The following is a 144,179-nucleotide window of genomic DNA, read 5'->3' as shown; positions in this document are numbered from 1 at the left end:
AACAAGTTGAAGAAAAGCTCTTTTACTCCCCGTCTGTGAATGTTGGAACAGAAAGATTTGAAACAGTGGCGTGGAGATGAATATGTGCTTGACAGTAAGGATGGATCTACCGCTTGTGATCTAGGAATATGCATTAAAAATGTCAGTTAGACTTTCAACACAGTCAAATTTGCATTCTAGGAAACCAAGATTATTCACACACAAAATGGCCTATATACAGACCACAGGCATAATTTCTGCTCATACGTGGGCTTCAAAGCATCGCCGCATCCTCTCAGACCATTTAGACCTCACTCATGCACTCGAGCTGAGCAGGAGGTCTGGCATAACATTCGAAAAGTTTGCTGGAACGCTGATTTTTTATTTTTTTTGCCTGCGTCTTCAGTTATCTGTCACTCCATATGAAAGTAACACCTTTAAAGATACTGTATGCATGAGGGCTAAATGACTTCCAAAGGGCTGACATGATATCAGATGCGATAGACTGGAGAACAGTTCAAGCCTGACATTTGCTTAAAAAAAAAAAAAAAAACAGCCTTCTTACTGTAATATATGTCAGACATTTACAAATAAATGCTTTAACTACCTTTGCTTTTGAAGAGCAAATCTTTTAGCATAAATTATCTGGTATTTAGTCACTATGCGCAGGTGTTCCTAGTATTCTTGGTAATGATTGCTCCTCGCGACAGAAAAAAGGGTTCCCGGGAAAGAGCAGCAATGTCAGGTATATTGCAGCTTTCTGATTTGAATAATGAAATTAAATCTCACATGTCTGTCTTTCTTCTATGATGTTTGACTAGTATTCAGACTGGGCCAGAAAACGATGGTAGTAATTTGAACAATTTGACCTCTAATTTTAGTAGTATTTGCACTACATTTCAAGGAACAGATGGCAAATGAGAGTAAATTATCAAGGGAGTGGTACCTTGATTAGCAAAAACAACATTAAACTCATATTACATTTTGGAAAAAAAAGAAGCATATAAAAAAGCTTACAGAAATTGGAATTCTGTAGTTACATATTTGTGGGTATCACAGGATTTATGAAAAAAAAGTTTGACTCATCTGAACAAGTAGGATTTGCCACCATCATGACACAAAGCCAAAACCCAATACCATACAACTCATTACATATTTCCTATTCAGGAGCACTTGAAAGCTCTCTCAAGCCAAATATTTGCTCTTTGGAAAACCTTGTTACCCAAATCAGCTGGTGGCTCTCAGTATACATCCATCCCATAAGGAATGAGTGCCAGAGCACGCTGTGTGCATCCACTAATACAAATGAACTTCCTCAGATAGGTCTGACACTTACAGCAGTGAACAAACAGTGAACTCTCTTTATGTAATGGGTAGCAGTGGGGCACAGCAAAGAAATGATGAGACATGAAGGGCCATTGCCTCCGGATAGAGGTGAGTGCTATCGGGCTGCTCGGATTAACGTGTCGTCCCCCACAGCTACAGTCACATGCGTCCGCTGCTCTCCACCAAACAAGCAGGGTTACAAGTGTTATTACTCTCACCTTTCAGAGGGAGTTTTGGATGGAGAGATCATTAAATTAACCGCAGGGCACTGCATTTGTGACCAGAAGTACATAAGCCACTCAAGGGTGGTGGCCTGCACTCGGTGCTTTTTGAGATGCATGTATAGCTGTCCTCAGAGAGCCGCGACGACACCGAGGTTAGTTTGGGTCTGTAATGGCGTTAGCCTTTTGATCATTATGGGCTTAACATAGTAGATCTTCATTATAGAGGCTGTGTTTTTACTGAATTCACTTAGTTGAACATTATTTTTCTGTGACCCAGTTCAATATGAGGTACTTCACATTGACTTGTCTGGGAGCTCTTTCCACTTAGAGGATAGTGAAAGGTAATGAACGAGTGCCTCAAAGAATTTTTCAGCCATCCGTCTATATAGCCGTTCAAAGCCGAGGTGATTGACAACATCCTATCAGTGTAAGTGTGTGGTGTATTATCATAGTTGTCCATCCTGTCTAACAGGAGAGGATGTCCCTGTCTTCAGACGGTGCTTTTTATGAAGTGGTTCTGCCCGATCATTGTCAATAAATAAATCTGATAATTGTCAGTGCAGACAGCTGTTTGTGACAGCTTTGTTGTCTTGACTCACTGCATCCTGTCATTCTCACAGAGGGAAAAGTGAGTTTTATATACTCTGACTGCCATCCGGGGAGCGGAGACATTTGCACATGAATCAATTGTCAGCATCACTGTACTCTGACAACTCAGTGACAGCTCAAATACACTGAGAATGTTGTTGTGCACATTTCTCTTGGTGGCATCCAAAGTTTGTACAGATATTTTTCTCAGTCATGTGATTCAACGAATCTGGAATATCAAGGTTATATCTATCATTATGAAAACAGAAGTGCAGAAATCCTCAGAATTATGGACTCGAGCAGAACAGGAAAGTAGATGAAACATCTTTTTTTTTTTTTTTTTTTCAAAATATCTCCTCTTTCAACAGCTACTTGAAAGTGAGCCTCTCCGATTATGATTGTGGCTCTTGTTGCTCAAGATAACTGCTTGACATTTGCTAAATCAGTCAGTGTCAGTCTTGCATACTCAATTTCTCTCCGCTTGAAAGCTCTCTCCAACTTTGGCATTTTGCAATGTTCTGTCACTCAAAACCAAATTTTCCATGTGTATTGATAAACACAAAATCTGACAGCACCGCAAACAAAAAGGTGGTTTTATTACAGAAATAACTCACAGTGGTTTCCATCACAGAATTTGGATTTATGAAATAATAGGTACAGTAGAAGCAACATGCATTCATATATGGGTTTCAAGACTCACCTTGAATGTATTGCGCTTCAGACCATGGATTATAGGGGTGACAATAATTACAATTCTTTTTTTTTTTTTTTACTTTCCCACATTATTATCTTCTGTCTTTCAATGAGTTAATAAATAGTTCCTCAGATTCTTAATAACAGATACATACCTATTTTGTTCTGTTGTTTAAACTATGTAACTTTCCTATTTAGTGGTGGAAAGAGCTTGAGAGATTTTTCTATGTGATTTAGTTGAGAAGGAATCATAACAAAAAGCAATAAGTAAAGGTGTGTGGAGTGAGAGTTGTGGGGCTCTGAAATCCGAGATCTGAAAACCTGTTAAAAAAATAAACTCTGCACGCTGAGATTACTCATCTTTACATGGAAATAGTAAATAAAATGTCACCTATATACCACTTGGGTATTGGTAAAGTGGTCATCTCTCGATCGAACTGTTGCAGGTTCAATTCTCCATCCCCCTCATCCACATGCCAAAGTGTCCTTGAGCAAGACACTGAACGTCAAACCGCTCATAATGGATTGTTTCAGCGCCTTGCATGGCAGCTGTCTCAATTGGCGTGTGAATGTGTGTGTGAATGGGTGAATGTGATTAACAGTGTAAGGCACTTAGGGGACAGCTCAAGCACACAGCTGCCTCGTTGCACTGTGGCGGAGGCGTAATATGTTAACAGTGTAGCCTCACAGCGAAAAATACCCACAAGGAGAAATAAGTTAAAAAGTTTACATGTTCTCACTGTGCATGCAAAAGTTCTTGCCAGGTACTCAAGCATCCTCCCAACAATCTAAAAACGTGTTTTAAGGTTAATTGTTGACTCCCTGTAGTTCATCCCTAACTTAAATAAAACAGATAAAGAACATCTATGATACAGAAGGACCTTTGAAAAATGAATCCGTAGTAGAAATAAAAGTAAAGCGTGAATCCTACTTCTGTTGTCCTGCATTAGCTTTTGCAACTCCTCAGTGAATATGTGAAGGAAATAGAGGATGACCTGTCAACAGCCAGCCTGTTACCGTGGTCTGCCACGGCACATTGATCCACGCTGGTGCGAAGGACACTCTCCAGCTGCACTTCATCCCGGATATTTCCTAAATGTTTTGCCAGTGTCAGTGCACTTTGAGCACTCCCCGTGAAAAGATAATCACTGCGATCAGTGTTCTTTAAGGCTTGACCAGCCACAATAATCTGTTCACATCAACGATTGTGCACTCACTTGTGCCTAATGGCTCTTAAGTTCCCCTGCCCTACAGCTCCCCGGCACCCCCTGACTCGCAGCCCGCGAGCTGCAGGGCTGATCAATTAAAACGACTTAAGCATTTAAAGGCCCGTCAATAAACAGTCCCGTATGACACAACACAACCTGATGAAGTGTGGGGATTTGGCTCAGGCTCAGAGTCACTCCAGAGCACCACGGTGTTGTAAAAATAAGTAATGTTTGGCTCAAAAACAACCACATTCAGTCAAAGATCTCAAGAAAAGAAAATGTGACAGATTTATGATGGTGTAAGAAGCAGAATTAAGAAAAGTCTAATATAGAATGCAGGAATATAAATATTTTGTTCATGTCACCTCTGAATGAAAGGCTTTAAATTTGTTACATTGTAATATTCATTGACAACAGTTTCAAGGATGTTCCTTTGCAGAAAACCAAACACCATGCTTTATTTCTGGCTGACTGCTCAATGCACATACTCAGTAAACATCAACATATTCCCCAAGTCATTACTCGACCTCATCCTTTTGTACTCACTTGACCCCTTTTTAGAGGACAAAAGCCAAAACTCACACGGTGCCATAGGAAAACAAGGCTTTATCTATTCTTAGAATATATACGGTATGAGATGAGAGACAGTGTACTCTTATTTTACAGACATATGGTATGGTAGGAAACATAACACAGCATAACAAACACTCCCTGTAAAGTCCAAAGTATAGAACTATAGAAACAGTGAGTTAGAGTTTAAAAAAAGAAAAGTTACATTTGCATGAAGAGCGCAAGCTGTAGTCACCTCTCTGTTGTTACAGATGAGATTGAAGTTGATGCTATAAATGGGCTGGGTAAGTCCCTTCAGGGAGCCTCATTTGACATGTGTTACTAAATCTTATGGAGATGCCATCTGCCACTGTGTTAACTGTTGGGAATGCTGACCTCTGCAGACACCGAAGTCATCCAAAACTGATCACATCCGGAAATGCAGACAGAGTGAATAATGATTTGAAGCACTTTGATGGTTTATCGTTGTTATTATCTCTTTCACTTTTTTTTCTTCTTCCTTATACACGCAAATGCATAATGGGCCAGGTGTGGCACACAGCGCTGGACTTTCCTCTCTCCAGAAGGAGTGAAAACCTGAAGGGCTCCGCATGCGTATTGTCTACTTCCTTTTCCACATTGGATGTACATGTTGTATGTTTATTTTCTTCAGTGGCCCAAAGTAGAAGCATTGGACTGAGTATGGTGATTAAGTCCAGACTGTGTAACTGACACTGTGGAGTTGGTGGTGGGTGGATACACTTGCCTGGAGCGTGGGGTCGTGACACAGACGTACCAGGCTCTCTCTCCTTAGCAGTGAGTGACAGGAGGAGGCAGCTCGCTGATGTCTTTCACGTGGGAATCACAGCTTGCAGCAATATTGAAACAAAAACGTCCACAAGACTATGTGGGAAAATTCAATTTTGAGTTTTTTGGTCCCTTAATGTTTCTCTTAAAGTAAACTGCTGCCCAAAGTTTATTAGTTCAGATAACATTTTTGTCCAAAGAAAGGAGCAGCTGTGTTTTCCGTCCTGCCCACAAGGTCATTCAATAGACACTGACTAAAAATAACTCCTTCTAAAATGTCTTGTTGCCGCAATTGTTGCAGTTTAAGACACTGAGATGGTGCTTATTTCATATGAAGACATTTATTATCAAAGACATCCGTATTTGTTTCTAGCCGGGACACCGCTCTACAAATGAAGGTGAATTAATGAGTCAATTCTTAATTTATTCTGACTATTTGAAGGGACAGATACGGCATATTACTGGCGACATTTGGCCAAAAGAAAAGCTTCAAAGTACACACTTCTTTGCGGTGTTTGACAGTGAAGGCATCAGTTGTGTCACAGTAACTGCTTTGCTGTCTTGAACCGTTGTGCTGCGCTAATCAGTTTGTGAGCATTTGGAATTTCTCCTGACTACTGAGCCATACAATCTGCACACCTCAAAGACACCTTTCCTATGGAACAGTGGGGGGCTGCTCGCTTTACAGTTTGTAAGTTCTTCACTGAGTCTTGTGTAGAAGTTTGCAGGCTTATTACTCAAGGGGGGGTCTTCACTGTTTTCCTTGCATGTCCCATGGGTGTCTTTTTCAGCTGTAATGAGGCCTCCTGGACCAGAAAGCTCTCTTTAAAACAGGGAGTAATGAGTCCTTGTTGGCAGAGAGAATGGGGATTTGCACTACTCAGTGGAAAGGGAAGGTCACTGAGAGGAGTTTTATTTTGGGAAACTGTCTTGTTTCTGAACCAAACAAAGCTTAAAGGGAAACACTACAAAGTCCTGGTCCAGAAATTGACTATCTTGGTCTAAAGGCAATTCAACACCTTCGAAGTTATAACACAGAATTGACAGCTTATGTTCTCTATCCTTGCCCCGGCAGTAGGAAATATTATGCCTGGCAATATCGCCTCGCAACAGCGTTTTCATACAGCACAACGTATTTCTGCATCACACTGAATTCATCTGAATACCGTCAAGTGATTGATCAATCAAAGCCAGAGGTAAATGTTACGTGCTGGAGTAACTTCTATCAAATATGAAATAATAAGGTACATTTCGGTTGTGCCATATGACTTCATCTGAGTTATTATCAAGCCTTTCAAGGTCGTAAATATTGTGATTTCTTTTTTTATTAAGAAACTCCACATATAAAGCTGGATGTAAGCTTCAGTGCTGAACTCCGTGCATTTACAATGGGCTGTTTATATTGAACACATTATACGGGTTTTAAATAAAAAAAATGTCTCTATTCATGTCCCTGTTGCTTTTAATTTCAATCTTTACTGTCACGCGGCCAAGGGCAACCAACAGATCAAATGCCACCATTAAAACGGTCAATAACTCAGCCAATCATGTGAAGAACAAGCTTCTTCTTTTTTTTCTTTTTTTACTCTCTCAACAATCCATGTTTACTTTAACCTGAAAACTGGGTTCTCGGCATCTGTGAACCTTCGGTCGGGAAAATTGAGTGCAGCACCTGCTAACCTGGGATGGAGCAAGGAGGCCAGGCAGCCTGCAACTGCCTCACGTCATCCTTGTGCACCAGTAATAGCGGTCGCACAGGCTGCCACTATGACACATCGAAGTATAATTGGCCCTGACAAGAGGGCAAATCATCAACGCAGGCCTGATAAGCATTACAGCCAGATGACAGCGTACAGAAGTGTATTAGCAACACTGTGACATATCGCATTACCACTGTGAACACAATAAAGGAGATACTAAACACTATGGCAGCTCCAGCGACCGTCTTCCTTCCTCTGCCAGGCTTTGATGCCCCATTTGTGGTTGTAATTTTTTTTTACACATGACTGACACCTTTAGCAGAGTGACTGTATACTATGCATTTGATGACAATGTAAATATGCAGTTAATTTATGGTACGTTAAGCCTTTCTGTTGTCCCTTGACTAATTTCAATAGAGACTAAGCGATGCATTAAAACTAGTAATGCCTTCCAGTGGAGTAGGCGCATAACTGCTGAGGGATATAATGTGAGTTTACATGGCTGACCCTGATGCATGCATCTTGTTTTATGATCTATATTTGGCAAACCTACAAGAATACATTGGGGGATTTTTTTTTTCTGCCGTGATCAACAAGGTAAAGGAAATGCTTCTGCTCAAATAAGTTTTTATGACTTGTTCCATCAGTACCTCTAAATGTACTTACTTTGATTGGAGCTTTTATGACAGACTTGGGAGGGCTGATTTCTGACATGCAGTCAGTGGAAAATCCATTTCCCTTAATTGTTTTACCACTTGAATTAAAGGCAGTGCCATGTGTAACAGGAGCTTTCAGATACTGGGACAGGTCTTGAACCTGATAACTTGTACATGTTTTATAGCTGTTACATTATAAATTATTTCCACAGACTGAGGCCTTGAGGGGATCATATTCTCTCAGCTTCAGTTACTGGTAACATCATTTAATGATATTAACAAATTTGCAGCTCTAGTGTTTCAGCTTTATCTTGGAAATCTTAAACGGATCCATGGTAAATACTTGGTTATGATATTATCAGGCACAACCTATTGTGAGCTGGGTGGATCGTATGGCTATTAAAAGTGTTCCAGCAGTGGTAATAACTAAGCTCATAAAGGCCTGTGTTGCTGCCTAACAGCCTGTCTGCATTTCCTGTTACAGCACTGTGATATTGGCTGGAAATAGCTGAAAACACTAGCTATTTTAATGGCTGCAAAAGCAGCTTTTTACAGTTTATTTTTCAGGGCTCTATGGCGCTTTGTTAAACCTCTCATTAACCTTGTTTTTAACTCACTACATATTTGATGGACTATTATATTTCTGCTCAGCTTCAATAGTGCCATAGCTAATGAGACCATGAAAAGGTGCCCAAAATGTCCAAATAAGTGTCTTTTAAGGGTCGGACTCTTCCAGCCTTTTCTGGGAGCTTCAATTAGCCTCAAATCAAAAGTATCTATGGATTATATTTCATTTGGCAAGTTGACTTCATTCGCTGTATGTTTACCTTCTCATTAGTTCCACATGGGTTATTATGTTTCCAAAATAGTTCCCTAAAAACTGCAGTGTTACTGTCAGAGGGTAAAGAGTACATATTATGACAGCATTCTTTTAGGCATATCACTACAAATCATGCCGGTAACCCTTTATCTGGTAAGTGTGCCATATTTGGGAACTCCCACATTTCTTCTTGTTCTTAGCAACCTGAAGGTAGATTGAGGATAAACACTTAAAGCAAACCTAAATATAGTTGTGATAATCATCAAAATAGGAATAGGTTGCTTTGCACCTGTCAGATATTTACACCAGATTGATGGTGTAAATATACACTGTACACTGTGCAATTGAAACTAATGCAAGTGACAGTATGCTCATTTTCAGTAGCAGTGTGCAGGATGCTGCAATGTCTTGTGTATAATTCAAAAAAGAAATCAATTCTGCTTAGTATTTTTTTTAATGATATTAACAGTCAAAGCTTATAGAGTATGAAATGTAAATATTGTCTATGTGATAAGAAAAAAGAAATCCAACATTCATTCCATTCAGTCATATAGACTATAGTTGGGCTAAAATATAATCGTATTTTGCAAAAATACGAATAATTAGTTAATTCTGTTCCATTTTCCATCTGATATCGACAAAATAATAAGCTGCCAGATATCATCCTATAAGCTATAAAGCCTTCCTCTACCTCTGCGGCCACACAAGACATGACAACTTTTAATCTCAGCATGGAACTATGCCAAAGCCCATTTTATCCCAAAGACAGGGAGAGGGATTTGCTTCCACTAATGGAGTTCAAAGATTGCAGCATGTCAGATAAGGAGTCATGGGAAGTGAGTGAAAGCCCTGGGTATGAAGTGAAGAAGGGTTTGAGCGTGGCTATGCGAGTACCTGTGTGTTGTTTAAAAGGGTTTTTGCTCCATCACTCATCAGCCGCTGCCATTTTTGAAATTTTTTTTTGCAACTTTTAATAGACAAACTGATGAGAACGAGGAAACGTTGCGCCACAAGCTTCTCTGAATCACTGTGTAAGAGGGACACAGGCAGCGTCAGACCAGACAGCTATTTATGGGAGATGACAGTTTGCAAATATCTCAATCTGGGGAAAGGCACTCGGGGTGACAATGAGGAGTGCCGTGAAATTGGAGGAGTCAGCAGCCAGCATTTATTTCATCAGGCTCTTTTTCAACGAGGTGCAATTGCCTGACAGCACGAGGTTATCAGTGGATATGTCATAACACCCACAAACTCATCCTGGCATGTTTTCCTCTCAGATATCTAAACCAAAAAGACAAAATAATTCACAGAAAATGAGAGCAAATGAGAAAGTTTTACAGTTTGTTAGTTTTGTTTTTATTACTTTTATAGTAATAATTACTTTTGGAATTCCTCACCATTGTGTGGTTCACTACCTAATGTGTAAGGTCACAGCAAGCAACGGCAGTCTGAGGTCACAGACACTAATTACCACAAGGCTGCATTGTTCTGAGAATTTTTCTTTGAAATTGTTATTTTACCTATACTAAATGATCAATGTTCTCCCTGTGCATGCATGCAGTTCTTCCAGGCACTCTAGTTTCCTCCAACAGCTTAAAAACAGGCATTTGTGGTTCATTTGGCGACTCTATATTTCCCAATCAGGAAATCGGATGATTGGTACCAGATCCCATTGGTCATCTTCAATTCAATTCAGACAAAAGCAGCTCTATGGGCTGAACAAAATACTCTGAAAGCATCAAGACACTCAAATGTACCAAAACAACACAGTTTGTAATTTGACAGCACAATTATTTAATCATGTATTTATTGATCAGTAGGAATTTAGTGTTTTTAGTTTGGAAAAAAATCGAAGAATTGAGGAAGTTACCAAACAGTGGCCCGATAAAGAGTTAAAGATTAATAAAGCATTCTCTCGTCAGTAAACATCAGCTCAGCTCAGATTGCAGGACGGAAAGAGACAGCAGCTCAGCCACTGTTTTTAATCTGTCTTTAAAAAGAATACAAAAACTTGAGTAAATGTTACTAATTTCATAATAGTTATTGGTAGTTGCATGTTATTGCTTAAATTAGGATAAAAAAAGTTTGTAATATTTCAACAGAGAAGACAGAAAATTATCTTGAGATGGCTTTATTTGTATTTATTTTTAATTAAAGTCAAGACAGCCTAAAACAAAAATGTGAAAGGACTCGTACTGTATAACAGATCATTAAAGGTGTGGGAGTTTGTGTTCCAACTACAGCAAAAAAACAAAAAAGAAACAAACAAACAAATAACTAATGTATAGTTTAGACATTTAGTCTTTGCCATTAAAAAAGGACACTTTGTAATTACATTATCCCAAAGTCTAAACAAGGAACAGTGACATTTATGCAACTGTATTCTCAGTACGAAGCACCTAATCCCAGGCGACCCCTCTGAGCACCCTCTGAATGAATCAGCCTGACTTTTTGGATCAAAGTTGTGTCACAGCCAATGACTTCCATGAGGCACTAGATTAGAGCAGACAGGAAACCGGTTTGCCAGCAGGTCTGTGCAGCGGAGTATTACAGCTGTGCAAACAATATTAAACAAACAGGCAAAGTATTTTCTAAAGGAAGCCGGTAATTCACCTGAAAATCAAAGGTAAGGTGGGGAAGAGACTAAATTGCTTTAAACACAACCCGAAGCCTGCGACCCAGTAGTTTTAAACAGTCATTTGGTGCTTTGGACTGTACTCAAATGACTCTCTGAAAAGTAAATATGAACTAAAAGCCACCTTGAAAATGTAATTATGTTAAGTGCATGCATATGTGGAATCACAAACCTATGTTATATGAATTGTCATTCCAGTCAACTCCGACCTTTAAATGAAGTCTGGAACCAACTGATTTCATCAGCAACAGCTGCATTTTTTTCACGACTTCTGAAACACTTACATTCATGAGAGGCTCGAGTTTCCGTCCACTTGCACCGGTTCAGACCTTTCTCACTACTTTTGGTTTCAACTGGCGTTATGTTGACCTGGGTTTTATTGAGCATGGCAGTGTGTCCGAGGCACGCCGCATGCACACACTTAGACGTCTGATGTCACGGCGCCGTGGAGGATAGAGGTTAGAGGACTTTCAGCTGTGACTGCAAAAACGTGTGGATGTCCTCCTCAGAAGACAAGTTTATTACCTGCACCTATTCAGTGTCTGTGAATGTGAGCTGATAAATGTGACCCATCAGCATTTATAGACTGGATTCTCACAAGTATGTGTTTCCAGGTTGTCCAGTCAGTTTGGACAAATGGTACAGCTTTGAGGGAATATGTTGGATGCACATAAGACTGGATTCGGATTAGAAAAGTGACATGGGTAATAGACAAACATAATTGGTCTTGATATTTTTCTTTGTAGATGTTACTTAAGAGAATCTACATCTGCCCTAATTCAGTGAAAATAGATCCACAATCATTTTTTTGTTAAAAGACTTCAACTTGACTGTGGATCCCAAAGTCAGTTAAGAACACTGGGCCCAATTTATAATCCCATATAAAGCCTTTTGAATTGTATATTTATGCAGCTGCATTGCACTTTCATTTCATGATCAAGAATAATCGAGCATGGTTCAGACACTGTATAGAAAATCAAAAGTTGGCTTTTTAATCTATTCATGTCAAATCGACAGTTGAAAGTGAGGTCAAACATGTAGAGCTCTACATGTTTTCCAGGCAGTTGGAGAAAAGCTAATGTAAAACATAGCATTTAGGAGGGGCTGTTTGCGAGGTGATACTTTTTAATTGCTTCAGACAAATTTGTTTTGAGTCAAGCGTCAAATTCAGAACATTAAAGTGGATTTCAGCAAATGAGCACGTAAAAGGCGTGTCCTTGGGGAGCTCTGTGATGTGCCGGTAATGAGTGGAGGTAATGAAAGACTTCACATAGACAGATGTATCCATTTAAAATAGTAATAACTACAGTTAAGATGGCAAAGTGCAAATTACACACAACTTTCACCACAGCACATGTTTATTCGTGCTCTGCGGGGACCCGTCATTTTTACCGAGTCCCTGGGAAGTGAAGGGAGCTCCTGACGACTCTCATTGCCCCTCAACCAAGGTCAAAACTGTGATAGAGCCAGTGTGACTGAAGTGCTACTAGGTACTGTACCTCTGAGACCAGAATGGGCTGTCTGCATAATGCCCCATAAATCCACTGTTGTGTGGCAAATGCGTGGCACTTGAAGAGCAAGATAAAATGCCTTTTGTAATTATTATTTTATACGTGTTCCCTCTGTGCATGATCTAATGCAATCTTAACACTGACTGGCCGATCAAAGGGAATGTCAGTTTGATGTTTCATGTACATAATGTCTTCATATAATCTTTGTAATTCCTACACAGGTGGCATTTTGTGTGAGGATCTCACAGAGGAAGATGACAGACAAAAGATATCCATCACTCAAAGTGAACTTGCATCCCAAACTATGATTTGCTATTCAGTCGGCAGAACGAGCATGTGTGACCTCGACACAAAGCTTGTCCATCCATATGGATGGTGTATCTTCTAGCTGACAAAGTAAATGACACTTTATAGAGCAGTGTCGCTCATCAGGCAGTGTGTGCCCGTGCTAGTGTGTAGGTCATGCTTAAACCCTTCACCCCTTGTCTGTGGTTTCAGGTACAGCCTGCCAGCGAATCACTAAAGGTCAATAGACTCAAATGACAAAGCTGAGCACTTCTTCATTCTGCACTGATGGAGGGGGGGGGGGGGGGGGGGGGCATCTAAAGACAAGACGCTTATTCGACAGTGATCCGTTCCTCACCTGAGCAATCATTTGTGCCATTTAATTCCCATGGCACCATCTCACCGAGATGCCTCCAACAGCAGCTGTGTGGTTTTTAAGGCCTTTGTTGTGGAGTCACATGAAGTGATGGATGGTGAGCTATTGAATGAAGATCAACCTCTTCCTGAGTGTGAGAAGGTGTCTGAACTATGTGTATTGTGCACTCAGCAGCGCTGCCTCCTCCCTGTCTTCTCCTGGAGGGCCCGACCATTTATCCTGATTTAGTCTGGAGTGGAAACATCAGTACTTCCCCTTTGTGTTGGACAGAGACTGATATTCAGCCGCGTAAAGCCTCGGCTGCTCTTGCTACAAATCTGTGGTGTAAAACTCTGAAGAATGGTGTTTGTTTTAAACTTTGAAAAATGAAGTGGCGCGTGTGTGTGTGTGTGTGTGTGTGTGTGTGTGTGTGTGTGTGTGTGTGTGTGTGTGTGTGTGTGTGTGTGTGTATCCGTGCACGTGTGTCAGTGTGTGAGGGGGGGTGATCATGAGTGTCTTTGTTTGTGAAAACTGTTCACAGGCAGCATGCACAGAGCCCGCCTGTGCCAAAGCAGTGCTTCCCACGCAGCTAATGGCGGGGATGTGGAAATGACTGGCTGGCCGTGGCGGTGGAGGCAGGGGATGTGTTAATTGAAAGTTAGGATCACTTTGTGGCCATTACAAGGAAACCTGAGACATGTTAACGCAACGGAGTTAGGCAGCACCTGCTGTCGCTAGCTAATTGTGTTGGGTTTGGTCATGTCTGTCAAGAGCAGGTTCCCATCACACTCCGCCTCTAGTTACAGCTGTATTACTGCCAGAGTTGACATTACAGCAGCAGCCACAGGGGAACCGAAGCCAACCTGCGACCCCACCGCCATGGCTGAGGCTGATGGAGCTTCTAAAGCTAATATAAGTCATAGACATGTCCTTATTTTGGATTTTTTTTTTTCTGTTCAATTTGATAGCTCTGTGCTTACTATTTTGGGGATTCTTATTATATTTAGCAGTCTGAAGTAAATTACACATTTTCTACAAAAATATTTTGATAAAGTATCCATTTGTATGAATTGTTATCGCAAATTGTTCTACTAATTAACTTAAAGGGCTGCTAGTGGAAAAAAGAAAAACAAATCTGTGTCTTTCCAATTCATCCTCACTTACATATGCATCAGTCACAAACCAGGGTGCTGTGCAGATGACTCGCTGAGGAGGCATACTGTGCTTTTGAGGACCTGCTAGGGGCAGCAATGTATAATCTGATTTAGACTAGAGCAACCTCCTATTTATTTTTAATTGTCCCACTTTAGCATTTAAGAGCTATTGATCCCCGGAAAAGCATTAAGTGACAGAATCACTATTACTGTTAGTGCTCCCTGCTTGGGGAAGGCACATCAAAGGACATTTTAATGTCACTGACTTTCTGAGGGAATTTGAAGCTTGGTTTTGAACAGGCCAGCCTATGAACGGAAAGGACACACAATAGACAAATGCAGAAATAAATGTGAGGGCAATTTGCAGCAAATCAAAGAATGGCTGAGAATTGATTTTATTTTTTTTTCTTCTCTCAAGCGGGTGAATGTTTGGAAGTGCAAGGATTTCATAACACAAGATTTAAAAGTCATACAGTGCTTCTATAAAATCTCACAGATTAATGAATGGATGGATGGATGGATGGATGGATGGATGGATACACACATACACACATACACACATACACACATACACACATACACACATACACACATACACACATACATACATACATACATACATACATACATACATACATACATACATACATACATACATACATACATACATACATACATACATACATACATACATACATACATACATACATACATACATACACACACACATACATGCATATACTGTCTCTACTGACTCCACTCACAAAATATGTCCCTTTCAAGTGAGACCCCCCCCCCCCCCCTCTTCTGCCACCATCCCCAGATGTTTTGATTAGCAGCAACTCGTATGCTGGTCAGATCTCGGGATTAATGATGGATAATTTGCCTAAGGTTGGCATAGCACACCGCCACGCTGCCAGCCTTTGGATGCCATATGGGCAGAAGCAGCTGTTTTCATTACTCTCCCTTGCCCAGATGTGTCAAACAGGATGCCGACTTCAATCCGCAGTCTTGCTGGCACTTGGTGGGGGGCGCTTTCTACTAGCTTGGCAGCTAATTACTTTAATGTAGCCGAGTATGGAGGCCCTGCATGTTTTTTAAAGGCCTTTTACAAACAGCTGAATGCCAGCTGTCACCTCTGTGCACAATAAGGAAAGATGGATAGGTAGAAGCTGAGTGTATGATGAGGTTGGCCGCAGGCGCAGACCCGGCCCAGACCAGGGGCAGGGCGGCTCAGCTCATGAACAATAGGAAGGTCATCCCAAATACATGCTGGGAAACTATGTGAGCTACAGCACCACGGTGATACCTCTCTCTTTACTAAAGTCCACACTTTCAGATCTGACCTTGCCCATGTCGTCCATGTCGTTTGTTTGGCCTCCCTCCACCCAGAAAAAACCCCAGTGCGTTCAATAAAATGAATGTGAATGTAGTAATCCGAGCTGCAGAGGTACAGTGCCAAGTCACGGCAAAGACCACACACAGGATAAGCTGGCACAGGAGCAGAGAACGGCGAGTGAAAACAGAAAAGAGGATGCTGCCAGAATGTCAGCTGGGTCTTTACATGAGATTGCACACACCACGGAACATGTGTTCAGTGTGTCCCGTCTCCTGCTGAGCAGCTCTGTTTTATTGTTCAGTGATAAATCCTGAGATTTGTCACAACTGCCACATTTTTCATTGTTCAGACTTGTATGCCACTGCTGTCTTCAAACCACGTACAATGTGCTTTAAAGTGATTGACACCAGTCAGATAAAACCTCCCTTTTTTTATTCCGGGACATTGACACGTGTCAAACGACCTGAATAATACAAATAATAGCTCCGTGCACTCAGTCAGTTCCATCATTACCGCAGCGCAGGGCATCAATAAGTTTTCATTATGTTGAGATGCCATGTCTATATTATGACTTAAACAGTGCCCAGCAGCAAGAGCTGAGTGCTGACACAATGAAAGGGTCAGCAGTGCCTGTCTGTGGCTTTGATATTTCCATCAATAAGACTTCATGTTTCCACACCTGTATGTCCTCTCTGCTGTAATGATCAACAAGGGGTTGCCATCAGTCAATAGAGTATTATGGTTTCTTCCCAGGGCAAGAGATGATGAAAGCGTTGTCTTCATCCTGCGCCTGCAGTCATCAAGGTGCTGTAACCCGTCCAATGACCTCATGTTTTTAAATGTTTTCTTTTTCTTTTTTGTCCTAGTTCACCAGAGCAAGACTGAAATCAAACATCTGGAATTTGGAGACATTTTGCTCGTCTTATTGACAGGCCTAAGAACATAAGCGATGCAGGGATAGTAACAGCAGTAGCTCTTCCTTGCAGCTTGATCCAACAAAGTCACTGGGGTGTTGTCTTGTTGTTGTTGTTTTTGTTAAGTATTGATCTTAATGTTGCGCTTCATGTTTGTCTTCCATTGGGGAAAAGATGAGTAAAGAGAGCATTTAGTTTATCAAAAGATCCTCTTTCAAGCGAGGGCGCTGCAATGCTTTCCTCCCCTTTTGCCTTTCTTTGTATTTTGAGTGATATTTTGTTCAAATTATTGACAGTGCCTCAGGGAAGGTGATTCCAAACCTCTAAACTGTTTTAAATTATGGTATACACAAGTGCTGCTTTGTGTCCTCGAATGTAGTTCCTAAATCAAAGTGGTGTTTGTTCAGTTGTGGCTCCTTCGACACGCCACCATGTTGTGTGCATCCCCTTCACAGCACTTTTGCAGTCACGCTCACTTTTGGGCCTTAGCCTCTTCTCCCTAAGGAGCCTATTATCCTTCTTAACATATGCAAAAGCCTGCTGGATTGTGCATCATACTCACTCAGGGACTTGACACTCTCGTGTTATGAGGCTGGTAGTTCTGTTGCGAGCTGCTCAGCATTGCCGGAGAGGTGCTTCTTATTTGGAAAGCTCTCCTCACTCTGAGGGCTTTCACAAAGAAAGTCATTATAAGTTTTGAGTGAACATGGAGGGTCACGCATCAGAAAGGAGACACTGTTACGTCTTGGTGTGAGTTTGAGCAAGCAGTGAAATCAACTGTTTAATGGAAGGATCCAAGATGGGACATGTGGATGAATTTGATCCATAATCAGTGTTTATCCATTCTTTTTTCTTTTTCTTTTACATTAAAATATATAAAGCGTAACCTTGCGTTCTCCTTTAATTTTCTTCTTGCAAGTTCACGGTTGCTATTTGAGTCAGTAACAGGCCATTTTTGCGGCAGCAAAATATTGCAAATATTCTTAATTAAATGTGAGGATGCAGAAAAACTAGCAGTTTTTCTCATCATCACATCTGTTCTGAAAGCGTACACTCAATAGAGATGGGGGGGCACCTCAGCAGCGCTTTGATTTCAGCTATGAAATTTTAATTTGAAAAAAGAAAGGAGGGAACATATTGCTCTCATTCAAATCTAACTTTGTTCCCTCAAACTGGAAGATTGGATTTTCTTAATTAAATTATCCCCCTTGTTCACATACTCAAGGGGGCCATTGGCTCAAGGCAGTGAGAAAAATGTGTCTGGGTTTTTGGATGCACGGCTGGCATAATGCTGGTTTGTGAAGAGAATGAAATGTTTTGTTCTGGTTGGACTCCTTTTTTCCATTCCATTTGGACTCCTTTTTTCTAACTGGCCGTCCCTGCTTTCTTCTGTGCTCCTCTGTGTTGTGCCAGCATCAGCCCTGAGCCTCTCACCGAGAGAACGCTTTGATGTGTCCCCACTGTGCCGCCGCCCCCCTGTGCCCTGATTGGTGGATAGCAGGCGGGGCTGGCGGGGCAATGTGGGAGTGGATGGGGGATGAAAGCGAGCAGGGCAGCGAAGGGGCACCTGCACACAGAGCCTTGCCTGTGTGTCTGCTTCATCTTCAACTGCTTCCCTTGACCGCAGTCTGAACTCCTGTGTCAGCGACCATCACACGGTCGCTATGACCTCCCTCTCCCTCTCCCTCCCTCTCTCCCTCAATTTATTTCCTTTCTCTCTCCCTCCATATCCTCCTCTTTTCTTCCCTTCCCTTTTGTCTGTTTCTCTATAAATGTGTTATGAGAGAGTAGCAGATGACAGGTGAATCTCTCTCTGTGTGTGGACTATTAAGCAGAATGTGAATCAAATGAAATTCCTTCTCTATTCAAACTCATTCTCCAAAGCAGGCAAAAATAAAAAAAGAAAGAAAAAAAATTCCCAACTTCGAAGCCATGAGGGATGGACTAAGACTTTTATAATTGTTTTATAAATATAATCAAAACAGAAAAATGCTCCACTAATGACTCAGGATGAGGTGCATGAACAATATCGGACTACATCTGTCAATTCTAAAGCCGATATCCTGGTTCTCTGTTCTGTGGGAATTTGATTAACCATAAAACGGTGCATTATGCCATTCCTAGTCATGCCATTTAGAGCTGCCAGAAGGTCAGAGCAAAAGGACCCCTTTTTTTTTTTTTACTTTTATTGAGATGTCTCAGCAATAAGGGTACTGTTTCAGCACAGCTGTATGCCAAGACCAGCCCGGGAGAGACAATGAATGTCTCTGTGCCATCACATTTCAGACTTTGCTGTATGTAGAAGAAAAGAGGTTTTGGTTCATGGCTGAAATATGGCATATCTCTCGTTTCTTACAAAGAACATTTACATATGGTTTTGAAACATCTGCTCATGCCGTGCTGGTCAATGTTATAATCTGAGTGGCAGTGGTGCCAATTTCCAAACCCTTGCTTAACTCTCACTTATTCAGATTTTATGGCTGTGGGGTCGTCGCAAAATGTACAATGATTGATCGCTTGTGCCCCTTTTTCCAAACAACTTTAACTTTCACTATCTGGCAGTGTGTTTTTTTGTGGCGCAGAGGAGCTCATGTTCCCAATGTGCGATACTCTTGTGTAACATACAAAGATAGCGCTCTATTTCTCCGCATTCTGTTTTTTAAAAAATGATTTACTTCATATCATAAATGGTGCAGGAGTTATAACAGCTATGAGAAGCACACATGTCAAATATGACATAAATATGAGGGTTAACTTGAGCATGAATGAGCATTCATCCATTTTATGAAGGTTGAATCTGTATTCAGGAAATGGTCTGATGTCAGAAATTGCTTCACTCTTTTTCTCTTAGAAACTTCAATGTCTGTAAGAACTATAATTATCACTCAGCTTTTATTTACAGTACCATCTTTGACCTAAAAGTTGAAGTTTAAAACAATATTTGCTTCAGCACTGGTGACAATAATTGACATTAGACCTGCGCGTGCACGTGGGCCACATAAACATGTTGAGGTCTCCTCTTGCACACCCAGCTGTGACCCTCCTCTCCGATGTTGCAGACATGCAGTCACGTCTCTGCTCTTCGGGAACAATATACGATTAAGATCTGTCTGCTTTTTAGAGCTGTTTGGTGTACAGAGATCTTAAGCTGACCCTGTGTAAATGCAGTTGTTGCAGAGGTGACCTGCTTGTAAATGAGGGTCATGGTTCAGGTGCTAAAGGTCATATGAGTTGGCCCTCTATGTGCGCGAGGGCACCTTAGTGGCTGCCACCGCTTTGACCCCCAAATGCTGAACGTGCATTTGATTGTGTTAGGGCCAATAACGTATGGAGCTCCAAGGCAACAGGGAGGTCACCTCTGAGCCCATTGAGATGTGAAAGGTGACAGGCACCAGGATCTAAGCCAATAGAACTCAAAGAGCATCTGTCAGATGTCTTCGACAGGAGTGTTTACTCAGCAATCAGACCAATTTGCTTTAAAGAGACACAAGTATTACTTTCCCGATGGAAAATGATCTTCAGCTCTGCATTATAGAGTGCGATATTTAAAAAGCAATGAAAATGCCATAAAAAAAAAATGTTACGTCCTCCAGTCAATCTTATATTGATCTCAGGCTTTTTTTTTTTGTTAACTCACATAGCTGTTTGAGAGAAACGAGGCAGAATTGTTAAAGAAGTGTAAAATACTTTCAAGGCTGCCTGAGCTTGAGAATTTCAGAGCAAAGCATCACAACGCACAGCACTTAGGCCAAATCCCAAAGGCCGTGACTGGCGCAGCGTGTCCCACATTAGCTCAACCACAGCTCACTGAAATGGACTCGCCTGAGTGGAATGAAACCCATAAGGCACCATGCACACCACGCCAGCGGCTTTATCAGACAAAGATCAATGGACGGCAGCATTCACTCTGAGCACCCAAGCTGCAAGGACAAATACAGTATCTTGGGGGGTTGTGAGAGTCATTGATAGGCTTAGGCTGTGTATGTGTACGTCTCACCCCCTTTAATCAGGTTTCCCAACAGCAAACACTGGGCGTCAAGTGATGCGTTTCAGGCAGTGAGGCCTTTCAGGCAGGACAAAAGGTGGGAGAAGCTGTGGGACTCTGGGCCCAGCCCTCTCATTCGGTGAATGTCTCTCAGTTTTCCAGTGGAGCTCAAAAGGCCTTTGCCCTTCCAGCTGTAAAATTGGCAGACGGGGAGCCTCTAAAATCCCCTACTACTGTGAGTCCACACAAAACTACAGCATTTACTCTGAACGAGCTAACCAGGCTTTAGCACAGCACACATCAGACTGCGGTGACTGAAAACAACTTATTTTGCACACGTTTATTCGGGCAAGTAGAACAGGAGAAAATGTGTTGTCTGTGTCAAATATAACATTTACAGATAAACTTAAAATGACCACAACCATAATATGATTGCGTTGAAAAATAATGTACTGTCTGTTAATGATAAAGCTTTTTGAAAAACCATCCTCTGTAAAAAAAAAAAAAAATTTTTTAAATGAAATGAAATGCTTTCTTTAAATATAAAAAAGATTAGAAAAAATTATAGGATTAAGTAACTTAAATAGATTTACAACAAATTATCATTGTGTTTCTTGTGTTCTCTTCCCTTTTTAAATAGCAAGTACCAATAACAACCATTGCTACTTAATCTACTCAGAATTGTAATCTGGATTGAAACAACCAGCTGTCCATTGCAATGTCAATACACACTAAGTTTGTGTGTAACATCACTTCAGTGTGGGGATCACCGTGTCCACTATCTATAAATCAGAGCGCTAATTGAAAGTGCTAAAGGTCTGCATTCATCATTACTGCATCGCAAACGGGTGAACTGAGCAAGACAGGACCCACAAGCCCCTCAGTGGAGAATATCATTTATTTATGAAGTGGCCCGTGACTTAAGAGGATCAGAGACCTTCTGAGGGATTTATAGTACCGTACAACCATGGCATAAAACAAGTGATGTGCTTTTAAACTAAGTAACAGGTCATCATTATCAAACTGGTTATGGCAGCCTCAGAAATCTGTATGTCATCACATGGTGATCTTGTACAAAAGCAGAAACTTCAGTGCTCATGATTAATTCGTAGTAGTGAACAACAATGCTGGTGTGCTATTTCTCTATATTCTCAAAGATTTCTGGTTATTTTTAGTCAGTAAGACAAATTAAGCTTATTTAATTTCTGGTTTTCCAAATATGACTTACAAATAGTGTTTTTTGACATTTTAAAAGAAGTTGATTTTCGATTATTGTTAGACACAATATGAAGGGCGGAGTCAGGGGCTCTACACAAATCTGCTCAATATAAATATATCTGCTTTCAAGAAGTATTATATTCCATGGGATTAATGAGCCACTGTTTCTGCTCTGCATCAGCAAAATCCTCATATTGCATTGTGTGTTTGGTCTCACTTGGACAGTTCAAATTGTAATCTTTCAACACGGTGAAAGCCTGCAAAGGTAATTCACCAGTGTTGCCAAGTGAAAAGGTTTATGATGGTATTTTAGAGATATTGTTGGTACTGTCATATCACGTGTGTTTCATAGCATCTTACAGGGGCTGTGCCATCACTATGTAATTGACCATCAGCAGCCCCAACTCAAACCTGGGTTACACTAATGTTTCTCCAATCTGTCCTGTCTTAGGGTCTCGTAGAGTGGGCACAACTCACCATTTGGCCAATCAGGTTTGTTGTTCTGAAACGACAATCGTACTTCATGCCTAACAAAACGCCATTCACTCGAAATGTGACATGGGTGCACAAGAAACTTTCCATCAGGTTGCAGGTCGAGATAAAATAATTATTGCACGCCTGCCAATACTGACGAGAGCAAACATGAGCGCCACACACTGACAAAACAAGGCTTCCACCTTCAAAAAGAAAGCAAAGCTATTATACATCATACATGAATTTTGTTTCCCATTGATCCCTTGCAGGATGGTCAGGGACTGCCAAGGGCCGCATGTGGCCCGCGGGCTGTACAACGCTCAGGTCTGTTCTATAGGCATCACACCCTCCCTAACAAAATGGACTTATTGCATCATCATATGAAAGCATCCCATTTACTGAGTGAAAACACACTGTAAACGTTTGTTCACCTTTCCTGCTACTTTTACACCCGTTTTTAACGAAACACACGGCACACGCAGGCATAAAAACTGACAGCTAAATGTAGCTAAATGACGACTAATTAAAATTGCACGCAGTCTCTCGTAACCGTCTGTAAATTTCTGGAATTGACTAACGACAAGGTTACGACATAGGCAGTGGGACACTTTGAAAGGAAGACAGTAGAGGATATGTGATGTTGACACAGAGCACATCAGTCAGTGCCTGGCCATGTTGTTTACATGATTCATAGGACTTGCTGCTCATCACGGCCTGTGGCACTCTGTCAGGAAAAGAGAGAAAGGATTGTAACTTTGGCCCTATTGTTTAACAGCTCACAAAGACGGAGGACACAGAAATTATTCTGAAGAGCAGGAGGCACACGGTGGAAAATGACCTTTAACTGCACTTCCTTAGCTGAATCTCATCCAATTAGAGCACTGTATATTTTCCCTAATAGCGGCTGATGAGGCAGGGCGTATGAGCGAGCACGCCCGGCCGGCGTTGCTATGCAGCGAGATGGCTGCTTAGCACCAGAGGAGCGCTGGGGAATAAGTGAGCAGAGAGCTTTAATTTGATAGGGTTAGAATCCTGCAGGCTCCAGGGTCGCGGGTCACCAGGAGCTCGTCTCACACTGAATATGAAGAAATCAGAAGTAAATTGCTTACATCTGCTGCCAGTGGCTGTGAAGGCTGTGATTGGCTCCCAGAGGTGTGCACTATCTAACACAGGCAGCGGAAGGGGGCCTTGGCGCAAAGAAGGCTTGTAATTGGAGTAATTCTGCATTAATAGATGTTAAAAATCCTCCAAGCAGCTGGCTTGAAAAGCAATGCCTTCATGAAATGCTGCAGGATCATGGGGGCGTTTTTCCTCCTCTTCCTTTAAAAAATCTTTCTTCTTCAAATTTCTTTGCTTGCAGTGCAATCACAACAGCAGTCCGTAAGTGCTCTGTTTCCCTGATGAAAGCAGTGGTGTTTATGTCAGACAGGAGACCAGACAAATAAGGTAAACAAAGGTGCCATGTGGAAATTACTATCCATCGACATTGTCCACATTCCTGAAATAGCATGTAATACTAGTGCCAATAAATTACGTTATATCAGGTCAAAGTTTCAGATGCTCCATATTGCATCTTCCGCGTTTCTATCTATGGATCCCATACCAGCTCGCGGCTTTGTTTGTCTGGTAGCCATTGTGATTACTGCGGGGATATTCCTCCAGGCTTCAAATATTTTATTATAATTTCCCTTGTCAGTGTGACACTGTCTAGTGGTTCATGTTACTCATCACAGCCCCTACTTTGGGACTGTGTCCAACAGAAAATGGGACAGGCTGTGAATTATCACAAATGCTCTGGCAAATGACACTTCATTGGAAGGTCTTTGTCACCAATTATGTGTCTATTAAGAAACAGTCAATCAGTCAATGTGCAAATAGCCAACCCTCCAAGGGCTCAGCTATTGACAGGATACTGTCAATAGTCCATCTGATATGATTTAGCTGTAGAAGAACTATGTGCTCACCAGACGCCTGACAATCCAGCTGAATGTTTGGAGACCAACTTCAGCTCTCTCCGTCTATCTTATTGACCAACAATTATTTTAATGAGCCTTTTAATGGGAATGTATTATTCACTGCAAGGAAGCTGAGCAGCTTGCTGTGTGTGAACCTTTTGATTACGGGGTCTCTGCAACATCCAACATAGGTCATTTCTTTGCTTAGCAAAATAAAAGTTTCTATTTCACATCAAGAGCTGCACATTTTCTTCCTGTTATGTAACACAAATGAGCCACTTTCCTGTCGTCTTGTGGCCTCCAGCAGATTATGCACCAGCTACATTTGACTAAACCAAAACGCAAATTGGATGTCTGGCAGACTAATTTGATTTCCCAAAAACCCTGAAACTGAAACCCTGTTAGTTACCTCAAATGATGGGCACTAATATTGTGTTTTCAGCATGTAACTGCAGCTCAGCAGACTGTCCCATCCCAATCAAAACAGTTGCTTCCCAAATGTTATTACATTATGTTGCCATTTTCAGATAAATGACTGTAAAACAGCTCTGCACCACCATTGATGTCCTTGCACAAACAGATTACATTTACTGGCTTACTCTGGTTTCACACAGTCCCACTGTCTCATTTCAGTAACTTATATACTTGAGATAATGTGCTGCAAAACCATCACTGTGAAGAAGAAGAAGAAAAAAAAGAACATCTCCGAACAAAAGTAACACAGTATAAGAGTCGAAGTAAACATTTTGATCATTTAAAATTAGACTGCAAAAATCCCCTTCCCGCAACAAGCAAAAACAAAGTTAATTTCCTGTGTTTTTAGTTTGGAGAGCTCGGAGCTGCTCTGAAAACTGTCACCAGGAAAAAAAAAAAAAAAAAAACAGGCAGCGTTGCTCAGTTCAGGTGCTGGAGAGATGTTCGCTGCCGCTTTCAGATGCTATTCCTGTCAAAGATTGACAGGTTTTTCCCTTTCTGTTAGCAAATTATAAAATGAATGACAATTCAAGTGACTTTACCTGTATTTTAACCAGTCGGCTGGTAGCAGAAGTATTCATGCTCTGACACAACTTGATGGATAATCAGACACAGCAGTAGAATATGGCCACAGATCGCACGTTAATATACCACTGCCTCAAATACAGTTATTCCTTGCCATACAATGCATGTGATTTGCCTGAGCTATTGCCATTAGGCAGATAAGTGCATCTTTTCAATTTCCCCGAAGCACACAGGAGACTCTTTATGTTCAGGATACATCAGACTGGCAGTGAGCGAGCTAAGGACCTGATAGTCCTCAACTATCCACCATAATTACCATGACAGACTCACTTAAGCTTCTCCTCCATCTCACAGCGTTACCGACATGGATAGATCTCAGGATTGTGCATAATGGTCATACACTGCTAGAAAGGGAAAAAAAAAAAAAGTAGAGAGGTTATGGCATCTTCAGTTTAGACCTTGTTCATGTAATAAAAAGTGTCACAGGAACATAGGTGCACTGAAGTCCTTCCTCTGGGATGCTGTTTAAAGACTGATGGGGTTTAAATTAATTAGTCATAGACTGTATGGGGAGTCAAGCACATTGTCATTTCTCCTTTTGTTTATACTGACTCCTTCCATATCAACTGATTTGTCTTTAAAAGCAAAAAGAAATACAAAATCGAATTTTAGCCAACTATGAAATTAACTTCAAAAATATCTTTTTAAAAAAAAGAATCTCCCCAAGAGGATTTAAAAAAATATTCTCTTTGCTCACATTTATTTTTGCACTCATTTTCCACAACAAGCAGGAGGCTCAAATGATACGATTCCTTTGATTCCTGTTTTCTTTGGCACATTTGAATAACACTTCCTTGTTTCAGATTTGATTTGTGGGGGAAAAATAAACAGATAATCATTAAAAGCAGTGTAGTCTCCTGCTCATAAATCAGTGGTGGGTGTTCCAGCTGAGGTAGCTCAATAAGCTTTCCCTTAAACATTGGCCCATGGTAATGGGAATATCTGCAGGTCAATCGGGGTTAGGCAGTCTTCCTCAACAGGAAATGAGCTTTTGGTGGGCTGTGTTCCCAAGGTAATGAGCAATGTGTGTGTGTGTTTAATCTTAGCTAATATTGTTATAATAACTGGATAAATTATTAAAAACAAGCAAATGGTTACATTCTGAAGACCGCCACTACAACCTGACGTTGTTGTGTTATTTTACAACTTCTAACGAGGCAGTGGATCCTCAGTGTGAAGCAAGTTCTACTCTTTTAATGCTCGATGAGCCTCGGAATGCTGACGGAGATCCCCGAAGGCAGATCCTCTGTTTTCATAGTTGCAGACGATCACTTCAACAAACTTATTCTCTTTGTCGCATGTTTACTTTATACTTTAAAACAAGCAACTTGACTCGTAAAGCATTAATTTTACAAGTGAGCTGTCAAATCTTTGTTCTTTTCATCTGGTGTAAGGTCATCATTGCCTCCACTCCGCTGTAAAGCGGCAGCAGCAGTGAGGGGGTATGCAATCTATGTCCTAATATGCAAATTAATTCATGAATGCTCCATATTGTATAACCACATGCATCTGGCATGATTGGGCAATGTGGGACAAATAGTCCTCAGCCGAGGCATTTTGATACTCAGCAAAAAAACTCGTGTTAAGGAGTTGAACCACGGTCACAATCTGCCTGACAAAGGTGAGCAGGGAAAGAATAAATTGTGGAAAGGAAAACTACTGCGAGAGGGGAAGCCTTCTATATGAATATAATACCTACTTGGTCCTGAAATCACAGAACAAATGCATCAAATAAATACTTTATTCATGTGGAGCTAATTTCACCCCTCCATTTTGATCACGTCATTCCCTCTGGAAAATTGCAATTAAGTTTGGAGAGATAAAACATGCCAACTACTCTGCATTTCAAGGCTTGATTGGCCTATCAGCTAGTCAGTATGCTGCCATGGTTTTCATCACTGTTAATTGATCCTTTCTTTAATTAATCTGGAAAGGAAAGCCCATATCTCTATCCTGTCTGATCGTCCCCTCTGTCTGTCATAACACAATAAAGGCCCTATCCCACTGCTAGTAACTCTGCCTTCGCTTCTCCCTCTGGCTCTCGGCCAAATGGACTATTTATGGTGCACCTATCTAACGACAAGCCCGCTGTATGGAGTTCAATGGCTGGGTTCATTAACAGTGCTTTGCCCGGCTACTTCTAATTTGCATGCAGTGACACCTTGCTTTTAATATGGATGTGAAGGTTAGTGGTAGGCCATGCCACTTTCTCAACTACCAATAGTCGAAATGTTGTTCCTGGAGCTCCTTCTCCCCTCACTGTCACTAACACCTCTCCACATTTTCCATCTGATTCAATTATGCCTCATCTTTTTTGTCATGCTTTAGTCCTCTGCTGGCATTTGTCATGTATATTAGCACGCACCGCTGCGGTCTGAAATAAAACATCACCTCTCAGATTGGTAAAGGCATTGTTTTATTCCATTTTTTTTTTTTTTATTATTATTATTTGTGTGAATTATAGACAGAAGTTGACAGGTGAAAATGATAATTCCGAAAATACTGTGATAATTAGATTATAAGATGCAAACAAATTCATGCTTCTGGAAGTATTATGAGCTTACGAATAAGTGTGTACTTCTTTCTTTGCTCAATACAACAGCATTGTTTGCATGGGTGTGGTCCTCAGCCAGGAGGTAGCTCAAGACTTTTTGAAAAATACTTTCTTTGTCCACGGAAAAAAAAGTCTTTGCCCTCTCTTTTGTGTATTTTAACAGTTGGCCTGTGATTCTGACAGCTCTACCTGCTGTAATGGTTGCCTCTAGGAAGTGTGAAACAAGGTCTTAACACTTGGCTTTTCACTATGAATGTGTGCTTCTTTCTTTGCTCACAGTTAAAGTTACAATTGGACCATAAAGCGTTTTTCCCCAACAGACTGTAAAGAAATGGATGGGAGGCAGCTGAGAAATGAACATGTGAGTATCTGTTTCTGTCTAATTAAATCCACAGAACAGCCTCAAGCCTTCCTCTGCCAAGGCTGGATTCAGACAACTTGAGGATACTGTAGCTGCCTTGTGTGGTCGCACACTGCCACCTATTGTTCAAGGCGCTCGTCTTCTGCTTTCTGAAACCTTTGTCTGCCTCCTTTCTTGATTGCTGGAAAGACAAGTTAGCTGGTAACAGATAACTGATGATGGTGACATCAGTCATCTGAAAGCATAAAACACTCTTTTAAGATCACATATCTCTTTTGAAGGCTTCTTTATTACTATTTGTACAACACATAGGCTACCTCTAATGGCACAAATCATCTGAGCAGGGGAGTAATGCAACCCCAGCTCTTATGTGTTATCATTGTGAAATGTGTTTTCTTAGTGTGGGATCCTGCAAAGGCCCATTTGTTGTTGTTGCTCTTGAGAACAAAGCAAAAGAAGAAGTGGCAGCTGGAGGAGCAATTTTTGTCCATCAAGGGCTATTGAGAGTTCAATTATTTATCTTGTGAAGTGTTCCAAGGATGTGGTCAGCTCATCAGGGTTATAATGCATGGAGTGAGAGGACATGTGCACGGAGCACAGGGAGGAGGATGTTGTTGTAGTCTGAAAAAAGTCAACCAAAGCTTGTTTCCAGATACCAGCACTCCCACGCTCTCTGCGACTAACGAGGAAGTCTTCAGGAATGAATATCGTTCATATCTCTGCCGGTGAGGAGGATAAAACTGTGAATGTTAAACACTGGACAAACTTGAACCAACTAGTGCAGACGGAAGAAATGATTCATTTCAAATTTAGTTATACTTTATTACTGCAAGTGTGTGAAGCGAGATCTGAGGTCGAACCTGCTGGTAACTCACAGACGGTAACTGAGAGTGTTCTGGGGGGGAAAAAAAACCAACAAAAAACTGTGTGTCATAGGGATATTTGACAACATACTATATATGAAGTGTGACTAAATTATGGTGGCATTTAATATAGGGAAGTTTTCTTTAACAAACATTTTGAATATTTGTTTTCTCATTTTGATTCAAATGTTCAAAAGGTGCCTTTTGGTTGTAATGTTTTGTTTTTCATTGCAGTGGAGCAGATTGAGGTGCTTAAGAAATGAAGCATGCTAGAACATTGAGCTGAATTATGCAGAAAAAGTGATGTCTCCAATGTTTTAGCTGTTCTCAAGTCAGAATGACTTCATCTTCATTATATTGGACTCAAGACCTTAAACAAAACAATGTCTAAGTCGATTTTTTTCACATCTGTAGCATTTACACTGTTATTCTGCAGGGGAAATCCTAATCCAAACAAGACTAGAGGATCGAGATCACGATGTCCCGTAAACTTTAGAAGTAAAGCTGTTTTCTATGATTTTGTGGAATATATATCTATGAAATATACTGATAAAACGCTGAAATTTCTTGGCTCTGTTTTCTAATTTTGGCAATTTATACTCAATGCAGTTTTGGAGGACAGGGAATGAGTGGGCAATTTGGATGTGGCACAAGAAAAATAAACCTACTGGCAGCCCCTGGAGGCTGTCTGTCTTATATACTAGTGTTTGAGATCAAAGTGTTTTAAACCGACCAACAAACATTTTCATTCATTGGAAAGCAGAGCTTCGGCTGCAACCCGAGGTAAGCAGAGTGGCAGAAGGAGTGCTACGCTGATCGGAGGAAAATTTATCATCTGCATTTCAAGCCAAGAAAGACGAGGTCGTAATTTTTCCAGCAAAGATACATAACAACTGTTAATGCAGAGGGATGGCAGCTGAAAATGCATTACATCCATAAACAATGTCAAAGTCCTGGATGACATCATAAGCTGGTTTTGGTCCATATTGCTGCAAAGTAAGTAATGTTGAACAAAAAATAAAAAATAAATACAGTATATCTACCTGGGTGCTCCCAATGAGGAAAAACCTATGTTCGTAAACTGCTTTTGAAGAACAAGAAAGACACAGTGAATTGTATTGAAATAGTGTCTGAGGAGAAATCCATCACTAGTTTTTCCAAAAAAGGGGCTGTTTTCAGAATTTCTCCTGAAGTCCATCCATTTTTCCCAGTCAAATGGACTCTGGAGAAGTGACTGATTTTACACTGAACTCAATAATACCAGAGATGTGCAGTGCAAGTCATGGAGTTTCACTGTGCGTATGTTAACACCATTAAATCACCTCAAATGTCTACATGATTCAATTTTTTTTTCACAGCGGACGACAACTGAATTGAATTTCCCCAAAGTGGCTGTCCATTTCCTGTCTGTGTGTGACGAGTGGCCACGGCTGCCGGGGATTTCAGACCCACTCTCCCATTTACTTAAACTCCCATATCACATTTAGCACAGGACGGGTGGCTACCCATTTTTCAAGAATAGAAATCTGGCATTTTCTGAGACTGAGTCCAACATGCTGTTCAGAAATGCTGATTTGAAACTTTAATTCCCTTGAAGGTTATGATTTTGCTTCTATTTTCTTTAAAAGTGTTTGTACACAGGATAGATTTCTTTTGGGGGGAGAGGATTTTTCTTTCTTCCTTTTTTCTTCCACTGTAAACCACAGTTAGTGCGTAAAGTTTGGTATTGCAGCCAGATGAGGCCCTGGCCTTGTACAAGCCTGTCAGTGGCACTCTATAGCACAGCAGCTCTTAGTGGCCGTGACTCCATGACCTGCTTTCCTGCTCCATCATGAATAGCTGCTGGCACCTCTCCCCAGCCTGTCGACTAGATGAGGAGCAAGTTTAAAGAGATACACAATTTTTTTTTTCCCAGTCCTATTACATTTCGGCTTGATTATGTTATTATGCTATATGCTATGTCCTCATGGTAGTGCACAGTTTGACAGTGCCCCCCAGGTCAGATATAAGAACAACAAAAAGAAGCCTCCTTCTGTGTAATTCAAAGACTCTTTGTATAGTTGTGCTACTCACTATGCAAATGCTCAGCGGGAATTAAGAAATGCAGAGGAAAATATAGCTACAGTGTTGACCGTTAAACAGGGAGTGATTTTATTTTGCTTTTCATTGGGCAAAGACGCCGAAAGTTAGAGAAATAAAAAGCCCATCGCGTTATGTGACATCAGTGCTCCTCGTAGCGTTTCACGGAAGCTCAAAGATTTCACTGCAACGGTTTTAATCCCACTTTAACAATTCCACTCAGAAAATAGGAGCTGTCTAGTCAATTCCGAGATAAAACCTTTCACCGGGAGAGCGGCTGCAGACGGAGTGAGACAGACGATGTACACGTAGGCTGGGGAACGCTGATTCTCGCCGACAGCCTGGGCCTGTTTGCTACCTGCTTAATCCGCAGCATTTTAAAACCGTGTTTGGAATAAACGGACTAAGGGGAATAGAGCACCTAAGAGCTCAAGAAATTGAGAGCTCTGCGAGCTTGATTGGCAGGCCTTGTCAGCGAGTCTCTTCCACTAAGAGGCACCTGCCTCAACCCTTGTGGGATCCACGCTCCAAAGTGAAGCGCAAAGGCATTGTCTTAATTATCCCTGTCCCAGCCCCCACACCACCATCTCAACAAGAAGGGGGAGAGAAAAAAAAAAAACACAATTAACGGTAAGCGTTTAGGGGAGAGAGATTATTTACTGGGGCCCATCCAGTGGAGACAGACGCTCAGTGGTCCTGAGAGACAAGCATGTCCATCAGCTTGGGGAGGGCTAGCAATCCAATTAAAGTAGAAGTCTTTCAGGCGGTCACTGCTAACCAGTGGTGTTCATCAACCGCCAACTACTGTTGCTTTAATAATTTCTCAGTACTTAAAAGGTAAAATGTAAATTTTTCTGGAAAAAAAAAAAAAAAAGCAGGATGTGCAAGTTCATCAGATGTTTGAAGAGTGACGCCCAGACATGAATGATATACGCTTAATCATGAAATAAGGTCGTTCTGACGAGTTGATGTTTGTCAGGGTATACATGACGTCTAACAGACTGAGTCAGTGGGAAGGTATCAGCAGTCATTAGCCATCTCCATGGAAGACTGACCACTCTGCACTGAACAAGGGGATTCTTAGAAAGACAACAAAAGGAATGCAAGGATGTGACAGCAGGAAGATTCCTGTGCACACCACAGTAGACGCAGACTTCACTACAGACCCTCCAGGCTGCGGCAGATAAAAAAAAAAAAAAAAAAGAAAAAGAAAAAGAGATTGCTGCAATTCAAAGAACAGGACTTTGCTCAGAGAGGCGAACCAAATGAGAGTCTGGGCCTTGGGTCCCCAGGTCAGCTAGCAGGTGGGAATGAGATGAAGCAGAGCAGGGGGAGAAAAAACAGGATCGCAGAGTGGGGACGTCACATCTGGGCTGAATTAGGAAAGTAATACAGCGGGCCCAGAAAAGTGTTTGAGGATCTGGGAGGCAGATCTCCTTTCCTTAGGAACAGCAGGTTAGTATGTCAGCAGGGAGTCCAGATGAGAACGATTAGAGCTGGCCTTTGAGGAGCAGGTGCCTCCTCTACCTCTGCTGCTTAGCACTGAATAGACGGTCATTAATCTTACATTGTCATAAGGCATTTAAGCAGATGATACTTTATGAGCTTGTCAAATTCCTCCTTGTATGTGGTTTGTTTCAAATGCGGAATTTTCTATGTATGGACCATTATGAGGAAACTGCTTCATTACATTCAACAAGCCTTGAAGTTGAAATTAGAATTTGTTGGTGCATTGGGATGAAAAAAAGACGGAAAAAAAAACCAGGGCCTCTTCATCACTGTAAGTGGATTACCTCACCGAACATGACATCAGAGCTGATTTTGTGAAGACATTATTTTGACAATATCACAATTTAAAATCATGCAAGAAACAGACATTGCGTGGTTAGATCCTGCCAACTCTTAAAAAGGACTTGCAAAATACTCTCAGAAGCCAAGAGTAACAACAGTGTCTCCTTAATAGTCTCATAATTTCCCCCATGGCTCTATCAAACTCACTGTCTCTGTTCGCTCCTCAGCCCCGCCTGCTTCGTACAGCAGGGACAGACATGTTTGAGAATTGATTCAGCGCTACATTAAGTAATGTTGTAATCACATACACCAACTGTTTTTTCGGAGAAACGGAAGCATATTAAACAGGCATGGATGTCACTCCGAGAAGAACGGAACGTCCGGGTGCAATGCAAGGTCTTATCAGACTCGGACGGCTCCGTGTTGGGGTTTAGCGTGTGGTTACTTCCTCGAGCTATACAGCGAAGTGGAAGGATCTCCCTTATTTTCACAGCGCCGATTCCACCCCATTTATTTGCATCGCATTGTTCTCTCGATCTCTAAAAACAATTCAGTCAGTCATGAGACTCGACCCAAAAGAGCGAAGCCGGCATCTGCTCGCAGCGAGAGGAAAGAGTAGCTGTGGGTACAGACCGCTGCATAAGAAGTACAGTGTAGGTGTTTGTCAGCCTCGCAGGCTCTGACAGACAGACAATGACACCTTTTTCACAGTTTTAGATCTGCACTCAACTTTTTTACTCATTTCACTTCACAATTGCTGGCACTTTTCAGTACATTCGGCTCCACTTTAAGCATTGTGATCAGATAAACGTGGTGATGTAAGGGGGCTCGACTATTTAGCTTTCGTAGTTTTGACAAGTTTGCATTTAAACATTTGTGTTTGTTTTTTGTTTAAAAGGATTTCAGTGCAGCGTATGTGTGCGCATGAAACCTGAAGTGCTTTAATAAGAATTCTATAGTCTGTAGCTGGGAGCTGCCTTAAACCTTAAACTCTGGACAAAGACGGGGAGATGGAAAGGAAATCGGAGCCAAAGGCAGTCTAGTTTGAACAGCTTTACAGACTTGCCTCTAGTGCATTGTGCAGATTTTGGGGTGTAAAAGCATGAAAGTAGTAATTCTCACCTGGCAATGGTCTTTGTCGTGAAACAAGAGGTTTGTGTTCCTGCAGAACGTTTCAAAGATATGAGGTTTGAGACACTGGTTATTATTCTGTGATATCCACAGAGACAGTTTACTCATGTTTTTGATAACAGAAAAAATGTTTTTGCTTTATTTAGACATGAGAAGAATAGAAAAAAGATGCATGTACATATGACGTTAATTGCTGTCAAATAAGATTAACATGAATTATAATTATCATTAATTTCATATTTGTATATCGGAGAATTCTGAATAATTCTTTGTATTGTTGCACGATAAAAAGGTTGAAGTTGAAATACTCCACTTTGTAAAGAAGAACAAATATAACTAATAAAAACTAGATCTCATCAGCTTGAGATGAGGAAACTTTTGCCTGAGTGAAGTGCATTCTTATCTCCTCGCGTAGGTTTAGGAGGTGTGGGTGGCTGCAGATCAGTAATGATTTACAAATAATAAGTGGAGGAATGAACAAATCAATAAATCAGTAGATCTCTGGATATTTGTGAGGCAACCTTATTTTTTTTTTTGTATTTTATTTATCTAGATGTTTTATTTGTTTTCAGCTCTCCAAGGCAGGAGCAGGAATCCCAAATTATCCAGGGGGTTAGGGGGCGCAGTGCCCCTGAGCCCCAAGCCCCATAGCGGAGGTAACGTATTCAATGGCCTGGGGCGAGTGGAGGAGAAGAGCAGCCCTGCTGCATACTGATGGCAGGGAGAGAAGCCTGTAATTGGAGCTGCAGAGGAGAGGGGAGAGGGGGGCAAGCACTGGGAGATGATGGCTTTGTTTTCGCTCTTCCTGTCTGTGCAGCTCAAACTCCTCCTCCCAGACCTCGCTCTCCTTCACTCTTACTAAGTAGAGATATGGAGAAATTGAATAGAGATACTTGCTAATTGGTCTCTTGCCGCTTGCTTAAAGGACCATGGACATTCTTTTTCATTTGCCTATTGAAACTAATAAACTATGTCTGTCTGTGTGCGCCAGTGAGACTGCGTGTGTAGTAATTCAAGGATTACACGAAGCACTGTGTTGTTCTAAAGGAGAAAAGAGGAAGGTGTGAAGGACCGCTATTACAGTAGATTTAAGAATGGTTGTTATTGTTATTAAGATTGAAAGGAGAGGCTGAGCTTGCTAAAGTGAGCATGTTCTTTAAAATATCCAAGACTGGCCTATTTATAATACCATATCAAAGCTCGACCAGATCATTCACTGCTTTATTTCCCCTCTCGCCGGAAAACATATGCGTTACTTCCATGAAAGCCAATTTAAACCCTGTACTGCCTGATATGAAGTAAATTGGTAAATACTATCTTAATCAAAGCAAATCACAGTTAATTAAGAAAATTACTTTGACAAACGGTTTAAAGCCGGCGTAGGAGCTCAAGCCAGCATTGCAATCATGCTCATTCCTTATGGTGTTGCTCCCTCATGTGGGTAGGGGATGCTGAGAAGGCTATTACATACATTGTCAAACATCGGCCAGGAGAGAGTGGCATGGAAGTGAAACTGTAGCCTAAATAATATTGGCACAGCGTCCCCGCAGCCTCTCCTGGTGACATACACTGTCGATATACGCAGGCAGTCGGCCCTCAAAGAACTAGATGCAGGAGGTTGTGGCGGCATGCTCGAGTCGGTGCTGCGGGCCGGCCTGCCCCTAAAAAGGTTGAAGTCCAAAGGTCACTGGAAGGACATGCGCAAGTGGAGCTTTCATTTCCTGTCAAAGAAGAGCAGAGAGATGCTTTCCAAGGCATCAGTCGCAGGCTAATTGGGCCCCGGTGGGTGACACTGCGGCATCATAAATAAAACAAACACAGTTGAGGCGTTTTCTGCCGCTGGACTCTTTAAACCTTCATCACAGAATAAGCGGTTTCGATGAAACAGCCAGTCTAATTACTCTGGTACGGGAGCTGTTATCTTCCCTGCCTCACTGTAATTGATCCCCTTTTTTTTTCCTGAATGCATTTATGTTTTTAATCAGAAATGAGAGCATGCATTGCCTGAGAGCTTGAAGACCTTGTAGGAGCCGATAATTAGCCACTGTGGTTAATGGGCCTAGCTGCGCTTGTGTGCTACACGACTCTACGGTGTCATAATGTGGCTTAGCTTGGAGGAGACGGTGCTCAGGGGTGATACACATGTGATTAGTCTCCTCACTTCACCACAGCCCTCTTCACACCTTAGCTTTACAGTCAGCGTCACAAACCTCGAGTGTAGAAAATTACATATCTTTAACTGCACTCACTAATCAAATCTGCTCTGTGTGAACCTCTGACCGATCCTTGACCAGTGTGGGGCTTTAATCTTTTCTTTTTTCCCCCTCTCTCCTTCTCTAGAAAAGGATTGAGACACACAAGTACTGTCTGTGTGTTCTCCTGGACTGACACAAAATAAATGTAATGTAATGTGGTTTCTGCATTTATATGTTTGTGTATGTATGCTAATGTGTATAAATATACAACTTGCCCTAGGCCGTGAATTATAAATCAGGCTAATAGTGATACACTTAGAGTCTCTTGCTACTTTTAAATTCACACCAAATCAAAACACATCATCTGTCCAGTTGTCATGTCGGGCATTCTTCATCCTGCTGGGTTTCCTGATGATTTTACTTTATAATTCAGCTGGTGGCTCCTTTCTTGGGACCATATATCCATATTCATCCTGAACCTATAGAATGTGTCAAATAGAGGTGTCCTAATTGTGTCCTTGATGAAAGGCTATTAATATTGAACACTTTCACATTCACCCATGTGCCAGCAGTGAGGAAATGTGTTTTCCCCTTCTTTCACGGAGACAAAAAGCAGATCTGTTCATATCTCTAATGATACCTGATTCCCCAGGGGTTAGTGGCGAGACGAGCTGTGGCTTTAGCAGATTCATCAAACAAAATATGGTGCTCTTTCCTCAGGAGGCTGAGAGTCACATTGCGTTATATCACTGTTAATTAGAATGAAATATGCAGTTCAGTTATTCTTTATGTTGTTTCCTGACGCATGTGCTTGCGCTAACTATAAAGCACTGATGTAACACCAAATGTTAGAAGGCTTAACACTTTATTTCCTCTCATTTTTTTTTTTTTTCAAAGCATCAGTATTTTTTCTCTCCCACTGTTTCACACTATTCTTCAGCATAACAAAATAAGCACATAACTATTACATACAGACTACAAAAACAAACTATTTATTAGTGTGAAAAAATGTTTGCTTTTTAAATTTTTTTTTGTTTCGTCGTAGTTCACATAAGCAGCACTGATTGTGAGAGTGGCCGAGGACCGTTCTGATTGGCCGGGCGGCCGAGCGTCGCCCTGTTTTGTCACACACTGTGTGTGACATTGTTTTTGAGGCAGACAGTAGCTGTCCTGTGGACGGTGTCAGAACCAAACAACCTCTGATCTGGCAACAGCAACTGTCAGGCGTGCACCTGTAACACTGAGACCTTGTGGCCCCTCCACGTCCACCTCACTGCACCCACCCACCCCACTGCAACTGCGCTCCCATCCGCACAGCAAGGTTGTGCTTAGACATGCTTTGCATCTCATCACTAATCATTGGCCCAAGCAATACTCTCGAGACTGAGCATGATCCCAGCTGTTGTCTTCATTTTAATGCACTCTGAATAATATTAAAGCAGAATCAGTTGAATTTATTAATGCAACTTGCCCCTTAGAGAGAAGCTTTTAAAGGCCAGTGATTTAATTTCAGCTCTTAAAGGCCATCTTCTGTTGTTGATGCTATAAAGAATTATGGCTTTTGCCATCTCTTAACACCAGTGTGTACTGTGGGCCACAAAATGAATTATTAGTAAACTGGAGCTACTGCAAACAGCTGCTATTAGTGGCCATTTTTCTCTCTGTTGTTATCTCAGTCATATCCATGCCCCTATTCCCAGAGACAACATCGGTCCTGGTTGCCATGGTTTATATCGCCTACCAACGATACACTGTAAAGAAATGCGTTGACCGAGTAGCTTGCATTCAGGAACAAACAGCATCATTTTGTCCTGCAGATGTGTTTACATATAGGAATAAAATCAGGAACTCGCCTCTGTGTCCTGTCATTTGTGTAGTGCTGAAAGCAAAACCGCCTCTTTATTGGTGTCGGAGTTCTGTCTGGAGGCAGACCATAACCTCTGCACCATTAATTTGGGCCATTTAGAAGTCGCAGCACAGCCACTGATCTTCATGATCTGCTTCTCAGGTGGTACAAGGAGACCAAATAACACATGCATAAGAGCTTTAACACATGTAAGCCAACTATGAGAGCTGCTTTTGTTACTTTGTCCTACTGTGAGCATTATGTCTCTCAGAGAGGAGGTCAGAGAACCTTAACAGCATTGCACATGTAGCAATTACTAAGGAGGTGTTGAGAACACTGGCTTATTTAAATGAGGGTTTTTTTTCCCTTCTGCAATGCATCTCGTTGTAAAGCAACGTAGAACTGCGACACAGAGAAAGGGTGCAGTGTTCTCTCTCGCTCTCTCTCTCCCTCTCTGCACTTGGTAGTTTGACGCCCGCTCCGGGGCTGAACATCAGAGGAGCGGTTGCTGAAAAAACAGGTTGTATGGGTCCTTGCACACAGCCTGCCTGTGGTGCTGCCTGAAGGACTGCCATGGAAACAAGGAGTGTGACAGGCTCTAGGGGGATCCGCCACAGCTGCAGGCACTTCCTTTTTGACAGCCTGATGAAGACATCACTGCCACACCATGCACAACAACAACAACTACTGGAGGAAAAAAAAAATATGATCAGACAATGTTAACTGCTGTGTGGCTGAAATGTTCATTAGCAAGCTTGTAAAACATCCAGGGATTTTCCCCTCCACATTTGGGGACCATATTGCACAGTGACTTCCTCAGCTGAGATTTGCAACCGTCCCAGGAGAAGATACATTGATAAATAATTCCTTAAATATGATTACACCACTTTGAACAGGGGCAAACATGACTGCTTGCACGTGTGTGTGTGTGTGTGTGTGTGTGTGTGTGTGTGTGTGTGTGTGTGTGTGTGTGTGTGTGTGTGTGTGTGTGTGTGCGTGCGTGCGTGCGTGCGTGCGTAGGTAGGATGAGAGTGCATTGGTGCATGAAAAGTTGAATCAACAATTGCTGAAACCCTGTCAGACTCTTCGGTATGATCCACTGAATATGAATGATACAGGAAACATCCAAGTCCACAACCTCAGTGTCACAGATTCAAAGATTTGACAGCTTGGAGGCAGGCAGCCGTCGTCCCACAGGACGACACGTAATGTCACGGGTAGCATTTGCCTCCATAATACACTGTATATGCCCATGACACAGTACATTTCCTAAAATCTGCTATTTATCAGTGAAATCTAAGTTGTACTGGGTTTTAATGTGCCACTAATTGGCAAGTTCTTATTGTCGTGTTCTGTCAGAAATCTCGATGCACTTTGGTTGTTTGCTGCAATGTTGATTAACTGTACCCTGGGAGTATTGCTTAATTGGTTTCACCTCTTGGGGACATTTCATTGGGTCTTGCCAGTGATCTGCTTGTAACCCCCCCCCACCCTCCTCCCAGGCATTGCCCTCCCCTCAGCATAGCCCCTCCACCCCCTCAACCAGCCCCGATGGAGCCAAGGATGTAGGAGTGTTCCAGCCAGTGTGTGGGATTTAGCTCGTCAGAAGCTCAGGGTCACCTCCACACCCTCCTCACTTTGAAATGGACCCCTGGTGGCAGCTCCTGGGAGAGCCCAGTGATGTCTCTATCAGCCTGTCAAAAGAGATAGCCCGGGGCTCCACCAGGTCCCCCTGAGCCAATCAAACTCTTCACAAAGCACAGATGGATGCTCTTTCACCAGCATGCAACTCCTGAGGAGGGGGGCACCCAGCCGCGATGCTCAGTCCCCCAATCAGTTAGAACAAACTCCCATTGCTGGGGTCCCCTCCTCAGTTCAGCTCCACTTCAATTAGAACTATGTATATTTTAAAAGCAGGGACTTGGCATTTTTCTGCTTTTAAAAAGCCACGCAGGTAGTTTTTAATTTTTTTTACAGGCTGCCTTGTGTGTACGCTACATGTCATACATTGAAAATATTTTATTCTGTTGTATAATCTAGTGGAACAATAGTGATATTAATGCAAATGTTTTGGGGGGGAAAACAACAAAATGGTAGAAGGTGATATCAAGTGATTGTTTCCCGTAGATCAACTAAATATGCATGAGAACTCAATACATTACTTGCAAAGACAGTTTGGAAAAGACACACGGAAAAACAGACTACGTATGCGTGTGCGCCCAATACATACACCAGGTGATTTTAGTGGAAATATAAAGCACTAAGTGCTGAAAATGGAGAGAGTACTCTCTGTGAGATGAGCTCTTTCTCTCTCATCTGGACCCTGTTATTGTGGGAAGGCAACAAAGCAATGCATTAGGAAGCACACTGGAGCCACACAGCTTTGATGTGAGCTCGGTAACCAAGGCGCAGCGGTGGCCGGTGTGTGAGCTCTGTTTCAATGGCTGTGTTGTGTAATCAGATGTGTTTACTGTGTATTCAAGTAAAGAAGTGGTGTAATCCATCCTCACTGGAGTGCAGTTATTGAAAAAAAAAAAGAAAAAAAAAAACACGCGCGCACACACACACACATGGGCAAAGAAGAACTCATAATGATTAAGATCCTTTATTTGAGATTCTTGTAAATTCTTCATGATGACAGTAAAAATAAAATTTGCACAGGGATCAAGGATTCATAAACTTTATGTAAGAAAAAGAGTTAGAAATACATACATATATATTTTGTGCTGAGATATAAATGTACAAATTATATACAGCAAATTGTAACCGAAAGAAGGAAAATATTTGTATTTCTTTTCCCTTGCATTTTAAAGACAGAATTTCTATTTGATTATTTATATATACATGACCTTTTGACCTCTGATTATATGAACACACGGATAAAGGAAAAAAAACAAACTACATTGCACTGGTTTGTTAAGCTCATATTGTTTTTACCTTAAGGCAAATTTCTCAATTTCACTGAAGTAAAAAAAAAAAGTAAGAGGAGGCCCTTGGTAAGCCACACCAGACACCTTTCATTCCTTTTCCAAATTATATCAAAAGATGAAGGCTGAGCCCGGCAATGCTCTCTTTTCTTTACCTCCAAGCTTGTGATTGACAGCGCCATGTGCTGCCCCCCTCGCCGCTGCAGTTCACAGCCCCTGTCAGGGGGGTGGCAAACACACAAGCCAGAGAGCGGCTGGCTGCCCCTCAGCAGCAGGGGGCAGAGTTGGGGTGGTACGGTGGGGAGCACGGGGTCATGGGCTCTGCTGGCACCCGAGCATTGTTGTCAGGTGGACTGCATCGCACCACTTTTGAAAAGAGACCAGCCAGCCTTTCATCTGACGTGTCCACGGAGCTTAGCGTCTCTTCCGTGGCTGATTCTGGCTGGTGGGCGCTCGCAGTGCACTGTACTGCACCTGTAAAAACAAACAGGAGTTTGGTCAGAGGCAGGTAATCCGAGCTCAGTGGAGCGCACGGTAATGGCTCCCCTGAGGAGAGCTGGTGCAGGGGAAAGCGAGGCGGGCTCGCCTGTAATGAATCATTTTTTAAACACAGGAGCAGAGGGGATTAATCACAGAGAGGAAGGATTTGAGAAGTCAAGGGTTCTGTACCAGTGTACGCCCCCCTCATTCTGCACCAGAATCACAATATTAGAAACAGACATCAAGTGTTCAGATGACCTGCCAGACCAGTAAGGGAGTTGCACACTGCATAGCCAAACACTGTAAGTTGTGTCACCTAAAGAAGATTATGTGTGTCTTTCATGCTGTTTAAGTTTAGAAGTCACAACACCAGCCGATGTGAAACTTTCTTCAGTTACTTCATGAACTCTTTGTGTGACTTTGATTCCTTCGGGCTAGAACAAGACCTGAAATGTGGTATCTGAACTTATAACCTAGGTTTTTTTTTCCACAGTTAGTTACATATGTAGAATTAAGCTGAAGATACATTCGCTTATATTTCAGGATTTTCTTCCGCCTTCACATGATGCTTTTTGATGTTAAAAAAAGAAGAAATGTATGTTTCAGGTTCATCTTCAATTTCACTCCAAATACATTCAATTATTCCTTTTCAAAATTAGGAAAATGTTAAAAAATAAATAAATAAATAAATCCTGACCAAAAGAGGCTGATCATAGGGTAACCTGAAAAGAAGAGTTGGAATTTGAAAACTTGCTTTTTGAAGCTCGCTTGCCGAGCTCAAACAATACGGCGAATCTGTTGAATAAAGGTAAGAACTCTATGCTAATTAGCAAGTCTCCATTATTAGAATGGGAGATGGAATGTGGGAACAAAGTGACTGCCTCCTGCATCAGAACATGAAACTGTCCTCAGAACTGACAGATGCTTCTTATTTCAAGACAGACAGTGTTGTCAGAAGTCCCCGTTTGAGGCAGACTTTGTAGATGTGCACAGGCACTAATTGCCAAGTCACATTTGCAAGAAAGACAGGAGTCAATTTTCAGCCTTTGTGGTGTTTTGTGTCCACACCTATCTGAGGATTGAAGTTCTAAGTCAACAAAAACAAAATATGTGGTCTATTGTTTTGGGTCTCCTGTGTATATGATGTTAAGGTTATTTTTCACGGTACATAATGAAACGTACTTATGATGAATCTTAAGAGTGTTTTGTTTTTCATGATTGGAGCTATTTTCGAGATGTAGTTTCTGCTTTTAAACCAGGCTAAAAAGTATTGTTTCCATGGGATTTGAAAGTGAGTCATTTTCAAAGCTCAAACATTGTATCCCAATGGGAAAGAAGACATACAAAGGACTCTGAATCAAAATGTATTCACCACCTTGTTTTGCCAACTCAGTCAGCCAAATCTCAAACAACACAGGCTCCCTCCAACATCACAGAGGAGTCAGCAATGGCTTGCTGCAAGAGGACATCAAGGGTGCAGCTGAGAAACAGACTGGGGTGAGAGTGTGTTGCCAGATCCAGACTGTCAGGATTTCTTGTTGAATTCTGTCTGGTGAGTTACCTGCGAGATGAAGGCACTGTGTGGCACTTCATTTCCTGGCTAAGCAAAACTCTCAGTCAAGAGAACGGAAAGCACCCAGCGCCACTTATAACCGCCTGACAGCCCTTCTCTGCTCTGTGAGGTAAATGCAAATGACATATCAGCCATGGCTAATATGTAATCACATATGGCACCCAGCAAGACGACTGGGGGCTCACAACTACATTAATTGACTCTACCACCCTGAAGTGACTGAGGCCACATCAGAGTTTCTGTGCTGACACAACAGGCAGAGATGTCAGGAGCCCTCTGCCGGCAGTCAGCCAATCACCAGCTTTAATGTCACAGATCTGCAATCAGACACAAGAAATTGCTAATAACGGTCGAGGTTGCAGCAATATGGCTGAGGACAGATCTGAGTGTCTCCTCATTCAGGCACCACAGCGACACTACACGGAGTTGCACCGAGGAATAATTGGGCCAGTGCTGCTTTAAAGGAGAGAGTCCATTAATAATCAAACAAAGCCAGGGGATATATTTCTACAACACTTGGGAATTCTGGTACAGCAAATAATGCAGACATCTTCAGGGAATTCCCTCCCTATCTGTATGTAAAATTGGACCCTTACCTTTTGAACATCAGAAGGCACCCTCTTGAGGAAATCCAGTATTTCATTATTGTCAATAGTATATGGGTTGCGCAGCTTCTTGGTAAATTTGTTAACACCTGTGAAAACAAGAACGCATTAATAAATAAAGGTGTCATACAGACCAGGAGAGTTTACAGTGTTTTACTGCATGAAATGTAACAATACCAACAAGAGCTGTGTAATCCCTGCTCGCAGACCTCCCACCAGTGTGTCCACAATGGTATTGCATGATGCAGTTTCAATTGATTCCTTTTAGCCAAAATGAATTTAAGTGGGGGTCAATCGATGGAGATAAATAAGAGTTAAGTAATATTAATCAATTTGTGGCTCCATTTTGAACAGCCAGCACACGTTGTTGACAACTTTCTCTAACTTTTGTTTGCTTCAGTGTGATCTTTCCTTACACGTCTATATTTACTTTGCACATGGCTGCATACCACAGAAAAGAACTATCTCTGGGGTCTTGTAATGGGACCATTATATTCACAGCTCGGTACTGCCTGTACCTCGGCATGCAGACAAAGAACCTAAGGACTTAAATATGTGCAAGCAACTTGAAAGGCTTGCCTTGCAACCACAGAGATGGGGGTTAACTGGGGAGGCAGAGGAGTGTCTCAGTCTGTGTGTTTTTTGTTTGATATGGTGGTTTTTTGGTATTGATTGTGTTGAAGGCAGTGTGGAAGTACAGTGGTTGTGGGCTTACAGCTGGAGGAGGAGAGCCTGTTAAGGGCAGCATATCTCCCTGACCACTGAGATGACTGTCTATTCTGTATGACTACAGCAGATAATGAGAGGCTAGACCAGGAGCCTACAGACTGCCCAAGGACATCATGTATTATATACAGCTTGCTACTCTACCTCTGCTTTGTTTTCACACAAACCCTCGGTCATGCCTCTGCTGGGCTCTGCTACATCAGCCCACACTGGGCAGAGCAAACCTCTGCAGCTGTCTGATCTCTGTGCTTTTGCAGAGGTGTGGAAATGGCAGAGTTCTTAAATTACTATACTTGATTAAATGAAGAATTCACAGTAAATAACTTGTGTTTCAAAGTCCTGACATTGGATCAGGTTTTTTTTAAACGATACCTTGTGAAATTTCTTCCCTAAAATTTAACAAAGTAACTATTTTAGAAAACTATAATTTTGTTATCATGCAAAAAAAAATTTTTTATTAACATTTTCATACATCAAAAGACATATTAATTTCTAATCACTCACCCCATATCAGCACAATGTATCGCAGCGGGATAAAATATAATAGTAGAGCTCCTGCAAACAACACCAAGCAGGCCAAGTAGGACATGAATGGCACAGACCAGTTGAATATGCTGTAAAAGAACAACACAGTCAGATTAAAATGTCTGGATAAGTTGTATAACAAACGTGTCAACTCCAATATAATGCATGCAAATATAAAAATGTATTTTGCAGGGTAAATATAACACCGTAAATTTACTTCTTGATTCGCTCGCCGATGTTTGCAAGTTCCTCCAGACTGTTCTGGACAACCAGTACAACTTCTTGCACCATATGTATCTTATCCATCAAGCCCTTCTTTCCAGCATCCTAAAAAGAAACAGAAAAATGCACGGACACTGATGAGGTACAGTGCATGTCAATTGTTGGGCAGAGTAGATAAAGAGCAGTTTATCTCAGCGGTGCTATTATGTGTGATTTATCTATTGAATGGCCCGTAATGAGCAAACACTGTACATCTTCAGACTATGCTTTTGAAGATGAGACGGACTCGGTGCTCAGAAGCTGTTATGTGGATGGCTGAGATTTCGGCTTTTGTCCGCCACACACAATAGAGCTGTTGCACAAGTGCAGCACAATCAAGACTCTCTGGTAGATGAAAAGTACACAAAATGGCCATCTGCAATCAGGCGGACTAGACAACAACTGCAGGAGCCTCACAACTTAGGAGAGATTTCATTCCAGCAGCCTGCACAGGACAAGTTTGAACATGTTTTCACAAATCTGTCAGGCCTGGCTTTCTAACTGGGCCAAACATCCTTTCTGCATGAGAAAAACACTTCAGCCAGCTTCAAACACCAATTGGACATACAATCTTCCTTTTCTTGTTGCAGTATGTAACAGTATATATATATATATATATGTATATATATATATATAAAAATATGGCATATTTTGCTTTTCAAGCACTGAGATTATAAAGAGTGAGTAAAGTCAATACATGAGAGGGTCAGCCTGTTTGTCTCAAAGTGAAATAAATGTGATCATATCAAGCTTTGGAAGTAATGACAACTGTGAAGCCTTCCAGGGCGGAGGAGTGACTCGAGATAACACGAGTAACACAAGCTAAAGAGGGCTGAGAAGGCTCACATCAAAAGGAGGAAATAATGACAGCAATGATGACAGAGAGAAGGGTGGGAGAGGAAGAGAGTGAGAGGGAGAAGGGGAACGAGAGTGTTGGGGGAGGGCGCTCTAATGGACCCTAACAGGAGGCTTGGGGATGTCTATATGTTTGTGTTACAAGTCAGCTGAAGCCACAGCCTGTGTACATTGACAGGGCCCAGACAGAATGCCTTTATCAGAGCTTCATGAGACAGCCCCTGGGAACGCACTGTCTGCCAGCACAGAGAGACTCCCCACTGCTGGGCCCACTCTCCTCCACGAAAGGCGCAGGAAGAGAGCAATTCCCACACTAGCAGAGCCTCCCCCACTGGGCTTGGATCTGGACAGACACTGAAGAGCTCAGCACTGTCCAAAAAAGGAAAAACTATCACAAATATGCTTTCTTTGAGATTACCATCTCATGGCCTCATCACGAGGAAATAAGACTATCGGTGTGTTTGTGCATCATCTTACGCATCAGCTTGCTTTACTCCGCTGCAATGGGCAGCTGTGCAAACCTTCACGTGTGTCCTTTACTTCATGTCAGATGTTAATTGAGCTCTTTATCCCAAGTTTATTGTGAAAGCGAAGAGCGGCGTTAGAGTCTGCTAAAAGCCTCAGCAATCTGTGTCTGAAAGATCCTGATGGGCCTGGAGAGCCACACGTTGCAAAATGATCGCTCATTTGATATGGAGATTCATCAGTTAAGCGTTCCCGTTTTTATATTTCCATTTCAACTTATTTCAGCAACCCAATTACATGATCTAGGATTCAAACGGAGGACTTGATATGAAGCATTATTTAATCCAAAGCTTGCCTGAAATTTAGCTTTCATAGCCATATTTAGCCATATTGGCTTTCATTTATGAAAAGAAAATACAAATAGATGTACTCTGAAGTATGCATCAAGAGGCAGCGCTCTGATTATCATTCATCTGCTTTAAGATTCCTGAAATCCTCAATCTCCTTAGCGACCAAAACTGAAGTCTTTCCTACATTAATCGTGTGATGATATTCTTTGTTCATTTCTCTTTGCGGCTTGTACATGAGTGCACAGAAAACAAAAAATAAATAAAAGATCTTCTTCTTAAATGGAACAGGATGGGTAAATTAGGGATGGGCTAAATGAATCCTAAATGTCTACTGATTAGAAAACCTGTGTGAAATCATATTCTAATTCCAGAAAAAAAAAAAATTTGTAAAAGCTTCCTTTTAAGGTGCGGTAATGGAGAACCAATTTGATCTCCTGCACAAAGGTAAACATGCTCTCACAGACGTGTGGTGTTATCAAAGGCTGGGAAAAAAAAAGCTCATTTAGCATAATTTTAATTAGAATACACAGTGCCAAATTTGAAATCTCAGACTGAATATTTTTTGACAAAGATATGAAGTCTGTCTAAATGAAAAACACCTGTGTTCCTGGCTATCTCAAACGGGACCAAAAGAAGCTAACAAACACCGTGCTGGGATAAGGCTGGAATATGTTGTTGGGTCCACGTGCGCTACGCCTCATAACACACGACACAGATCATAACATGGGAAGCCCCTCTGACTCCAGCGCTCAAGGAGACCCAGCGGTGACTGTGGACTGTTGGGTGAGAGATGGAGTAACCCCGCGGCCCAGTCTCGCACCCCCACAACTGCCCCCTCACCCTCCTCCCGTGTCCCCTGGGCAGAGCTAGTCAACCCCAGACCAGCACTACCAGCCGGGGGGCAAAGAAAGGGCCGTTTCATCTTCCCTGTTCATTTCTGTGTGAGATCTATGGAGTTGTTTTGCCTCTCTGTTTCTTTATGTTATGATTAAATATTGTCTATCTGCTCAATTGATACCTAAGGCCAAAGGGAAGTCACTTTGCCCACACATAATTTGTAAGCTGTCTCCTTCCCCGAGGACAGATTTGTTCACAGGCAGAGAATCTGTTCTGTATTATCCTGCTGTAACACTGCCTTGCCTTTCGTCTCTTTTTAACGTCATGGCTTCACATTCTTGCTGCTCTGTCTGAGGTTTACATATTTCCTTCCTCAAGGGGGGAAAGGGGGGGATAAAAACATATTTGAGTGGTAATCATAACCTTCTCAGAGGGAAAAGCCTTTATTCACATGTTAGAGGAGAGACTAGGGGAAAGAAAGCAAGGCTTTGAAGTCATCAAATTTAACACTGATCACTCTTTAACCCCAAATATTTTTTAAAGAAGACTTTGATAGGGTGTGTAAAGCTACACTGCTTGATCTTACTGCATGATATCACATTCAACTGACAGCAAGACCATAACAAGACTTTCAAATAAGCCACTTTAAATTAAAGCTGACAGCTTAAAACAAACATGGGTGACTGCTTAATTAGTAAATGAAAGGATATATTTCATTTCCTGCGAGTGTGAAAGAGCTCAGAAGGCTCATGGAAAACCTTTCAAAAAGCTTTAAGAGGCTGAGTTTGCAAACACATGACATATATTGAGAAATGTAAACCACGGCCTGCCATTTTATGAAACCAAAAAAGGAAACATTTCTCCTTCGCATTTAAGGTAAAGAAAAACATAATAATCACCAATAAATCTGCTTAAATAAACGTGGTCCATTTGAGGAAACCTTTTAAACTCTATATACACAAAATCCAGAATATTCCATGTGAGTATTATTATTTTAAGTACCAGTTAGGTCGGCGCAGAGATAGAAAGTGTGGCTCTCCATTTGTGTGAGCAGACATATCATGCGAGTTTCATCTGTGAATTAGCCCATCCTTTCAGACAGGATTTGGTGGATGTGCCTGTGTTTTTAAAAGAAGCTGGCTTTTTTTCTAGCCCCTGGTCATCACAACAGAATATATTGAGCGCATTATGGATATGAATCCTGGGCCTAGACACGCAGCGCAAGGGTCACTGCTTCGAGGCTTTGTGTTAGTTCCACACTTCATTGCCATAAAGCAATAATACACATCCCTGTTAACTTTTCCTTCTTTACAGAAAACAGTGGGATGTGTATAATTGAATACTATGTGCTGTGGGAAGTATAATTTTCAGGCTACTTAAAGATTTCCTGCTGGTTTTTTTGTGTTTTCTTTAAAGAGACACAAGAGATATATAATAATAAACATCATTTTTAATGATCTCTAGCAAACTAGTGAAAATGATTGATAACCTTCAGGGCAGCTTATGAGTTTGAGAGCTGCTGAGTTACTGTACTTTGTTCAATTCTTCGGGTAGTAAATGATCACTCTCAAGGTGAGGCTTTCATTTTCACAAATAACCATGAACAATGAACAGATTTGATTGCAAACAGCTATTTAAAATCACAATACAGTTAATATCTCATTTACGTATTTTTAAAGGGCTGTCTATTCGGAGGCGAGTGACTGCACTGCGCAGTGACGCCAAACACACAGAGGACGCGAACAAAGAGCTAAATGCTACAATTGTTTCATTTACGTTGCTCTCATTCAGGACGTATGAAGATATTCCTGTTCGTAGAGAATAGCTTTCATTGTGACTTTGCTGACATATTAACTTGAATGTGTAGAATCATTTCAGAGAAGTGTTCATTTCTATAAGAGTCCTGGCTTTTTGCTGAAAACGGTCTTTACCCTCTGAAAGCACACAGATATATCACTCTTGTGATATAGCCTTGGTTATTCAACAAGAGACATTATAAGGATCCGAGAAGGATTTCTATACAACCTATTGAGGAATATAGGTATGAAATGGTGAAAGCAGTCCATGTTATAATATAAATTTTTTATATGACGAAAAATAAAAAAAAAGCTAATGTGGTACCGAAACATATTATCCCTTAAAATGTTAGAAAGAGACAAGATAAAAACCTTCTCGTCTTCCTCTTCATCGTCACCCATGGTCATGTTCACCTAAGAGAAAATAAAGGGTAGAGGGTGATTTTCAACGAATAGGACATGTGGGCACTGGAGCATTTTTAACAAACACCTAGTAATGAAATTTTCTTTGAGTACATTCACCCCTATTGGGAGAGGCTTGTTTCCATAGAGACTGCATCACAGGCGTGACCTCACACAAAAGGAGAGGTGAAAAAGGGCCTTCCTCGCAAGAGCACTGTCACACCAAAGCAATCTCTTTTCTCCACAACATAAGCACACAGAAAAACAGAAAGAGGATAGAAAAAAAAAACACATTTAATTTGGATGTTGTTGCCTAGATCACTTTATATCAAGTCATCCCTGACCCCATCGTGGCGCACACTGTGACATTGCCTGGGCACGGAGCTGTGTCATTGCTGGCCAGAGGGTCAGAGAGGGGGTGACAGAGTCTCCACACTGGATATGAGGGTGAGCCGAAGCTTTAACATTGCCCAGGGACGGCATCTTAGCCAGCAGCCGTAAACACAATGACTGGACCGGGGATTTCACTTTGGGGAGGGTGTTTGTGAGCAGGCCTGGCCCCTGGCCGGCCAGTGAGAAGGCTTTACAACACAACGAAATTGGGGGGCAGTCAGAAGTGTGAAGAGTATTAACCTTCACAGGCATGTGTAGGGCAAGCATAATTTCCATAACAGTAGACCGTGAGGGGATAGGGTTATGTTGTAGATAGAACTGTAGTCTTTACAGATGTGGTGAAACGATAGACGATAAGCTTCACATACATTTAGAGTAATTTATTTGCTGTGTCTTCTTACAGAATGATGTTTTATGAGGTCCTAGGAGACAATGTAGACTAGTCTAACCAGCTATAAGCTACATGGAAAGCTGCCAGAACTATCTAGAGTTTGAGGTGCATTTAAAAAAAAGAAAAGAAAAAGACTCCTATAGTATACAATATACATGAAAGTGTTATTTCACATTACTGTAAAATTGCAATTTCCCCAGTGTGCGCGAAGAGGATTTCATTCATTCAGTTTGTCCAGAGCTGGGTTAATGTACTGAATAAATTTTCAGAGTAAAAGAGTGCATCAGCAGATCTGTATGAATAAATACCAAGGCGTACTCATCACTCACCAGGTCCTGGTTGGAGCTGGCCTTTCCTGTAGCGAGCTGGAAGTAGTTCCAGCCGAGGAGCAGGAGCAGGAAGAGTGGCAGCATGAAAAGATCCCAGTGCCACACCGTCACGAGAAAGATCTGAGGAGACAGGACATGACAGTATAACGCAAAGCACATCATGTTACAGAACGCTCGCCCACAGCTTTCAAATCTCCACAAACCTGTTCTCAAAACAAAATATGTAATGGATTTAACCACATCCCAAATCTCATGAAGAGCACTACAGCACTGGAAAGCCTCTGAGATTTACCGCCAGTGGCAACAGATTTTACTCCTGGTGGTTTGAAAGTAATAGACGTTCAACTTTTAATATCTTGAAATCCTATTTGCAGTATAGACATCAACAGCACTGTGCTGGCATAGTGCCTCATTGCTGAACAGAAAGTATGACACGGATATGCGTGCTATAATGTCTTTTAACACGCACATCAAATCCTCTTAGATTCGGAGGCAGCGACGCTCTCTGACGAAGCACATATGGCAACTGGAGAAGCATTTGCAACATTTACCCCCTCTGTGGTGGTGATACGGAGAAAAGCCAAGACCCCTGGTAGAAATAAGATGGATCACACTGAATGAGTAATCCCTCATAATTCTGTAAAGGAGTGGTGCTAAGCACGTAGCACAACACCCACCGCATTTCACAGCAGAGCACTAATTGGACGGCTGCATTTAAACCCATTTAGTGACAGCCTAATGAGTCTGTCTCCAACTGAAATTATCAGGAATGTGTGAGGAGGATAACACCAGCAGGTTGACAGGGATGAAATGAAAGTGTCCCCCACAGCAAGTTGAATCTTGAAATCTATTATTGTGTGAATAAGTGCCAATACACCCAGCATATGGTCCACTGCTACTTACCACAGACTGTTCAATTTTAGTATACATTTCCGATAATTAATGCGTCCTTTACCACAGTTACACTCATTTAACTTTTATAGCAAGGTGTTTATTTCAAATACCGAATATGCCATGACAGCTCTGCTGAACCTACGCAATGGAAGCACTCTGGAGTCCAGGCTCAAAGAGCTGGAGGCTGCTCCTAGTACGAACAATATGTTCGAGTTAAGCCCGAGATAGGATGTGAAGTAGTGAGGCCTTCAGGCCTCAATTGCAGGCCTGTAAACAGCAGACTGCTCCTGTCATAGCAACAATGTGGAATCCGTGCATGTTGCTCTGGGGGGCAGTCTACCTACTGCCACACCAGGCCTAGGTTCAAACAGCCACCAGGGAAACGTGTAGCATGAGTAACGCAGACAACACTGTGGCCCAAATGCCCCAGGCTTCACCACTGCATTGCTTATTACACCCTCAATACAACCTGCGAAGGGGCGGGTGAGCCAAAGCATCATGCAGGAACACAGTGGGATGTCCGAGATGCAAGCAAATGAACAATATGTTATTGTTATCTTTTTCAAAGAGCTCATTTAAATTACGTATACAGCAACAAACTAGAACTGGCGAGGGATATAAAAAAAAGGTAAACAATGAATATGCATGATGTGCAGAGATAGCTGCAGTACATCTCCTCTCTGTTATGAATAACTTACGTCATGTGTTGTCACCTCAGTTCCCATGAGGCGATTCTAAAGCGACGCTCCCCTCACCCCTGAGGAATTCTGCTGGCTGGTGGACAGGTAGCTTGTCATATTCCCAGTATTCTCATAAAAAAGGGAAAAAAGGGGGAGAAATGTGCCTGGAAACTGACATGAGCCCAGCAGGAATGTTGAACCTCCTTGCCCTCCCTGCAAAAGCTGCTACATTAACCACTAAAGTCTAATTGCTTGGTCTCTGTCTTCCTGTGCAAGTCAACAGAGGGAGCCAATTCATTTCCGCCCAGGGAGCCAGCAGAGAGAATCTGTCACAGGTATTCATAATCGCCCACTAATGCAAATTTCTGCTCACAGCGTTCTGGCTCAGTGGACAAGATAAAAGCCTACAGAAATACAATGCCTTGTGTCTAAACTGAGAGCTTAAATGAGGGTATAAACCAAAACTGTCAGAAATATCTTCTCAATTCCTCCCTCATGGTATGTCAACCCATGTGTTCGGGATTTACATGGTTTTTTAACACTAATAAAAACGATGGAGAGAAACATCTGGAAAAACCTCCCGGATTCCTTCACTCAGGTGCACCGACTGAGACTCTGCCGTCAGATATCCCGCAGTAATGAGCAGAGGCAGGACTGTCTCTTCCCCTTGTCTCCTCACATTCTACAGAGTTTCTGTGAAATGGAGACAGACCTAATTCCCCACTAAGTGGTTTATGTTTTATAAGCAATCCGCTGAGTGATTAAAAGACATGTTAGACAAAGTGCAGTCTCTAACAAGTAAGAGTAAGTTCGCATTAAAAATAAATAAATAAATCCTCCACTTTTTATTTGACGCCACTTCAAGGTCCGACGGCACATTTTTATTATCGTCAACGAATTACACACAAGAAAAACCTTGAACTTTTGCAAGACAATAATGCAAATATTTTACTCAAGAGGTAAGACAGTAATTTATGTGACCAGAAAAAGATAAACCGACAAAAACCAAGGCAAGAAAGGTATTAATTAATGATATACTTGAGCATTTTGGTGTGCACACAGCCGAATGGGATAACGAGCAACTTGTAATTGAACAAGTGTTGGTATGTATGTCTGGGAGGAGTGTCTCTAATGTAGGAAACCTCCCTTGACAAACACCATTTAGCTGAAAAATGTGTGTGTGATTATGCGCGGGGTGCCTCGGGAGGGAAAAAAAAAAGAATGAATTAATAAAACTATTAGCACATGGTGGAGTAGATGATGGAGATGCACTCTCCTTAGCCACCTGTAAGCGCTTGGAGAAGGGGGCAACCCTGGGCAGAGCAATTCTGCCAGGAGGGTTAAGAACAGCCTGACAGATTTGTTTTATAGTGCCATTAATATGATTCCACTAAATGCATTCTGCGCCTTCTCATGCAGATCCCCTGGCCAGCAGAATCCAGCACCTAATAATAAAGCACTCAGCGATTAAAAGTGTGAATAAAATAACTTAAAGCTGAGCAAGCATGGCAGCTCCCACCACCCACACTCTCCCGGGAGAGGGAGAAAGGATCGTAGCAGGAACAAAGGGACAAAGACACCTTCTATAAAAGTTTTTACCATTCTGTAAATTGATTAACAGGGGGTGGCCCAATCTAGCAACCTAAAGCACTGACTGTCAGACATGCTGCCAGACTACAAGGCTGCCAAATGCGCTCCTTATACATTACAGTCTACAACGAGCTATAAATACATGGATGACATCAATGTAACACCAATAATACTGTTGATATGCTAAATTAGTATAATGTCACAGCACCAAGAGCAATATAATATCATTACTGTTTCTGTGGAAAAAAAACTTTCAGTTTGTGTTCATGTGGTAAATTTTAAAAAAATACCCTTATTTTTAAACTATGTACCAACCAAACACACAGAAGATTTAATCTTGGCTCTGTCTTCACTACTTCTCTTCAGTTGCACTCCACTTGGAAAGCTAAACAAAGCAAGAAGAGCGCCAGCCAGCATTATGAGGGTCAGTCATGGGGGCCGTGGACGGATGCCAGATTACGTGAACATATACTGAAAGAGTTTAAGGCTGACTATAGGCTGCAGGGTTTTATGTCTGTATGTGTGTGGATGTCTGTGTGTGTAAGAGACAGAAAAGAGGAATGGACTTAGTCTGTGTGTGAATAAAAAGCAAAATGTGATATACAAAATAAATGAACACAGAAAATATAATTATGGCAAAATGGGGACTTCTACGAAACCTTCATCACGCTGAAATGTGATTTTCAGAGCAAAATCAATTAAAGTTACTCTTGTAAATATTTATTTTAAACAGAGAAGCAGAAGTAGCAGCACAACTCTTGCAAGACCAGTTTTGTTTTCAGCCGAGCCGAAGCAGATTCTGGTTGAGAGGGCTTATGCTGGGGACAGAAGCGGCAGGCTTTAAAGTAGCTGTAAATGCAGAGCAATGAGACATGTAATTTGTGTTGAGCTTGGGCCAGTGTGGGGACAGGCTTTCAGGGGGTGTCAGAGGCAGAGGAAGCGCAGATAAGATTTCTCTTCAGGGCAGGTAGAGTGTGTGGGCAGCCGTGGTGCTCTGAGCTAACGCTGAATAAATATTTCACATACGTTCAGCTCAAACCTTATCGACTGAGAGAGAGCGGAAGAGAGCAAGAGAGGGAGGACAGAGCGAGGGTGGAAGAGGGGGTAAAAGAGAGAGGTTACAATGAAAAGAGATACCAAGAAGACGGAATTCCTCTTGCGGCTCTTCAGCGGGGCGACATTGGTTCTCACAAATTATGTATTAAATTATATTAACATAATCTTTCAAACAAATAGTTTGTTGAAATTATTTTCTGTATATTTGTAAGTATAATATTTTTCTTTGGATATAGTTAATATTTTGGAGTGCCAAATTAGAAATGCACAAATTTATATATATATTCAGAATATAGCAATCCTTGAATAACTCAGAGGCTTATAGTATTACCACTAGTGTGATATAGTTTAATTTACAGGATTTTTTTCATTGCATTTTCAAAGTTGTAAACAAAAGGTTAGTAGGAGCAAAACGATAAGCAAATGCCACAGCTTGTAAGAACGCCTGCACAGTAAAATGCAGTAGCGATAGCGCTTTATCAAAGCACTCAGGAAGAGCAGCTGTGCAAGGCAAGGCATTAGCATTTGCTCACAGGGCCAGCTCCGGCCGTTGTCTCCCTGCCTGTCTGACACATGCCAGGGCCAGCGTAGCACCAGTGCGAGGCTGGAGCGGGGCAGTCAGCGGGGGCCCTGTGGTGTCTGTCAGTGGTGGCTACACTGACCCCGCACTCCGGCACTGGCCACTAGTGTTTAATCCGTGTCGGGAGCGTTAACACTGAGCGACCTCCTGGGTGACAGATCTGCCATGCGAGCCTTTTCCCCTGAGGAGGTGGAGGGAAGGGGAGTGGCATGGACTCTCTCTCCCTGTCAGCTCGGCTCACACACGTTAACGCATCGGGGCCAAGACCGGCCCCCCGAAACAGTCACACACAGAGGTGGACAGGTCGCTGCCTCAGCTGCACAAAGAGAGGTGTCCTCTGTGAGTCGGAAGGTGGCGAGTATGTTAAAGGCGGTCATTATGATACGGCGCACACAGTGGGGTCAAACACAGAGCATACCTCAACGAGGCTGAAAACATGCATAATGTAAAACAAGAAAGAGCAACAGATACGCAGATATAATCTTGACTTCTCAATGCTTAGTATATGTTGTTTTACAATGCTGTTTAATAACAATCTTTATATTGGAAATTTGTTGTGTTTTTCACATTTTAATGTTCGAAAAGATAAAAAGAAGAACAATTTCCCTGAATAAATTTAATGAATGACAAAAGCGCATTATTGCCACTAATAAGGTGGCATGTACCGAGGATGCACATTGTATTCCATTATCTTTAGGACCTGTCAATTACAGCTGCTAAATAATAATCCCGTGGTAAATCGGAAGGCACTCCAAAGAAGTTTGCAAGTTGTCACAGTCTATCATTTAATAATTAATAGTTCTCAGACAAAAAAAACATGAACACGGACCGCCGTCACTTATTTTTTCTGATGAGACACATTCCCACTGCACAGCCTGTGAGAACTCCCGCAGCCAAGGAGATGGAGAGTCTAACCCCCAGGAGACCGAAGAAACCCACTCCTTAAGGCCTCTAACTTTTTCAAACAGAGGGAAAACAGATGCAAGCAGAAACAAGGAGACAATTCGCAGGCATGCACAGTCCTCTCGCCGTTCTCACAAAAGCTCGGCCACACTGCAATGCAGTAAACCACAAAAGAGCCGGTCCAATACTCACAAAGCGTCTCGTTTTCAGGGACAGTGTTAACAAGAACAATTATGACAACTCTGATTATGGCCTTGATCTGGGCTGGGCCGGTGTTCTGGTTAATGGCCCCGACTGCAGCGGCTACACACAGGTGGTCTCCTGAGACCTCTGGAGCCAGATCTGACCCTGTCCTGCCCTCATCTGGGGAGACGATGATTCTATCAGCCCCCAAAACGGACCCGCTGCAGCTGCCAAGTGTGTTTACAGCTGCACCGCATCAAACATTCATCAAATGCCATCTTTACAGTGTGTGATGTGAGGCAATCAGCATTTCACAGGCTGTCAAATGATGTCTAAAGCAGTTGCTACCTGGCAGTGTCAAAAAGAAAATGGTTCAAATACTCTCATAAGGTATACAGGTTTCTTTTTAGTCAAACTCCTGACAGATGAGGTACCTCATATGTTAAAATATTAATTCTACTTAAATACTTAAAGTGGTCTAATGACAGCAAAGCTCAAAATCAGCTTTCAAGTGTAAATGATCCTTTTTCTCTTTACCTTTCATCCATTTCATCCAAATCAAAATTGTTCTTAACTTTAAACTTCTGAAACAGATTAATTTGGCTGGCTAATACATGCTCATTTAGCATCCCCCCCCCCCCTCTCCATCCTCTTTTTATTCTTGTGAAAGAAAGTTGTGTCTCTTAGTCCTAACATACAGAATGGAGGATTTCTCTCCAAGTTGTTCCCACGAATGGCTCCTGTTGGGAAAAGTAACTGATCTGATCTCTTTAGCGCCTCCACTTGTGTTTCTAGCAGTGCTGTAGCTCCATCTACAGGTACAAGTCGTGAGTGCAGCAAAGAACTCTGGGTGACCCCTCTGCAGTCACTGCTGATGTATAGCACATTCATCTCGCTCAGTCTTAGTGAAAAGCACATCTAAAGGCAGTTATTTTATGAAGATTTTAGCTGTCACATTTTCCTCTCTCTCTGAGAAAGGAACATGCTGTTGTCAAACTCTTGAAAAGTGCAGCTCCTCAGCTCATTACAGTAGCATAAACAAGAGGAGGGGGAAGAAAATCCAAATTTTCTTGTTTGTAATTCATTCGCTGATGAAAATGTTTATGAGCATTTGCCAAAACTTTGTTTAAATGCACAAGAAAGGTCCCCCCCCCCCAACAATTCTTTTTTAATCACATTACTTAATTAGAGAGGCATTTTTTTTGAAGGTACAGCCCATTGGTGGAAAATTGAAAGCAACTTCAAACAGTGTCGACTCTGCTGATGAGCTTTCACAATCAAAACAAGTAACCTCATGCACTCACAAATGGTAACAATGCTGCAGGAGGCAGGAGTTTTCCTCGCAAGTAAAAACACATTGCAGCAACTTACAAACTAAATAAGCCAGTGTGTAGTTTTCTGATTGCTACTCACGAGGGGATCATCTTGATAAATATGAAACTAACACTAACCTGTTTCTTTTACTACTTGCTTGCCGTGAACCAGAGAGGTGATCCCTCATGCAAAAAAATTTGAATACATCGCACACCACATACCAACAACCACCTCATAATGCATACATGAATCTACATAAACAGGACAGCGATGCAGACTGCATGCTGTGTGGAGGTCAGAGAATTGCCCTGTGGGACTGAGTGATATAATGGCAAAGTATTCCTGGTAAAGCACTACATGAGCATCCCGCAGTCCCAGTAAAAACCACAGCAGTGGTAATGCATTACAGGATGTACAGAGAGTAAAAGGGTACCACTGGTCTGTATGCATGATAAATAATGTATTGTAATGTATATTAAAGCTAGACCCACCACTGCAGTGTTTCCTACTGGCATACCCCGAGAAGCCCTGCGCTGCCTGCCACTGTGGAAAAGAGCAGACACTAGTGGTATAATTATGCACATCTGAGAGGCAAGCAGAGGCCATCTGTCAATGTCTGAATCAGTTACCTTATTACCACTGCCTAAAGATATAAAGATAGGAGTGGGAGCTGCTTTCATTAAAGCACATGGTGGCATGCTGCTTCAGACAGCTCCAAACACTAACTTAATTGGAAATGATGACTCGGAGCAGGAAAAGTGACTGTACGGTGGATGCCCTTGGAGTGGGCAGGGGCACAAGTGAGGATTGTGGCATGGCACTTGGCTTGTAATGATAATCAGTCAAGACCTTGTTGTTGCCCTTAACTGACTGTCAGACGGCAGCATGAAGTCAAGCTATCTTCCTCTGATATTTACATGTGATCAGCTTGTTTCATTGTACTCGTTATTTGTCGAGAATATAATAAATCATTGACAAAAACAACTTTTCACTGGCTGAACTCTGAGTCTGCTGATGAGTGGGTGATGAATAACAGTGCCAGATTTACTCTGTTTGGGCAATTCTCACCAGCCACCTCTGACTCTCAGACTATTTGAAGCACACCTCGTCACAGACAAACTCTGACTTCTCTGTCTGCTTTTAAACATTCTCGTGTGCTGGTGCCTGAAAACACGCTACCTGTTTCAAATAAAAGGATAACGTAGTAATAGCTGCACAAATTTTCACCCCCACTGAGAGGAAACTGAAAAAAAACCTAAACTAAACATTAGTCCGTGGTGACAGTGACAATCCTGACAAAAACAGCAAGTTTTTTTCAAAAATCTGTATTTCGCACAACGCACTCCTAAACAGCTGGTGGAGTGGAAGTGGAAATGAAAGATTAGAGTGTACCGCCACACACTCTCATCGCCTGCGGAGGATCTAATTATAGGTGGAAGAAGATGGCCCCATCCTGCTGACCTGTCACCTGTCAGCCTGCCTATCCTCCTGCTCTCCTGCCCATATCCATGCCTCCGCGTCTGCCTCAAAGTCTCTCGCTATCAGTCCGCACCTCTTACTCCACTGTCTTCCCCTTTCTCCGCTCCAACTTTCTTTCCCAGATAGTAGTCTTCCTCCCACTCTGTCCTTTTACAATTGCCCGCATTGTTCTCCGCCTTCCTGTCTGTGTGTCCGCCTGTCTGTGTGCCGCGCTGTTCTAAAGGCTGTGATACACTGAGCCAGGCCATTGCCTGGGGGGATTTGCACCTCAGGATCAGTGAGAAGGGCTTATAGAATACACCAGGTATGAATTGCATGTCATCCTGAGACAGAGCAGACAGAAGAAAGGCGGTGAAAGGAGAGTTCTTCACACACCCTGTCTGTGACCGTTTCCTCACCCTGACACAGCGCTGGCAGGGCTTTCATGGCAAGTGTACACTCTTAATCATGACATTACATGTGCTGTACTGCGGGGGATTCACTGGGTGCTTTCAGATTATTTAAGCTTAGGACCCAAGATCACATACCCTCATTAAAAACAGCTAAACAGAGACATTTAAACATGGTTCAAATCTCAGAGGCACACTGTCACTACTCCACCCAAGGAAGCTGAGACTGTGATCCTCCTTACACCTTCCCCAGGGTTAGGAGGCTTTGCTAAGAAGTCAGATGTACAAACGCTCAAACCACACCCCTTCAAATGCACTCTAATGTCATCAGAACTCAGGGAAAGCCAAGTGGGGTTTGATTTAAAGGATAAATCACATCCATCACATTACAGACGGGATAAAAACAGAAGGCAGCCATTGTTTTTTTTGTTGGGGAAAAGACAACCAGAAAAAGTAAATGGCTCCAACCAAAGATTCTCCTCAAAATCTAATTCACATAAAATGAAAGAGTTAAAACTGGGCTGCAGTGAAATGGGACAAAAGTTGTTCGCCCTAAGGCTTAAAGAGAGTTCATTAACGTGAGGCAATGACTTACCAGAAAGGCTATTAGACTCCGTTGTGTGCTCTCCCATTGAAAACAGCTTTTAATGTACTGTAACGTGTACAGAACTGCTGTGCTGATTTTTCGAACCCGATAGATATTCTGGGCAAGAACCTAATGGGGAATAATTGGAATAAAACACCAGTTAGTAACATTTGATACTGGACATAATGTTTATGACTTTGCAATGAGGTTGAATCAGCTTTACAATCCCTGATTCGCTATTTATAAAGTGAGAGCCAATTAAAGTAATTCTGATGACAATGACCGATCCAAACTAGGACCAAGTGGAGCTTTGTGGAGCTACTTTATGAGTTCAATGTGGGTCAAATCTTTCAACTGGTGTTATTATTGTGTTTGCTAAATTCAGCAAAAAAGAAAAGAAAAAAAACAACAGAAATCACCTTTTTGGAGAACTTCATGTTTTCCTCCAATAATTTGTTCTCCTTCGGTTGGAAGGTTTTGATGCCAGCTCTGACCTTGGGATAAACAATAAAAAGATATGTACAACACTTTCACACTTTTACTCCCCCTCTATATAAGACAGAATCACAATTATAATAAATGTGGCCACATTCAGTTGGATCTTTACTTGGTTGTAGATGACCTCCAGCACCAGTGTGATGGTTCCTTTAGAAGCTCTTCCCAGGTCCTCTTTCTTCAAGTACAAACATATCGGCTGGCCATGCTCAACCTAGAAAATCATTAAAATCCATAAATAAATTTTAAAGATTTACAGATTGTAGTCTGTTGTGGCCATTTAATAGCTAAAAATACTTACAGTCAGTAATGGAATGGCCACTTTCCCCAGAAAGTCTGGAGCCTTGTCTCCATTTTCATTAAGGATAGTCAACTCCACCACATCATGAATGTCCTTAATTGGACTGGATAACAATTACACAAATGTTGTTCACATTAAAATGTGGAGAAACAGAAAATATACAGACAGAAGACTTAATGTTGTTGTTTTTTTTTTTTACAACGGTCTTAATTACAATGTAAATGCTTTGTTCCACTCCGGATTCAGGGTCTTGAACATCGTGTGAGTTTGAAGCTTACTGTTTCCGAGTTCAACAACACAGACAGGGTTGCTTTTCCCTGCAAACAACAGGGAAATATAATCGTTTACAGTAAAGAAAAAGTGTCATGTCCAAGTAACTATAAAACACAGGTGTGTATAGCTTTCACAGTTTACCATTGAGGTCTGTTGCAGGAAGATCGTTTGCCCTAATGACGTTGACCTGAAGGAAACCAACATCTCTCATGGACTTGTGAGAGTTTTTCAAACTCTGAAATAAGAAAATAGATAGGATGAGTTCAAATTGGGTGACTTAAATGACTTGTAGATTTAATGCATTGCCACCTAGTATATTAGTGATGATTCATGAACACAATATCAGGGCATCGTGTATGTATGTACTGTATGTTTGATGTCTGTTCAAAGTGAATTCAGTTTGTTCTTAAATATATTACACATGTTGTAAAATAATTCATGTGAATATGCAAGTATCTGAATACCAAAGTTGCTGAATCAGCTTGTCAACAATGTAGTTTACATCTTGTGATGTTTACTTAAAAATGCTTGGAGGTTTCCATATCATAGCCAACAGGCTATTTATTTAAATTCCTTGAAGTTGATTGGGTGAAAAAGTAGAGTAACTTTTGTTAGTAGTCACATTGCTAATGAACTGGTCCATCTGCTTCTGTAGTCATCCCTTTATACCTCGCTGTGACTGTACTAGTGGGTACACGCTCAGCAGTCACTGTCTGCACATACATTTGCTAACTCTTTGAACTATTCAATTTTTATCCAGGAGTTGTTGGCATTTCAGATGCTGCACACTGACATTTGCACTCACATTCCAATCTGACTGAGGCAACTTGAAAATACACATCGAGTACGGTTTACCTTTAAAAACAAAGTCACAAAAACACTTACATATTTCTCCACCACTATGTCTCTCTCATCAGGCTTTGCCAAGGTAGCGGTCTCAATGTCAGAGACGGAGACTCCCCAGCAGGGTCTGAGGGTGACCAGAAACACCAGTCTGCCTTTTCCTGGGTCCAACACATTAGTATACAGCTGCCTCTCATTAAGTGGAAGTCTCGACAGGTCGACCTCAAACCTGAGGCACAAAAAGAAAATTGCTCCATTGAAGCACGTGAAGCTAACCAGATCTGTGAAGGTGTCTGTATGAGCAAAATTAACACTAACAACCAGAAAATACTCACATTCCCCACGATTCCGCACTCTTCCTGCCTCTCTTTGAGAACACCTCCACCTGCAGAGGTTCCTGGTTATCTTCAAACTGATTGAAGTCAAACTGCTCTCTCCACTGGGGATTCGTCTGAATGCAAAGGTTCTGAGGGCAGTGAAGACACGGATTCAGCACATACAGTAGTGTGGAAGCACACTCACATGCACACACACAAACCCTTTGACGTAATGTCAGGTTTAATGCATTAACAGACTGAGTAGCTCCTGCATGACAGGTGGATTAAGTCTTCATTCAGTCCAACCAGAACGAGGCAGGAGAGGAGAAAGAGAGGTGTGTTGTGTGTATGTGTATCTATCCGTGTGTGCTTGTATGTGTACACCTCAGTAGCCACTCTGGGATTGTAAACACTGACAGCTTCCAATTAGAATCAGCTTTGTTCAACAAACAAACAAGCAGAGAGGAAAGCAGAGAGGTTTACAAAGAAATGACACGACAACACAAGACAAGTGCACCATAGAATCATCAGGGGGGAGGCCAACAAGTACAGGTAGATGAACAGGGCATGCTGGGTATGCAAATGAAGGCAATGAAGCCCAGCACCCGAAGCACAGTGAGAAGTGAGTGGCAGCTTCGCCCAGTCTAATGAGCTGCCTCTGCCATGGCCCAGTGAGCCAAGGTGGAGGTGAGTCACTGACAGGCACCTGCTGGGAGAGAAAGGCAGGGAAGTAAGAGATAGGGGCTGGGAAGAAAGTTAAAGTAGAAAGAGAAGGTATTAAATAGACAGGAAAGCATAAAAAGAAGAGAGTGTCGGCGAGGTGTGAAAAGAGAAAGACTTTAGAAAAGCAGGTCCAACCTTGCTCTTGTACTTCTGATCACCAAGGCGAAAGCGGACGTAGACGTCACCCTGGCTACATTGTGGCAGCTCATGTCCCTCCACTAAGGTGATACCGAGCACCCCGGTCCACATCTGGTTCTTCAGCTGATTCTTCTGTGCTTCAGGGGGGCGCTGCTGAGGCTGTGCGGCCAGGTTCTGCTGTTGAGCAAAAATGCATGCAAACATATACATATGTTTTGTTTTATTAATAAATTTTGCATGGAGAGTTTTTAAGCTTTCTGTGCCCTACACCTTCCACGCCCTTGCACCTCATCATGTTCACACAATGCATTAAAGTAAGACCAAAGTTTAGACTGTGTAGCACATCTCTGTTGGAGCACATTAGCACATCTCAACTGACAGGCGAGCCACGTGGTGGAGGCTCCTGGAAGGAGCGAAAGAGAGGGACGTCAGCGAGCAGCCAGATGTCCCTGGCTGTGACAGTCCCACTCATCACTGGCTCCCAGACTGAGTGTGGGGAGGCAGGACACTTGGCATACTGCACCAGAGACAGCAGGCAGCAGTGAGTAATGATGCAAACTACACAGCTCTCTCTCATCAGCACATTATGCATACATGCAGTATGTATGGCCGGCATCAGAGTTTAATGCATGTTGGCAAATTCTTCCAGGTCTAATGTAACCCGCAAAACAAAGCAAATCTTTCATACTAATGTGAAGCAATAGAACGCGAGAAGATATCGTGATTGCACTAACTCTTTGAAAATAAAGGACACGCCAAGCAAATATCCACTTCTTTTGCCATGTGTCACAGGGGGGAGTGAAAGAGGCCTTGATATGTTTCCATGTTAGAGTTCCCGTGAGGCCGTGCGGTGATAGGCCAGGGCTGTAAAAACAAACAGCACAGAGGTTGTGTAGGGCTGACTGTAATTAAAGAGCAGGAGCGTAATCTGCTCTTGCCTCTTTGATTGCCCAGCTCCTTCGGCTGCCCCAGTGACGCTGCTTCAAACAGCCCCACTGCAACTCCCCTGCCACTCCGGCCCCTCCTCATCACTACGGGGTCACAACCCACATTGCCACCCAATCCGGAGGGGATCAAAGCACATCTCTGGGACCTGAATTAACATGGAATACCACAGGCACAGCCCTATAAATATCAGCCCCTTCAAACGAAGAGGAACAGAGGGAGTGGAGGAGCGATATAAAACAGGCCTCAGCCAAGTCATCCCAAGTGTTTATCTTGGACACATTTCTATCTCAGCGGCCAATAAAACAATTCCACTTAACTGTAAGTGGCCCCTAAAGAGAATCTATTCCTGGTCCTAAAAGGGCTGTGCGATTGCTTCCATATGGTGGGACAGCATGGGGACAAGCATGATGAGCTCAGACCCAGGTCCATTTGGCTGGTACCTCAGCACTGTCCATCCACAGCTGTGATATTACATCCTAACATCTGGGTTATTGCCCGCTATGCCTGGGAATTATCAGCCTTGCCGATCTTAGGCATCCCACACTGGCAACATGCCTCGAACAGCCGAGCCCCCCTTCCGCTTCTCCCATACGCCCCCTCCTGTTTGAAACACTATCACACAGCAGAGTTTTACTCAGGCACTTGCCATCCCCTGTCTCTGTAGTGGCAACACAGAGGGAGAGAGCGATGTTCTGACAGAGGGGGAGTAGAGCTGTAAGAGCTGGGTATTCAGCACTTCCAGGATAGGTGTTAAATGCAATAAGATATTGTACGTTTGTCAAAAAATGAAAATGGAAAAAAAATGGCATTGTTACATTGTTAAATTAGCACTGTGATTTAGGCAACAAAACACTGTGCAGAGTCCCACTACACATTTCTGTCTCCCTTTGAGTATCTTTAACCATCTGTAGTGGATAACCTACAATGTGTATGAAAATGGCATTCATTCCTTTGTCGTCTAATTTCAAATTGAGATTGTCTGCTGGACCATCAAGAGACTGAACAGTGGCAGATGTAGTGACAGTATAGGTGTGAATATAAACCCACTCGCTGCAGTGTGAGTCCCAAACAGCAACCCTCCTATTTCACTCTGAATCTAATTACAGCTGCAATATATTGAAATCCACTTGAGGAGAGATGGAACTTTGTTTACTACACAACCAAATAGGGTTTAACAATACTCCTCTAAGGGCTCTTTCATGACAACATATTCAGTCAATATTATTATTTTCCGTTTGTTCAGAGGCTGATACCGTACCCTACTCTTTCAAACAAAATGATACCATTGAAAATGGTATGCACTGATAAAAAAAAAGGTTAACTATAAAACCACAAAAGAAATAGGCAGAGCTCAATACAAGGTTACACACAAAAGCCCCAGTCCTGAGCATACGCCTCATTCTTTGTTGCACCATAGTACAGTGAGCTACTGCCCCCTAGTGCCTTTGATCAGGCTAAACATGAGCCAAGGAATTACCTGAGCAGAATATCCTAATTGCGCTCTCAATCAAATGTGTGAATTCAAGATGTGATTATTCCAAAACCCATACCTTGTTCTTTCTTTGTGGCCATCTCTGAAAGTAGAGAAGAAACCCAAGAATTAATTTAGAAAACATCAAAAGCAAAACAAAAAGTTTTCATATCCGGAGTATTCTTACAGGACTTCTTTTGATGGTGGCATCTCTGAACATCAGGCAGACGTCAACAATAATAGCGCCCATGTCGTCTTCTTTACTTTTGGGATCATTAAGTCTCAGCTCAATTTCATACGTTCTGCAGAAAGAGAGAGTGTTCAGAAATAATAAAAATGATGACTACTTCTGTATAGCTTAAATAACAGACTTCCTAATATCTATCTTGAAATTATATTACTCACTTGTACAGTTCGAGATTTGTCAGACAAATAGAGCCGGAGCCCATGAACTCATCAGCGGTCCGATTTTTATCGTAGACCTGCAAGATTATTACAAACATCTCCTGAATTCTCATATGAGCTTTAATTTCCATGTTGTAAAATGTTCCATTTATATTCAAGCAAACAGTTCTTACCCGAATGTCCACCTTATGGTCTCTGTCTCGAAGAGGATGAGAGAAGGACTCGTTCCACCGTGGGTTCAAGTCTTTGTAGACCACTTTGCTTTTATAGAACTGCTTTCCTTCAAGTTTGAACTTCACATAGGGGTCACTGGTGCCTGAAATGTATGGCGTAAACTGAAAATGAGTGCATTATCTATCACCTAGCGTTATTATACTGTACAACTACCAGACGATTACAGAGAATCGACGACAGGACTGAGTGATTTAGTGCAATGCATGTTTAAACCTCATGGAACGTATAACGGCCGTAATAATGTGCTCTGCAAGAAAACACCCAAACATACACACCCTTCCCCCATGCTGTCCGTGTGAGACATTGAAATATGTAGGGAGGAGATGCGCCCCACACATGGCTAAAACAGAGGAATGTAGCTGTTTAATTGTCAGAGTCGAAACAATAGCCAGCGTGAGGCAACCAGAGACCAAAATCTAGAAGCAACCAGTGTTAATCTCCCAAGCCTGTTAAGAAAGTCTGTCTGTGAGCGGGGTGGGGGTATGGGACTTCTTTGTTTCTGCAATTGCATGCAGATTGGCCAAAAAATGAAAGCCAGCCCCATGCCTTCATTTGTATAGGGGAATAAAGGGGTGCTTGAGAGAGCCTGCAGGGAGGCTTGAATCACATGACAAAGGCCCTGTGGGGATGGGCTGTCAGGCCTGTCAGCTCCCCACTCCAAATGAACATCTCGCAAAGGCAGGCAGGACCCACAGCAGCTCCACCCTGCCAGCCTGTGACAGGGAAACCTCCAGGCAACTTGACAGGAGGAGAATGTGGCAGCTAGCAAGGAGAAAAGCTCTGGCATGACTGAGAATGGTGACGATGGAAATTAATGGGAAAAAGGAGAGGACAAAAAAAAAAAAAAAACAAGGAGTGGGGGCGGGTGATGTGGGTCCTTTTCTGAATATGTAATGACAATGTATGCCATTGGTGATCCTTTGGCATGGTGTTGATTGTTGGGCAAACAGCAGATAGACAGGATACATGTGGGGATTGCATCATCATGGTGCCATCTTGTCAGGGAAAGTAAGGTCTCAACTAGGGTGCTGGGCTTGGTGGGACTTCTGCCACCAGGCAGGTAAAAGTAAAACATCACTCATTCACTATTTTGCTGGGAATTTAGAAAAAAAAAGAAAAGAAAAAAAAAGCACCAAACGTCCTCTGAAAAAATGAGTGAAAGAAAATTGAGTGTAAGCTGCCCTACTTAGCAGGACCACACAAGATCTCTTTCATATGTTGTAATTTCTGATTATGACCACTTGAGGTTGCTGCTTTCCAAAAGTAAAACACATAAAGACCAGAAAGCCTTGAGCACTTTGGTTTCACTTTCTTCTGCATTAATGGATCATCAATTAACAAATACCACTCGTGTAGAAAAAAAAAAAAAAAAGAAAGAAAGAAAGAAAAGAAAAGAGAAATGTCCTTTAAACATCAGGAATTGTATCCCTCAATATGACTGTAAAAAGGTTGATAATATAAAACATTCAGCTTAAACACTGAAAATATATTTCAGGGTGAGGGATTTTAATCTTTAAATACACAGAACTTGCAGCTAAGGTGGGTGTTCTTTAATTTCAACTTGAAACTTTGTCCTAGTTCATGTTTTGTCATACTGGTCTGACTGCATGCCTTACCATTTTTTTTTCTTTGTGCATCGCGCGACGGCACACGTCACGCCGGTGAGTTAACAGGCGCTTTAACTGAGCACATCCCATCTTCCTTATAAAAACGGTAACCTATTTTCCATTCAAGTCTCACTCTCTGCGCTGACTCACAATGGTCGCAAGATCACCAACATGAACACAACTACAACGTTTGAACTTGTACTAATCACTGAAAGTTCACTTTTGAGCTGATGCTAAAACCATAGAAAGAACTGAGTTCTTTTTGGAATGGGCCCCAAAAAAATATCTTCATCTGCACCGATACCTACCGGTGTTATTCAAGATCGAAATGAGGGAGAGCTCCTTAGCCTGACAGTCTCTGAAACGTCAAGATATTTTATGGAAGAAGTGCAGGTCGCCAACCTACCGGAGCGCTTATCTCTGATGACCAGGTTGCTTCCGTGCTTCAGGTTGATGTTCAAGAGATACCTCTGAAATGGAGCTGGAGTTTGGACCTCGGGCCCCGCTGTCACAACCTCCTGTGGAGAACCGAGCACATTTACATGCATATCTCAAATCAGATGCTTTGCTCACTTTCGCTTGAGGAGCACTCACCGAGCTTTCCAGAGTATCTTGGATGGTTTCGTCGAAGAAGTCACAAGTTTCACTGGACATCTGTGCAAGAAAACAATCATTTTAGAGATAATCTCACAGAAAACAATACACTTAAAATCAGAGAAAGACGGTCAACCCTAAGTAAAGGAACACGGTGTCTCTGTTATGTAAATGCTCCCCCAAGAAAGTGTGAAGCAAAGTGAGATTTTATCAACCTTGTGTTTTCTTGTAAAAGTCGCATTTAAACAGGTTATTTAGTAGAACTGGTTTTTAACTGGTTGTCTTATCTAAGCCATGTTGAGGCATGAGGATGCAACGGTTTCAGCAACAGCCGAGGGCTGAATTACAACTTTACATTTACACCACAAAGTAACTGTGGATGCTTTTGATTTACTAAACCCAAAAAGTAATTACTTGTTATATTGGAGCCGCCTCACAGTTCAGGTTTAGTACCACACAAGCACTGCTTGAAGAAAGCAAAACCAATATTCACACCTTTAAAGAAAACTTGAAAATATGATTAAAATTGCATGGTACTGAAATCTTTTTTTTTGTCTTTTCACCTTTTAAATACAATGACAGATCGGTATTTTTTTATTACCTTTGAGATACCACACAACCTCTGCCATGGCAACACATGACAACAGAGACTACAAGTGTAAAGAATTTAAAGGATTGACAAATAAAGAATAAACTCGCGATTACTAGTTTCTTCAGCATATCTGCAATACAATTTTCTATATGGTTTATTCCTGTAAGAAAATTTTGATCTTGATATACATGAAGACTTGAATGACAAGAAGAATCCTATGAGTATGCATGATGTTTTATACAGACAAACACTGACCTCGGCCATTTCCTCCAGAGCGTCCTCATTCTCCTCCAGCAGCCTCTCGTCAATGGAGAAATCTTTCATCAATAATGGAGAGAAGGGTTCTCGGTCCTGTTCTTCTGAGTCTGTCCAAGGAACGCTGACCTGCTCCTCACTTGGACTGACCCCCCCAGAGTCCAGCGAGGTGCCATCTGTACTCCCCAAGGGAGCCGCAAGAGCATCTAATTTCAGAGAGAATCTATCTGCAGAAGCATTCGCTCTTAGTGCTGGAGGAGTCCCTTTTTCTGAACCGGGCTTTTTTTGCTCACTTGACGTGGCCCTCCTTTCGTAAGGATTTGTTTGACTGTCGCCCATTGAATGTGCCCTGGATAGTATTGCGGCAACAGAGCCTGATATAGGTCTTTCTGCTGGGGTCCTGTCACCAGAGAAGCCGACTCTCTCTGCAGGGCTTAGTCTTGGTGATGGAACCTGGTCAGCGTTAAAGACGTGCCGTGGGGCAGGAACAGGTTCAAAGGAGAATTTTGATGCATTCCCTTTGGCTCTTTTATCCACCTGTGCATAGTAGTCTTCCTGAGTCACCTTTTCTGACTCGGACTGTAAAATCTCATCAAAATAATTCATCACGTCTGCTGGCGCACTGACTCTATTCAAAGCTGGACTGGAGTGGTCTATCTGTGGAAGCCTGAGCCTGGCATCTGGGTAGGACTCAGTCAGTTTGTCTGCAAAAAGTGGGCCACCAACATACGATCCACTTGCAATAGAATCTGTATCACTGATATCTTGAGGATTCTCATAGAAGATCGGTCCATCTGGAGAAAATGCTTCCCCAGGCACAAACAGTAGGTCTGGGACAGAAATGCTGCGTCGATGGGCCAGCCCCCTCCCCTGCTTGGCCAGGTCCTTCTTACGAGGCTTCTTGAGGTTAGGAAACTTGGTTTTCAGACGCAAGTTGTCCAAGAAGTTTTTCTTCTTCGAATCCATCCTGAATTATACTTTACAGATAAAATCAATCAATGATAAATTCATGTGTTTACATGCATACAGACCAATAATAAGGTATCAACATATAGAGTAGCTGTAGTCCATGAATATCAATTAAAAAAAACATATATAAAATATACTGGAGGTGACTATAAGACTGACTAGAATATTATAATACATGATAATCACACTGAGCTCGGATCAGTAAATGCATCAACAAATGCTTTCAAAAGAATCAGCATGATTCCACTTAATAAACAACATCACTGTACTAAACAACTCAGCATGGTTCATCTTAGTGGGTCCTTCATTTATAACGTTTTTGCAGCCTACAAAATATAAATAAAGAAAATCTAAAAGAAAATTACAAATAAGTCTCTATTTTTCAATGACGTGCTAAATGATTTTTATTTCAAATGATTGTTCTACTATATTATGTGTGTTTCACTTCTAAAACAAGCTGCATGTCTGCTAAGTTGCGACTGAATCAAGTAGATCAAAAAATCTTTATTAACCATCATGTATTTTTTTCATAACAAATTACTCAAAATAGTTCATATGTACGTGTCATTCTGATCTGAGAGTCCTTTACAATGACGCCTGAAAGAACGTCCATTCAAATCATTACATTAGCACACATGAGAAAAGAAAGCCTTTCCTGAAACCAATATAAAGAGCAAAATAATCATTTTAAAAAGAAGCTGTCACTTCAAACCAATGTTCTATTCCATTAAGGTATTAAAATGAGTCTATTGTTGCTGCAGGCAGTATCGCAAACAGCACCTGAATATTACACTTTTAAAATTTAGGAGATAAATAGATAGTCAAAGTTATTATATATTTTTTTTCTTTTGTTTCTAAAAGAACTCCATAATGCCAACTATTTTACATTAGATCGACATTTTTAAAACGCTTTAAGACGTTTTGAGTAGCACTCATGTTAGACAGGCCACAGACTCTTCTTAACTCTTTTTTTTCTCTCTAAGAAAAACAAGACAGGGTACAATGCAAGGCAAATATTTCCACACACCAGCTGATCGTGTGGTGAATCACAGTCACTTAACCTACTTCTGCCAGTTGTTCCCTATTGCGGTTTAACATGATAAAACTAAAGTAACACATAAAACAAAATGACTATATTATCCCCAAGAAAGCTCATAATCATTCTCACATTGTACAATCAATTTCAACATATAAGTAGCTTGATATTTAAAGAATATATTTATATCTTTCTATTCTAGTAGAGTTCGGAAAAAGAAAATATAGTACTTTACCTTTTGAGTCAACCTCTGCTAAACAGTCTTGAACAGCAAATGATTTATTTACCACTGAGCGACGTAGAAAGTCGTCCAACAAGCAGCTCAACCATTCCAGCTATGGTGACAAGAGGCAGTTTTTACGACTACATGACATGTCAGTTGCGCTTTCAAGCTGGTAGATAGCTTTGTCGGGGAGTGATTGGCGTAGAAACCAGACGGGTTGAAACTGGACATACCAGTCACGCAAGGTGAGTTTCAGGAACTATGAGAATGCCATCGTCGACCGTTGAGACCTACCCACGATGTCCTTGATGGATTCAGATACAAACAGTATGATTGTGTGGGATCAGTCGAAAATCTGACAACAAATATTGAGTAAATTAAGACAATGTAGCGAGAGATTAAAAAGACACTGAAGCACTGTAACTCTGAAACAGTTGCCCAGTGAACAGCAGCCTGTTTTGTCAGTCTGTTTATTGTTGATTTGTATATTTGACAGTTTATTTGCCTTTGTGCTGCAATTTGTCAGTTTTAAGACTTGAATGCATTACACCACTCTAATATGGCTTCTCTTACAGGTCCAAGTATTTGAAAATGTACTTAATGCCATAATCTAGCCTAATTCTGCAATACAACTGTCTTTCTTATGTGTCCAAAACAGTCCCAAAATACTGCTGATGGATTCTGCAACATGACTGAGCCATATGAAATGTCAGAACGGATCTGGCACTCGGTCGCTGCCTCGCTGTACCAAAAGCTATTTCCTCCACACAGTCCCATATTTGTTTACAGTAGAACATGGTTTAGCCTAAGCTCGTCAAAAGTGAGCATTTGTGTTTGCAAAGTATAAACTATAGCTTTCTGTCCACACATAGAAGCTAATGCAACAGACCCACTGGTGTTCCCTGTCTCCCGTTGTCTGTGCCGAACAGTGGAGACTATATGACAACAGATGTGTTTGAGTCTGGACTGAGTCTTGTTCAATATTTGCGGATGTCTTAAAGAGATCAGGCCCACATGAAAGAGCCCCAACTTGGCTCCCAGTTGAAAGGCAGGGCTGGGGATCCGCACAGGGCAAGCCCCTATGGCAGGTGGCCTGTCGCCCTTTTTCTCACACAACTCAAACAACCCAAAACCCCGCTTGGTTACTCTACACATGCACACTGGACTTCTTCCAACCCACGGCACAGCTGGTCCCGTGGACAAAAAGCCAAGAACATGTACTTGGGGACAAATATACTCAGCGATGCACATGCGAGTCTACAAAGTGAGAACAACCACGAAAGACGGAGGCTGTGGACGACACAGCTGACCTAAAACCTCCGCTTGTCTCGCAGTATTTTACATCTTGTTGTTGAGAATGGAAACTGTGTGAAGAGCTCCTGTTCGTGGATGAGACATCAACACGACGACGACAAACAGTCAAAATTCAGCCGGAGACAATTCCTGTGAGACGTAAAACAAAGAAAAATGTTTACCAAGAGGATGGTGCTGTGACGACTCACTGTAAGGAAAAGCTCGACGAGACAGAGAATGAAAAGTACAGCCTGCATGCATTGTGTGAAACCCCATTAAAGAATAAGACCTTCCCGAACAGGGACAGCCGTCTAACATCGGCATGTAAAGAGCACCACAACAGTATTTGTGTCTCGGTCTACCTGTTCCTCAACTTCATCCTCCGATAGTTCCAGTTGTTGTTATCAGTCATGTTGAAATGTACGCAGTGAAGCTTTGACCTCGGCTGCTTTCTGTTTTAACCTCCACCAGTTACATAAGAAAAACTAAACAGACAAAGTGCTCCCCTGTTCTTTGTCAAAGCATATTCTCTTTCATCCAGGCAGGACGCGTCGCCCAACGTTTCCATTATAGTCGACGAAACAGCGTGAAATGAACCCGAGATGATTGTCTTCCACCACATATGACCAAAACTGGCTGAACTGAATCAATCGATTTGAGAAGAGACCTGTATTATTGGTTTTTAAATCCATGGTTATATATGAAAAATCGATTGAATCATTCCAACATCTAAAACAGTTTAACGACGAGTGATTATGTGTTTTCTTTGGTTGGATTGATTAAATTCAAGCATGAGGGCAGCTGACAAGAGTGGGTAAGGGTAGGAACGCCACGATAAACTAAACACACAGAGAATCGTGGCCATTCCAGAAGGGGGATTTGTGGATTTGCAAGCGCTACCCTGGATCCTGGGCCGGCCAAATCAAACCCAAAAGACACTTCGTTTGCTCATGCTGCCGCTGTGCAAGTCAGATGTTTTGCATGTGGTTTGGGGTCATACTATGAGGAGAGCAAAAAAATAAAAAATAAAAAAATTCCAAAATGATAAGATCATGATAGTGATGCAAAGCTGTGCTGGCTGAACTCCTGTGTTCCCTGCTCACATTTTGTCATCGGACAAATGAACTGAGGACCGTATGAAGAAAAGTCCGTGGGTGCATTCAGGTATTTTTACTCTTCATTGGTTGTGTGCGTTCGGCAGAAGTTATGTAAATCACACTGATACTTATTATGACATAATATTACACTGCAAGGTTGAACTATTACTGATGCATTTCATATTGCAGAATTAACGGTGACACAAACTGTGACACAACTCAGAACTCGGAAGAGAAATCTCTGAAGCATTGTGACGAACATCAATCCACTCGCTCTTACATACCAAGCCATGTTATAATCAGAACAATCAGTCCCAATGACCTCAGCAAATACCAGAAACAAGCTGAGCGTTTACTTAACCAGCAGCATCCCATGGTCGTGTTAATTTAGGAATCTGGTAAAAGAACAACTCTGCTTCTTAAAAATGAGAAACAATCTCTTTTCCCTAATATAATAACTTTAGGAGTATTTCACATGAAAACGTGCAGAGTCTGGCACAAAAAAACAACAACCTGAGTTTCCTTCAAGATATCAGTTTTCTCTCAACAGATGCCACAGGATTGTTGACCTGGTACATGCCAAGACAGCTCAGGATTTTTTAGAATGTTTCACCACTGAAACTGGTTTACAATGAATACTGAGAGAAGAACGCAGGCCCGATCAAGCTCCCAACTCCAGCAGGAGAGAGCTGTGTGAAAAAAGTAGACCATCACTGCGGAGCGACTCTCCTCTGGGTGTAGTGCAGGGCTCGGGACAGGAAAAGGTTCATGTGAAAGGGAGAAACTCCAAATATGCATTTCCTGATTAGAAGAACATACTGCACTGGTCCTGAACCACACAGATATGGCAAAAAAAAAAAAAAAGCTGCAGGTGTACGCACATAGCATCTCGGTGCAGGGCTCTTATTGTCTGTTTCATCTCTATTTGGATCTTCAAAAGCATGCTTGAAAAGTTCTCCAGTGAAATTTGATTCAAATCGAATTGAAGTCTGCTGAGGAGCGAACCCCGTCACACAGTCCATGAACCGTCTGTGAATTCCAAGCTGACAAAATTCCCACCAGAATAATCCAACATGTGACATTTAGCCCAGAATGAAGTATTACTGTGGAATTTATGTTGCAGATTAAACATGACAACAGCAGCTCAGAATGTGTTTCATTCCCATCTTGCGGTTCAAAACTCATGAAACAAAGCACGGCTTTTTCTTCCTCCTAACCTTGGACAAGACCAGGCAACCACATCACAAGTGAAAACAATGTTTAAAATGTTAATAGATGGGCTCTGTGAAGCCATCCCATCTCTATATCAGTACAAGGATTGCAGCACATGATGAACTCAGACACATGGAGGGACAAGCTCTCTGCCATCAAAAAAAATAAATAATGCTTTACTTATCTGCTGTCCGTCTATTTTAAATCTACCATGTAATGTTACATATGTTAATCATTAGATGTATATATAGTCTTTATTTTCCAATAGTTGTATTCCAGTTATGGTCACTGCACTTACATTTTCACTTCAACTTTCTCTCCTATTGCCTCTGCAAACTCTTGAATGGTCTGCTGTTTGTGATCTGTCACCAGATGGGATGTGATAGGAAAAAAGAAAGAAAAAAAAAGAAATAAATCTAGTCCATAGATTCAAACCCCACCTGTCATCAGACCCGTCATTTCCGTTTGGTCAAACTTTCTTTGTTCTGTTTTTGAGAGGTGCGGACATGTGGATGTCTGAGGAAGCAGTGAAAGACTTACCTCCCGGAGGAACCGTGAAACAAAGCCGGATGTGGACAGCACTGGACTGAGTATAGAAACACCAAACTACCTCCTCCTCCTCCTCCTCCTCCTCCTCATCCTCTTCGTCTTCTTTCTCCTTCTTCATGACAAGTGTTTGTTTCTTCCACCAAACTTTAAAAAGGTTAGCTGGTATGGTTCCAAATGGAGCAATAATGTACATGTAAGTGTCTTATCAGTAACATAAAGGTGAGATCAATATGACTGAATTGAATATCTACATCAACGGAACAAAATGATCCCGTTAGAGCAGAAACCCTCGCGACACAATAGTTGCAGTTCGTCTTACAGCAGGCCTGCCAATCAATTAAAAAGATGCCGAATAAACTCAACATAACAAATACATATGATGCACGTATGGTTACAGTCTGAAAACATTTACGTTACATGCATCCATCACAAAACACCCCTAAAAAGTGCCATCTAATATCCTCCACCACTGTGTGATTGTTCAGCCTTAATGCTGAAAACAGCTTTTTGTTTCTCCGACTGCATAGTTTCTGCAGCCATATTTTCACACACTCACATTCTTGAGACATGGCAGGAAGGTTGAGGTGGATTTGTTTGTCTTGTTGTTTCATCTGAAATACGGCCGTCGGAGGAATGCTGCTGAGTAAAAGGTACATTTTATTCTGAATACTTTAACAACAGCATGATCGAACCGAACATGTCACCACAGGAGAGGCAGTAATGGGAGGCCCCACTATTATATCTATAGGATTGGCTGGACAGGATGTGAGTTATCCTGAGTCAGAATTTCTGCCAAAGGCTTTCCTGCCGTGACAACGAGTCAAAATGTAGGGACAAAATAAAGTGCACATTTACACCTATCATGCAAGCTGTAAAAGAAAAAAAAATACAAAAAGAAAAAAACGTTTGAGTTACTTTCTAACCTTAATGGATTTGGAATCAAAACTAATTTCAGTGTGCTCGTCATGTTTTTTCTCATATATTTTTTTTTTAAAGCAATATCACATACAAGTTATCATATTAAAATATTATGAACTTGAATGTGATCGTTTCTGACGGACCATTCAGGCTATTTATTGATTGGAAAACATTGAAATTAAACATTGTGATTTGTTTATGTTTCGTGCCAGCCAACACAAATAAACACAACTAAAACCAAGGTCTTGAAGAATTGAAACACTCGTTTCTTGTTTTTACGATAAATCTTGTCCAAATTAAACGAATGTGACCTTTGATAGTCACGACTTTAAGCAGAAATGTGGCAGGTTTTCTCTGACGGGTGAAGCCAAAATGACACCGTCCAATGGTTCTAATATCTGCTCCTCCTTTTTAACACGAGACTCCTCGGGTGAGAGTCGCGCCATTAAATACGTTTCCCGAGGGGTCGTTTCTGAACCTGCGTGGTGCTTAAAAAGCCTCAGACAAAAGTAAAACGTGACCTACCTTCTGTTTGGAGCAGGCCTCAGGCGCCCCAATTAAACCGAAGCGTTCATTTATTGTAGTGCAGCGCCTCCTGCTGGCAACTATACGGAAATTCACTCCTTTTTTTTGTAAATGAGGCATGTCGTGACATCTCCGCTAGATGTCACCCACGTTCCTCTGGAGCGGAGCAGTTGAAGATTTGGCCTTCAAACCTGCACGTTTCAGCTTAAATAAATAAATTATAAGGTGTCACCGTGTTTTGAAGTTGTAATTGTGTAATAGTTTAAGAGAAAATAGAAAAACAAAAAACATCTGATGTTATGAGAAATGTGATGTATTGCAGTCATTATTGTTAAAACTTCAAAGCTCAATATATGAATCAAACTGGGGTAAAATGAATGTTTCCAATGTATTCTTTTTTTTCTTTTTTTTAAATGTACCTCTTTAATATCATGTAACAAATAACTCGGTGCTGGTGCTACTTGTTTGGTTTGAAACACAATTATAGTATCTGGCCTATTATATCTCAATTGTATTTAAAGGGGTAATATCATGCAAAATTCACTTTCTAATGGTTTTCCAACAGTAATATGCCATACCTGGGAATGATGCCATAGAAGTGAGGAAAGTCTGTCATCTCTCTCGCTGGCTTGTGTCTTTTTTTGTGTGTGTGTGTGTTGCTCCAACGAGCGAATCAGAAATCAAACCTTCTATAGTTTCGTCGGAGGTTTAGCCAATCTCAATCGAAGTAGGTCCTCCCTTTGACCCTCCTACAATTAGGATGCTCTGCTCTGGCACATGGCACCACGAGAGGAAGTACCTCTTCCTCTTCCCAAGATGGATATGTGTAGATGGAGACGATCCAGCTCACACAGACACAGCAGATTCTGAATGCAGCTCCTATGATCCAATACTGAAATGGCTGAAAATCAAGGAAAAGCTGGATTTGAGGCGACAAACGTTGAATACGACTGTATGTTTTTGGACCAACCAGACCCATGTGAGAGAGTTGAAAAGCTGTATAATATGCCCTATTCAAATCAATTAATATTTGAATCCCAGCTATCTCCAGGCAAGGCCGGATACACCCTGGATGAGTAAATAATCCTTCACAGAGAGAAAGTCAGTACATATTCAGACTCTTATGGGTCATTTCAGAGTCACCAATTAGCCCCAACATGTATGTTTTTGAACTGCGGTACTAAAGTGAGAGTTCCCTGTGAGAATCTGTGTGTGAATGTGAAGAACATGCAAACTCCACACAGAAAGGCACCAAAGCCGAACCTGAGATTCACACCAGGGACATTCTGGCCATGAGACGAGAGTGCCCGACGCTACAACACTGTGCACCTCACCTATTTACAATCCGTTGTACTTATACTATCCATTTTATATTCACACTAATATATATTTTTAAAAAAAAACTTTAAAAAGCATTCCGGAACCATTTGCATGAGTACACAGTTAGAATATTACTGAGTGATGTTAAGAAAACAAAACAAAATGCACCTCAAACGCAACGCTGAAAGATGAGTAGACAGTGTGTTTGGATTGAGCATACACTGAGGTGTTTAATAAAGTTGACAGTTTTCTACTGTTTGAGACTTCACAGGAGAACAAATTCTATGAAAGAGTTGTTTACTTCATTTTATACAGAATAAGAGAGATAACCTAAATTACACATTAAAAGCCAATATTTGTACTTTTGTGAAGAATACAAATTTTTTACAACAACATCTAGCATAGTATCTTAATTGTTTAATAAAAAGTTCACTTGAATATTTATTGTATGATGAAAATAAAATAACACATTCAAGGGAAATAAAATGTAGATTAACTTAAAATCTATTTCGATTTTGAAAACAAATAATTTCATTATTGGCAACAAAGTCCAGCTTGTGCCGCCAAACGGTCTGAGCGTTCAAACCGAAAACAGCTTCTTTAGTTAAGTGAACTATCAACTACAAACACTTACCAAACACGTAATTCTGTTTATAAAAGCCATGAAGCAAAGCAGTGTACTCTTGCACAGCAAAGTGAAGAAAGTCCTCTACGAGGTTCATCCATTACTCTTTCCTTTTCACATTCATCAGTTGTGCACAATTTGGACACGGACCAAAGGAGCAAAGTGTATCACGGTGCATTCGCCATGCATTTTCTTGTGTGAGTTCAATCTGAGAGGAGGCAGGTCTGGTCAAGTGTTTTTTTTTTGTGTGTGTGTGTGTGTGTGTGTGTGTGTGTGTGTGTGTGTGTGTGTGTGTGTGTGTGTGTGTGTGTCTGCATCATCTTTCTTTAACTGAGAGGAAATTAAAGTGAGTATATTTCTCTTTGGGATAAGGCATTTCCTAACTGTGCATATAGATAGAGCAACTACAAAACTCCCTGATATGTTATTGAGTGCTAAAATATGTGCTCAACTACGAGGTGATGCTGCCAAGACAGGTTGACAGTTTTTTTTTTTTTTTTTTTGTTTTCATTTATTATTGCTATTTTACCTGCTGTGTTACGCTGGATTACAATGTGGGTCAAAAGTATGTAAAGTATGTCTGTCAAACGTGCAGAGGTTGCCCTGACGTGTCTAAATTAACCGTTCGATGGCATGCATTATAATGCAACTTGTAGTCCAGCAACTTCCAGATGTGGCACTTCAGAATAAGGAGCTCCTAACAGTCTGACACTCTTACTAAATTCAGCCTGAACGTGACCTGTAATGACATCATATTCTGTAGATCTCTCGTGTGAATTGGGGGGTAAAACTGCATAGTTCATCGTGGGCTTGAACTGAAAACTACCATGGAGCTGACGATAAGGGGCGGAGGTGGGTCAGAAACCTGAGAAACACACACAAGAGATGCCGTGGCAAATGCAGAGCAATAACTCTCTCGTACAGCAAACGTCTCATACAAATGTGTGCCTTCCAGCAGTGAGATTGAAGTCAGCCAACATATTGGATGATGATGTGAGCTGTTGAATTATTAGTTTCTGTGATGATGGAGAAGAAAACAAGTCACGAGCATATACCTTTAGAATTTCCCCCGTCTGGCTGCTGAAGCTCCGGGGGTTACGTTTGCCAATGGATATAGGATACACCTTCTGGAGCCAGTTAAGATTTAAGTTAAGATGTTTTTACGTAATTCTGACTGACACTTCAATTCCACTGTAAATTTACAAATACACGTGGGCACGGGGAGGGTGACCTTTGTGTGACGACCAGCAGCCACTTCGACCACATTGAAGCCTTTGTCTTAAAATTCCACCTACAAGAGGATAGTGGAGCTGGCCTGAGGGATGGCTTGTCTTTAAGTTAAACGACATGCAATATAACTATATATAATTTTTTTCCTCAGTTTGGACCTTGGGTTTGAATGGTGGCAGTGTATTCAGCAGCTGCTGGGATACAACTAACACGAGATAACACAATGGGCGGGAAGAAACCTCATTTCCCCGAGCCTTGTGGTCATCCTCCAGAAATATCTAAATAGTGGAACTTTAACCTCCCAGCATTGTCAGGACAATGCCTCCAGGACAAAACAATCACCACTAATCAAGAGAAACAAAAACAAATCAAAAATCTGCAACTGAAATGCATGGGAATTTATGTTTTATACTTGAATTTGGAATAAGACTAAATAAAATTGCGAATGCGGACCAGTGATTTATGAACTTCTTTGAGGGTCTACTTTTGTAAACTTGGCTGTAAACCACAAAAATATACATTTCTTGAAAATGGTGCTCACACAGTACATTCAGTATGTACTCACACCCCTGGTAATATATATTAAAGTTGCTATTTACACAACAAAAGACAATGTTTGGCTCAAATTCTCAATTATAGAAACAGAACAGTAAATGTTCATGGCTTTAGATATCGATTCAAGATCTGGTTTACATGACTTCACACCGTAAGAAAAGCACAAAGAAACCAATGATGAGGAACGTGGTGCGTTTGAGTGACTTGTTAGGAAATCATAGCAACTGTACAAAACAACACAAAAGAACAGCTTTGGCTTATATTACTGATGAACTGTTACACAAATGTGAACACACTGACTTTCTCACCAGTTCAACTGGACAGATCGCATTACCTTAATTGCACATTTAAATATCCTACTTTTTTAAATAAAAAAAAAAAAGATAGTTTGTCATTATTGCAATAAATTCTGTGGCTAATTTGTTTTTTTATCTCCAACATTTTTATTTTTTTTTCTTGTTTCTATTCAAATTAAGTAGTCTCGACTTCTGCAAATATTGACCACAATTCCTGTGTATGCTTTAACTCCATGTGCTGTGCTCTGTATCTCCTGACCCACTGAATCGACAAATTAAATGAGGCCACTTCAGTAAAAGGTCTTGTATGGTTACAGCATGATTTTAAAGATAGTTCTTGCAGTGAACATCATATGTAAGGGTCCTCAGGCTGAAAGCAACACAACTTTCTCTGATTGTTTGCGACTTGCGAGCACAACAGCAAAACAGCGACTACATGTGTCTGACTAGACCAGTGACTACAATAATCTACCGCCTAACAATTGTCTTCTTTTCTTTTGCAGACGTCATCCGAATTGCACCAAGTACCTGATACCACCTGCTTGTGCATATAATTCAGTCCAGCTAACAGATTTTTATTTTTTTTCTTCTTCATCTGATTGTATCAGTGTTGAGATTTTACGTTAGATATGTCCTGACACGTCTTATTACATTACATTTCAGTCTTACGAATTGAAGTGGAGTTGAATAATAGTATCATAATGATAGCTCTAAGGACCCTTGCTCTTACTATCATCTCCATGTCTAACCCCTCCCTCCCTCTCTGACCGGCTGGTGACTGGAGGCTTGATCTGGGCTCTTTATGTCACCCATGTGTCCATGCGCAAGCGCTTGACTGACGGGCTCTCCCTCTCCTCGGAGCCAGCAGGGGGTCTGCCGAGCCCCAGCGGGGAGTGGAAATCTGGCCGGTGGTCCTCGCGATCGCTGCCGTCGTATGAGCTACAAGACGAGCTGAGGCTGTCGGCGGGTGAACGTCCCAGAACTTCCTGTCGGCTGGACCCTTGCTGCGGCTGTTGCTGGGGGAAACCAGAAGGGGTGACGCGATCCCGCGGTGGGGAAATGGGCTCGGACTTGATGTTCACGCTCTGGCTGGTGCTGATGGAGAGGTTGGAACCCTGAGGTAGGTGACCTCCACCACTGCAGAGGAGAGAAGCAGGACAATTGGCGCTCCGCTCAAAAATGCAAGACAACAAATATGAAGAGCAGCGATGCGAAAAGCCAGGAATATGTAGATGTGTGATTCAGCATGATATCACAGAGTACAGTGGGTGTTGCTTTCATGTGAGGGCGTCTGGAGAGTGTGCCTTTGTTTGGAAGTGTGTTACTCACACCAAAGAATTAAGAGCTGCCTGGCCCAGTTGATGCTGTTGCCATGCCGACATGGAGCCCAGCGAGAGCCCAGGAGAGCTGAAGCCCTGTAGGGACGAGATCTCTGCACTGCTCAGGGAGTACTCTGTAAAAACAGACGCAAGCACACACACACACACACACACACACACACACACACACACACACACACACACACACACACACACACACACACACACACACACACACACACACACACACACACACACACACACACACACACACACACACACACACACACACACACACACACACACACACTGAGAACTCCTGCACATCTCGGTAACAACACTCTGTGCTACTGACAAAAGGAGCATGAACCAACAGCATGCGATGTACACAGGAGCTCAGACACCGGGAGGGGAGTGAGTCCACTCACCAGCAGGGTTGTAGGACGTGGGCATGCCTGAGTAGACCAGACCCTGTGGGGCTAAGCTGGGGGTGGTTACAGACACCACTGGAGTGGCCAGTGGCTGGGCGGACTGAGAGCTGCTTATCCTCTGAGTGTTCTGCAAAACACACACATAAATTACCAAATAAACAAAAAGAAAATCAGAAATACTAAACTTCACAAAAATAACAGTCCCCGGACATGGAACATTTTGTGTTTAGTTAAAAAAAATTGCAGCATTTAATACATCTACAATACATGTAAATAAGGTTTGTATTTACAGTATATACAGTATTTTTGGTGATTTTATATTTGCAACAATAATGCTTTTCTTATTTGCTGATGGTTGATGTTGAGAAACAAACCATGACTAAGAAATAATTAAAGAAAATATTTCTTTCTTCTTTTGATTGTCACATGTGTCGCCTTGAACGGAGAGGTCTTGTGTGTAACAAAACTAAATCAAAATGAAAATTAATAATAACAATAATACATTTTATTTATTTCTTGGCACTCAAGGACACCGTACAACCGGTTACAACAGAGCATTAGAGCGCAAATTGTGATTTTGTGAGCGCTCCGAGGAGTCACGACTGAGGCTGGAGCATGTTGGAGGTTTTGGATATATGAGTTTAATTCTAAGTGCAGCCACAAGGTGGGGATATAGCTTCATAGCAACAACACTGATCGTTCAGATAAATTGAGTTTATGTGTTAAATTGTTTATGTGAAAACAGGAAACCAAAAAAAAAAGAACAAAATATTAAATGGATGATAAAATATTTGCATACAAGATTTTTTTTACCCTGAATTGTTTGTACACAGTACAGACCAGTACATATGGATCTAAATGAAAAAAAAAATAAAATTAAATAAATAAATTGTGGCTTCAGCTCAGATTGAAACACTTACCTTTGCCTAAAATCAGGACATAGATCACAGTCATTTAAATGAATTATTTATTTGTTACCAGTGAACTATTGACTAATACAGTCAGTGTGGTACTCACGAGAAATGACATGCAGCAATCAACACAACAAACCGTTAGTCTGCTTCATTACAGTGCGCTTAATGAGTTCGGATGAAACCTAAAGAGGAATCCTGTTACTTGAATACTACGGGACAGGTAAGGACACCCCAGCAATTGGCAAGCGCCCTTCAACAAGATCCATCCCATCAACATTCAGAGTGCGGAAAATCAAAGTGAGTCAGGAGATCAGTTTTACACTCAGTCAACTCCTAACCGAGAGGGTGCAGGAGGGATGATATAAATGACACACTTCAATTCCCAGGTGAGCTCCGGTTGTTTTTAGTGCAGTGACTGGCATGCAGCCCCAACAAACACACCTACACAGCTTTGTGCAGTCATGCAGCAAACTTTGCAGTGAAATACGAAATGCACACACTTTCAACTGCACTAATCAAGTGCAGACGCAGTTTCGGAGCGAACTATAACAAATCCTCGGCGCGTAATGAAACGAACATATGTGCAGCTGCCAGCAGTTACGCTTGGAGCAGCATTGCACGAGGATCTAGTTGATGGCTTCCTTGTATTGTTCCAACACTCTTGAGCCAGATGACTTCACCAAGCCGAAGTATCTCACAGAATGATATCATTAAAAGTGACGTAATCTTCTCTGCCTCAAAAATTATTTGAATGATTTATATTGTATTCGTCACTCCTTAAGATGGAGAACTTCGACTGTGAACAAAGTATCATGGGGTAAAACCCTCAGCAATGAATCTCGCTCGCACACACACACACACACACACACACACACACACACACACACACACACACACACACACACACACACACACACACACACACACACACACACACACACACACACACACACACACACACACACACACACACACACACACACACACACACTTAACACTCCTGGTGGTATATGACTAACATTGACGTGTTGGGAATAGAGGAGCCAATTTAACAGGCTGAGGCAATTTTCACAAGCCAAACCCAAAGCATGCAGTGACAAAACACTTTTTTCCTTTTTTCTTTTCTTTTTTTTTTTTTTTGGTCTTTTGTCGTAATATCTTATTGCTGGCTGTTATGAGAGCCTATCTCCCCTCCAGTTTGAGCGGTGCCTTCAGTCTAGCATCTGTGAGAACCGGAAGCATGTTCACATTTCAGCCATTTGCCCGGGCATTTATCAAAACTCACCAAATCCATTTCCTCCTCCTCCGACTGCCCTCAACAGAAGAAAAAAAGAGAGTTACAGAGAAGAAGCCGAGTGGCTGTGAATTGCTCTCTGGAAAATAGTAGCAGCTACTGAGATTTTTTTTTTTACAGTGAAAGGGACAATAATGAAAAAAACAAAACTGCAGATGACTTCTGCAGTTGTTGTAAAATCCCCTTCACCTCATATAAAACACAGGCACCCAATCAGAACGCCTCTCTTTAACACTGAAGTGTCTGGCTCAAATTTTCCATCATGTGTAGATTTGAAGTTCTGAGGCTGTTGTTGGTCGGGGCTACAAAGTTATTGTCTTTTGAACAATTAAGAAGTCTGGACAGACAGCTGCAGCTCATAGAAGAGCAGGTTGTCTTTCAGTTCCATGGCTGGCACTTTGATCCCCCCCACCCCCCCCATCTCACTCTGACTATACTTGGGAGGGCACGACACAGAGTCACAAGCCTTTTCTGAATTGTGCACGAGCACCGCTCGCGCACGTCTTGTGTGAATGCAAAGGTGAAAATGATGGATCATGTGTTTTAGATTGCTCACGAAAAAGGTACCATATAAGTAAAGAGTGAGTTAACCTGCAACCTCACCAAGATCTGCTTGAGGGAATATTTTTACACTGATTGTATTTCAAATATAACCTGAGATCAGGTTATGATTATCACAGAAGACATCTGTTTTTTTCAAAGATGCAAAATGTTGACCGCATGGTACCGTCCACCTTAAATCCTCCCTGTGCTGAAAGGAGGCACGAGAAGCCCATCTTCAATCTTTTCGGTGCTGTGGGACATACTGTGACCAGGCCAGGGCTCTTAATACCCACACTCAATCAATAGCGGGAGGAAGACACGACAAGGGCGACAAGATATTATCTGGCTCACACCCTAGGCCCCTGATTAAGTCTTCATCTACACTCTGTCACACTGAGATGTGATTAATTTAATACCATTATGGCCTAATGACAGGCTGTCTGCAGACCTGCCACCGCCAGAACCCTCCACAGCCTCTACCAGTCTGAAAAGCTTGTTTGGCTCAGACAGAGCCGAACCGACCTCCCACCAACCGCATAACCTGTTTCAGGGCTCTTGCAGCACGGCCTGTCTTGTTCCACGTATTGCACGCGCAAACACAGTAGCAAACTGTTGTTTAAACACTGTGCCGGGACAAAGGAGGAGCACCAGCAGTAACCGGAGGTTTATTTGCAAAACACAATCACTTTTCTGGTGTGGCTGCTGTTGGTGGCACCACTAGAAACACACCAGATTGGAAACAGTGTATTTGCTGCGCGCCGTCTGAAAATCACCAGTTACTGTCTTGTTTTTTGTTTGTTTTTCGAGTTTATTTTCGAAAGCTGATTCCTGAATTGCAGGGTTTGGTTTAGCCTCGGCCATTGTGCTGTGGTCAGGCACTGCGCAGCTTCATTATTATAATTAGAGAAAGCTTCTCATTTAAATGTGAATAATTGAGGGAGAGCTATAACACCTGGGCCCCAAATCTGGGCTCAGTGCATATTTTAACGGAGGTGATCTAGGATGAACACAGCACAAGAGGAATCTTGCTCAGATGACTCCTCCATACTCTTAATGAGTCCCACTTGGCAGATAAGCAAGTCCTCAATGAGGTGACAACCTCACTAACACGCCACGCAACACTGACGTGAAAAGCATGAAAAAAAAAAAAAAACAGAAAAAAAAAACATGTGTAGACACCATCTTACAAACAATTCAGCTATGAATGTCTCCAACAAGAGCCCTGCTCTGCTCTGCCCCGAAGCGGAGCTATTTAAAGACCCTTGAGGCCCGTGATACTTGTGTGCAGTGGTATGCTCTCTACTCACCAGTGGGGGCATCATTCCTTTGCTTGATGGAGGGATAACAACCCTTAGGTCTGGCTTGCGGCTTCCCATTCCCATGTTCCCTCCTGGGGGTGGCGGAGACTTGGTGGGCATGACTTTACCCAGGCCATTGCCGCTGGTTGTGCTGAGGAGGCCAGGCGAGCCCCTGGGGTTAACAAAACCATTCCCTGTGGAGGCACACAGCAACAGAAACACATCATCAAACCATGCACTGTGACTGACAACACTCCCAGTCATCAAGCAAACCTCTCGCACCGTGTTGTTTTCCAGCTTGCTGCGGCACGCAGCGCTAAGTGTTTCCAGCCCTCTGGGAAGTTTTAATAGACTGGGATAATTATCCTCCACATTTACAAAAATAAAATGTCCATTTCAAAATTGATGAGCCTTTTATTTTTATTGTGAATGATTACATCAAACCCAATTCTTTGCATCTTGGGATGAGGAGCAGTTCACTGACAAATGTACTGTGACTGCTTAAAAGAAGGAGCTCAGGCCATTACAGTTGAATCAAAAACAATAAAATGTTGTTCTGTGTTGCTATTAACACTGCACACACAAACAGCAGCAGAGTGTGAGACTGCAACATTCACACCTTGGTGTTCATGTCCATTAGTCATTTCCTTTTCTCACAAAGTGAGTATGAGTCCCCACAACTTTTTTTTAGGAGCTTCCACTCCCTTCTCTTATCACTGGACAAACATCTCATGCGAAGAATGAATAACACCCCCGAGTGTGGACACATTTCGGACTTTCAGAAAGAAATTCTGTTCTGAATAGGTCAGGATGATTTGTATTGTGTGCAGGAAAATAATCAACTAGTATTACAAAAACAACCATTGTGAATTATTTCAAAAAAACAAATTTTCAAACGTAAAACATCGAGTCACTGTGAGATTATGTAAATAGACAATCTCCAGGATTCAAACAAACCTTCCATCATTAATTCTCTATTTCTACGCATACTGGTTTGACATTAGATTGTATCTTTGCTGCTTTTGCATGAAGTTAAATGAACTTCCAAGATTTGCATGGTCTTGTACCTGACGTACACCACAACAAATTGGAATGCAATGTAATAGTTTTTGCTACAACCTAATTAAAGCAGTGAAACAGGCACATCTTGTGTTTATGAAACACATTGAACAGATTTATTTCAACCTTTGCTTGTTTTATTTCTATATTCTAGCTTTATAAGTCATAAAAATACTGTCACTCTCAAAATGAGAGAACGTTTCCTACAATCAGATGTCTTTTTGCTTTTTTGATGGTGCTTGAAACATTTCTGTTCATTTTATCTGCTTTTTGAAGAAAAAAAAAGTTGTACAATTTTTTTTTTTTTTTCTTCCTGTTTTTTGTCAACCTGCTGTGTCTTCAACAGAAAGGCACGGTATGACTCATCTGCACAAGGTCTCCAGTGGCAATCGGCAGATTGCACACAAATGTATTTCAGTGAAAACGAAGCAATGAATTGTGATGAAGACAACAACCAAACAAACAGAATATTTCCAGTGCCCTTACTCACCACACGCAGGTGAGAAGCTATATTCTGAATCAACAACAAAAACATAGAATCCCTGAAAAACAGGAAGGATAAATTGCATCGAGAGCTGTATCAACGGATCAGTAACACTTCAACAAGTTGCTGACTTCTCCATTGTGTTCAGCGTACCCCAGTGAAACACAAAGTGTGCGCACAACGAGAAGGCTCTTGTGCAGAAACATAATGGAACAATAGGCCCTCTGACTGCAGATAAGGAGCGCAACAATTCATGGTCAAATAAACAGTTATGGAGTCCACAATAGTATCTCACAGCTGAATCAACAGTATATACAAGCAGCTATCGGCATCAGCTCTGGCTTTGATCACACAAGGCTTGAGTGCTGCAAGACGAAAAGCAATGTTTACAGAATTAGCACGGTAAATGTCCAAGGAAAGTAAAAATAGCGGCTCTGATTAAAAACAGTGAAGATGTCATTCAGTGGGAACGAGAAGTTACTGCAAACAGGAGAACGGAGTGAAATGTGGCGTTTTGGCTTAAACGGTCTTCTCGTAACAAGCCAGGATAAGTAATATGGAGAAACGTCTGTCTCAAAACATTGACCTGTTGCTGAGAGAGAAGAACTACTGAGACAATGGAGATGGAAAGTCGAAACACACATTTTGACTTATAGCAGGGCCCCATCAGCCCTGTCATTAGTGGAAGACCTGCAATGCATCCTGAGCTGTTATCATTGACCGACAATCTTTTTCTACACTGACATGACAATTTAGTTGTTCACGTTTACAAATAAAAAAAAAAAGCAACCAAGAAATCTTATCCATGTCAAAAAAAAGACACTACAAGAACCGGCAATCCTGCATCATAATGGAAAATAATGAAAGCAAGTTTATATATTGACACGTACTTAAACTAATGGCTCTTTTAACCAAAATGTTGTTTTTTTTCTCCCAAGGACAGCTCTCGATGATGATGGGCACTTCAGCTAATATACATTGTGGATCAAGTTGTTTTACAACCATTTAATAACAACCTGTGTCACTTGGACTTTTTTTTTTTTTTACTTTGTTTAACTCACAAGACAATGGTATTTTTAAATATCAAATATTCTATATTCGGTTTTTCAAAAAATGACGTTGGCTATTAGTTTAGTTACGACATAGAGGGTGATCACATGGGGAATATGTACACAACTAAAAGAAAAACCTAAAGTGAGTGCTTTAATCAAAGGGTGCCCTGAATTTACAGGCTAATGATAATATTCGATCTTACAAAAATCTAAACCTGTTTGAAATGCTATTTACCTTTTGTCCCTACTCAGTTCTTTCACTGTCCTCATTCATATAAAATGATGATGATATATTATTGATAAACTACCATTCATAATATGAATGATATCTGTATAGATAGAGAATTAAGTTTTAAAAGTGAGGAACAAATTGAGGCTTCAAAGGGTAAAAATATCAGATTGCGACCAAAACCAATTTTTAAATTTAAAAATTATAAAAAAAATACATTGATGATCATTTTGAGTAAATAATCTAATAACATATTAACAGTTGAGCTTATTTTTGTTTTTATGAAAACAAAATATTAAACATGCAGGAGGTGAACTTAAAAGAAACGGTGGAGCACTAAATGACTGAAACACCATATTATTCACCTCAGTGATTTTCTTTGTCTGCTTCATGTATAGTAGACTGAAGCCTCCACCAACATGCTGGGCTAAAGACAGTGTGTCACACTGTCATCTGCCATTTCACCAGAGGGCAAAGACGGATAGACTCAGCGGTGTGTTCGCTGGCTCATTTAGACTTGGATCAACCCACCAAACTGTTTTATCTGAGGAATGTAGCTCTGATTATGACTTCAGACGTCTGTGAGAATCAAACGTTTCCCTCAAATAAATGCCAAGACGGGAACACATGTCTGAGCAAATACTTCGACCGCAAAGTTAATTCAGTGCCAAGATAGCAGCCACAAGTTAAGACCCAGCCTTCAGCAGGGACATTTTGCTGGGCTTTTTTTCAGACGTCTTCTCTCATTCTATATTCAGGCTTCTGCAGCAGATTGGTTGTGCCAGTAAATCCTCTCTGACTGAGACCGGTGCATGTTGAAAGCTGTTTGGTTTCTGTTCATTGTCCTGAATTATTAACACGGCATGGGAAGGGGCATTACATAAGGCTTTGTGTTTACAACTGAAACATTCACTTTTCATTTTAAGTTCAGAGAGAGACAACACCGCGACTTATTGTGGCCAGCCTCCCACGCGGCTCAAGCAGAAGAGAAAAAGCCTTGATGAATGAGAAGAAATAATAAATGTGAACCACGGGTTTGGAAATAGCTGCGCTCCAATAATAAATGCCATGCACACTCCTATTGTTACGTCTGAGGAAACTAATTCCAGACAGGATGTCCCGAGAGTGATTTGTCAAAAGTAAAGACACATGGCATCTCGGTAAATAATTGTTCTTACTTCAAACCTTTTTACTGAAATCTACAAATTAAACAACACGGACATTCACAAATTTCTTGACAGTCATCCACAACCATCTAACAACTATAGAACCACAATTAATTAACAACCACAAAAAAGGGGAACATAATTTGTTCTGCAGCCCCGTTACCTGACGTGACCTGCTGACGGTACAAACATGTTTTGTAAACTTGCTTCAAAAGCTTGTAGCCCTCCAATATTAATGACGTGACGTGTGCAGCTTGCAGATATATTGCATAACCGAGAGCACTCTCTTAAATCCCCCCTTTTCACCACAAGTGTTTTACCAGTAAGGGACCAGAGCTTGTAATTACATGTAATTGTATTGTGCTGTTAGGAGAAAGGATGTATTGTACAATTACACCGGAATATGTACTGTACACAAGATTCACAAGTCTGACTTTAAGAGAATAACCATGTTTTTTCGGAGGTGCGTTAGTGGTTTTAACCATCATTAGAACTGGAGACTAGACAAGCACAACAGATGGCTTATTTCAAAAAGAACAACCAAGAAATGTTTGCCAGAAAATGTTGCCAGTAGTGTTCACTGTGGCATTACATGTGCGTGCGAGTGCTTGTAAAAGAGGACATTTACACAAACAGCTAATAAATAAACCAGATCCTGCAATTAAAACAACTGCCTGTCACAGACTGATGGGTCGCTTGGAAAATAAAGTTTGACTCTCCCAGCCGTGTTCAACACAAACAAGTGTTCGGTATCTCTCTGCTGCTGTACATACATCTTCTCCCCACAGTGACACGCTCAAACAGGGGAGGCGACATCACACGACACATCTTCCATCTCGCCACTTTCGAAAGGTCTCGCGTTCATAGTTGCTACTTGTGAAAAATCATAACTATGTCAGGAATGGTCACGTGACATCGGGGCTGGAGAGGTTCGTCTTCCCTGTAGTCGCTGCTCTTCAACACGCTTGCCGCAAACAACAGCTGCAGCATGCTCACACTTTGCGAAACGCTCCCTGGCCGAGGCTCTTTACACCACCCCAACCCCGCACCACGCCCAAACTGAAAACTACTCTGACACACTTAAAAAAAAATGCTGACTGAAAATCAATTTGAGTGGCCCCTTGAAAGATTTTTTTAAATCCCTAAGATAAAATCTGTATCTATTTTATAAGTATCAATATCACATGTCACAGTGTCATAACAGCAAGGTGCAGTTCGACAGAAATACTATACGCTGTGCTTCAAGCTGAGTGACATGGAAAGAGTTAAACTCCACCTGCCTCCATGTCTCACGCAGCACATTTCAGCCATGACAGGCTCTCCGGTCATTGTGTACCGGGGACTTAGTAGGATGACATGGCCTGAATACCTACAGGGTTATGCTGGTCTAGCGTCTTACCGACCCTCTCCAGCCTTATAAGGGCTGCCAGGGTTGAGGGGGAAAACAGATGCACCTGTCAATAGTGGATGAAAACAGGGGAAGGGAAAAACCACACGGGGGAGACAACTTTAAAGGAAAGCCTGCTTTTATTTACCTGCCAATATCATCCGGACAGCCAAGTGACCTGCCGAATGCAGACGCCGTGCTGTGTGAATGCGGCTGAGCTGTATTCCAGCTCTCAAACATTCATTTAACAAGCTCGCAATACATGGCCTCAGTTGAGACACACCTGCGCTCCCTTTGCGTTCAAAGTGAGTGTGGCGCAGCCCAGCAAGAGTGGCTCTCTTGACTCTCATGAACCAAGATCTACACCAGTATCCAGCTCATGTGCTTAGCAGGAGGCCCATTGGGCAGCGCCACACAGAGCTAATGAATCTCTCCAGGAGGACTTACCCGCTGGGCTGGAGCCCGCACCACTTGGCACTGAAAGGTCTGTGGTATCCAGCATGTCACCTAATGAGATGCACAGAGTGATATGATTAACCATCTGCATCTTTCCGCAAGCTAGCGGAGCATGTGATAGAGACGCCAGACCAGACATGAGAATGTCATGTAGATCTTTCTCCACAGAACACGGATGGTAATACGTGCTCTGCCAGTCTCCTCGTGCAGAGGGGGGGGGGGGGTAATTTCACTACCTGATTAAAGAGAGCAGCAACTTGCAGATGGTGAATTCATTGTTCCACTGAGAGGTTGTATGTTCACTGAGCACTCGCTCGCACTCGCTCGTTATCTTGGAAATCAGGAATCTGTTTGAGTTGCTCTTAACAATCTACTAACCACAAATCTTCAGGAGCCACAGGAGGTGAACTTAAAGCTGGTAGTCCACCTAAAGCTAAAAGTATTGAGCAAAAGAGAGACCGTAATGGAATAGAAAAACCCTGCAAATAATCTAGAATGATGGAAAAACGACATATTTAGTATAATCCAGTTGAAGCGATAGGTGTCAGTCAGTTCTCACATGTGGTTAAGTTAGAATGAGCCTTTTCACACCTTGCGGCATGTACTTCGATCACATTCAGTGTAACTGAATCTTGCAAAAGCCATCTGGCAGAACTGAGTCAGACTAGTCATACGAAAACTAAGAACTGACATCATTTTATCAAAATGCTGATATAGTAAAAGGTGTGATGATGAGCATTATGTAGGGTGTGAAAAGGGATAACAGAAATATGAGTTAAAAGGGTGTGACATGACAACCAGATGTATCACAAAAAAAACAATTATATATATATATACACACAAATAAAAAGTATAAAAAGTACGTTATTTTGTAGAATTTCAGCTTCCAAGTCAAATGAATCAAAAATTTTGCTAATTATTAAAGTATTAAATAATATCAAATAATATCAAATATTTTGTTCTATTAATTTTAGAGCCAAAAGGTTTCCTCAAACCGCAAAGGTTTTCTTCAAGGTAGATGGATGCATGCAAGCACTGATACTGAACCCATTTCTATGTGCTTGTAGTAAATGTAAAGTTTAAAAACAGATTTAAAAAATATTTATTCCCACAGCTCACTGAGCTGCACAACATATGTCATTTTTGGGGGATAAAGTGGAAAAAAAAAGATTTACGTGTTAGGGCTGAACTGGGTTCATAAGCTCAGGCTCCAGCTGTGCTGATCTTCTCAACTACCTCTAAGGAAGACTCAAGACCAACACCAACATAAATTGTTAACAGCCAAAGAAATGTGCAGCGTTTACCACAATTGTTCGCGCATCTCATCGTCTGAGATCATTGTCTACTAACCTGCACTGCCTGCACTGTTGGGCCTCTGAGAGCCTCCACTGGAGCCAACATTCCTGTGCAGAGAGGCCTGTGGAGGGGACAGCATCCCACTCTCACTCATAGAGGCTGTGGCTGCTGCCAGGGTCTGGCTGGCCAGGGTCCCTCCTCCCTGGTACATGGCATTGGGATTGGATACAGGCACTGCCACATGCATGGAGAAGTTCTGCTGAGGCAATGCTGTGGGCTAGAGGGAGACAAACAAACAAATGTTTACACACAATGCACTAAAAATCCAAGGTCTAGTGAGTCTGATGGGTCAGTGGTTGTCATGGTATCCTCAACAGAGTTTTCATTGAGAGCTAGCATCAATAAATGAATAAGTCCATAGAACAGTGAGATAGAGCATACTAAAAAGCTGCAGGGTAAATCTACTACAATTGATGCAAATGATTCATATATACAATACAGTAACAGTAATTATATAATACTGTATAATATGTTAAAAGTGACACCACACAACCATGAAAAAAGTTTATTTTCAGTAACAATATACATTCAAAGTACACATAAGGAATCAGTGGTACCAAAGCATACAGAAAACACAAAACATACACAGAATTCAGAAACATGCATTCAAGTGATCACTTTGGCATTGCAGCAGTCAGCACTGGAGACATGACTTTGCCTTTTAAAACACCAAAACAGAATGTAGTGGTGGAGATTTACAGCTACAAGTATCACGATACAGTTTCATTAAGAAGTGCTGACTGTGCAAAGCGTGAGTGAGAATGACAGGTGGTAGTGAGTCCATTTTATCAGCATTATCCAGTGAGCTGGTTTGGGTGTTATCATTAGTTTGTTAATAGCAAAGTGGTGCTCATCGTGTCAGGAACATAGAGTGAATGACTACTCGGAAAGCACTATGTTCTTGTGCAATTCTAATATTGTCACGCATGATAAGATCACAAATGATCTGTGATATTTTGGAGGGTTAACCAATCTGGCACTTGACGAAGACAAAGGAAGACGCCCAAAAAAATATTGTTGTGTAGGTGTGCTTTGGCAACTTTGCAACTTAAATGGGTAATTATGCTGCAAAGCACTGCAAGAAGAACTGAACAAAAAATGAAATGAGAATTTGTAAACATGACATCATCAACAAAAAAACTTAAAAAAAAAAAAGTTTTTTATCAATATGATGGAATTTTGTTTGCGAGACGAGAAAAACACCCTGAAACCAAATATCCAACAGCTTGTTATGATCAACATAACATCCACTGAGTGTTTAGCGCAAGTTCCTGATGTTTTTAAAGAGCGTTTGCTGTTTGATTTATGAGAGCATGACATGATACTTGGGTGTAATTTTTCTAGCAGAGGCATGCAACATTTCACCTGTTAATGAAATGTGATCTTATCAGGGTGTGCCAAAATATCAGCTGCAAAACAAATCAACATACAAAACAAATGCACGCCCAGTAAAAGCGGCCATTAATCTGAAGGTACAGTAGTTCAGAAAGAAGTTATCAGAAGGTCTGGAGGGGTAACAAAAAAACCAAAAAAAAAAAAAAAAAAAGAGGAAAAATGTTAAATGAAAAAAGAGCCAAAATCCGTTGTGCCACAAAGCCAAGCAAGAGCGTTGCATTGACAGTACTTACGATTTTATGATTTCTCATCATATTATCAAACTCCTCATTAATTTTTTTATACTTTTCTTCTGTGTGAGGAGTGAGGACATATGAGGCATCTGGGTCCGGGCTATCACAACCTCTGTGTTCTTTCTTGTTAAGCGCCTGTAGTGAACATCAACATAAAGACAGGAATCAACACAAAATAGCAGGGGATGAAGGAAGTACTTACACCACAGCGCTTGTATATTAAATCACTGTCTTCGCTTAGTTTGCCGAAATGGTCGTCCATGAGGGGGCTGTGCCCAAAACAGTCATCAGGATCAGGACTAGCACAGTCATTATGGCCTTTGTTTCTCAATTTCTGAAATGAAATTGCACAGTTGAACAGAAACAGTATACAAGATGTGGCTCTGTGTTTTTGCTTCTTGTCACCTAATAAGAACACAATGACTCGCAAGTTTTGGGTACTCTAAATGCTTAAGATTACAAAACCTCAAACACTATCGTTTGATCGACATTTGTCGGAAACTGAATTCTGTTGCATGATAGTCATACAGTCAGACTCATAAGTGCTAGAGCTCACAGAGATAGTGTCGTCTTCAGAGTGGCCTGATCTTAACAGCGTCATTGTGACTGATCAAACAGAGTCATTGTGGGATTAAGTGCAGACAGACAATCTGAACAACCAGGATCATTGGAACACACAGACTTCCCTGAATGAACTTAATCTTTGAAATACCAATTTGATTTCAGCTCATCTGTTTTCTGCATTTTGCATGACGTTTATGCAAGCTAGAATGATTACGATTACATTAAAAAAAAAAAAAAATGCTATAAATATGGTGTTATGATTCTAAAAATGAATGACAAACAATTCACCTTTTGCCATCTTCATATTTCCTCACATGGACATGTATAATACATATTACCAGTAACAATTTATGTGATATGCTCATGTTTCCTAAAATGAAATAAAATATAACCAGATTGGGCAAAATACATTTCCCTCTCTTCTCCATCCTCCACCTTTCTGCCATCTCAGCCTGCTCTTCCTTCTCACTGTGGGTTTGCATTTTTCATTACATTTCAGTTACATTAAGCCACCCATCTGTAAGAGCCTCCTGCATAAGACAATCCTGCTGCACGGCACATCCTGTCCAGCTTGTAATCACTTGTGGGATCTTAACAAAGTTAATGCTTGTAGGGAGTAAAATGGATTACTAAATGTGGGTAAATATGCTTATTTGAGTATGAAATGGAGCAATTATTATAGAAGCAAACCACTGATCATCACATAGGGTGGCGCATTGTGGCGTTATAAAGATCCCATTCTAACTGCATCGAGTAAAAAAAAAACATGTACAATGAAACAAATGAATGTGCTATAGTGCTCTTTTGCTCACTTTCATACTGGCTGTTCACTGCTGCTCATTACAGCTCTGAATAGCCGTGTTAACAACATTTGCTGACAGCCTGTGACAGCTTGTGATATCAAGGCAGTGTACATCCAAACATGATTTATGTGTGGCTCTCAAGGTTCCTCTATCAGGCTTCTGCAGGTCCACGGCAGCGCCCTGCACTGTCTGTGGGCCGCCTTGAAGGCCCTGCGTCTACAGGAAGGTCACTGACTCCTGTGGATGTCGGGGTCAGAGTGCGAGCCAGAGGAGAGGAACCTACACACACTAATGAGACCCTACTCTCTCTCTGTTTCTGGTCTTCATCACCTGGCAAAGTGGAAAATGTGTCTGTGCATGTGAGGGACGGGCGTAGAGAGAGAAACCGAAACTATGTGAGTAGGAGTGTGTGATGCATACGTGCAATGTCTGTATGTTGTGTGTGTGTATGTGTGGTGAGGGGACGGGGAGGGGGACGGGCTGGGGAAGGGGTATTTCTACAGCTGCTACATCCTCTGACAGTGATGTGACAATATATGTAGGTCTGCGCAAACAATGCGGCTAACCCAGCGCTGCTTACCACAACCTCAGTGCAAGATACATTTCCTAAAACCTGTACGATGGGCTTTATAAGACTTATGCAAAATACCATTGCTCATTAAAACCAGATGATACAAAAACTCTGTGTCATTACCAGGGTACATTACTTGAGAGGTGTATATTTCGCGGCACCAAAACAATGTTAATCTGCATTGCACAGGCTGAAACGTGCCGCTGTGCACAGCGGAGATAGAAATAAGGAAGTTGGATAAAAACACCCACATCTCTTCAAACATGAGTGTCCACAATGCCCAGAGGAGAGCAAAAGAGAGAAGCCCTCTGGATAATGAATGACCAGCACTGTACCACAGATGCATTACTGTTTGGTGTGGTAGAGAGCAGAGGCATTCTTCTCATTCTCAGAAAACGCCTTGCTGGTTCATTTCCTGTTTACTGAACAAACCCTCTTTAGTTAGGGTCCTGAAAGGCCTATGTTTACTGGGGTTAAACTATGCACTTTCTCCACCAGGGAGCCAAAGATCTGATCTCAACCTGCAAATTTAAGTTCCAACCTGGTCATTATGGTGAATATCTTGGTCTGACTGGTTGGGCACGGCTGTGCAAGATGGGCAGGGCCACTCTACTTTCACAACAAGCCTGGCTAGCCTTCAGCACACCGCACCCACTGGCTCAAGCCATTTAAGGAGGGGTTGAAGCAGCACAGAGGGGTAAGCAAGAACCAAACAGCTGCAGTCAAGGAAAAGCAGCACTCAGGTCTGTTCGATAGTACATGACATAAGTCACCACAATGTGTATCATATCCAAAGAAGGTGCTGTGCATGTTAATTCACTGTGTAGGACGTAATCATCTCTGTGGCAGCTTAATAGGCACAACACTCAGAACCAAGGAAAGCATGGCTGTAATTCTTCTTTTAATGACTTGGCATGTTGTGGGTGCCCCACAGCTCCTGGTAAATGGATCACTAAATCAGCACATGGCCAAACAGGTGTCCCTCTTCCAAACACCTGTCAAGAACTGGCTGCCCATGCTGGCCAATCAGACGGGGCCATAGAAGGGACTACATGTAGCCCCGAGGGCCAACTGACACCAGAACTTTGTTCCCACATGTCAATTCAGTATACTACTTCAGACACTACCATGCACTGACTTTGAAAAGGGAAAACGTTGCAAGGTTCTGGACACTATAGAAGCAGTTTTAAATGCTTCTCAAATTCTGAATCAAGCTGTGAGGCTTGTTTATTGGAAAGTATAGTTGGCTGGATGTGAATACAGCTTAGACTGGGATTTTCAGTACCATGTCTGACGAAAGATATGGTCTGTTTGTTGGGAGAGGGGCTTACAAAGAGTGTGGACAAGGGAACTTGTATAATCTATTCACAAGGCCCTGAGAGACCCACAAAGATGAGTGGGAACAAGGCCAGCTGCTATTTTCTCACAGCAGTCCAAACCTGTATTGATAAAAATTTTGCTCTTCAAATAAAAATGAGACTCTGAGTAGCTGATGACAAGACCTACTGGGCACTATTGTCTGTGAGTGAGTGCACTGTGTGTCCCTCATTTGGCTTACGTGATACTTCAGCTTCTCTTGAAAAATATGTTCCATTGCAGAAGGCCTTGAAGCTTCCTTGTCCTGAAGAAAACATTCATATGAGCCCTGACTATTAACCTGGCTGTTACCATGGCAAACACACAGCACAGTAATTGCTTCCTCAGGTTAGCAATGTATGTGCAGTACAGAACGCTAAGAGTAAGGAGAGCTTGCATCCCACTCATTTTACAATAGACAGAGAAAAATACTAATATTAATGCTAAGCTTTTTGCAATAATCCATAAGGTCATAACAGTTGATCATATCACGTCAGTTCTGGGCCTTAAATATCCTGACATACGTCTACATTCAATGGGTTAAAAATAAAGCCTAAACTATTGCATAAGCCTCCTACATCACCTATTTCTTGAGAAGTACTTTGAGTGAATTGAGCCCAAGCAATTTTTCTTTGCTGCTTGCGAGTCTTGAAAAACCATTTCATTCTGATGTTCCTCCTCGCTTGTGTCAAGACAGCTTTCTGTATTTAACTTATTCATGTACTGTACAGTTCTGTACATGAATAGAAAGGCAGGGTGAAAGGAGAAAAATAGTGGTTAGGTATAAAGGCTGAACTCCAAAATTGTGGGGGAGATGGCTGAAAGGAGGGCATGAAGAGGCTGTTTCTGTAGTCTCACCCATTGTGTGTGAATCACAGCAAAAGGCTATACTTAAAGCAGCTTTTGCTATTGGTTGAGCAGCACCTGACCTATGACTGGTGCATCACAGCTCTGATGCAGGCGCCCTCCATGGTAAGAAAGACAGCTTGCATGCAATGTAATAAACTGGAGTACATCATGAATGTTTAATCCATGCAGCGTTTGTTCCAGCCTTCCTCAAAGCACACACAGGCTATATTTTAACCGCTTTTTGTGCACTGGCCTCCTCTCACCTCATTTTAGCCGGGTCCCCAGCCCCACTCACCCTGCAGTGCTGTGAATTAGACCTTGTGCCCGCCGCTACACTAGGCAAGGTAGCGTGCTAATCCTCATGACATCACCATTGTGTCCAGGCCGTTCCATCTAATGTGCTTATCAAAGGGCTTCTTTGAGTGTGAATGCAGTAGGAAATCAGCATGGGGAGGTGGCTGATAGGAAGGCTTTTATCTGCTGAGGAATATTTCTCCTCTTATATAACATCTTAAGAGACTTTCGCTACCATCATGCTCCCTTTCCCCTGTGGAGCTGTAGTCTTCACTTGAGGGGAATAAAAGCCTCTTTAGGTTTGTCTTCAGGCACTGTATGCACTGTAGGTCTGGCGGTCTGTCACTGTAATGTAGGGATGCCTCTTCTTTCTCTGTTTCCCACCACCTACTGCGAGTACTGTGAGGGGCAATTAGATAAGGAGACCTCTGTAATTCCCAGACATATCTTGTTTAATCTCATGACCATTACACATTACAGAGGGGAACAGATATCAGGATATAAGACTGAATTCATGTACTTCCTTCAGCAAACCCCATTGTCTGAGTTGTTAAGTAGGCAGGAAAAGCAGCAGGAGGGGGCAGGCTTCTGACTTCACTGCCTGTATTGCATTTTCATATTGTTTTCTTGCAGCTGTTAGACAATCCAAATATATGGCGGGGCTGGATCCCCTCAATGAAAAATGCCATCAAAGTCAAGGAGCCATGTGTTACTAAGTGAGTCATGCTTGTTGAATCTGAAGCTACAAAAATACAAAGTGCCATCCAAAAGGGGAGGGGGAGTTGTGCGATACTACCTCATTCTACTTACTATTTGTCCATCATGCAGTACCAACAGGGAGGTGTCTGATTGGCTCTAAATATACTCGACAACCCAAAACATACAGCAAGTGCCCACAGCAAGGGGTTCCAGAAGTAATGGTTTGGCCCCCACAGAGTCCTGCACTTTCTATAATCAAGTCAGTCTGGGTTTAAATGAGGAGGCATAAGGATGTGAACCTACATGCACAGAAGATCTGGGTTTAGGACCCCAATAGGTTTTCAAACTACTTATGTGTGTGTGTGTTCCCTCAAAAACTGCACGAACGTGTGCTGAGAAGAACTGATGCTCTGTTATAGTCAAAGGCTGGCCACATCACATACTGATTCCTGTACTGGGAATTCACTTTTCAATTTGCAATAAGATATAAACTATAAATACATGGTTTTTTTTAGCAAACTCCAGCAGGCATCTATCAAGCCAAATACGACACAGTGCAGTATGAAGATGACTCCGACGTGTTAGATTTCATACTCTAAGCAGCACATGATTACCTGTCTTTGAAAGTACAGGTTCACAATTTATTATAGCCTATTGATTGTAGTGAATATGAAGTAATTGCTGTGCAGTGAGTAGTTTCTTTAGAGCCTTATGCTCTGAGACTGTGGTGAATGAGTGATGTGACAAAGCTATTAGCTGCCACAGTCAGGGAGAACATTCTCAATCAGAGGACTGCATATTTTCAGTATGGTCATGAGGGAATTAAAGTACAAATTGAGGATGAAGGCAAACCAATGTCATCATTATCTACAGATTAAAAAGAATGGGAGCACACTGTCTCCACGAAAGGTGGCGCCCAATACAAACTTACAAAATGCCAACATACAGATGATTGAAAATGTTTCTGAACATTTTACTCTCTATCTCTGTCTTCCCCTCTCTCTCTGGTCATTGAGTGGATCATTAGCTGTCAGGGCCATTGAAACCATACCCCCAACCCTGAACTCCCATTCCTGCTTGCCTCTAAAATATTCATAAGGACAATTAGGAGTTCCGATAAGGCGAGTACGGAGGGTTGGGGGGGAGAGGGCAGGATGTGCCAGCAGGACGTCTGTTCTGCAACACTCTATACCCAGACCACAGACCTGTCCTCATCAATCTGAGACACAGCAGCCTCCCTCTTTGCCCCCAGTCAGGCCAGGCAGCCTGGGGAAGGCGGCACAGTGCCAGCTCACCCCCAGCACCTCCCTATCCCAGCAGGCTTTGCTCTGTCCTCGCCCCTGGGCAGGAGCGGTTGGCCGCACCGCACGCACAGCGGGAGGAGGGGGGCACAAGGGCAAGCTGATTGTTGCACGATCTCACCCACAGGAGCTGCTTTGCACGAAAGCAAGGTCACTGAAAAACACAGAGGGTGGACCTGTGGCTTGTGGTTCTAATCATCAGAACTTGCGCCATCCCGTTATTTTACAAAAAAGATCAAACTAAATTAGGTCAGCTCAATGTATGACCTAGTTCAAGCGGTTCAGGCCAAACTTTCAAAGAGATTTTTAGTTTGAGCCTAATGTGTGACTACACGCGATGCGTTTTGACATGCAACATTGTAATTCTCAACATTATTTTTGTAACATAAATCACAGCCCAATTGTATTCTTTCTTTTTTTATTAATGATGAAATGACACAATAATTTTCCAGCACAAAAGAGAAAAAAATTTCTGACTCTAAAATTCTGAAAGAAATCAGGTTGATCACATTGAAGAAACCAAACACAATACTGTATATGATATAACATTAACCTTCTATATCGCTTTGTCCCATTCAGGGTCGCCAAGGGCTGGAACCAATCCCAGCTAACAATGGGTGAAGGCAGAGGCAGATTGCCAGTCCATCAAAGGGAAAACACAAAAAAAAAAAATTAAATTAAATTAAATAATGACACAGGGAGACCCTGCAAACTTAACACAAAAAGGACCAGACACAAATCGTGCTATGAAGCAACAATGCTAACCAAATGAAGACATAGCATTTTTGTCGCTATAGATATTATAAGAGGAACATAAATTCAACAATCAGACATAACATCTGTCTGATAATATGTACGTATCCCCTCTATGCAACAAACTGAATGTAATGTCTATTATGACGGCACCTTTCATATCATCGCCTCTCAGAACCAGCATTAATGATTACTGCAGCTGTTGGACTCGAGCGAATGGGCCAGCCTTCCCTTCCCAAATGTATCAATAACACTGTTGTTTCCCTTCCTTCCAATACATTGTGAAGACAGACCAGTAGAGACTGGGAACACAGCCCAGTGTTAAAAATGCTGGTCCTCGGTCATCAGGCTATCACGTTTTTCTTTTTCTTCTCTCAGGTCCTTACAATCACCTTTTCTTTTCTGATTCTGGCACATCAACTTTGAGGACAAAATGTTGACTTTTCCCCCGATTATGATTCACCCACTAGCAAGCGCCATAACGATGAGATTATCATGTTAGTCACCTCATCTGTCATAATGTTATGGCTCATCTGTGTTTTCATATAGAGGTGGCTTGAGCCCATTAGACGAGCAATAAAAAAAAGTCTACATAATATAATCTTTATATACATTCACACATTTTTACTTTAACTCAATTTCTTCATTATTCTTCCTATAATTACTTGATACAAAAACTCAACAACATTTACTTTTCCACACAACATCAGAATATGTCGATTGAAAATATAAATATATAACCTAAGAATTTACAATTTATATAAAGACATGCATGTGTTTTTAGATTATTTAGATTGAGAATTTGAAATTGAGCCTCATAGTATTCGCTCATTAGTGTCAGTAGACATTGATGATGAAAAGAAGGCACCACAGCTTCTGGTCTTTGTTACTGTCTTTTTTCATTATTTGCTCTCGAAAAGACCCTCAGTTTGAAATGAGACATATGCAAGGAAGTTGAGAGGGTGAAAAAAAAAAAAGCTCTGACGTCAATGAAGCACGACATGTGCCAAAAGCAAAAATCTCTTAGCAGTAACCTGGTAACAAATAATGCACACTCATTCGTTCACAAACACTCTCTCTCACACACACACACAAAGACACACACACACACGCACGCACGCACGCACGCACGCGCGTGCAAAAACACATTTGTACAACATGACATGTTGAGTCCACTCAATGATATAGTTTTCCTAGTGTCTTACTTTTACGTGTACTGATTAACGCCAACCCTAACTCTAACCTAAATGTGAACTTAGCCCTACAACCAGGACTTAATTATGAAAAAATAAACCTTTTATTTATGTTTTATTCATGGAACCTTGATTTAAACACATAGAATAGTTCAGAGCCAGTTTTTATTTACAACGACAACCTGGTCAATAGGCAGTATAAGAGGTAAATATAAAGTGAGTAAGTAAGTAGATACATTTATAACAAAAGAAATTGCAATACTAATCCTAGAGTGTATTTTTGGTTCATAACAGGTAGATTGGATCAGTGAATCTAAAAGGCATATCAGGCATATACGCAGCAAGAAAGACTTAATTACTACCATCGGTGCTACTTCCCTAACATGAACCCCCACTAATCTTAACTGAACACTTACTGTGGTCTAACCTTATCTAAACCATGCCTTTACGATTCTCAATGATTCTCCTCATGACGATGACAAGTCTTTATACTGTGAGTGTAGAAAATGATTTTGCTCCCTGCAAGAGTAAGGTCCTCAGAAAGCCATGCACACATAAAACACAGAGAAAATCCATCCATCTATCTGTCCTCCATCGTCTTTACCGCTTTATTTAACTCAGTGTCGCAGCGACCTGGAGCCGATTTCAGCTGACAGCGGGTGAGGACTGGGTACACAAGACCATCACATACACTCTCATTCACACTTGCCGATAATTTTTTCTCATCGATTAACCTCAAACCTGTTTCACACGGTGGGAGGGAAACTGGGGAACCCAGCTCAACCTGGATTCGAACTGTGGACATTTTCAAACTACATTTCACTCTTTTAAGTATCAAACGCTGTAACTGTGCCTTCTTACAGCAACGACAACGTTTCAGTCCAACGGTGGGTTTATGTAAGATACTATCTTTATATGAACATTACCACAACTGTTCATTTCACTCAGAAAACTACAAAAGAATCATGGTGACCTTTTTTCATGAAAGGCCCAGAGGAAAAGGAGTCCTTGTCCTATAAAACGGGGCACTTTGAAACACAGCATGTTGCTCGCAACACCACCATTAATACTGTTTCACTCGCTGTGGCAGGAGAAGACTTTTCAGAAAACTCTTGCCAAACTATTACATCAGTACACAGATGTGAGGAATTAATCAAATAAAGTATTAAAAGTACCACATTGCGGAACTGTTTGCTCACTATATCTGCTATTAAAACAGAGGCGCATGCTGTAACTGTAACATAAGCAGAGGTTTTTCCAGAGGTCAAAAATAACAGTTCTCTGTTTTCACTGTAACATTTGTGAGTCCTCGTTTTATTTTTATCTTGTCCTACTGCACTAGTCTGAAAATAGACGCCACGGGTGTATGAAGAGTCATTGGGTTTGTTTTAGTAAGCAACGCAACTTAACTGTACAACCTGGCCAGAAATGCAGGCCCAAAGGTCAAACGACAGCTTTCAGGTACACAAAACAATCCGTGCACACGAGACACAGGAAGCAGCTCCTCTTCACCACAGGGAGCATTTATGCCCGCGTCTAACGAAGAGGCACTGACTGGATTTCAGAAACACTCATTAATAGTGACCTGTTTATACTGTTATATTTTCATCCTGTCCAGAGACAACACTGACGGATAGATTTTCACATTTATGTAGAGAAACCCCCCCCCCAAAAAAACCTAAAGAAATCATATTTATGACAACAAATGTCAAAAAAGGCTTTTCATATTCATTAAAACCAAAAGCTTCCAAATATATTCCCATCTTAAGGCGTGCCACAGCATTGTTTGAGACCTACATTTAATAAAAGTAAAAAAAAAATAATAATAATTTTAATATCACTCCAATAAATCATAGGAGCCCAAAAGTGTACATACTTCTTTTTTTTTTCAGTAATATTAAAAATAGGCCGGCTGAAAATTTCACAGATATTGAAAAGCCCTGGAAAAATCAACATAAACCCAATAAATCTATGTCAACAGCAATGACATTTGATTTAGCTTAAAAGGGAGCTCTCATCATTGCTGCTGTGAGCACCGCGGTGAAACACAGAAAAGGATGATGGTGATGAAGGAGCAGAAATGGAGAAAGAATGAAGTGGAAAGATATTGGTGAAAAAGCTGGAGGTAGATATTAAGCTTTATGGGAACCTGACTGTGAGGTCATGTAATCTTTCTATTAAATGGACCCAATTCATTCCCATCTACACTGAAGGATAAGCCACCTTTTGTTTATTTTCTCCTCTTTTCAGTGTGATCATGCTCCCTCTGATATCAAAGAAATTCAAAAATGCAATATTTTTTATTTTAACTTTTCTCTTTTTCTGACTCCTTGAAATAAGTACTGGATAACCACTGAAAATCTAAGAAATTAAATCCAATAAAGTCTGGATAATTAGGGAAAAGAAATAGAGTGCACGAACTCTACCGGTTTCAATGCAAGTTATTCATATAGTGCAGACTCGATTGAGTGCTTTACATGATAAGTCACATTCTCGCACGAGGATGTCTGACATGGGAATCAAAGCAGTCACATTGGGACTGAAAAGTGATCCACTCCACTAACCGAGCTTTGTTATTCAGTCATTTCTTTTATAAATGTTGGCTCAGATTTTAATGAGTAGATGAATAAAATCAAACAACAACGGGCAACACAAAATTCTCAGACGATCACTAATCTAAACTATAATGTCCAGATGTTCAAAAGAAGAACAATTTTGACAGGAATTGTCTCAATTTGATCCAAATAGCGTGTGGTTTTATGAAATATCTTATTAAATAAACGCATACTCATTTTATTCAAATTGGTAGATGGATGTGAGCCTGTTCTTTGGTCACTGAGAGAAGCTCAGTCGACTTACAGTCACAGTTAAAAAAAAAACAACAACGAATAAATAGGAAAGATAAACCCAATGTTTTTACACAGTTATTCTCTTAAATCCAAGACAAACAGAACGAGCAGCAGCTTTGTGTAAATTGTGTCCCTGGACTCAGGTGGCCCCACAAGTAAATAATTGGATTTCTAGAGGAAAAACACTCTGTTGGAAGGGAAGTGAGATCATTAATGTTGTGGGTGAAAACAAAGTCAGTTCATTTCAGAAATAACATCAGAAGAAGCAAAGCGATGCCTGGCGCAATGCAAAAGCAAGGCAAGTGACAACTATTGTTAAGATCACAGATGGATTTATCGGGACAACTTATGTATCTGGTCAATGGTGAAATTTATTAACTGTTATTTCAAGGGTATATTTAGATGGAATAAAAAATAAAAAAATTATGTGATTGTTTTCTTTTTTTTTTTCTTTCCATACACACAATTGATTACGTGAGGAATTATGCGCAATACTTTTCAAATGCTGCAGTTTAACAGTTAAAGTGGACCTGCACAAAAGTCATTTCAATTCATGAGTGTTGAAAATCCAAAACATTCGTTCTTAAATAATTATAATTATAATGACTATTTAAGGTGATCAAATGGTTTTGCTATTTTCTTATATAATTACCAATGTGAAAAATAGAAATAACTGACAAAACCATTAAAAATGTTTTTTTTAATTTAGTTAGCTGCAGTATGCTTTAATGCTAACTCTATTCTTAAGTATAATTTTGAATTTTTTCATTCTTATTCTTTTTAATAATTAACACAATTTCCCCCCATGAATACATCAACATTTAGAAAGTGAGTTTATAAATAAAGTGACAGCCCAGACGGTGTCATATGAGCGAAGACCAATGATGTAACATTGCATGGCTTTCCAGCATAACTGTTGATGAAATGTACTTGGCATGATGCACAGTAAACTGTTTGCAATGTATGTCACATTTATAAATACACAAGTACAATCTTCGAGTACGCGGAGCAGTTTCATCAGCGTGCTTTGATACTCAAGGATTTGCGTCTCACTGTTAAAACCAACACAAATAATCTGCACACCACAATATCCCCGACAGACTTCAGAGTTGACTGAGTACTGATCTATTAAATATTTGCAAGGCTGACGCTCTACTCTCTCATAAATATTTGATCAGAATTTCTGCTGATTAAGGGTGAGAAAAAAGAGAGAAAAAAAAAAAAAATGAAAATGCGAACTGCGATTTTGTTCATGTGAGGTTGACAAGAATGCCAGCGTTCAAAACAAACCAAGCAAATCACAACCTGTCAAAAATAACTAACGACTTAGTAAACATTTGTTTTAGTTTTAGTTTTATGATCTGATCACCCAACCTGCAATGTTGGCTTTCACAAAAATAACTTAAAATACATTTAGATGGGAAAATACAGCAGTTTTATCAAATGATTTTTTTTCTATACTTGCATTTCGATAAAATCTAATCTAATATGTGATTTATTGAGTGCCGGTCGGTTGTTTTTTTTGTTTTTTTGTATGCTCTTTCATCTTTCTTCCTAACCCCCCAGCCCATTTCCCCCGCCTCCCTTTCCAATGTGCCACCAGCAGGAGGATAATTGATCAATCATGCTAATTGAAGAGTCTGGACAGCTAGACCACCATAGCAGATGTGCCAATTTGCATTCATTAAGATCGAAATGAGCCTTAATCACTGCTCAGCCTTTGATTGACGAACATAAATATCCCCTGTCTGAAACTGCTTGTTCCCATTCAGCCCAAAGATATTTATTTTTTTTTGAAGGATTCATTCCTTCACTCGCAACATTTATCTTTGAGCAGTTAGTCGCTGGAAAAGTACCGCTGAAGCCCAATCTTTACAGTCGTTACTGGATGATGAAGTCAACCTTTAATTGTGATTACTGTACGCATTTCTGTTTCTTTCTTCTTCTTTTTTTTTTTTTTTATCAGTGAAGTCTTGGAACGATGGTGGCAAATACACAAATAAACTTGAACAAAGGTTAGACTGAGATGAAAACACGGGGTTTGACATTCAATAATGGTCAGTATCTACATATCTCATTAATACAGCTCCATTTAATATTTGATAGTGATCACAAAATAAAACCTGATGGATAATTGTGTGCCCATTTCCTCTCGCTGTAGTGGTCTGCTGAGACGGGGTCTGCATCCTTCAATAGAGAAGGAGCGGTTTTGCCTGAGCAACAACAATGGCAGCCCGTCTTCATTATGGGTAAGATAAGCAGAATTTGCCTATGAATGATCTCAGAGCGTTTACTCTCACAAACCATTAGGGTACAGACACAAAAAGGAGGAGTAAAAAGTCACTTCTTTGCATGAAGTCATTTACAATTCACTGATATTTGTCACTAAAACCACATTCCCAAATTGGGCTGAATCTCATTCACAATCCTGATTTTATAGGATTACAATTTAAGTGTTGAGTTAATGATGATTCCGCGTGCCTGCTAACTTAATAAATACACATCTATACTATTACAACCTGATTGATTTGAATTACACAGATGCCAAACGATGTCTGTGAAGTTGCTGCCTTATGTCAGGGTTCCTCCAGGAGACAGAGGCATCTCTCTGTGTGCCAGACAGCAGTACGAGCTCATAGTGGAGCACGAAAATCTCATTAGCTCCACAAGCGAAGAGGAGAGTAGCACTAAACATTATTAGATTAATGTAATGACTAACGGCAGCATTTTCATTTGTGGAATAAACAAAATTCAATAAGTATCACAAAAAAAAACAGGAGAAAAAGATTGAATTGAACACTGTGCTCAGGTCACAACTACATTAAATACTGTCTACATTTACCAACAGAAATGACAGAAATCTGAATTATTTGTATTCTTTACAAATAGCTACAAATTAGGCAACTGTGAATGTTTATCGAGTATTGGGCATATCTGTACTGAGTGGCTTTTCTTTACTAAATCAGTCCTTATGTATAATACACTTTTTAATAATATTAAACGATAACAAAACACGTTGTACCATATCAGATCAGATTTTGCTTTATTGTAATTGCGCGCGCGTGCGTGCGTGCGTGCGTGCGTGCGTGTGCGTGTGTGTGTGTGTGTGTGTGTGAAAAGAAGTTAACATAAGTGAATATAAGTACATTATTGTTTTGTACATGGTGATTATATAACACGATTGAAGACTGGGTGGAAGGTGAACTGGAACCGTTTCGTGTCGAAATCAGAATATTTCTAAGACAGACACACACACAGAGGTGAGAGCATAAATTCAGATATTACACTGAAGCTCACCTGTCGCCTGGAGATTTGGTAAGGTTAACACATGCAGCCGTGGAGACGCTCACACAAACAACACACACACACACACACACACACACACACACACACACACACACACACACACACACACACACACACACACACACACACAAGAAAAATCTGCTCTGCTTTGGACTGCCAGCCAAGTTTGAGACAAAGTCCATAGCTCTCCACTGGGTTATCAAACTGTGGCCAAGGCATGCATCCATCTGTGGAAAACGTGGAGACTGTTCTCCCACACTGCACAGCTCAGCCTTTATCTACAGATGGTACTACTGAGCAGGAATTTGACCTTTGATTTAGTTTCTCACACGGAAAGAGCTCACCAACCAAAACACGGCAGATAACTCTCCTTGCTTCCCCAAACTGGACAAATGAGTACATGGTTGTTGGCATGGAAAAGGCTTGTTTAACACAATTTAAAAATTTAGGTAAGTGTCCAGCTTAAGTGTCCTCATGTGAAGCCCATTTCACTGGATAAATGAGGGAGGAGTGGGGGGGGGGGGGGGGGGGGTTGTGGATTCTTCCCATCATTATAAATGCATCAGCTATTACATGGAGTGTAAAGGGATGTGCTGAAGCTCAAGTGCAGGAGGAAAAAAAACCTGAAATTGCTAACCAATTGAGGCAAAATACTGTTTATGATTTCTCCTAAAACTAAAAGCAGATCATCGGTCCTCAGCTACCTCCCAAACACAACTATTCAACCAGCTGAGTAGTGGCGCTGTATTGTGATGATGCAGAGTGAACTCGGTTGGTTACTTCAGCTCTGCTTCACTTCTGAACCTTGACCATCGCTAGCAGGCAGAGGGGGATTTTGTTCATATCTGCAAAGATGCTGGCCCAGTGAGCTGGGACAACAGTGGTTTGTTCTCGCCTTTTGTGTGCTGGGGCAGCTTCGTCGAGAGCAGCCAGCGGTACTAAGTAGAAAAAATTGACATGGGACCTCTGGTGCAACAGTATGCACAATGTACATTCCAATTCCAACATGCTGTTTGCATAAACATACACGAGCAGACAAAAGATATGCGTGTGTTCTAACTGCCTGAGGAAGACCCAACTGATATGAAGCCAATAACACAACGTGACTCTATGTTGTGTTGGCAGAAAGTCATATTTAAAAAAAAAAAAAAAAAAACAGCTTCCAGAGTCACAGCAGAAACAAATTGTGGTCACTGTTATGTAAGGAATGTATCCATGTATTTTTTATGCAGGTGAGCCCCTGCTCTGCTCTGAGGGGCCCTGATGGAGGAGTGACTGCACGAGTCTACTGGATGCCAGAACGCTTTTCTGCAGCTCTGCCAAGCAGGTAATTCACAAGCAGTAGCAGCATAAATAAAAGATAATGGGCCACAGCTGACTCCTTTATGCTGCAAGTAATTTCACTAATTCCTCCAAGTGAGAGTGTTTTCAAAGCATGAATTCAGGATTTATTTATTTTTTTCTTTTTCTTCTTTTTTAAACCTTAAACTCTTCAGATATCTCAACAGTACAGCAGTAACGGAATGCTATATGTTTTGGTGGGCAGGTGGCAATAAAAACTAAAGTGTCGGGATGCTGCAGTTTGCACAGTGTAATAAAAGAGTCTTGCAAAGTGTAATTGAAATAACAGCAGTATAAATTAATGGGTAAGATCATACTACGCGTAAAGATTTCATCAATAGGCATTAACATACATTGTGTGCACTTTTATTCAGTCGGAATGAAGATACCGGCCTCTTAAAGCAGATCATGAATAAGCTGAGAAACCACACATGTGCCAGTGCAAGATGTTTGGAACAGGATGTATCCCTAATCATTCTCATTTACTTTGGCTTTTACACTTTTGGCTGACAATTTTGTATGCTGGCATAACAAGTGGCTCACTCTTCCGCTAGACGCTGGGCATGCAGGAGCTGCCAGGAAACCCAAGTGCTTGTTGAGTTTTATAGAGCTGTATGGAAAGCACTAAATGCTGCATTTTCACAGAAAAATGTTGCAGAAATAGCCAAGCTGACTGTGTGCACTGAGGAGTAGCCAGAGGACCGTGCCCTACAGGTACAATATCTATGGGAAACAAGGTCAGCAGCGATGGTCAGCAGCTTCTGTGTGCGTGCGGGTAGCGAGATAGGTTTTCCACGTCAGTTGATGGGCACAAGAGAAGCTGAACTTATCACTGAGTGCAGACCTCCTGCGCCCTATCTGCATGGTGACGAGGAGGAAACTGTTACTTGTTCCTGACTCCAGCATGTTTAAACCATTACTCTAGCAGGATTTACAAAGCTGGCCAACTGCTGCCTCAGAGTAAATATAGAGTTTAGTCCGATTCCAGTGCTAATATGTTTAAAAAGAATAAGAAATTCTTGAATCTCATAAGTTTAGTGCAACATATCATAAATAGGACAAACTACTTGGTCACAGTGAGTTAAAAAGGCATGATGGGAGAGAAGTTCCCTTTTCACAAGGTAAAAACACAATACTCACTCACCTCCACAATGTCAGAGTTGGTTCTGCTCTCATGGGGCTCGTTGTACTCTGTGTATTTCAGCAACACTTTGTCCATGTCTGTGCTGGCATACTGGAACAGTTTGTTAGAGCTGTTGAAAATGATGAGGGCTATCTCACAGTCACATAGTACGCTGAGCTCATAGGCCTTTTTCATCAAGCCGAACTTCCTCTTGGTGAAGGTAACCTAAGGAAACACACAGAAAACAAATCCGTTCGTTTCAGCGGGGAAACTGTCTCTCTGATTAAAAACAAATATCAAAGTGAGCGAGTAAATGAGGAATTAGCACATCTGCATGCAATTTAAACAAAATAGTTTTACTGTAACAGACATTGGTTATTCATGATTACTGGGCAAATACTGGTGAAAAATGTGAAGCTTTGATATTTTATAAAGGTTGGACCGCCACAATAAAATCTACTGTGGTAAAATGTGAAATGAAAATATCTATGGTACTGAGCAGGCTCTGTCAAAGCTCCACAGTTCTTTTGTGTAACTGGATTTATCCGCCCTATAATAATGTGTAAGCAGCATTGCGAATGCTTTGATGGCACTCATTCTAAGCATGTTATACATCTGGAATTCAAATGATCTAGGGCATTTTTGGACTTGTGTTTGCTTAAGTAAAACCAATAACACAAATTAAAGAGTTTTTATAGTATTAGCTAGCTTTTTGCTTTCTAAACACACAGTGTTTTTTTTATACATGACCCACTGACTCAAACTGACACGACAGAAATTCTACTTTAAAATTTTTCAAGCATAAATCAAAGGAGTTGGCATTTACGATTACTACTCATTTTTGTTCTGCTTTTATCATTGACTGTAAGAGCCACTGACACACTACACCAAGGCAAACTACTGCTTCCTTGGAAACAGTAAACCACTTCTTAACTGTTTACTTTACAGTCTCACGCAATTCGTTAGCAATCTTGCGACTCATTGTTGGGTATAATGAAACACATTAGTCTAATACTGCTTACAATTAAAACACCGTGAAAAAAAATAAATGCAGAGTACAATCCAATAGAGTAAATCACATCTGAATAATATTGATTCATTAAACCTGAACAAATGTCACAACAGCAACAATGCTGCTGTACACAAGGTGACAGATAACAAGATCGTTCCGCCTTTAGGAATGATTGCAATAACATAGCGCATGTATGAAATGTCTAGTTATCAGGCCAGAGGTCAGGGTTAGAGGCACGAGTCAGCGCGCTGAGTCAGAGCTTTGGCAACGACAGGGGTCCATACATTACTGTAGCCCCTGACTCCATATACGGAAAGTTATCGCTGTAGTGCAGCATAAGCCTTGTAACATGAGCCCTCAGATGGGACTGCAGGTCATACATCACTCCACCGGTAACGCAAACCCTCGGTGCAAAGTGACTTTCTGTCCTGCACCTCCAGAGCTCTGTCTCTGTGGTTGCCCCAGACTCATTCACATATGTCATTATGTTACACCACCTCTTTACAGTAAGCTACACTCACTCTCAAAGTATGATTCATGATGAGGGAGTGTAAGAAAACAGTTCAGTACTCCTTTAGTTTTGCAATGGCAGGCATTATCTCTTAAAACTGTATTTCTGGATGCTGGCATATAATTTTTGTTACCATTGTGTCTTGTCAAAAGCCTATTATACAATGTGCCTTGTAAATGTGCTAGTAAAAACTGTGCTTGGAGCTACAGAGGAGCGTACCGGTCTGCATTCTCCATCAGTTTCACTGACCTACTAAGAGAAGAGTTGAGCAGATGAGCTGGCTTTGTTCAACTTTAATTGGTCACAGCTTGCGGCTATACCCTCATTTTGACTGGTATAATGCAGTATAATCCTATGTGTTGCATAGTGTATGTGTAACCGCTCAGGCAGTGGGGTCACTCCAACTGTGATAAATGAATTTCAAATCTTCCACACTACAGGTAATTACACAGGACCATTACTCGTGCTCTAGACTGAGAGGAGCCTGTCCTCATGTCATATTGTATTCAATGCACCAATGTCATTTGAGCTCATGTGGCAGACCAAATTCTAACGTGACATTTCTGAAAATGACATGGTTTGAACACAAGAGAAGCTGAATTGAATCAAATGCTGCCTAACAGAGAGGAGTCACGAAAAGGACTTGAGTGATGGTGCTTTCCGTTTGTCCTTTTCCATGTTGCAGAGTGGAAGAACGGAAAGAGCCCCCTTACTCCAGGTTGGTATACTTTTACTAAACTCGAGGCAGCTTAGGAGCCGCAATTTTGCAAAAAAATATGTAGGGCCTGTTTGAATGACTCGTTCCTACATCTCTGCTACATTGTTGCCTGTGTGTAGGGATTTACACTGTTCTTGTGGATGAAATGGGGCAGATGTATTCAATTTTTTTTTTTCCAATTCAGCAAGAGCTTGTGCTAGAACTGCTTTCCTGTAGGTGTCTGTTCTCTGATTGGCAATGTTTTGAACAACTTAATGTGACAGCCCAGTTGTTCTGAGGAATAAACGAAATCCTAATAATAACAATTTCAAACATCTGTAATAAATGGACCACAGTGTTAGTTTGGCTGTAAAGAGAGAACATTTTGCACTTTGTTGGAGGAAATGATCTCAGGATGGACCCAGGAGAAGAAGAAATGTGTACTTCTTATATCTAGGCAAGGCAAGGAACATTTATTTATGTAGCACCATTCAGACACAAGGCAATTCACAGTACTTTACACAGCAATAAGAGAAATATGTTAAAACAAAGTGATTAAGAATCTTAATCTTAAGTGATTGGGTTTATGAAATATACTAAAACAAATGGATAAAAACAAAGCATAAATGGCGATTTCTACCCTGTACCTCTACTTCTACCTTGTTAAAGCACCTGCAGTTCCAACCACCTGATACTGGTCTCTCTTGTCTAAACACCAGAGCTGCCCACTCACTCATTCACCTGCTTGCATATTTGTTTGTTTGCCTAACCAGCTGGAAAGCAGGAGCTGTCATGTGGGAAAACGATTAACAAATGGTATGCTCTTTAGCAGATGAATGTGGCTGTTAAGCCAGAGAGATGTCACCTTTCAGCAGGAAGCCCAGGATGAGACGCTGAGCGAGGACTTTGTTCCACCTGGATGCATGGCATAGTGCTGAGTGCAGGGCTGCTGACCCAGGTACCGCTTCATTTCAACCTCAGCAGTAGCAGCAGCAGCACTGAGACCTGCTCCCTGCCCCAGCTACAGCCAGCTCACTACCACGCTATCATTAAAGAGGGCAGCAATGTTATTCTCCTGTTGTAAAACAGTGGGGGTATCTTACCCAATTATGTTCCCTTCAGAAGTCCAGGTCAACAAAGCAGAAAAACCCACATTCAAAAATATAACCTTGTGCCGCCTCTATCTTGCTTGGGGTGACTGGTGCGACAGTGGAAACCACAAACATCCTTGAGGTCAAGTGGGAGGTTCTCTGGCACAGCTTTTCTATAGTTCACCAAGTCAAAGACACCCACAAAGACACTCAATGTGGTTTTAAAAATTTAAGTCACGCCTATAGTGGTGCACACATCGCCTAGCTCCCTAACTAATTCATGTAATTCACAATGACAGGATTATCCTCAACATTGTCGAGCTCTGCCACACACTACCAGAGCATCTTATGGCTGCTCTGAAAAATCAAATGTCAGGACAGAAAAGAAAAGAGGCCACGTTCTTACTTTCAATAAACTGGAATGATTCCAAGTTCCTATGCGCTTGATAAGGTCATTATAACAGCTCACACAATACACGACAGATCAGCCACTATACCAGCGTTTCATTTAGACTCTGCCCGCCTGAAAACTCCCTGACCTTTTAAGAAGCTCTCACAATGTCAAGATGAGGTGGTAATTCTGCTCTCAATTCACACTTTCTGCATTTCCACTTTATTACCAAGTGCCTCACCATCATAATGAACAAGGCCTAAATTGAACTTGGTAATTTAGTGTGAGTCTTATGTGCTTACAAGCTGACAAATGAAACACCTGAAGACAATTATTTATTTTTTTAATTCAAACTATGCATTTTCTCATCTTGTGCATTTGAAACTTTGTCTAGTTCTTTAGTGTATTAATACAATTTCACTTTTGTGAAACATTTCGGTTCGATAACCTAATCTACCCGCTGGAGCCGATCCCAGAGGCTTATGGGCAGAAGAAGGGTAAACCCTGGACAGGTTTCAAGTTAATCACAGGCTGAACTGAGTTACACACAATCAACCTCAAATTCATGCATTTCGACTTTGAGGGGAAACAAGTGTTACCAGAAAAACAACCCACAGACAGGAAGACTATGCAAAGTCTACAGAGAAACCGAACATCAAGTCAAACGGGGGGGGGTATTCATGCTGTGACTTTAGAGGGACAACCACTACAGCACTGTGCCGTTCTGTGAATGTAGGTCGGCTCAGATTCTTCCGTCTTCTCATTTAAATCCCAAATAGATACCATGAGGTTGACAGTAGGAATCTGCTGTGAAAATACAATTACTGAAGAACAGAACTCTTCATTTCTCTTTACACCTTGAGACAGTGCATTGGCACTGGCTGGCATGGGCTATACGGCTGGGTTTGCTGCACCCTGCTCCAGGGTCGATCTGAAATTAATCAGATGTTTTCTTGATGTTAATGCATGATGGAAATGATTTCTTTCAGAGAAGTTGAACACTTTCCTCCAGTAACTTGTATCAAAATGAAAAGAGCGTTGCTGCTACAGAGAAAAGTGTGCTATATTTCCCACAGTAACACCCTATTTGCCTAAATAAAAGCCATCATTGATGAGAGTCTTCATTTTCTGGAACTGGCAAAATTATACTCAAGGGAAAATAAAAAAGAAATTACATAAAAGGCAATAAGCGAATACAGCCTCTAGAAAAATGTGATCTTACCAGTTATAATTGTCTCTTTGATATGAAAAAGAGCAGCTTTGTAACTGAAATGCAGCGCAAAGTCAACTTAGAGAACTTAGAGAAGTGGAACTGTCAAAAGCAACTTTCTATCCACCTTTAAAATTGCTCACTGCACTCTGTGTTAAATGCATCTAAAATGTAAAACACAAATATAGATATTTGCTCCTGCCACTAGTGATTTTACTGCTGGATTCGTGTTTTGTTTTGTTTTGTTGTTTTCATCCTCCAGAAGACAGACCCTGCCACAGAAAACTGCTTAATATATAACAGCATATGCTCCAACAAACACTGACGCGCACATTCACTGAGAGCGGATGTGTCAATCAAAGGGTCTATCAATGTCTGTCCTCAGGCAGAGGTGCCAGGATGACAAACAAGACATCTGGGACTGAGAGTGCAGCTGTGACTGGGGCATGGCAGGAGATGCCTGAGTCACTAACACCTTCAGAGGGGTGAGGAGCTACCGGCCTTATTAGAACCTCATGTCACCTCTGACAGCCCCCGTGGCAGACATGAGAGCAGGCTTGAGAGACAGTGAGGTCTGGCACCAGCTGGCAGAGTGACCCAGGCCCTGTGGCTGCTGCCCTGGCTCCACAGTGCCAGGGAGTGCAGGCTTGGGAGACAAGCCAGGGACACCGCGACTGTCTGCCTGGATCAACTCTCTGTGGGAGAGAGGACAGCCCCAGGATCCCCGTGTGGACAACTGATGGTGCAAAAGCCTCATCCAGTGGGTGGGCTTGACCTTGAAACCTACAGTAGCCATGACTGATCCTGTCTAGTGGCGTGGACGACATGCTAGTTATCAAACATGTGTGCAAGCTTCCTGAAAATATCTCTAATCAATAACACGGCTGATAATAATAAATTTTTAGATTTGTTGAATTTCTTGAGAACTGTAATTGAGACAGAGCTGATCATTGCGATAAATTTGCATTGTTTTAAGGTGAATGTTTTTGTACATAAATAATTAGATTGGCTTATATAGTAAACACTAGCACATATGTAAATATATATTTTCACAATTTTACAATCCAAACATTGGATAAAATCATAAAAACTCAAACAGAATTCAAATGGATCATTAGTCACAGACCAACATTTTTCAGATAAATCTGAAGGTCCAACCTGTCCCGAACACAAACTTCAGGATTTGCTGCTTCAGCAAAGAGTTTTAGCACCCATATATCATCTTAACCAGTGATAATGTATGCACTGACAGTCACACTTAACAGTTCTCCTCTGTTCTTTCCATTGTCTGTCAACAAGATATTTAACTGTCAGAAAAATAATGACCACTCAGAACTTCAGGAATGAGTGAAAGCTGAGAAATGGGAGGTATGCACACGGATGCTCCCTGGAGAATAAATGTGACCGAGCTACTCTGTGCCTACAGGCATTTGACATGCCAGAGCAAAATCCAAAATGAGCCACAGCAAGGGCAGGCAACCCTCCACCCAGCAGCAAAATCATCAAACTTTTAATGACTTGGACAATTACCCCCGGTGAGCCTGTTAATGGCATCCAGAGGACGTCACCAGACACCGCTTGCTGGGTTTCACCAACGTTTACATTAACTTATAAGGGTTTGCCTGTCCTCACTTCTACACTATCAATACCTGTGTAGATCCACACTGTGACAGTTGCTCTAGGAAATGGGTGAAAGATCCAGAATCTGCTATGTGATTGCCACCGGCTCTACTGTTGTTATTTGTACAGATCATGAGCTCCAAACCTCCAAAGTAAGAAAGCACAATAGCCTTCTATATTAGAAAACCACCTTAAAAACATCATGTGTGGACGTGAGAAAAAAAAAAACTTAGGAGAGGAAAATTAGAAAGTGTATGATGTATCTGAATCTCTCAGTTACAAAAGGTAAAAAATTGCGGTGAATGCAGGAAATCAGGAGGGTCATGCAGAGCACTGCTGCTAGTGGTTGTTCTCAAGCATTCACTCGCAATCACCAAAGTCAGTGGGTCTGATGACTCTGTTGCTGTGATGTAGGACCATCACTTATGCAGGGCATGGTTTTAAAACAGACTCTGTGCATTCTCATAATATGCATGACAGGACCCTCATATCTCATTCTGTACTTCTCTGCAAGGCCACACGGCACAAAGACTCTATTGTGTGAGTATAAAGCGGCACAAAAACATTTCAACTTTCACATAACGTATGCAGCACAATGTGCATAACGTACAGTATTTTTTACCCCTATCTTATCTTGCTTGTCATATTTGCACAATACGCTCCATTACAACATAAATATAAATGTTTTGTCTGAGCTCACTGCCTGCACCTACGCTGCACCCTCACTTCCTGACACACTGCACACACTTCTCAACCTGTGTCCCACTCAGTGTTATAAATACTGAAAGGTTAACAGCCCTCCTAAACCACTTGCGGTGACAATGCACGGGAGCCCCTGTTGTTCCTCCACAATATTCTGTATAGCAATACAGTCTAATTAGCCCACTTAAGAACTCCTTTCATTTGAATGCTGGAGTATGGAAAGCTAACAGCAGAATGACATAGACAAAGATTCAAATTGTCTCCCGACAATGGGGACCATATGCTAATGGCTATTCCCCCTTGGTTAGGAGCACGCCCTAGGGAGATGGCACTGTGCGCCTCACAGCCCAAGGGAAAAAAAGAGGGAAAGATACACACGCATACATCACTTTGTACCAAAGCTTTATTTTAGCACAGCAGCGTATTGTCACAGCAGATTCTCTGCTGAGCCAGCTAAAACTAACTAAATGCGAGCTGAAATGCCTGTATTTTGCTGATAAACTTTCTCACAAATTATACAGGGAGACATTTAAAATCTGATGCAAACACCATACTTTGGGAGACACATTCATAATAAGCTCTGAAGCTCCACTTTTCTTTGAAACGGTTTGACAAAACATTCACTCCTCACTCTTTTACCACGTGCACCGTAAAGAACAAATCTTCCGAGGAGATAACTTGCTCACCTCGCAAACAAATGACAACCTGTTTTCACATTAATTTCTCCCTTTGGTTTTTTTTTTTTTTCCTTAAGTCACAGGTCACTGCAAAGAGTGAAGAAACCAGCGATGAGCCAGGAGCGATTCCTCTCCTGCCTTCTCTATTTGGATCCCACCATGAGCCAGGTGTTATACTGATAATTGGCCCACACTGTGGATTTTTGTTTCACACTTGACTGAACTGCTACCCTCACATTAGCAGAGAGAAACATGGTCAAAGTAAAGATTGGCTATTTCTGTTTAATTAATTATATTCTGCAGCACTGTTAACCAGATGTGTTCTATTTGAATACAGGAAACCTACGCATTATTAATTGGTGTAATTTGTCAAAAACAGTGCTCACGTAGCTGCTAAATCGAAAGGATGATCTTTATTGGAATACCAGACCTAGTCTTTCTGCTAAAGATATCCGTCCCTGTTATTCTTGTTCCAAACAGACCCTTGCTGTTTTGTACACTGTTTTGCTGTTTAGGAGTTTATATTTAACCAGAGCAGACAGAGTGAATTCCAGCTCTCTCCCTCTTTGTGGCTAGCCGTGACCAGTGTAGCCAAGTCAAAGAAGGGTGCTGTGTGTCCTTCTGACCCACCCTGCAAATGAGAGGGTGCTGTGGTGCAGTGGCTGCTCCTAATTACTACCAAACAGCTGCAAACACATAGGGATCCAGCGAAGGGGCCCAGCAATACTGCCAGGCCAGGGGACAAGCCCTACAGTGTGGGGAGGCCACAGGCGGCCCGCTGTGCACCTCGCTACCCTCGGTTCACTCCCACGCCATGAGGCCCCCGCTGCAGCCCAGTGCTCCTGCTGCCTCATCAAGTTCTCCGGCTGAAATTGCAGGGTGGCAAGGGAATCATGTCTGTAAATACGACCGCACTGACAAAGAAATGTCATGGTCCCTGTTCAGCTGGCTGGGACTTTGGGGAGGGAGGTATGTCTGTTTAGATCCATGCACGATATGACAGCTGGTGAACTCTGGTGCACGGCAGAAAGAAAAGCTGCAGAAAAGTGTAACCTTCAGTCAGGTACAGATCTGAAAACAATGAAACAATAAAGAGAAAACAGGCTTACAGGGTTGGTTGGATGGATGGATGGATGGATGGATGGATGGATGGATGGATGGATGGATGGATGGATGGATGGATGGATAGATAGATAGATATATAGATAGATAGATATAATTTCAGTAAACTTGTTACCTTTTACTTTCCCTACTTATCTTATAGCATTAGCTGAGGTTCGTTTGCCTCCGCCATAATGTTGATGCATTCAAACCCCACAAAATAAAAATGAACTTACCTTTAGAGTTGTCTGCTACTTTCTGAATGTTAGTAGTTTATCTAAACTGTTTTGCAGCTTCTTTTTTCCTTATTTGTTCAATAAACCGTTTCTTTTAAACTTCTGTATGTTTCCTAAAAAAAAATATCCAGTTTGTGGAAGCATGTGCACTTTAAAATATTTGTGATTATGAATTATGAATGGATGACTAAAATTGACCCAAACAAAAAAAAACATATAGGTGTCCCCATTTGACTTCTATGTACCTGATTAGACATAGCGATACAGTGCTGGATGACCAGCTATGGTGTCACAGTGGTATAACTACTCTGTCCACACATTCTAGTTCGGAGAGACAATTACAAGCAACTAACTGGGTCTGAACAGTAGCGTGTTCAGAAGTAAAACTTTTAAGTCATTAGTTAGTTTATCCATTCTTGATATATCTTTGTTTGAGTAACTAGTGAACTGACTCCACTACTTTTCTTTTTTAAGTAACAGTGTCCTAGTACAAATTTGTTTTAACTTGTCAGACAGACAGACAGACAGCCAGACAGAAACAGATATCCACTCACCTGTCTGTTCCGCTCATCCATGATTCTGGTGATCTGTATCTTCTTCCGCCCCATATCTGCGTCCTTTCCGGCCTTCCGGCACCTCAACAATATCAGAAAAACTTCACACTTTCTTCCTCCACTCTTCTAGTACATTGTGCAGCGGGCTCTCTCTTCTTGTATACACTCAGTCACTCTTCTTGGTGTGCTCTTCGCTCTACAGCAGGCCACACCACAATCTGCAGGAGGGCCAGAAGAGAGAGAGAGAGAGAGCGAGAGAGAGAGAGAGAGCGAGAGAGAGAGAGAGAGCGAGAGAGAGAGAGAGAGAGAGAGAGAGAGAGAGAGAGAGAGAGAGAGAGAGAGAGAGAGAGAGAGAGAGAGAGAGAGAGAGAGAGAGAAAATAACAGAAACTTAACTTGACACTCAACAATGTCTCCTCAGGCACTTCAAAGCACCGGAGGGCTCTGCGTTCTGTTCTAAAGCACATTGAGAAAGTATGGGACCCGTATGTTATCTCTTCTACTGTTGCACTTGAACCACAGCTGAAGTCAGTGAAAGACAGCTTCTCAGTTGGAGGACAGAAACTATCTTAGTAACTTGATGCTTCTTAGATTGATTGAAACATCAACGGGAGTTTCAAAGAAAAGATCATATGTAGGAAACATATGATACTGCGAGTTTAAAACCGAGAGTTGGATAAAATGATGGAAAGTCTAATGAGCGTAATGCTGTACAGAGATTGGTTCTAATTATTATTATTATTATATTATTATTATTATTATTATTATTATTATAGACTACACTCATTTGTCTGCACACACTGTCTGATCTGACAAACGCTGATGATAGCTTTGCTTTGAAGATGATTAAGAGAGCACCTAGTTGGGTGTTGACACCAAGCTAGTTGAAATCTCCAGGGCTGAAGGTGAAGCCGAGAGGGGATAAAGAGAATTGGGGGTGGGGGTGGGGGGTATTCCCGAATGAGCATGTAACCTGGCCAGTGGTTTAGACCCCAGTGTTCCCCGGGGAGCATCTAACTCTGTCCTGTCTCTGCTTCTCTGGAAGAAGAGATATAGCTCCCTCCCTGGAGGAACATCCATCACATACACCCAGCAAATAGAAAATGTCTAAACAACTGCATTTCCCCTATGAGTACAAATCTAGAAAGGTTAACAAGTCAGGCCATTAGATGCAGTCAGCAGTTGTGGGCCGAGGAAGCCAGGGGCCGAATTGGCAACGAAAACGAAAATGACCAGTTCCAGTGGCATACAGTCATTATGGGTTACAGATGGACTGGCATTATGGTGTCTGGCTGTCTGAATTGGGGCTCCACTGTAGGCAAACTTGACTGAGATCACCTAGCTACCTACCCACGCACTGCTGTCTGAGCCAGGAAAGTAACAGCCTGAACCCCCACACAGAATTTCCCCAAACCACATCACAACAGACCAGGGAGAGTGACGACGCTTTTCTTCATTCACCATTTTACACACAAACTGTCTGAGCACAGTTGCAATACGAGAGCGCCTGATGTGGAAAGTGTCTGGCTCTTCAAAAGTTCTACCTGGGCCACCTTGAAATTTCAGTGCATCCAGCAACCAATTATAAGAAAATAACCCCATTATTTTACAGCATTTTAATTGACATAAACGTTTAGCAGCACCCTAGTTTCTCTCATTGCTTCACATAAGATTCTTCAGGCCAAATTTCATGATACAGTATCAATGTCAGAGTCTCGATTTTACTGCTGAAGTCACAGTGAAACAGACGAGCAATACAATTGACAGGCAACGGGTCTCTGTGATGTATTTGTATGCATTATTATAAAGACTGTGTTTGAACATATTGGTGTAGTAATCTGTAATCACCTGTTTGGGTTGGTCTGATCTAACCACAGAAAGTTCAGCTGTTTGAGAGATTGAGTGTGAACACATTCACTGAGTGAAAGCCTTGAGTACCAAAGCTGAAATAATGACCTGTTCCACTAAAAACAGATCATTATGAGCCTTGCTCTTTTTCATCAACACCGAGCGAAGCGCCTGATATGATCGAAACAGTCTCCCACATCCGCACACACGTTCCTTTCTTTATGCCGAGGAGCTGTCACAGCAGGACAGTTCAAGTCTTGAGGCATAATAGACTGTGTCATGACATTTCTCTTGCACAGATACGAAACGACAAGCTGAGAGGGCATGAAGACTGCAGGTGTGCCGCGCTCCTAACTTAGTGTCCACATTCATCAAAAGTTAGCCAAAATCTAAAGCAGCCTGCTGACAAAAACCTTTACAGGATTTGAGCGATCGCTCCAATTTTACGCTGTAGTAAGCTGTATCACTGTATACTCCAATGTACATCAAATAATGTAATTTTAATCTCCAGAACTAAGTGGGAAATTTCCAGCCGGTGCAACCACCCTGATATATACGTCAGAAGATGTTCCGATTACAAAGGAGAACAATGACGGCACTGTAGTAGAGTACATGTGCTTGCGTGACACTCCAGCACTCTTGAGTTCTGAGGATGGGACAGAATATCTGTTTATGGCCTAAATCATGTGCTCTTTGTGCATGTGAGAGTGCATGTGTGTAGAAGGAGATGATAAACATAAAAGGAGAGAGGGAATTCCAGAGAGCCAAGCGAGGAAGCAGGAGCAGGACAGACTTCGGTAAACTGAAAAGCCAAATTTCTGACACAATAACTTGTGAACAGCTGAAAAACAATACATCCCAGCAAATTCTGGGTTATGCTGTAAAGAACCAGTAGATGTTTGGCGGCTTTTTAGGTGTGCAGAAGATTTATTGATCCAAATTTCTGTTTTATGTCTATTTTTTTACTAAATCAGGCATCTTAGAAATACTATCTTTTGACATTAAAGGTGCACTGTGAACATGTGTTAAATATATTTCAAATAAGTCAAATAACGAATCATTGTGTGGAACCATAAACATAAAATGACTTTAAGTTCTCACCAACTACACGGTGGCGTGGTCAACACAATAAGCTGTTTACTCACATGGATGCGCCTTTTAACATACTATACTAATACACTGTTATTAGCAGATGTAGAGCGTCCACTTGTTTCAGGTGATGAACTTGTTTTTGAGTTTCGGATGGTTCATATTATCAAGTCAACTTCAAATCTTCAGACTGGGTTTGGGCCTCAGGTCAATGTGGAAAAGAGTAATCCGACTAGAAAAATAAAGTACAAAAAGCTTCAAACTCTGAAGGAGAGAGTGGGTGCTATAATCACTCACCACTGCCACTGGACGCACAACAGCATCATGACATAAATGTTACACAGTGAACTTTAAACTTTGATACCTCACTGCTCTCTGCATGCGTCACGTATTTTGCATGGAAGACGATGGTCTTTAAAACTGCAAATGTCTTCGTGAAATGAAGACAAGAAAATGGCCAGCCGTTTTTTTCGTCCGTGCGTCATTTTAGACGTGTTGCAGCCTTCAACTAAAGTCAGAGCACACTAAAGAAGTGAGACTCAGGTAAAGAGGTGAAGGAATGTTGAATGGAGGAGAAGGTAAAAGTCAGCAGTACTTTGTATAACAGCATTTCATCACATTAAGAAGACCTTGATAAGATACACCTGGCCCACTTTGATATTAACCAAACCAGCACTTCTGAAATATGCTTACCAAACATTTGTAACACATGAATCAATGCACGGAGAATATGTCACCATAGGAGCAGCGACGTCAGCCTGACAGAAAGTCAATGCCTAATACAACAAGTGCACGCCTTTCTACACCCCCGGTTAAACAAAAATCTTGTTTTGGAATCAACCGCACAAGTAACTAAGCAGTGCGGTTGTTTCTGACCGGAGTCGCACTGATCCTCCATGACGAGGTGTGAGTCTGGTCAAGTGACAGGAGTGCCAGTCTGCCTCCTCCTCCTCCCTTAAGACGGACCACTGAGACACTGGAAGCCTTGGTGACAGGCCTGGCCCTTTCACAATCAATAAAGCATGCACAATTCCCAGTGTAATTACTAGATCCAGCATACACTCCTCCCTCTCACCCTGTACGCCTGCATTCACTCTGCACAAAGTTGAGGCATCACTCCCTCCTCTGCTGGCCTATATAGAAACTAACATGAATTTGCATTGCGGTTACATTTCAAGGTTTATCTCGGGAATTGCTAAAGAATGAGGCCAGAGTTACATTGTAACTTTGTCAGACACCCGAAACTACAACCCCCCGTTTGACGACCCATCTTTCTGAACGTGATGGACAGCAGCCAGAGTCTTGAGCAGAGCCGTGACAGTTGCGCTTCCTGTGCAAAGCATAGTTAGCCTCAGTATCCTACCACAGGCCGTGGGCAGACAAGACTCAACTTCCTGCCCCTCCACTTCCTGTTATTCAGGACCCTTCACTGCCTGCCCTCTGCGGGGGAGTCGGATGGAGACGGAGCAAGGCGGTGGGGAGGAAGACTGGGAGGGACCACCTTGGGGACACCCTTCCTCTCTGATCCTTCCCCTTATTACCGTCCTGAATGTACGCCTGAGACTAAACAACAACAGAGGCTCATCTCCTGTGGCTTCGCTGGGTGCGCTCACTGTGTTTACTGTGAGGATCATTACAGTACGTCTCTCAGACTGAGAGACGTGCGCGGGACGCCGCTCTCAGCCACTCGCTTTACAATTAGTAGGCAGAGACCTTTTCTTGTTATTCAAACACTCGGCTGGTTACATAAGAATGAATCACGGCTCCCACAACACCAGTTAATATACATTGAAACAACATGATTATGACAGGAGTACATTTCTAAAGCATGCAGCAGCCTCATGCCATAATCTGATGTGAATTGATATGGGGATTTTTTTTTTTTATCCATGAAAAAAATTCTTAAGTGTATCAAACTCACAGTGTCAACATTGTGGCTCGGTTATGATTAGCTTCTGGCAAACTGGAAACATAAAGAGAAGCTGCCTAAATCCAGAGTGTTACCGATTTGTTTCAATAGCGCCTTGACATCGGCGCAGTTGGAAATGAACATCCACCGCTTTGTTCTTGCTTTCATCAGGAGGTGCTGTACCTGTAAATGGGGCTGTTGGCCTGAGGGGAGTGGAGGCAAGCCAGCCCTCTCACGCTCTCTCCCTCTTCCCTTTTGTGAGAGTGTGCTTATCTCCCTCTCCAGCAGTGAAAGGCAGGATTGTGGCCCGAGCAGCATCACTAGTGTTAATGTCTCCTGATGCTAATCTGACACACGGCTGCTCCCTCAACAACCACTTTCTCTATCCCTTCTTTCTCGCCCTCCCCCTCTGCTTCCTGTCTTTCTTGCTTGTGTTTTTTCATGATTTCTTTCTTTCTTTCTTTTTTTGTTTCTCACTTTCTTTGAACTCATGTTATACATTCCCTCACCTCAGTTTCCAAGGCAACTAATGAGATATAATTAATAAGAGCTTTCACAAGGGCATGCAAACAAAGAAGTGGAAAAGGAGGCTTTGAGAAATGTAAAGAGGTGGGGCAGTCTGCGAAACAGGGGCTTTCTGCAAAACTTACCTCGTTCCCTGTGAGGCTTCGCTTGGGGTGGTATTTCGAAATGAAGACAGCCATTTAAATGACATGGCAAGAAAAGGTAAAGCACTTACAATATGGATATGTTACCCTGGATAACAAAATTGAATCGAAATTATATAATAAGGGCAACATCAAACCTGCAAAGCTAATATGGGAGTTAGTAAATTAATACAGGTGTATCTTACAAACCTAAACTAGTTAGACATGTTTGGTACCATCCGTTTTACCTGTCACTTTATTTGGGTACACACTGGACTGGTTGCTCGTCCATCACAGGGCAATAAGTGTCCCCTGCATATCAAAGCTCCCTGAATGTAACTCAGTTACCTATAGAAATGCATTGTGCGTAAGAAAACAGTGGCCTGCACGGTAGGGACAGTCACAAAGCCGGCGGTGAGAGCCTGCACTGAAATGGCAGCCGAGCAGACAGCGAGTGGTTAATCTGCCCTGATGACTGGAAGCTCAGTCCAACTCTCCAATGACCCAGCTGTAATCCCACATTGGATCAATGCAAGTTCAAACAATCCTCCATGCTGCTAGCACCTTGCTTGAGCTGGGGGATGGTGCTGTGAGACAGGGACCAGGAGACAGAAAGCTACTTATCACCTCCAAAATGACATCAAAAGGAAATAAAACCCCACAGGATGAACCTGTTCTCACTGAGAAAATGTTTCACTATGGGCCACGTTACGCAGACAGCTGAAAGGAAATGATGTCACTCTTCAGATAAATACCAGACATGTATCCAGTCCAGAAAATGCCAATGAGTGGATATAACAACCAATAGCAGAAGGACATCATTTGCTGACAGCCTTACCAGACAGACATCCTCCCTCTCACTCTCACTGTACTGTCAGGGGATGAGAGGACTATACAAGGTGACTTTGACTAAGTGCCTTGGGGTTTCACGAGAAAACGCCATTGACATTACATTAATTTCATGTCTCTTTTTTAACTGACTTAGTGCCACAGAGGCTTGTACAGCAGAACAAAAATGAGAAAGACATTCTGCTTTGGTTTCAAGGCAAAGGCAGCGGGGATCCAGAGGCCAGAAAGACAATACTGACAAATAGGGGACACAATGCGCTCCCGACCGTTTTCCTGATTGTAAAACTCATTCAGTGGAAGCATGAGATGTTCCCATAACAGAGGAGGAACGTTAGTCAAAAACTTTCCACTGCACTTTAAGTGCAGATTTGATAGTAAGTGTGTGTCTGAAAGAGAGGTGGAACCACGACTACAGCAAACGAGAAGGAGAGGAAGAGAGGGACAGTCCGACAATGAGAAAGACGACAGTATGACTGTGTTAACTATGTGGAAAGATGTAAGGGAAACAAGACTAAAAGAAGCACCCCACGCCCATCCCATCCCACCTCTGTGGTAGTGTGCGGCAGCAGCGTTGTAACATAATTACTGCAGGGACACATCTATTCCCAATGATCCATTTGCGTCAGTCAGGTTTTCAAGCCCAGCCAATGAATGGATTCTCAGTTTCTCAAGGATAAAGAGATGACCCTCGCCTAACAGTTATATCCATTTCATGTAGAAAAGCTACTCTCCTCCTCAAGGTAAATCCCCTGATGCGTGTTTGAGTGAAACTTTTATGAACAAAGAAAATGATGATAACTTCCTCGATGCAAGGGTCGGGTGAAAAATTATGTCTCATTAAAAATTAATGTGCTTGACAGCTGAGAATTTATAGACATACAGTTGCTATAGTGCCCCACTAACCACAGTTTTTGCCTCCAAAGACTATTTAATACAATGATGTTACACACTTGAGCAATTGGGTTTGCGTAGTAATTTCTCCTAAAATTATGAGCAGCATTTGAAAAGTAATACCACTCACCATGTCGTGACAATATTTGTGTCCTCAATCTTCTAATCTTAGATAATTAGTGTTTGAGTCAGGCTCCCTTCAGTTAATTATATTATTAGTTTCTTTATGATATTTTCTATTTCATTTCATTTGGAAAAAAAGATCAACGTTTTTTTCAACTTAACAACCAAAGATAAAAGCGAGGAAAAAATACCAGGTTTCAGTCCAATACTGTGCGCAGATATTTGTACCTAAATTATTGGACTTCTTTTAAATTGAAGATTAAGCTGACTATAAATTTTGCTCAGGGGTTTATGCCGATCGGTGAACTGATCGTAGGCTTGACCAGTGATTAATTTTTGCTTTTGGCAAGTTGTTACAGTGAGAAAATGAACAGCGACTAAATACCATAGAACATTTTCAAGTAATTTTAAGAAATGTAATTGTATCATTGAATATATTAGTACTTTTTGCCATCAGCATGCACCCACATGTAATCACACTCTCATAAATCATGGTGTCACCGTATCCCTATATCGTACCTACAATATGTAGAATTCACTCAATTTTACTATGTCAGCAGTAAAACCTGGGAAAATAAACATGTTAACACAGTAATGTCTAAAACATGTAATTATAGTCAAGTTAGTTGCTTTATGTGGTTTATGTGATTTGTTGGGTTCATCGCTGTGAAAAACACCTAGAAATGACTGTTGTATTTGTAGCTATATAAATAAAGTTGAACTGAATTGAATTGTGATGTACACAGCAGATTGAGCCGATTTGGTGTTATGCTGCTGTTGATGATATGAGATAATCCATATATATTGTATTTCACAAAAGCCTACTTTCACTCGCTCAGAATGGTGTATTATCTAAATTGTTTTGAGTTCAAGTATAATATAAAAATCAATTGATTTTCACTTGAAGTAATGCACATGTCTTCACTATGTTGGTCTAATCCAGTTAGGTTGTTAATAGTATTTCGCGGCACTTGACGATGACTCCTTCATTAGCGAGAAGTGAGTTGGTGTAACGGAGCATCTACACCCTAGAGGACACCGATTGAAAACTACTGGTCTGATCTGGCACATGTGTTGATTAAGAAAAAACTAAAATGTGAAAGCAGACAACAACAAATGAATTTGATTTCACTCATTGATTTTCAGGTTTATTTGAGGATAAACAACTTGGTGACAGCTCTTCAATCTGAAATTTTAAAAGTGAAAATTGAGAGAACCAAACCTGCCAGTATTTATAATTAAATCTGCAAATTAACTAACAAAATGATTTTTCCATTGTTAATTTAACTGAGTACCATGTCACTGTAATTTTTCTAGTTGATTAGACAACAATTCATTTTGATTGTACCTCATAGAGAAGCTACATTGTGACTCGGAAAACTTCATCATTACATTAACCTCTTAACCCTTCCAAATTATTCATAATGAGCCAATCAATAAGAAGCTGTGGTATATCTGTAAAATGTAACTGACAGAGTAATAACAAACTACTCGCTTCGTATTAACCCTGTTGCTTTAACAAATTATGTCTCTGAGCAAAAGCCCTCCATCAACAGCATTCCTTATGACAGTGTGCCACTTTAACAAGTCAGTGTCTTGACATGGCACAACATCAGTATTCAGCGCTCGCTATGGATGAACACTGTGTCACACTGGAGTCTAGCTGATGAAGTTACATGTCACACATCTAAGACAGTATTTCTCAATTCTCGCTGTTTATTATTTCCAATTGCTCGTTCTTCCCTCTGTTTTCATAACAGTTAAACACACCCACATATGCACAAATGAGAAGTAATGCACGCATGGTCCTAGAGGTTTACGCATTCGCATTGAATTACAGTTCGGCACTGTGGTCTGATCTGGTATGATGGCATGTGTCCATTTGCACGGTTGTCGATCATAAGATGGACTTCTCACCAGGGAACAATAATAATGCCAACCCCATAGGGAGCACCAGTTCCCCACTCTGCCAGGAACCCTGCGAGCTGTGTTAAGTGTCATGGCAGCCCTTTGATGTTGCACAGGCCCCAACTCAGAAATGGTAAACAGCAGAGATGAACCAAGATCTTCCTCCAGGGGGAATTCACAGTGTAAGGATATTAGGAACGTTATGCATAATGTGTCTCAGCAGCAGTGCATATTCACCCAACCTCAACACGTCTTTTCTAAACACTGGAAACCCAGATTAGACACAGAACTTCGAGATATTCAATGCTCCCCCAATGTTAGAAATCGGCAGGCTGATTAAACTAAATAAATAGTGAGTGCTTTGGAAAAACAACAGATTTTGACGCACATACATGTTGCAGGAATTGTTTATGAGCCTAGTCACTATCTGCCTTCAGAGAGAACTGGCTCTTAATGGATTTTTTTTTTCTTAAAAAAAGCTCAGAATAAATATTTGATTTTCTCTTCCCATTTTTATCTTCCACTCGATGCCTCTTTCCCACAGTGTTCCATTACATAAAAGGTTTATGCAATCCGAGGAGTGAGGATGGCCATGACTCATAATAACAGTGAGGGGGGCTAGCTAAAGTAGCAATGATTTTTTTATTTTTTTATTTTTTTAGAATTTTAACTTATAGAAATAGTCTTGAGATGAGCTAACAACGATCTTTTGATCTTCATTTAGAATAGTCAGGACCGTTCATCGTGTCCTTTGTGAACAGTTTGTTTAGGAGTAAATTATCCATGTAGTGTGCCAGGTAGTCCATGGATTCTTTATTATTGATTCTGTATTTAAACTGACATCAGTCTGAGAGATGAGGGGTGATTCTTTGTGATTATTATGTATTGACAGCAATTAACAACCTTCACTGTGAAAATAACCTATTGGGGACTTCTGCAGCTACAGCTCGCTGTTCCTCCCAAATCAGATGATGTGAGTTAGCTGTCACATGAACAGTGTGTGCAAACACTGAGGGAGAGAGAGAGAGAGAGAGAGAGAGAGAGAGAGAGAGAGAGAGAGAGAGAGAGAGACCCCCACTGGCCCTGCTGCTGTTCGCCTCTCCAGGATTCACAAAAGATTCCTGGAGAGGCTCTGGTCCTGAGTCCCTGCCTCTGATAGCTGATAGCCTCTGGTCCTGAGTCCCTGAGCCAGCAGCCCATGATGAATCCCCCCCCCCCCCCCCCCCCCCATCCACTCCCCAATCCCCACACACGCTATGAACACTCCTGGCAGTTGGTCCGATGAACGAGGTCCAGGGGAGGAGGGAAACAAAGTGAAGAACAACACAGTCTGACATGAATACAGGATGGCAACAGCTCACTGGTGGAAACACTACACCATTTTCACCTAGATCTGCAGCCCACAGCACACAGATGGAAAGTGGACTGGGAGGAAGGGAGAGGACAGACGGGCAGACGCACAAACAGCGGGCAGACTCAACACCTCACTCACAATCACAGTCACACTATAGAGAGCTGGGATCTGGGGACTGGAGATGCAAAGACAATCATTTGTGAGTGCCCTGGATTCAAAGACATTGGCTGTAACTGAAATATGGTTGGGGGGGGGGGGGGGCAACAAATATATTTTCCTAAATTAAAAAAAATTGAAAAAGCTGTTTTTACGCTTTAAAACATCCTCTGAAATGTTAAATCACAAAAATGATTGCAGTTATTATTTGTCAATTCTTTAACTTGCCCTAAAAACAAAAAACACATTTTCACCACACTCGATATGCACACATAACAAAACACACAAATAAACATATTCAGCCAGTTGCACGGCTGTTAGTGAACGTGTACTCTAAACAAGAAGGAACATGCATAAGGCCTTGCAGTGCCGAGGGAGGAAGCCAACTTTGAACTGTAAGTCAGAGCCCCGCTGTGGTCCGGAGCAGCCGGGTCACTTCCCTTCCCTGTTCATATGACCAATGTGTGCTGCAGAATAATGGGAGGAATCCCCCCCCTCCTCCCAGCTGTCCTGGTTCACAGGGCTTCTCAGACAGACAGAAAAACAAGGATATTGCAGAGCGGGCCTCCTTCCTGCAGCTCAGTACCAGACCAGCTGCAGGAGATCCAACAATTCCTACCAGCAGCTACCGGACTGTTAGTCAATGGCCCCGATGTGTGAACTGTGACATCCATACTCACAGCTGTAATTACTGCACAAATCATTGATAAACACTTTTCCATGCATTCTGCTTCTTGCTATCTTGGGTAACATAATGGGAGACTGGATTAAATGGCGATAAAGGCTGTAACTGAAGCTTCAAATAGCCTATTTTAGCACTCTGTAACGACAGAGTAAAGCACTTCATCACGCTGAGACTCTGAAGAAAGTTTGCTTTGCATGCTGTTCAATTGTTTGTCTGTTGATGATGCTTCTATTTAATCGACTCCACACAAAGCCACAGAAGTTAAATCTCCAGTGAGAGATGCTTCTTAACATCCACAGAAGAGCATCAGTGGGGTTGATACAGTGGGGTATATTAGCAATCATAGGAGATCTTTTGATCTAGTAAATTATATTATAATATATTCCTTTGATTTTTTTTTTTCAGTCTCATTAAAATGCAGTTAAAATGCAATTCAGCAAAGAGATGTCTTTCTTAACTTCATTTTTGCTTTATACATGATTTAACTTTATGATATTGCCACAACATTGTGCGGCAACATCACTCACTTAATATTAGCAGACAAATATCTGTTTGAGGACAACAACACAAAAATAGGACAAACTGTGAAAAACAAAGCGTGGCTACATATGGCTCACTCACGTCAGGTGAATGTGTGGTTTTGCTTATGGTCCAGGAAACTTAAAGTGAGGGGAGGAGCCACCTTAAAGGCGCCAAAAGATTTGACTTGAAAAAGTCATCACCTTTGCTCCACTGCATGCTTCCAGTTTGTTTTTCTTATGCTCATTAAGAAAAGTAGGAATCCACCACTTTATACAACAGCCTCCAGCTGACGGAGCATGAATCTATGTTTGGAATTTACAAATAAAACCTCAAAAATACAATAAGGATACCACGGTGGCTCGGGTGGCCGTAAACGCGTAATTCCACAGAACTATTTGTACTCCCGATCACAGTCGGTGTCCAGCATGAACGTGGAGAGACACACAGAGTCGGATCACAGCCGGCTGACAGCAGATTTAAAGTGCGAGTGTGTTTGAGGGTCCTCCTGCTGGGCCTCCTGTGTGGTCCAGGTTGAAGAGGTGAAGAGACCTCTAGTCTTGCCTTGTTCGAAAGAGCAGGGGAGACAGGAAAAGACAGTGCGGCCTTAAGCTGCTCTGCCCCGCTCAGCAACACATGTGCTGAGTGAGCCAAACAGGGTGGCTTACCACCAGAGGTCTCAGTCAAGGGCAGGACAGTTGAAAGGTCACTGCTGGCTGTCTTGCTATACAAACAGTACCTCAGCGAGTAAAGCTTGCCCCCTCTGAGCTTACATCAGGCTGTTATAGGGCCTAAACAATTACTGGAGATTATGAGGACAGTTTCTCAGTGCCGGTGCAACGTGGTGATCTAATTAGACGGCCATGTGCTTTTATAGCAGTCACTATGGAGGATCTTAGTTAAAGTATACTGTGAAAAAGGCCCTTGTGGGGTAAATACCCTTATCTGTTGACTTTATGGCATCAACAGATAGATTCCAATATACTCCGTAAAAAGATTTAACTCTCTCATGATGAGGAAACCAAATTCCACAATAAGTGTGTGCTTCTGCCACTTTTTCCAAGATAACATCAACTTTTAATGGTGTTTAATATCATGGTGTGTGTTTGATAGTACTGACAAGCTTATGTGCGACACACTAGTGAAGCTTTGTTTGGACGGTCATATTGTGTAAGATCTGCACGCAAACGTAATGACCCCAGATTGCTGGCTTTCTGTTTTCTGTTAGTTTTTAAATTTTCTAGATTTCATAAATGGTCTATGAGTAGTAGATATAAGAAGTGCATGTGTTAAATCCTTTAAAGCGCAACAGGATACAAATAAGAAGGTTGAAAGTTTTTAAAAAAGCCAAAATGAATCATTTCTCACCAGACAATAAAGTCCCTGTTGACAATCCTTCGCTGCAAGTTCACTCAGACTTATAATCACAGCGTATGAACGTCCTGTTTAATATGAGAGCCAGAGGCAAACAACACACTGAGCAGGGGCCAGAATATGAACCTATGTCCCCCTTTACTGTGACGTACGAATAACCCTCTGTGGCCTCAGCAATCTCCATATTGAAATCCAAGCAAGAGATCAAATAAACCAATAGAAAGAAAATTGAAAAGTAACGGAACAATTTTGAAAGACGTGTCTTTAACCTTAAACCCAAATCGCCTAAAGTACATTTTAAGCTAAGTATATTGTTCGACAACAGAAAAAGTCTATATGTTTGACCAATAATTTTGATGAGCCGTTATTCTTTAACAGAAAAACAAAAAGCCAGCTCTTTCCCTTCAGTGTCCAGTGAACAGTCGACAGCTAACTGCAGTCTAAAACATTATCTGCCAGGCTCAAGATTCTGCATCCAACCTCCAGGTCTCACAGGGGGATGCTGGAATCTCCATATTGATGATGGAGCTCCAATAAACAATGAATCATGTTACTAAGATGCTCGACTTAGACAAAGAAAAGCTTGAATAGTTTTCAGTATGCTGCCGGCCCTTGGTATACCCCTGATGTTTTCTTTTCATAGATAACGGCTTGAAATGGATACTATTTAGAGTATGTTTAGTTTTTGTAATAAACAGGTTCATATGGAAGATGTTAAAAATACAAATAAACTTTTATTCCATTAAATTAACCTTAACAAAAAATATATAATCATTTGAGAGGAGAGTCTGATACACAAACTGTCAATAAATACATACAGAGATTTTTATTTTTTTTTTTTGCACCTTGCTGTGATTCATAGCCTGACAAACCATTGGCAGCCAATTGTCACTTTCCAATCAAGCCCTGGACAGATGTTACAGGTATTCGTTTTTTAATTTGTTTTTGCAAAATAGAATTATATGAACCCAAAGCACCCCCTCAAAAAAAAAAAAAAAAATCATGAAAAATATTTTATGAAAATACCTACCAATCCTATTATATTGTATAGTATTGTAATGTCCATAAGTGTCTTAACTTTCTTCTAAATCTGCAGTATAAAAGAAATTCTTGGCGTACAAACAATCAGAGAAACACTATCCTCTTTATTGGACCAAGAATGTTCTGCTTCTCGCTCTTATTTTTCATTCAATGCATCCCTGGCTTTCAGCTCTCTGGTGTTTTGTCCTCCTTGGAAAAATGTCCTGGGAGGAGGAGAGTGGAGGAGAAAGACTTTCACTCAGTGATTCAGAGGCATCGTGTAAACGCCAGCATTCTCTTTCTGACAACCGGCGTTAATTGCAGATCCGACTCGCCCACACACTCCACATTTCTCCTGGAAGGAGAAGCTGAGACACTGAGATTGAAGTGGGATGAGGAGTGCAGCAAAAGATGCTGCAGCTGCCCATTCCTCGCACCATCACCACCTCTCATTTCTGCCTTTTCACCGAGAACTTGTGCTGAGACGCTAACAAGCACTCGCACACATTTACGGAGACATGCAGGGGGCTCACAAACATAACATACAACAAGGCTAAAACATTTAATAAACAGTGGTAGTCACTGTGGAACATCAGCCATCTATCATGCAACACTACATCATCCGAGCCTTGATTAAATGACACAGGGTGGAATCTAATAGTCATATTATCAAACATCTCTGCCTGTTTGTGTAATGGCAGAGGCAGAACATTCGGGGTCCCTGAGGTTAGAGCAACAGTTCAACATATGCATCAGAAAGACTTTTATGATGGCTCTATCTGTGCTTCACGTTCATTCCTTTGACTAATATGTACCATAAATTGTTAAAACGCCATTCATATCAGCACTATGAAAGAATCCCTCATCCACACATTAGACATAAGAGCTCACGTGATGTCGATCATGAGCAACAAGGTCCATTACTGGTGAGGCCCGGGGCAGCACACAAGCTAATGACTGCAGATTGGAGGGTGCTTTAATGCTTTGCTTTAGAAATCTCTGGCAACCAGCTGGTAATGTAACATGCACGCTGTCATAATAACGGCGACATAGGAAGAACAGTGACAAATGCAAGTAAGCTTTAATACTCCGGCAACAACTAGTGTCCCTACAGGATTTCTGTTACAAGGAATTTAGTCTGGCTGCCAGCCAGATAAGTGGTAAGCTGTAAAGGTCAAGGCAAAGTCATCATTTTTCATATATGTCAATAAATATGCACTACACAGATGTCGACGATGCTTATATATAGTTATTTTTCATAATTGCACCAACACAATAAGTAGAAACACACTTTCATTTGGAGAGATTGTTAATATGATTCAATGGATGATATTCATACCAGCGTAGACTTGTAAAACGAAACGTGACTTCAACGCAATTTTACTTTGTTCGTTTTCTGTTGCAGCTGAGTAAAATACTACTTTCTGTACAATATTAATGAGGTATGTAGGCTGTGGGCATACACTAGAAACATTTGAGAAGGTCAGGTTACTCTTAGCCAATTCCCACTCTGGCCAGAGGTTAAGGTCACCGGAGTGCCAGAGATTCAAAGAAACATCAGACGGTACAGCTCTGCCCTCAAACAGCCTGTACAGCAAAGGCGCATGCACTCTGATCTGCCCTGCTCTTATTTTATTTTAATTAACAAAAAGTGAAACACTTATTTAATCTAACATACCAAAATGAAAGACCTCACTTCAGCTGAGTTTACACAACCTGAACTCTTTACATTTATTGACTATTTAAAAGAAATATATTCAGTAAAGTCTTTTGATTTTACTTTCACCCCTAAAATAAGACACAGAAATAAGCGTTTTACACACATGGCAAACTCGCCATATAAATACAGCTGTTTATCGTTTCACAATAGAAGGGGCTCTTTTGCGCGCGCACACCAGTCAGAGAACATACATAAGAATTATTTACAAAGTGTTACACGTTTTTCCTAAACAGAACAATATGGGAACATGCAATTTGTGGATGGCAGTCTTGTATTACCACGATACTGTCACTGTGTGTGAGCTGGCCTGCAGTTGTTGCTGTGATGGATCAACAGTGTTATTATACACACACTGATTACTATTTTGGCCGAGCGATGCGCCTGTTTTACAAAGTGCAGCTTAACATTACACTCTTGGGATAACACGAGAAAACTCCGCGGGAGCTTTCCAATAATCAAAATCGGTAATCCGGCCACACTGCGGCGCGTAAAGTACAACTTAATAGCGACGTACGATGAATCCTGTAAAACTTTCCCACAATTGACAGATATCAACAGCGCGCGTCAGGCGGCACCCTCGACCCCGACGCTTGGACGAAGGCGCAACGGACAATTCACTGTCACTCACGGTGAATGACACGGCAACACTTTGACATTGTATAGTCTCCGAAAAGCAGCGTTTGCCCCGGGAGAAGGTAGATAAATAGTTCTCGCGTCTCCCAAATCCACTCTCCGTCTCCCTCTTGCGCCTCTCCACTCTCACTCCCCGACTGTAGCTACAGTGGCGCTGCCACGCTCCGCAACATTGTTTCTATTTCCGTTACTCACCTTTACTCCCAAGTCAGCCGCTGTATATAGACACTCTATATCGGTGACTCCAGTGGATAAACGTAATTTCGGTTCACATTTACGCGCTGACTGCTATTTTAGGGGGAGCTGACAAACTCAGAAAAGCCAGTCTCCCTCTTGTCAGTGAGAGACTCCTCCCCTTATCTGACGAACGGTCTCTCTCCCTCTCTCTCCCTCTCTCTCTGCCCCCCCCCCCCCCCCCCCCCCCCCTCTTCTCGCGGACACACAACACCAAAGTTAAAACATGTATTACAACTGAGAAAAGTCTCACAAGTGGAAAAAAAAATCCTATAAGTCACAGTCAAAAGGGGGCTGAGTGAGTGAGCAAGGTGAGAACAGACAACAGCTGGCGTGTAGGTTTTCTTTTTCATCTGTATTTTTTTTAGTTTTAGTTAGTTTCATAACACTGTTTTGCCATAATAACACATTTCCTCCGCAAAATAGCCTTAAAATGAAGTATGAAAACAGATTATCTAGGGATCAACGAGTCTGAAACACAGAAAAAATACCAGTTAAAGTGTTTTCTTTTTGGTATTTGGACAGTGACTTTCCTAAACTGCTGGGCGCAGCCTCATCACGTTAGATACTACATTTGACGTCATATCGCTAAGACAACAGCGCAGGAATTCAGGTTGAAGGACACTTTCATTGGCCAATGAAAACCTGCAGCGACTCTGAAGCAGCCAGTCAGGGGCGTTTGGGGCGGGCGCGTGTGTGCCTCGCGTTGAAGTGTGTCACGTGTATGAGCAGGATCAGAGGAGGCATGGTGATTGGCCCGCCTGGCTGTTTGTACTGGCGTTTGGAGGCAGGTGCGAAAGAAAACCAGCACAATTATCATGTTTTCCTGTAATTATACGGTTAATAATGATTAGATAAACAAGTGACCCGGTTTAGGCTTCCTGCAGAGCGGCATGGGAAGGAATGTAGCAGCCATCATTCAGAAGATTGACGATTGTGCTTTCTGTTGTGCTCCATTTATTAAATATAATGCACTGCTTTTTGAGGGTTTTTTGGGGTTGGGTTTTTTTCTTTGCTGAGACTCATGCACCATCATCAACGTGCTGCTTTCACAAATTTAGAATAATTGTATGACTAGTTAACACTGGCATTTTGTGAGAAGCCTTTTGTCTTTAATGCTTAAAGTCTGTGTAACGCAGAGCTGCGCCACTGACCCATGTTTATGGAAAATTGCACGGGTAGCCACATAACCAAGTATATGGAAGATTAGAAAAAAATCCATAATATGCATCTATAAAACACACTGGTGATCAAAAATGATAAAGATGCAAATAACTAGTTTCTCTTCATTTAATAAAAACTATACAGTTCTACAGGTTACTTCAGAAAAATCAAATCAAATGGAGGCAGGTCATTTGATTTAAAATCACAAGAGATTCCCGCTTTGTTTTTTTACCCTAATGTCACTTTTAGGCAGCTCAGAACTGGGATAGGTACCAATTGGAAAGTTCACACTTCCCAGTATATGACAAAAAGCCACATGGCCACTTCCACCGGCTGTCATAGTACAGAAGAGACAAGCAAACTCCTTATTTGACTAAATTACATTGAACACAATGTTTTATAGTGTTCTGGAATAGACAGACAATTTGTAAAAATGGCAAATGCATTTCACTTTTATAGCGCTTTTCCACTGCTTATGGAGCCTTCAAAGTGTTTTATATCTTTTGGGTTCAGTCTCTTACTCAAGGATATTTTGACATGTGGACAGGTCGAGATTCACAACTGCAGCAGTCTCAGTATGCTTTAAAAAAACTGGTGTTTTGCACCCATTTGCTCACACACTCACATACACCAATGGTGAGAGCTGGCATGCAGGGAGCTTGCACACCATTGGTGTTCAGTGTCTTGCCCAAGGGCTGTTCAGTTAATGTGTAATAAATGTCTGTTTCTATTACTTCATCATTTTGACCAAAGGATTTTAATGTCACGTACATTTTTCAGAAATCCTTTAACTGTAAAAAGGCACCAGATAAACACAATTAAATATACAATTGATCGGGTTTGGGGTTCTTTCAGCAATACACTTAACTATCCAAACAATGTAGTGTCTTTGGAACTGTTATGTTTTATATTTGATAAAACAAAACTAATTTCAGTATTTGAAGGATAAATTTGCACCAAAATAATATCAAACAGACAGGAATTCTTTCTTTTAGTTTGGAAAACATCTGCAGACATCAAATAGTCATTGTACCCATTGTAATCTCTGCTAATCAACCGCAACAACATAATACTCTTGTAAATTGTGTGTAACATGTCATTTTGAAATAATAAAAAAAAATAAAAAAAACCTGTCTCCTAAACCAAAATGACAGCTGTGCTTGATTTATGTTGTCCTTCCATCTGCCTCTAACACAAACACCAGTACTCCACATATTTCGCAATTACTTTGTGGAAAAATGTTCTTTTCTTGTTGGTCATTTGTAGAGGCCGTCTTTTCTATCATATTTTCTCTTTAGCACAATATGTACGTTTTTGGGGAGGTTCTCAATGTAATTAGCTATTCATTTGGTCATTATGTACTAAATGAGTTTTTTTCAAATCAATTTAGTTTATTCTGATCAAATGTACTTGATGTCTCAATTTCCCAAGATTGTTATAGGAATTTAAATAGATATGCATCACAGATACTGATGGTATATCAAGTTCATATTTCAGTAAGTGGGCAAAATTTGCCGATCATTTGAAACTTAATTTGGTCTGGAGTGCATCAAATTGGCATAACAACTAGGTTCAAAAACAAAGAATTGATTGTAGTTGTTTCTGTTGTCTCACCGTGATGTGCCATTGTGGAATGTAATAATAGTAGAGCAAATAGAAACACAAGCTTAAACAGTCCCCTGCTGTTTTCTCTAAGTTGTTTTTTTTTTAATCAGTTTCACTCTGTTGTGTTTCTTTATGAGTTTGGGATGATTCCTGCAGATGACAGTGTAGATCCAAGTTGCTCTCGGTCTCCATAGCAGCAGTTTTGTGTCAACATGCACTCCACTCATCCTCCCAAACCAACGCCAGCAACAACAAAAACGTCACGCTAGCCAAAACACAGCAGCCATCAAGGTAACACTCTGCTTCAGCTCATTTCGACGATTCTCTTGAACATGCCACAGCTGGAAACAATATGTTGTACACGTGTCAAGATTACTTCTCAAGTCCACATAATCATATTGCAAAGGTTTCACAGTCACTGGGCATTACATTTCATTTTGCAACACGTGTGAGCAGTCTAAACTTTTTGTAACACCTGCATCTCACCTGTTGATGTCGCACAAACAGAACCCGCTGTTCCGATCTTCACCTTTATTCCTGACTTTCTATATCTCTTGCTTTTGCTCTGTCTACGACTCTTCCTGTCCTTTCTGCTGCTACAGTGTCACTCTGCCCATTGAGTTACCTCAAAGCCAGACCAGCTGGCTTTGGATGCTTCCCTGCGAGCCCTGTGAGGCCCGTCCTCACACCCTGTTCTTCCTCTTGTCCCTTTGTCTCTCTGCCGGCAGAGAGCATGGGGGGCAGTGGTTTGACGAGACGGACCCCAGATGGACATAGACATGCCGGGCATGCGTTATGTGATGGGGCCTGGCTCGGGGCTCTGAGAGCCAGACACAGCTGTCAGTCATAACTCCAGAAGGTGTTGAGGATTCTTCATTGCTCTCTTAGGAGGCCAACAGAGGAGAAGTTGGAAATCTGTTTACGCACGGGCCTGCTTTGAGAGAATGCGTCCAAGTTCATGAGCAAGTTTTAAATGTCGTCTGGTTTCATAATCACCATTGTAAAACACATGACTCATGTCCCATGGATCAAGTACGCATTTCTCACTAATTTCATTTGTATACACACAAAACTTTGTCTTGTCAAATTAAGGGGGAAAATCTTACATGTATGATAGAGTAAGTGATGCATTACAACCAGCTGCAGGGACGCGCCAAATAATGGT

The 144,179-nt window shown here is 41.6% G+C and overlaps 2 protein-coding genes across 17 annotated transcripts; both read right to left on the bottom strand.

The window, feature by feature from the left end:
- Positions 1-40,837: 40,837 nt before the first annotated feature.
- Positions 40,838-72,363, bottom strand: mctp2a (multiple C2 domains, transmembrane 2a). 4 transcript variants are annotated; one of them, XR_013935823.1, is made up of 24 exons: positions 72,260-72,363; positions 70,020-70,996; positions 69,173-69,232; positions 68,985-69,096; positions 66,911-67,053; positions 66,738-66,814; positions 66,520-66,634; positions 66,412-66,435; positions 63,911-64,090; positions 63,071-63,201; positions 62,778-62,964; positions 62,034-62,127; positions 61,834-61,936; positions 61,620-61,722; positions 61,431-61,532; positions 61,243-61,317; positions 60,833-60,952; positions 51,170-51,289; positions 50,027-50,068; positions 45,308-45,417; positions 45,070-45,179; positions 43,223-43,928; positions 43,037-43,141; positions 40,845-41,655 (listed from the first exon to the last, which is right to left on the bottom strand). XR_013935823.1 is itself a non-coding variant. In XM_080475778.1 (23 exons), the coding sequence occupies exons 2-23, from the start codon at positions 70,983-70,985 to the stop codon at positions 41,596-41,598; spliced, it is 3,132 nt and encodes a 1,043-aa protein (XP_080331904.1). In that variant the 5' UTR covers positions 70,986-70,996; positions 72,260-72,363; the 3' UTR covers positions 40,838-41,595. The 4 variants fall into 4 exon arrangements, 2 of the variants coding, with proteins under 2 accessions (XP_080331904.1, XP_080331905.1); XR_013935824.1 differs by having other exon boundaries at positions 72,312-72,363; XM_080475778.1 differs by lacking the exon at positions 43,037-43,141 and having other exon boundaries at positions 40,838-41,655; positions 43,831-43,928.
- A 7,907-nt stretch (positions 72,364-80,270) lies between these two features.
- mef2aa (myocyte enhancer factor 2aa) lies at positions 80,271-143,789 on the bottom strand. Of its 13 annotated transcripts, none has more exons than XM_080476112.1 (11): positions 143,501-143,789; positions 123,288-123,505; positions 113,507-113,710; positions 96,686-96,817; positions 96,484-96,618; positions 94,850-95,072; positions 87,676-87,860; positions 85,817-85,840; positions 83,615-83,744; positions 83,197-83,320; positions 80,271-83,004 (listed from the first exon to the last, which is right to left on the bottom strand). In XM_080476112.1, exons 2-11 carry the CDS (start codon positions 123,339-123,341, stop codon positions 82,668-82,670), a joined length of 1,548 nt encoding a protein of 515 aa, XP_080332238.1. In that variant the 5' UTR covers positions 123,342-123,505; positions 143,501-143,789; the 3' UTR covers positions 80,271-82,667. The 13 variants fall into 13 exon arrangements, with proteins under 13 accessions (XP_080332238.1, XP_080332243.1, XP_080332244.1 ...); XM_080476117.1 differs by lacking the exon at positions 143,501-143,789 and adding an exon at positions 140,207-140,410; XM_080476118.1 differs by lacking the exon at positions 143,501-143,789 and adding an exon at positions 140,007-140,161.
- Between the last annotated feature and the right edge of the window lie 390 nt (positions 143,790-144,179).

Source organism: Lipophrys pholis, assembly GCF_963383615.2.
Source record: "Lipophrys pholis genome assembly, chromosome: 11".
In the NCBI taxonomy this organism is placed as follows: domain Eukaryota; kingdom Metazoa; phylum Chordata; class Actinopteri; order Blenniiformes; family Blenniidae; genus Lipophrys; species Lipophrys pholis.
This window is presented reverse-complemented; position numbering and strand designations above follow the sequence as displayed.

Excerpts from the sequence above, each read along its gene's own strand:
- mctp2a (XM_080475778.1), bottom strand. The coding sequence starts at position 70,985 with ATGGATTCGAAGAAGAAAAACTTCTTGGACAACTTGCGTCTGAAAACC. Across the intron at positions 69,233-70,019 it reads CTCTGGAGGAAATGGCCGAG|ATGTCCAGTGAAACTTGTGA; the intron begins GTCAGTGTTTGT and ends TTTCTTGCACAG. Across the intron at positions 66,635-66,737 it reads ACAAATCTCGAACTGTACAA|AACGTATGAAATTGAGCTGA; the intron begins GTGAGTAATATA and ends CTCTTTCTGCAG.
- mef2aa (XM_080476112.1), bottom strand. The coding sequence starts at position 123,341 with ATGGGGCGGAAGAAGATACAGATCACCAGAATCATGGATGAGCGGAAC. Across the intron at positions 83,745-85,816 it reads AGGAGGAGGAAATGGATTTG|AACACTCAGAGGATAAGCAG; the intron begins GTGAGTTTTGAT and ends TGTGTTTTGCAG. Across the intron at positions 83,321-83,614 it reads CACGTCCTACAACCCTGCTG|AGTACTCCCTGAGCAGTGCA; the intron begins GTGAGTGGACTC and ends CTGTTTTTACAG.